The sequence below is a fragment of the Lacerta agilis genome, chromosome 13 (genome assembly GCF_009819535.1).
Source record: "Lacerta agilis isolate rLacAgi1 chromosome 13, rLacAgi1.pri, whole genome shotgun sequence".
NCBI lineage: Eukaryota > Metazoa > Chordata > Lepidosauria > Squamata > Lacertidae > Lacerta > Lacerta agilis.
This window is the reverse complement of record NC_046324.1, coordinates 25,646,876-25,789,641: the sequence shown is the minus strand read 5'-3', so window position 1 is coordinate 25,789,641 and position 142,766 is coordinate 25,646,876. Positions and strand designations below refer to the sequence as shown.

General features: G+C 46.0%; 3 protein-coding genes across 14 annotated transcripts; all 3 read right to left on the bottom strand.

The window, feature by feature from the left end:
- Window positions 1-74,585: 74,585 nt before the first annotated feature.
- Window positions 74,586-98,671, bottom strand: KIF23 (kinesin family member 23). 9 transcript variants are annotated; one of them, XR_004427736.1, is made up of 25 exons: window positions 98,544-98,671; window positions 94,368-94,437; window positions 93,754-93,882; window positions 92,741-92,846; window positions 92,107-92,243; window positions 90,656-90,765; window positions 90,372-90,545; window positions 90,055-90,096; window positions 89,659-89,771; window positions 88,470-88,591; window positions 88,122-88,224; window positions 86,881-86,960; window positions 86,656-86,775; window positions 86,167-86,326; window positions 85,468-85,632; window positions 82,634-82,791; window positions 81,782-81,955; window positions 80,665-80,844; window positions 80,019-80,348; window positions 77,612-77,842; window positions 76,849-76,931; window positions 76,120-76,201; window positions 75,602-75,672; window positions 75,279-75,380; window positions 74,586-74,706 (listed from the first exon to the last, which is right to left on the bottom strand). XR_004427736.1 is itself a non-coding variant. In XM_033166838.1 (24 exons), the coding sequence occupies exons 1-24, from the start codon at window positions 98,654-98,656 to the stop codon at window positions 74,691-74,693; spliced, it is 3,069 nt and encodes a 1,022-aa protein (XP_033022729.1). In that variant the 5' UTR covers window positions 98,657-98,671; the 3' UTR covers window positions 74,586-74,690. The 9 variants fall into 9 exon arrangements, 8 of the variants coding, with proteins under 8 accessions (XP_033022729.1, XP_033022732.1, XP_033022730.1 ...); XM_033166838.1 differs by lacking the exon at window positions 75,279-75,380; XM_033166841.1 differs by lacking the exon at window positions 75,279-75,380 and having other exon boundaries at window positions 80,043-80,348.
- Window positions 98,672-101,218: 2,547 nt separating this feature from the next.
- Window positions 101,219-114,762, bottom strand: LOC117056952 (membrane progestin receptor gamma-B-like). Its single transcript, XM_033167657.1, has 9 exons — window positions 114,650-114,762; window positions 113,933-113,936; window positions 109,329-109,498; window positions 107,747-107,952; window positions 106,941-107,067; window positions 105,403-105,447; window positions 103,928-104,024; window positions 103,112-103,253; window positions 101,219-102,135 (listed from the first exon to the last, which is right to left on the bottom strand). Exons 1-9 carry the CDS (start codon window positions 114,760-114,762, stop codon window positions 101,900-101,902), a joined length of 1,140 nt encoding a protein of 379 aa, XP_033023548.1. The 3' UTR covers window positions 101,219-101,899.
- A 2,561-nt stretch (window positions 114,763-117,323) lies between these two features.
- Window positions 117,324-141,341, bottom strand: LOC117056669 (membrane progestin receptor gamma-B-like). 4 transcript variants are annotated; one of them, XM_033167239.1, is made up of 9 exons: window positions 141,086-141,341; window positions 128,761-128,936; window positions 125,431-125,558; window positions 123,849-124,054; window positions 123,043-123,169; window positions 121,508-121,552; window positions 120,033-120,129; window positions 119,217-119,358; window positions 117,324-118,240 (listed from the first exon to the last, which is right to left on the bottom strand). In XM_033167239.1, exons 2-9 carry the CDS (start codon window positions 128,818-128,820, stop codon window positions 118,005-118,007), a joined length of 1,041 nt encoding a protein of 346 aa, XP_033023130.1. In that variant the 5' UTR covers window positions 128,821-128,936; window positions 141,086-141,341; the 3' UTR covers window positions 117,324-118,004. The 4 variants fall into 4 exon arrangements, with proteins under 4 accessions (XP_033023130.1, XP_033023131.1, XP_033023132.1 ...); XM_033167240.1 differs by lacking the exon at window positions 141,086-141,341 and adding an exon at window positions 134,839-134,850; XM_033167241.1 differs by lacking the exon at window positions 141,086-141,341 and adding an exon at window positions 130,723-131,010.
- Window positions 141,342-142,766: the final 1,425 nt, after the last annotated feature.

Below are 142,766 nucleotides of genomic sequence, written 5' to 3'. Positions count from 1 at the left end.
AGACTCTTTAGCACCATCTAGTGGCTCATCATTTGGAAGGCATCAAGAAGATTTAAACTCACTGATGCCACCTACAGATCCAACAGCAATGCAGCCCATCTGCAGAACCCAAGCTTTGGAAGCAGCTTTGGGACAAATAGACTTTAGTGCTGATCCAATGCACATCTTTCCAGTGATTCGTGCTAATGGAGGACAACCTGCAAGATATCAAGCCATTCCTTTTGAAACACTACGTGAACTGCGAAAAGCCATACGCGAAAATGGACTTCAAGCTCCTTATACTAGAAGTTTACTTGAAGGACTGTCCACTAGTAGACTTCTGCCATCTGATTGGAAGTTGATTCTTCGCACCTTCCTGTCGCCTACAGATGCTCTTCTGTGCCTGCAAGAGTGGAAAGAAGTAGCAGCCAGACGTGCAACGCCACTTGCCACAGAAGATATGCTCACAGGATCAGGACATTACTCCAATCTCAATCAACAGCTAGCCATACCTGATGCTGCACTTGTCACCATAGCAGACATTGTAGTCAAAGCTTGGCGCAGACTACCCAATCGCACAGATGCTAGCTCAGTATCAGGATTCGCTGCAGTTAGGCAAGGTCCAAAAGAGCCTTATGGGGACTTCGTGGATCGCCTGATTGTTGCAGTGGAACGCCAGATAGAAGATCGTCATGCCAGAAACATGCTGACAAAACAACTTGCCTTTGAAAATGCCAATGATGACTGCAAGAATGCCCTAACAGCAGTTGCAGCTCGTCCAGATGCCACATTGACTGAGATGCTACGCGTCTGCCAGAATGTCGGTACCCACTCCTACAAAGCACAGCTCTTGGCAGCTGCGGTACAGATGCCACGTCAAGACAGCTCTACGCCAGTCAAGAAGTGCTATGGGTGTGGAGGCGATGGGCATTTCCGGTCGCAGTGCACAACAACGCCAAGGCCTTCTGCCAAGCCGCCAGAGAGATGTCCCATCTGTCAGAAAGGATTTCATTGGGCGAATGATTGTCGCTTGAATCCACAAAACACATCACCTACCTCATCTCCAGTTCAGGGAAACGGTTATGCGGGCCGCGCCCCGGCCCCGGTAAAACAATAGGGTGCAAGTTCAAGAACATCATGAAGGTCAACCATCCCAGAAAGGTGAACAACGCTACTCCTTATCCAGGTCATCAGGAAAAAAGAGTGATCCAGAGAGATATCTACTCTTCAGATGTCCAGAGAAAAGATGTGACCTCATCAAGCATTCAGGTTCCAGAGGTTTCATCATCTGCCTTACCTATTCAAAGAGTTCCAGTAGAGAACACAGCATTCAGTTCACCTTCTGCTGACCGCCCTTCAGTTCCTGCTGATGTTGATCCTGCTTCACAGCAAGCAATCACAGTCAAGCCTCTGATCGCAGAATTGCCTTCAACGTTGAGAAGACATCCCACTGAGATCAATCTCGCAACTCCTGAGCTTTATTCATCTTCAAATCAAGGTCAATCTGTCATTGAAGGACATTTGCCCTTGATGAAACAGCAGTGTTCAAGTTGCAACCCAGCTGATGATCACTTTCCATGTGGCCAAGGAATGCAAACGAGTGAGACAGCTCCCTCTTGTGGAAGCTTAAACATCACTCCAGTTAACAATGTCCACACCTTTGTGTCACCTCCAGCTTTTAAACTCAGCCCGCCACAACCAAACAACTATCAGGAACAACAACTTCTACTGCCTCGTGTCAAAGAAGAAGTTCCATCCTGCCAGTTTGATGCACAACTGACTGAATGCCAACGGGTTCAACAGCATCAGCAACTTTTACCAACAGAGGAACCTCAAGTTTGCCAACTCAACGCCAAGCAGCTTCAGAGTTGCCAACTTCAGCAGTGCAAAAAACCCGAAGCCAAAAAGATATCTTCAAACACTGCCAACGAAGAACAAGAAGAATCTTCTGTCCCAGGTATACCACTCTTCTTAACAGAGGACTGTTACTTTTCAAATCCATGGTTTGCTCAGCAATTGCCAACATCCATTCGTGGTCCATTCCCAGACACCTCAATTTGCCTTATCCTGCCTAGGATGGATCGCCTCCCTGCCACAGTCACACTGACTGCAGGCCTAGTTCGAATCACAGATTCATCGCAGTTGCTGATTCCAGGATTTTCAACTGTTCCTTGTGTCCTAACAAAAGGTTTGGAAATTGCCAGACTCTATTTGCTTACTTCTACGCCTACAGCTCCTGTAGACTCTTTGCCTCCTCAGACAGCAATGGCGCTAATCAAGATTACAGAAGAACGCCCTCATCTCGTTTTAGAAATGGGTGGACGAAAGATCAAGGGTCTTCTTGATACAGGCGCAGATGTTACAGTGATCGCCAGAAAAGATTGGCCTGACCAGTGGGCAACGACTGTCACCCAGGAAGTCTTCGGAGTCGGAGGTTTCGAACCCGCCCACCAGAGCGTGCATCCGATTACCTTCCAGTCAGACTCAGGCTCCATGGTGCAGCTCCGTCCACTTGTTATGGATGTGCCTATCACCCTTTGGGGTAGAGACTTATTGTCTAAAGCAAGAACTGTTGTCCATACGCATTTTTGATGTGGGCCTTTGCATCAGCGCCAGTACATGCTCTTCCACTCACATGGAAGGAAGGACCCCCTGTATGGGTCGACCAATGGGCGCTGACGTCAGAAAAGCTCGCTGCAGCAGAGGCCCTAATCAAAGAGCTGCTACACCAGGATCGTGTGCAACCCTCTAATAGCCCTTGGAACACTCCAATTTTCGTCATCAAGAAGAAAAGTGGAAAATGGCGTTTGCTTCAAGACCTGAGAAAAATCAACGAAAGAATTGTTCCAATGGGTCCCCTTCAATGTGGACTTCCTAACCCTAATCTCATTCCTAGAAACCATCAGCTTGCAATCATCGATCTTAAAGATTGTTTCTTTACCATTCCACTGGCACCTGCAGATCAAGAAAAGTTCGCTTTCACTCTACCTGTGTTCAATAACACCAGACCAGCTTCCAGATACTCTTGGAAGGTACTCCCTCAAGGAATGGTGAATTCGCCGACTCTCTGCCAGAACTTTGTAGATAAAGCATTACAGCCTTTCAGAGCACAATATCCAGCCTTAGAAGTTTGTCATTACATGGATGACATCTTGATACATGGAGAAAAGGTCTCAGAGCATCATATTGAGCATCTTACGCGCATCCTGAACTCTTTTGGGCTTTGTATTGCCCCAGAAAAGGTACAGCGCACTGCTCCATTTCATTACTTGGGTCACAGACTGCTTCAAGACACAGCCCTGCCAGAGATGCCAAGCATAGTCATCCCAGAGTCCTTTACCTTAACACAATTGCAGCATCTCTTGGGACAGATAAACTGGGCTCGAAAGTCTCTAGCAGTTCCAACATCTGAACTCTCGCCATTGTTTTCTGCTCTTAAGGGACATACATCTCCTTCAGATGTTATTCCATGCACTTCTGAGATGCGTCTTGCTTTACAAGGGGTAAACACAAAACTGCACCAAATAGCTGTAGATCGTGTGCCAACAGCCAACTGCGCTCTTTCATGTGCTATCTTCACTACACCAAGATTGCCGACAGCAGCCTTATACGTTCCGGATACTTCCTCAAAGGTGGCAATCGTGGAGTGGATTCATCTTTCGCACACCCCTCAAAGGAATGTGTACCCCAGTATGGACGCTGTTGCTGATCTCCTTGTTAAGTGCAGAGGCCGTGCAATTCGCCTGAGTGGAAATGATCTGCTTTCCATCTACCTTCCTTTCTCTCAAGAACAAGTACTAACTTTGATTCAGTTTTCAGATAGTTTCCAAATTGCTATTGCAGATTTTGTCGGTTCATTCTTGTATAATCCTCCTAAGGACAAAAGATTCACTTTGTTGCAACAAGTAAACTATCACCTTTCATCCATGTTGGTGCTTCAGCCTATTCCCACTGCAAAAACTCTGTTCACAGATGGCTCCTCTTCCTATGGTGTCCTTGCATGGAAGGAGGATGGACAATGGAAAACTGTGTTTACAGAGAAACAACTTTCAGCACAAAGATCGGAACTGGCAGCAGTGATTCTCGCTTTTAAAACTTTCACTACAGAAGCATTCAACCTCGTTGTAGATTCTCAATATGTATATAGACTGTTATCATCGCTTCCAGTTGCTTATCTGTCTCCGTCCATGGACGAAAATCTCTTTAATCTGTTCGCACAGCTTCAAGAACTACTACAGAGACGTTCATTTCCCTTTTTTGCTGCACACTTGCGCTCTCATTCTAACCTTCCAGGATTCCTGGTGGAAGGAAATGCAGTAGCAGACGCTGCCCTCAGGACTCTAGCTTTCTCCTTGTTCGACAATCCTGTGACAAGCCATGAAACTTTCCACCAATCAGCAAAGGTTCTACACAAGACCTTCAACATTCCAATGTCACAAGCAAGGGACATTATTTCATGCTGCCCTTCGTGCTCCAAGTCTCCTATCTGCTTGCCATTTGACGCTGTAAATCCTCGAGGCACGGAGGCGAATCAGCTGTGGCAGATGGATGTGACACATGTCCCAGCCCTTGCTCCAATGTCTAAGTTGCATGTCACAGTGGACACCTTTTCAGGTTTCATTTGGGCTACAGCACTGAAGGGAGAAACTACGAGGCACGTCATACAGCACTGCATGAGAACCTTTTCAGTTATGGGAAAACCTCAAGCCATTAAAACAGATAATGGCCCGGCCTATGCTTCTCAGGCCTTTAATGACTTTTGTGTGCAATGGAATATTTCCCTATCCCACGGGATTCCGTTTAATTCGACAGGCCAAGCTCTCATTGAAAGGACACACCTCACTTTCAAAACTCTGCTCCACAAACAGACCGCAGGACGTCACCTTCCAGCCTCGGAGATCCCTTTGGCAGTTGCAAAGGTGCTGTTCACCTTAAATTTTCTTCTCTTTCCACATAACAAGCCTCATTCCCCAGTGGATCTCCACTTCAAGAAAGAAGAACAGCTTCCTCGACCTTTGGTCTCTTATCGCCTCTTGCCTGACATTGAATGGCGAGGACCAGTTCCACTCATCACTTGGGGTCGTGGGTATGCTGCCGTTGCCCTTGAAGAAAAGGCTGTTTGGGTGCCTGCCAGATGTGTGCGCCCTTGGAGAGCTAAGGAACCAAGTTGAGAATATCCACCTCGTTGTTTGGCTGCACTAGTTTCCAGTGTCAAATGCAGCAATTCTTCAAAAGTGCTCAACTAACAGCACCAGTTGAGTTCTGGGCAGTTTGCCTTACCCTCCTACTGCCTAGGCCTTTTGTTTGCCTCTGGGCGGCCTCTGGTTCCTGGCTGCCTAGATTTGTTCCAGTTACTCTCATACCTGCACTCACTAGCAGATCACCTTGATTTGCTTGCTTAACCTCCTTTCTTCTACAGGTATCGTTGTTTCTTCAGAGCTCGATGTTTCAGTACTTTCCTGAGCTCCATGAACTTTTCCTGAGTTCCAGGACTATTTCTTCTACATGGTCATGTGTAGTCGGAGAAGAAGACGACCGGCAACTCACTCATCGTCTTCATCCTCCTCTCCAACACCATTTTGCAGTTCTAAACCTGTCTTGTACTTTATATTGTACTTGTAAAAATTGCATATTTGCCTTTGTATGCTTCTTGAAATATCCGCCTCGCATATTACATGTGTTTTCCATATAGCTTGATAATTAATGATATGGATGTTTATATATGCAAAGCTTTTCTGCAATGGTTTCCATTTAGAGTGTCACAATTTTGATGATATGGAAATGTTTATGTAAGGTCAAAACATCATCTTTGTGCAGTTCTAGTCATAGACATATTTATATATATATGTTTTATTTCAGTAATCCTAAATCTCCACGTTGTGCTTGCAAAAGTTGTAGTTTAAAAATGTGGTAACATTTATATGCCTTATTTGAAATATTTCCTTTGGTCAAAGAATTGGTCATTCTCGGATTTGTTCAAGATATATATGTCAAGTCTGGTGGCGTCCTACCCTTTTGGTACCCCTATTTACTTTAAAGATTCCCCCTCTATATGCTACCTTTTGGCAGTAAACCAGGTTCCCAGCTTTTCCCTTCACTCTGTTTCCTGCTGTTAATGGGAGACCCTTATGTAGCTGGTTTAAATCCCATTTCGTTTCGCTGGAAACCCTTGCGTAGATGGTTTAAATCCTCATCCTGGCTGGGACACCTTTATGTAGGTAGCTTAAATCCCCTCTTATGGCGAAAACCACTTGTACATAGGTGGCTTAAATCCCCTCTCTGGAATCGGACCCTAGTTCCCCGTTACCTGTGGTCGCTGTGGTAAGTCCAGAATCTAAAGTTCCCTTGATTCTGTAGCCTCAGAGCCACAACCCCTTTATGTTTCCTTATCCATTTTCCTTAGTTTCCAAATAAAAAATTAAAAAAAATGGGGGAGGGGTCTGGGTAGGCCATGTAGCCCCAGCTCTAGTTATACTTTAATTTTGGGTCCCGGATCGGGACCTCTCTTATGTTTGGGCAGTCGTTATCCGTTATTCTTAATTTTGGACCTGTATCAGGTCCTCTCTTGTGTTTGGGGAGTAATTTGTTATTTTACGCTGCACGCGAAAGTATACATGCTTATGAGGTGATTTGTTGTGTTACACTACACATTGAAGTATATATTTATGCCTAAAAGGTTTACAGTGTATCGGATCGATCACTTTTTATGTTCGGCTAGTGGTTTGTTATTTTCATGACTTTATTGCTACATTATTGTACAAGTATTTCCTCTGATGAAGGGGATGAATATTGATGGTGTTGCTAGTGTTTATATCACAGTTTTGATGTGGACACTGTTGGCACTGTTGATGCTCTGCCCTTTCATGTCGAGTTCTATATCTAAACAAATGGTAATGTTTGTGTCAGATAAATGCTTATGATATTTCTAACCTTCCTTTTTATATAACTAAATCAAAATTAATTTAATTTAAAACAAAAAAAGAAAGATGATATGTCGGAATACGTTTCACGGATCCGCCATGGATTCATATTTATTTGGTTATTTTATAAGTTTTTTAAGGTCTACTTTTGGTATAATTGCGCGCAAAAGTGAAAGTGAAAGCATGAATGAATAGTGTGATTCACTTACAAGATTAATCCGCCTTTATTTTGTAGATCCGGTCATGTTCAAAGTTGTTGATGAGCGTTAAACTTGCTTCCCGCCCTTTTGGAGGGCAGCAACAGTGATTTTATTGGTTAAAGTACTAATGATGATGTCACGTTTGTTCCCTAATAAAAGGCAGAGGCACCCCGCTTAGGCAGGAGACCGCACGTTCTTTAGGAGAAGTTCGTTTATGTCTTTTAGTTGGGTTTTAGTTGAAGTCAAGTTTAGTTTAAGGGGCTAGGAGCGGGCTGGACGGGTTGGATGGGTTTTTCTTTAGTTAGAGTTAGATCGCTGAAGATCATTCGGTTTTAGTTTTAGTTAGGTTCTTTTAGGTTAGCCTAGGGATAGGCCCGCGGAAGATATTTCGGTTTTAGTTTATTTAGTTAGCCTCGCGGAAGATTGGGCGCGCAGGGTCTTTAAGCTTAGGAGAACTTAGCTTAGGGGACGAGCCTACGCGGGTTCTGCCGAAGCCACTAAAGATACAACCGGTGTCTGTCTTCCTTTGGGGTTAAAGGGGGGAATAAAGTAAAATTTTTATTTCTTTAAACTGGTCCGTCTATTCAGAGTCAGGGTATATATTTTATTTCACGAGGCAACTTTTCTTTAAAGAAGGCAACTAGGAACTCACACACCATCAGAGTCTTCAATTGGCTTACTCATCATCCTTCAGACTGTGAGGCTTGGCCGGCGACCGTGCTCAAAAGCACGCGGAACGCTGGCCGCTTTCCCCGCAACTGGTACCTCGTGCATAACCAGTCCAAGGCCGTGCACGAGGAGCTCCAGCACCCATACCCCGACAGGCGCATTTCCCCCAAGATGTCAGGGACTGGGCAGAGGAGGAATGGTGTGGACCGCCTCCCTAGCCTAACCCTTCCAGAGAAGAAGAAGGCAGTTCAGAATTACAACAGGGGTTTGAGGGAGATCACAGCTCAGAGGAAGATGAGGGGGGAAGGTGGGAAATAATGGGAGAGGAGAAGGAGGCAGAGCCGGAGCAGCTGGCTGATATGTTATCACTAGAAAACATTCCAGACCCACCATCTCCCAGAACCCGGCGAGCCTTAAAAGCAGATGGGAAGGACTTTTCCTTGTCTTAGCCATTCCTGGCAACCTTCCTTGGTGGTTGGTTCCTCTACCGCCTGACGCAATATACCAGTGTGCCCCCCTCCCCACCCAACCACCAGCTATGCAACTGCAGCCCAGAACGCCTCATGTGCCCTCTTACGACTCATTGCCATCCCACCACCAATCCCCCAGCTCTGAGTCTTCTTCCCTGGGGGGTTCCCCAGCTGGTGCCTGTGGCCTGCCACCCCACCCCCCTCTGCATCCAGCCAGTTCATGACATGGAGGCAGCGTCACCACCAACTTGGATGGCTTTGAAAAAGAATTGGGCATTCATGGGAGAGGGGGGCTAGCCATGGCTACTAGCCATGATAGGTATGCTCTGCGTCCGGGCCATCTTAGAGGGATCAGCCACCGTGGCACGGTGATCCCTCGGCGCCCCTGGCATGCCGCCTCTCTGCCTGCCTCCCTCCCGCGCTGGCCACCCCTCGGGAGGGGGGTGGGCGAGCAGGGGATGAGGGGCGTGGTGCTGGAGCAGCGTGGGGCTTTTTGCACCCTTCCAGCGCTCCAGCTGGGGCTCCGGGAGGCGAGGGCGGCCAGCTTGCAGCCCACCCGCCCGCCGGCGCATGAGTGCCCACCCGTGGGGGCGGGGGCGGGTTGGGGAGGGGGTGCCCGGTATGCCGGCGGGCTCGCGGGAGCGCCCCTGGGGGGCGCGGTGCCCTGGCACGGCGCGCCACCAGCCCCTATGGAAGAGACGGCCCTGTCTGCGTCCATGGTCAAGAGGCGGAAATGCTTCTGCATACCTGGTGCTGGAAACGACAGGAAGGGAGAATGCACTTGATTGGCCACTGTGAGAACAGGATATAGGACTGGATGTGTCCCCCTTTGGCTTGTTCCAGCTGCCGGGCTCTTATATTCCTAAAGAAGGAGTCAGGGGCAGGGGCAGGGAATACCCAGTTGTCAAAATGCCAATGCAACAAAAACTGGCGTAAAATTCCCTGTGGAAAGGGGGTTGGTGGTGGTGGGTATATCAAAAAGGCACCAAGAGAATTGAAGAGCTGAGAAAATGGGCTGAAATCCTAGAAGGAAGTGGGTTGAAAAGGAAGTGTTTGTGAGGAAACACACTTTGGAAAACGGACGTGAGCATTCTGTTTTGTGCCCCGTTCGCCTCTTCCTCCCTTTGAGAAGAAGCAAAGGGAATTATTAATAAGGAATTAGAGGCATCTCTTGGTAGTGCAAAGTATGGTACTCTGAAGTAGGGCATCGTCTAGCTTGGGGAGACCTTCCCTGCTCTTGATATTCTGTGCAGGGAGAGCAAACTTTCAGCAGGATTATATATCCATAACATATATAGCAAAATCTGCTTGGAGACATTAGCGTCAAACTAAACAGCAACCCTGGCATCCTGCCCATTAAACAATTTATCTTACGTATAAATAGCATCATTAACCTAAGCAGCATACGTGGCGGACCGGCTTGGATGGCTTTTAGCGGGAAAGCAAATAAATCTTGGGGGCGGTGGGAGTTTGAAACCATTTATGGAATTGCTCCCCTGTAAATCACTGCAGAGCATCGAGGAAACCTTATTAAGGCCTTGGTAGCCTGTGCAGAAAGAAGGAGAAGGCAAGGAATGGGAAAGCTTTCTCTGGAATGAGAAAGACACCAAGAGCAGTCTTTGGAGCAGGTAATAATGACACAGACAACAGGCATCTAATTGAGGAGCAAAGGCGGTTTCATGCAGCTTGCCTCCCTGGGCATATTTTTAGCTGATTTTTCTTGCATGGTAGAGAGGAGACTTGGATGTCTGTAATGCACCCCCGAGCGGAAAAGTGGGCTTGTGTGATTGGGTGCCAAGCAGGGACAACGTCACTTCAGGCTGGTAGTTGAAAAGAAAAGAAAAGAAAAGAAAAGAAAACCAACTCACCACTTCCCTGCACATGGTAAGAGCATGCAAATTCATGTGTCTGTAGGGATGCCAAACCCAAAGCCCTGCCACAAGTAAATGCACAGCCCAGGGCCGGATTTAGGTTTGATGAGGCCCTAAGCTACTGAAGGTAACTGGGCCCTTTATATGTGCAGCTGTCCTTTGCCAACAACAAATTATCGCTGTTTTTGCGTGTGTGGAATATATGCTATATGGTAGGTAATTTATGGACCTAATAGGTATCTAAAGCCATTTGCACATAATAAAATATGTATTTTATCAAACTGAAATACAATTAATGAGCAAACCAGTGATATTTTAGGGAGCAGGCTAGCAGGTGGGACCCCTTACTTACCTCATAGGAGCCTACACAACACAAAATACTGCTGCTGTATGTAGGTTTTATTTTATTTGTTCTTTATCTTATATTTTGGAACTTTACATCCAGGGTTTTTTTCCTTTATTTTTTTTTGGGGGGGGGCACTCTGGGGCCCTAAGCCAGGGGTCATCAACCTTTGTCAGCCATGGAACGGTCCACCATCCCTCAGCCCATGTGGTGGGCTGGACTATATTTTTTTTTGGGGGGGGGGAATGAACAAATTCCTATGCTCCACAAATAACCCAGAGATGCATTTTAAATAAAAGGACACATTCTACTCAAGTAAAAACACGCTGATTCCCAGACCGTCCGCGGGCTGGATTGAGAAGGCGATTGGGCTGCATCCGGCCCACGGGCCTTAGGTTGCCTACCCCTGCCCTAAGCTATAGCTTGTTTAGCTTATGCTTAAATTCAGCACAGGCACAGCCCACCTGAACTCAAGGAGGTGCCTTTTCATATTTCTGAAGGTGTCCCCTGAGCAACAGGTTCTACTCAGGGGGCAAGCAGCAGTGATGTCTAAATCTCTTTGCATCCAAAAGGGTTTGCCAGACCCACTTTTCTGTGTGCCCATCTGTTACTCCCCACACCGCACGTGTATGATTTGAAAGTGTGTGAACATCTGCAAACATCAAGGATATTTTTAAAATGAAGGTAATGGAAGCAATAATTGCAGCCCAGGAGGAAGACTCTCAGTTGTTGTGCTTCTGAAGAAGGACCTGAAGGCAGCTTTGCTTAGGCACCTGTCAATCGCAGCTTGCTCTTTGTCCCGCCCTCATTGCCACAAACCACAGCCTGGCCCTGCTGCCTCCTTATTTTTAGGTTCAGGGCTTGAGCATGTTGCTGAGCTGGCCATGAGCCGCAGTCTCAAAAAACAAAAACAAAAAAAACCCTGCTGCTGACAGCTCAAGATCACCCTGTGCCACATTTTGACTTGCAAATAGCTTTCTGGGGAGAGCAAAGGGTGCATTTATCCAATGCAGCTAGAATGGCAGCTTTATTTAGCTGCTGACCCCACCCTGCCAAATCTGTCAAATTGCCTTACGACACTGTGGGGGGGGGGCAAGGAATTAGGCCACTGAGGAGCCAAGGAAAGAGCATCAAGGCTTGGGATGTTTTTAAGGGAAATAAAGCACAGAGATTAAATCTGTACGCCTTGCTCCCACAATAAAGGGGGTGGCGGCTTATGCATGCAGAAATGCTCCCCCCTTGATGGCTTGCAGAGCTGACCCCACCATTAGGGTCTGGCCGTCACTGAGTGGTAGAGCCCCTTGGGCTTTCATGCAGAAGATCCCAGGATCCATCCCCAACAGCATTCCAGGAAGGGCTGGGAAGAGACTCTTGCCCCAAACCCCGGAGAGCTGCTGCCAACCAGTGCAGACAATGCTGAGCTAAATGGACCCGTGATCTGACTCTGGGTAAGGCAGCTGCCTGAGTTCCATTAGGCAGGCCTGTTTTCAGTGCTCACCTAAAAATGCAACCACACAAACTTATCAAACCAGAGCTCGCAAGCCAATGTCAACAGCCTTCCCCGACCTGGTGCTTTCCAGATGTTGCCAGATGGACTTTGTGGTCCAAAACACCTGGAAAGCACCAGGCTGGGGAAGGCTGTTCAGTAGGGAACAAAGGTAGCTTGCCTTATACAGAGAACATCTAGCCCAGAATTGTCTATGCTAGCAAGTCCCCAAAATGCATGGGGAAACCCCATGGGGGCAGTGGGATCACCTAGGGGGTGCTAAGAGGCAGCAGGGGGTGCTGGAGGAGCTTCATTAACTGCAAGCCCCGAAATCTGGAAATCCCCTTCCAAACCTGTGCTAACCTTGCAGCATTTTGCAAGGTAAGGAAGCTTGCTGGAGGTGTATCGGACTTTGAAAAGCTGCTATCGCTGGATCAGGTTTGTCCATTTTGTTGAATTAAATTGGATTTTGAATAAATGTGCAATTGATTGTTGCTGTTTTGAATTTTATTGCGCTATTACCTTCCTTAGTGGGTCGTGCTATTCTGAATAATGCCTTTCATAAGGCCGGGGGCACGGGAGATGAGTTTATGGAACCAAGGGGGCGGAGACCCCCAAAAAGGTTTGGGAACCACTAGTCTGCACTGGCTGTGTATCAATGACTCCCTGGGGTGTCAGGAAAGGAACATTCTGCACCTTACCCTGGAGATTGAACCTGGGACCTTCTGCACACAAAGCAGGTGGTCTCTTGCCAGGATGGGCTGCAGGCACTTGTGGCATGCACTCTTGTGGTCAACCCACCCCTGCCTCTGTGTAACGTGCGAAACAGCCGTCTTATGCTGCTCTTGCAGGGTTTGTGGCGATACCCCACCATCCAAATTTGCTCGATGCTTTAGAAATGGACAAGAATGCCAGAGCCTGCCCTTCCCCATGGATGTCTCCTCTGCTTCCCCAGCCTGCAATGTGCTGAGGGTGTCTGCTTCCACTCCGTCCTTCACACTAATCCAGGCCTCCAGTCGCAGGTATTTGGGCTGCTGATTCCTGGGTGTCCAAATAGGGCTGTCAATAAGACTGTGTGGCCTCAGTTTGCTTCCCGGGTCTCTTTTGTTCCACTCAGCCACCATCAGCTGGCACAGCCTCCTTCCTGCTCAGAGGTGCTAATCGAAAAACAGAACACTGTCCTAAATCTAGGGGAAGGAGAAAATAAAAATGCTTCCATGCTGAGGTCATTCAGCTCCCTGCTGCTGCTGCTGCTGCCGCCGTCACCACTGTCCGTGCCATCTCACGCTATCCCCCAATGAGAATAGAATAGAATAGAATTTTATTTACGGCCATAGGCCCATACAAGTAAAACACATAGATAACAACTTGTGCAAGTGAGAACAACAGTCGTTAAAACACCACAGTAACAATAAAATACAATAAAATAGAATGGCATACTAAGCCTTAGCTAGCTTGTAGTGCTCCTTGGCGTCGCTTTTGGGTAAGGACAGCGACCAGGAACCTTGCCACTTTCAGGGTCGTATGAGCGTCCTTATCCTGCAAGATTTTTGCGAGGTGGAATTCTGGTGGGGTCATCCCCCAATGAGCAAAACAAATGCTTGTTTCAGCCTATTAATAAATAAATTAATAAATCAGGGAAAGGAAAGCAGCCCTGCTTGACTCTGCTGGAGTCCAGGCTGACTTCCCGTCCTCTAGCAGGCCATCTCCACCTTGCTACATCTGCTGTAGATGCTGTAGGGTTGAGAGAGAAACCTGATTCGTTTTGCATTTATAGGCGGACCTACCTCATTCATAACTGTTGAAGGGACCCACAAACCGAAACACCGCCATCCTTCAAAACCCACGCCGAGAAACTTTCCTTCCTCCAAGCAACATATTCACCCAAGCTGGGGGACCATAAACAAGGTCTATGAAGACAGCAACTTCATCCTTGAGGTGAGGTGACTCCCAAAGTTATGCTTCCCAAAGGGTAAAAAGACTTTGATGGCATCCCTTTGAGGTCAATCCACAGGAGTCGGCCCACTGTGCTAGCAGTTGCAGGGGTGCTCCAATGGAACCCAAGCCAACCTTCACCCTTTTCAGAAATCATGTTCAATATTGTACATTGCATAAGAATTTGGGGGTCTGACTTAAGCATAGAATGTCTGTGCTAAACCAGTTGTACTCAGCTGTGCTTTAGAATGCACTCTGCGGACAAACACCGGCTCCCTCGGCCTGAAGCAAGATGAATGCTGCATCCCATAGTCACCTTTGACTGGACTTAACCGTCCAGGGGTCCTTTACCTTTACCTTACCCATCAAGGAATGTCCTTCCTCAGCCTGGTGGCCTCCAGATGTTGTGCACTATAACTCCCATGAACCCCAGCATAGGCCTAGCCAGGATTTTTGTTGGGAGGGGCAGGCCTTTTGTTGGGGGGGAGGTCAACCTCAGTTTGCTATGCATTTTTATTGATTTTTACTGATTTAGGGGGCAGCTGCCCCTCCCTGGCCCCCTGGCTATGCCAATGAACTCTAGCCAGCACAGCTGGAGGGCACTAAGTTGGGGGAATTGTGACCTAAAATAATGCTAATGTTTCTTGTAATTCTTTCATAGGTAGCCATGGAGATACCCTTCAGAAAGGCCCCTTGCCAGCAGATCTGACCGTCAGTGCACAGCTGGGCCCATCATAACAGAACAACTGGAATATCAACATTTGAAATGATCAGAAAAGTTTAACATATTCCCAAGGAAACCCTGAAATTCTCGCTGCAGGCCTTTATCTGCCAGGAGAGGAAGGGTGGGGGTGGTGAAAATTGCATTCAAATTCCCCCCACCCACTAGCTCAGGGATAGTTAATGCATGAAGGGGTTAAGACCATAGATCTGTATTCCTAGACTCAGGTAGGTCATGCCCCCTCACCTCCAGGGAAGAAGGAAGGGAAGCTTCCTTCTTTGTTCCCTTCCACCATGTGAAGCTGACCAGGCAACACATCTGGGCTTGACTGCTTCAAGCCCAGACCACATGCTCAGAAATATTTTTCTGTATTTTGTAAACCCAAGATTTCTACCTGTGTTCTTCTTGCTGCTGCATGGAATAATGCACGAATCTGACCTTTGGAGTTTGTAAGTAAAGCATTTAAACTTACTAACAGTGTGGTCTGTTCATTGCGAGAGAGGTGGAGAGGGGAAGCACTGTAAGCAGACTAAATGGGATAGTTAAAAGGTCTAACAGCCTATATTCCTTTTTGCTTCACTGTGCTGCATGATTCCATGATTTTAATACTCACCTGGGGGCTCTATCTTGCTGGAGAGTGTTTAGCCCTGTGCTTTGGATCTAGGGATCCAGCCAAGTCTTTTATTAATTCCTCCACATGGGTGATCTATGTTTATTTTTCTTGCCCCACAGAGGGAACACTGTCAGCCATGGGGCCATGTTCCCCCTGTCAGGAGCTGTGTGCAAGGGTTGACAGGGCCACAGGCAAAAGTAGGAGGAAAAAAAGACTTGACTCTTCCTTTTGTACAGGTTGAGGAAGACTGCGCTCTCTCTCTCTCTCTCTCTCTCTCACCCACCCACCCACAGAGTCTTAATCTGACAAGCCTGTTATCTTTGTTAGGAAAACGATACCATATTATGAGGCTGGAAGACGCAAAGCCATTGTCTTCAGACAACTTCTGTCTAGCCCTCTGTTATCACACCTACTTCATCCTTTTCAGGTATAACCAGTAATTTCACTCTGGGGGAGAAAGAATCCCAAGGCAAGGAGAGGCGGGCAAGAGGGGAGGAAGACATCACCTCTGGCAAATGGGGCCGCTTTGAAAGATGTGCAAAAGCAGGAGAGAGATGACACTTGAACGCCAACATGGCATCATTAGCGAGATCTTTCCAGCACCACCTCCTCCCCCTCCCCCCAGGGTTCATCTTCCTACCTGCCTGCCTGCCTGCCTGCCTGCCTGTTCCCCCAGCTCCACAGCTCTCCCCTCAGAGCTCCTCTCCTGCAACGAACCATAAATTACAGGCTGACAGCTTTAATTTGAGCAAAGTATGCCTGCCTGCTTCTGGCACCAGCAGCCGGCTGCTATAATAAGGTCAATATATATTCATTGTCGCATTGCATGATGTGCCAGTGAACACGGTGAGGTGGGGGGGGGTGGCGCTGTGGAGAGAAGAGAGCAACAAACGTTGTTTCTTTGGGGTGACAGGCGATGGGGGGGGAGGGATCCTTCCCAGCCAGCAGTTGGCCCCTAACACCTGGGGCAGGATTTGCCAAGACTATAAGAGCATCGGACGTGGGTGGCGCTGTGGGTTAAACCACAGAGCCTAGGGCTTGCTGATCAGAAGGTTGGTGTTTCAAATCCCCGGGAAGCTCGCCAGCAGTTGGCCCCTAACACCTGAGGCAGGATTTGCCAAGACTATAAGAACATCAGGACATGGGTGGCGCTGTGGGTAAAACCACAGAGCCTAGGGCTTGCTGATCAGAAGGTCGGTGGTTCAAATCCCCAGGAAGCTCCCGCTGCTCGGTCCCTGCTCCTGCCAACCTAGCAGTTCGAAAGCACACTAGTGCAAGTAGATAAATAGGTACCGCTGTGGCGGGAAGGTAAACAGCGTTTCCATGCGCTGCTCTGGTTTGCCAGAAGCGGCTTAGTCATGCTGGCCACATGACCCGGAAGCTGTACACCGGCTCCCTCAGCCAGTAAAGCAAGATGAGCGCCGCAACCCCAGAGTCTTCCGCAGGGGTCCCTTTACCTTTACAAGAGCAACAGAAGCGGCTGCTCATCTCATCCAGCACCATGTTCCTCACAATGACTGAACAGATGCCTCTGGGAAAGCTGCAAGCAGGATTCAAGCACTAGAGCCCTCTCCCCTCCTGGGTTTCCAGCAGCTGGTATTCAGAAGCATTGCTGCCTCCAACTGTAGAGTTGGAGAATGGCAATCATGGCTAGCAGCCGCCAAAAGCCCTTCTCTCCATAAATTAGTCAATCTCTTTGAAAGCCACCTAACTTGGTGGTCATCACTGCCTCCTGTGGCAGGGAGTTCCATAGTTTAACTATGCACATTTGCTATCCATCCCATCAAGGGGTGCTTGGGGCTGCTGTCATTTTCAGAAGCATTTTTTCCATAACTGATTTCTTCCTCCACAAAAGCCAAAAAGAGAGAAACCAATCCCGCGAAACAACAGCACCATTTTGCTGTTGTTATTTTTTTTAAAGGAAAAGCCTAATGCATTTTCTTCCAAGCTCAGTGCCTCTGATGGATGATGATGCCTCCAAACTTTAGCTTGTGGGAGATCCTTGTTTACTGAATGCAGGAAATAAACTGATGGAGAGAACTCTGCAGTGGAAGGGATTTCTCATGTTTCTTTTTGCAGCCCAGAGGAACACACTTCAGCACCAACCAAAGGCACTTTGGGTAATCACGTGAGAAATCCAAGTGCTCCTCTCTCCAGCCCATTTGCCTCAGATTAATCTAAGCCCCGCCTTCCCCAAACTGGAGCCCACCAGAGTCCCAAACTCAGTAGGAGGGAGAGACAGAGGGGCTCTGAAGATAAGGGAGATGTCCTGATGTTCTGGAGTTCCATGGGGCCGTTAGGACATGGCAGGACAGCTGACAAATACATATTTTATCTCAACATATGTGTTTCTAAATTTATTTTATCCTGAAACGCACACTTTGGGTTCATTTTTGAGTCAAAAAGTATATTGCAAATTTCAGCGAAGATTGAAATCTGATGGATGGTTGTGTTTTTTCCCAACAAGGTGGGAATTAGCTCAGTTTGACCTAAGAAAATTCTCCATTTCTAGATAGAAGTCTATTATATGCCCCCCCTTTGTACTTTGGAAGGCCCCAACCTCCTGAACTCCTAGATGTGCAGACCCTGGGACAGGAAGTGATGAGAGAAAAGCACTCTGCACATGTTCAATAGGTTATTCCCCCACAAGCCTTTTGCACCAAGGTGGGAAACTTTAGGACTGGGAGACAAATGTCTCTCCAGACCTCAATCTGGCCCTCGGGACTCTCCCTAGGCCAGGAACCCTTCCATGGCCACACCTCCTCTCCAGGCCACGCCCCTCACCAGCACTGCTCCACCCCCTCATCAAGGCCTTTTGTCTTTGCTTCAAGAAGTCCCTGGACTTGCTTCTTTGCATTGGAGGTGGAGAAATGCATGTCTTGCTCCACCCACTTTAGGCTCTGGCTCCACCCACTGCTGGCACATGGCTGGCTGAGGTGGCTCAGTTGTCAAAACATGAGACTCTTAATCTCAGGGTGATGGGTTCGAGTCCCTGTTGGGCAATAAATTCCTGCATTGCAGGGGGTTGGACTAGATGACCCTTGTGGTTCCTCCCATCTCTACGATTCTATGGCTGCCAGAAGCTTGACATGAAAAAAATAACACGAACATTTCGAGTGCAAGTTTTGGCACTCTAAGCACATCACACTTTCCTCCCAGCAGAACAACAGAAAACTATTTCAGTGGCAAGAATGGAGTTTGGATTAAATTCTGACACCGGACGGTTTCAAGGTTTCAGTAGAATAAACTGTGTAAAGCAAATATTTGCATTTAAACACGCTTTGAAAACCTCTGCTGCTCCTACCCCACTCTCACTCTTGTGGACATTTTCACAAGATGCATATTAAAGAGGCAAGATTAGATAGAATTTCTCTGCAATCACCAGTGTTTAAAAAGCAATAACCATTTTTCTCCATAAAGCGCTTGGCGATGATAAATGATCTGTAATTTCATGGGCGGCATTTCAATCTCCAAAAGTATTAGCGCCGCTCCCACAGCGCCTCTTCTGAGATAGATTCCTCTTGGCAGCCCTCCGTAGCAGCTTTGCCTCGCTCTCAGTCTCTGAATTTGTTTGGAGAAAATCAGGCATAAATTTATGGGCTTGGCATGAGCTCTGCAGGAGCAGAAGTCACCAGCCTGGTGCCCTCCAGATGTTTTTGGAGACAGGGGCTGATGGGAATTGTAGTCAAAAACTAAGGTTGCCATAGGCCCGGATTTTCCCGGATATACCCACAATACTGCTGTCAGAAGCCGTGTCCACTCTGGGCGGCTACCAACAGAATATTAAAAACAGGATAAAACATCAAACATTAAGAACTTCCCTAAACAAGGCTGCCTTCAGATGTCTTTTAAAAGTCAGATAGTTGTTTATTGCCTTGACATCTGATGGGAGGGCGTTCCACAGGGCGGGTGCCAGTACCAAGAAGGCCCTCTACCTGGTTCCCTGTAACCTCACTTCTCGCAGTGAGGGAACCACTAGAAGGCCCTTGGAGCTGGACCTCAGTGTCCGGGCTGAATGATGGGGGTGGAGACACTCCTTCAGGTATACTGGGCCAAGGACGTTAAGGGCTTTAAATGTCAGCACCAACATTTTGAACTGAGCTCAGAAAGCCCCAAAACATCCATTTCTTGCGATTTTGCCCAAAAAAGTTCAACAACTTTTGGCAAAACCCTACAAAGTCATCTTGAGGGTACCAAGCTGGCAAAGGGTGTCCAAAAGAGCTTGGAGTGTCTACACTCTACAGCAGCAGATCCCAGTCAGATAGGTCCAGTTTGAACTGGATTTCAGCAGTGACATTGCATTTCGCCACTTTCAGGAGCAGGGACTCCCTGAAATCGCCTTCACAGGTCCCATCAATTCTGATAACTTTCCAGGCCATGCTAGACCTTTCCAGAGAGAGAGAGAGAGAGACCCACAACACACAAATTATCTGTGCTTCATGTTCCAGAGGGGTGTGCCCGAAGCCTAAACATTAGGAAGAACTTTCTGGTGTAAGAGCTGTTCAGCTGTGGAAAAGGCGACTTAGGAAGGACTCTCCTTCACTGAAGGTTGGATGGGCAGGGATTGTTTAGCTTTGATTTCTACCATGCAGGGGGTTGGGCTAGATGTCCCCCAAAGTCCCTTCCAACTCTACAATTCCATAACATAGGAGCAGACACAGAAAAGGCTCTCTCTCATGTCACCACCAGCCATGGCTCTGATGGTGATGGGACCAAGAGAAGGTGCTCACCTGGGGTTCTTAACACCCGGGTAGGTCCGTGTCGGAATACGTTTCACGGATCCGCCATGGATTCATATTTATTTGGTTATTTTATAAGTTTTTCGAGGTCTACTTTTGGTATAATTGCGCGCAAAAGTGAAAGTGAAAGCATGAATGAATAGTGTGATTCACTTACAAGATTAATCCGCCTTTATTTTGTAGATCCGGTCATGTTCAAAGTTGTTAATGAGCGTTAAACTTGCTTCCCGCCTTTTTGGAGGGCAGCAATAGTGATTTTATTGGCTAAAGTACTAATGATGATGTCACGTTTGTTCCCTAATAAAAGGCAGAGGCACCCCGCTTAGGCAGGGGAGTAGTAGCACGAGACCGCACGTTCTTCTTATGTTCTTTTAGTTGGGTTTTAGTTGAAGTCAAGTTTAGTTTAAGGGGCTAGGAGCGGGCTGGACGGGTTGGATGGGTTTTTCTTTAGTTAGAGTTAGATCGCGGAAGATCATTCGGTTTTAGTTTTAGTTAGGTTCTTTTAGGTTAGCCTAGGGATAGGCCCGCGGAAGATATTTCGGTTTTAGTTTATTTAGTTAGCCTCGCGGAAGATTGGGCGCGCAGGGTCTTTAAGCTTAGGAGAACTTAGCTTAGGGGACGAGCCTACGCGGGTTCTGCCGAAGCCACTAAAGATACAACCGGTGTCTGTCTTCCTTTGGGGTTAAAGGGGGGAGTAAAGTAAAAATTTTATTTCTTTATACTGGTCCGTCTATTCAGAGTCAGGGTATATATTTTATTTCATGAGGCAACCTTTCTTTAAAGAAGGCAACTAGGAACTCACACACCATCAGAGTCTTCAATTGGCTTACTCATCATCCTTCAGACTGTGAGGCTTGGCCGGCGACCGTGCTCAAAAGCACGCGGAACGCTGGCCGCTTTCCCCGCAACTGGTACCTCGTGCATAACCAGTCCAAGGCCGTGCACGAGGAGCTCCAGCACCCATACCCCGACAAGTGGTGCCCTCTCTGAGGCAAAGCGTAGTCAAAAATCGCTTCCACGAAGACTCCGGTTAAAGGCAACATATCGGAAGTGGCTCGGAAACAGACATTGAGAGGTGAGGTATAACGGCCCGGTTTATCCAGGATTTCGCTGCAGTAGCGCGAATCCACCGCTTGCCCAAAGTAGTGTAAATAGAAGTCGCGCGCGTATATTTTGCCCCAAGGGGTCCCCGGGTAGAGCGGCAAGGAGTTTAGTGTAAGCCTACGGGCAGAGTAAGGTCTTCCCTAAAGCCTACGGGTGGGAAGGGTTCTGGCAAAAGCCTACGGGTGCCAGGGTCTGGCAAAAGCCTACGGGTGCCAGGGTTTTCGGTCAAAGCCTACGGGTAGGGCCGGTGTCTCCCGAAAAAGCCTACGGGTGGGAGGGAAAGGTTTTCTGGCAAAAGCCTACGGGTGCCAGGGTTTTCGGTCAAAGCCTACGGGTAGGGCCGGTGTCTCCCGAAAAAGCCTACGGGTGGGAGGGAAAGGTTTTCTGGCTAAAGCCTACGGGTGCCAGGTTTTTCGGTCAAAGCCTACGGGTAGGGCCGGTAGCCCCTAGTAGAAGCCCACGGGTGGGGGCGGAGGTTTTCTGGCTAAAGCCTACGGGTGCCAGGTTTTTCGGTTAAAGCCTACGGGTAGAACCGGTGTCCCCTAGTAGAAGCCTACGGGTGGGGGAGGAAAAGTTTTGGAAAAGTGTTTAAAAAATGGGCTCCTCACTCTCAACTGCTCAAGTAAAATTTCGTGAAGATTTATTGTACCTTTTGAAAAGAAATGGTCACCCTGTCTCTGAATCAGAAGTAGAGCTTTTAGTTAAAACCATTGGAGAAATTTGTCCCTGGGTCCCTAAGGAGGGAACGAAAGATTTAGCCTCATGGGAAAGGATCGGGTTAGAATTTATGGCCAACCCGAAAATCGGAATTCCTGTACAATTAGTATGGAGCAAAGTAAGAAACTGCTTTCAACAAATAGCTCCAAGAAATGTTTTGCTTAATGGAACAGTGAATTTAGGAAATACTGCTTTTAATAGTGCCCCTGTGCTGCCGCTTGCGGTTGTGCCATTTTCGGCCCCCTCGCAGCAGCCAGTTCAGGCCCCGTTGTCGTACACGCACTCGCCCTTGTCCAATTTGTCATTGCCAGATTCATTGCCGCCTGTGCCGGTGCAGCAGACGCCGTCGGCCTTTCAAGCCCCGCCGCGGACTGCCCCACCGCCAGTCGCTCAGCAGTCATCGCAGGCCTTTTACCAGCCAGCGATTTCAAGTCAGCAGCAGCCGCGGACCTCGCTCCAAGCAACGGTCCCGCTTCCTTCATCGCAAGCCGCGCTTTTGCCAGCGATCCAGCAGCAGCAGCAGCAAGCAGCCTTTTTGCCAGCAAACCCTGTTGCCCTGCAGGCCGCGCTCAAGCCAGCAGCTCCAGTTTTGCAGCAAGCTGATTTCCAATCAACAGCGATCCAAGCTTCAATGCAAGCAGCACAACAGCAATTTACCAACCCTTCAGCACCTCCAATGCCAATGCAGATTCCAAGACAAGAGCAAAGCCAAACAATGATGATCCAGATGCCGGGACTTGCAGTACAGAGCCAACAACCTTATGCTCCAACTTCAAGTCAGCCATCTTGTCTTCATCCAACTTAAAGTCAGCCATCTTGTCTTCATCCAACTTCAAGTCAGCCATCTTGTCTTCATCCAACTTCAAGTCAGCCATCTTGTCTTCATAGTCAGCCATCTTCAAGGCATCCAGATGTCAAAGACTCTCTAGCACCATCTAGTGGCTCATCATTTGGAAAGCATCAAGAAGATTTAAACTCACTGATGCCACCTACAGATCCAACAGCAATGCAGCCCATCTGCAGAACCCAAGCTTTGGAAGCAGCTTTGGGACAAATAGACTTTAGTGCTGATCCAATGCACATCTTTCCAGTGATTCGTGCCAATGGAGGACAACCTGCAAGATATCAAGCCATTCCTTTTGAAACACTACGTGAACTGCGAAAAGCCATACGCGAAAATGGACTTCAAGCTCCTTATACTAGAAGTTTACTTGAAGGACTGTCCACTAGTAGACTTCTGCCATCTGATTGGAAGCTGATTCTTCGCACCTTCCTGTCGCCTACAGATGCTCTTCTGTGCCTGCAAGAGTGGAAAGAAGTAGCAGCCAGACGTGCAACGCCACTCGCCACAGAAGATATGCTCACAGGATCAGGACATTACTCCAATCTCAATCAACAGCTAGCCATACCTGACGCTGCACTTGTCACCATAGCAGACATTGTAGTCAAAGCTTGGCGCAGACTACCCAATCGCACAGATGCTAGCTCAGTATCAGGATTCGCTGCAGTTAGGCAAGGTCCAAAAGAACCTTATGGGGACTTCGTGGATCGCCTGATTGTTGCAGTGGAACGCCAGATAGAAGATCGTCATGCCAGAAACATGCTGACAAAACAACTTGCCTTTGAAAATGCTAATGATGACTGCAAGAATGCCCTAACAGCAGTTGCAGCTCGTCCAGATGCCACATTGACTGAGATGCTACGCGTCTGCCAGAATGTTGGTACCCACTCCTACAAAGCACAGCTCTTGGCAGCTGCGGTACAGATGCCACGTCAAGACAGCTCTACGCCAGTCAAGAAGTGCTATGGGTGTGGAGGCGATGGGCATTTCCGGTCGCAGTGCACAACAACGCCAAGGCCTTCTGCCAAGCCGCCAGAGAGATGTCCCATCTGTCAGAAAGGATTTCATTGGGCGAATGATTGTCGCTTGAATCCACAAAACACATCACCTACCTCATCTCCAGTTCAGGGAAACGGTTCTGCGGGCCGCGCCCCGGCCCCGGTAAAACAATAGGGTGCAAGTTCAAGAACATCATGAAGGTCAACCATCCCAGAAAGGTGAACAACGCTACTCCTTATCCAGGTCATCAGGAAAAAGGAGTGATCCAGAGAGATATCTACTCTTCAGATGTCCAGAGAAAAGATGTGACCTCATCAAGCATTCAGGTTCCAGAGGTTTCATCATCTGCCTTACCTATTCAAAGGGTTCCAGTAGAGAACACAGCATTCAGTTCACCTTCTGCTGACCGCCCTTCAGTTCCTGCTTATGTTGATCCTGCTTCACAGCAAGCAATCACAGTCAAGCCTCTGATCGCAGAATTGCCTTCAACGTTGAGAAAACATCCTACTGAGGTCAACCTCGCAGCACCTGAGCTTTACTCACCTTTGAGTCAAGGTCAATCTGTCATTAAAGGACATTTGCCCTTGATGAAACAGCAGTGTTCAAGTTGCAACCCAGCTGATGATCACTTTCCATGTGGCCAAAGAATGCAAGTGAGTGAGCCAGCTCCCTCTTGTGGAAGCTTAAACATCACTCCAGTTAACAATGTCCACACCTTTGTGTCACCTCCAGCTTTCAAACTCAGCCCGCCACAACCAAACAACTATCAGGAACAACAACTTCTACTGCCTCGTGTCAAAGAAGAAGTTCCATCCTGCCAGTTTGATGCACAACTGACTGAATGCCAACAGGTTCAACAGCATCAGCAACTCTTACTAATGGAAGAACCTCAAGTTTGCCAACTCAACGCCAAGCAGCTTCAAAGTTGCCAACTTCAGCAGTGCAAAAAACCCGAAGCCAAAAAGATGTCTTCAGACACTGCCAACGAAGAACAAGAAGCTTCTTCTGTCCCAGGTATACCACTCTTCTTAACAGAGGACTGTTACTTTTCAAATCCATGGTTTGCTCAGCAATTGCCAACATCCATTCGTGGTCCATTCCCAGACACTTCAATTTGCCTTATCCTGCCTAGGATGGATCGCCTCCCTGCCACAGTCACGCTGACTGCAGGCCTAGTTCGAATCACAGATTCATCGCAGTTGCTGATTCCAGGATTTTCAACTGTTCCTTGTGTTCTAACAAAAGGTTTAGAAATTGCCAGACTCTATTTGCTTACTTCTACGCCTACAGCTCCTGTAGACTCTTTGCCTCCTCAGGCAGCAATGGCGCTAATCAAAATTACAGAAGAACGCCCTCATCTCGTCTTAGAAATGGGTGGACGAAAGATCAAGGGTCTTCTTGATACAGGCGCAGATGTTACAGTGATCGCCAGAAAAGATTGGCCTGACCAGTGGGCAACGACTGTCACCCAGGAAGTCTTTGGAGTCGGAGGTTTCGAACCCGCCCACCAGAGCGTGCATCCGATTACCTTCCAGTCAGACTCAGGCTCCATGGTGCAGCTCCGTCCACTTGTTATGGATGTGCCTATCACCCTTTGGGGTAGAGACTTATTGTCTAAAGCAAGAACTGTTGTCCATACGCATTTTTGATGTGGGCCTTTGCATCAGCGCCAGTACATGCTCTTCCACTCACATGGAAGGAAGGACCCCCTGTATGGGTCGACCAATGGGCGCTGACGTCAGAAAAGCTCGCTGCAGCAGAGGCCCTAATCAAAGAGCTGCTTCACCAGGATCGTATGCAACCCCTTACTCTCCATCAGTACCTCATGGATAAAGCTCCACAGTCATTAACCTTGGAACACTCCCCTAGTAGTCTTAAAACTGTCCTTTGCTATAAGCCCATTGCAAAGTTCTCCTGGAAAGTTTCACTGCTTGGTAAGGTGAATTCTCCTGTCTATAAGTTCTGTTCAGTAGCATCTTCAAGCGCTCTCACGCCGTTGAGACTTTCCTTTGTTTCAGTGATCCAGTCGCCAACCATGGGACGTTCCTTGCTATGTTCCGTGCTGTCTTTTGCATGGGCATTCTGTTGGCTGGTTTTGAATGGTACTCACCGTGCCTACAGATTGCTGCCATCACTTCTTGCAGCATACCTGTTTCCAACCAAAACCGCAAACCCTTTTCACCTGCTTTCTGTTGCTCTCTACCTGGTTGCAAATATGCTCCGCATCTCCCCAGGTATTCTTCTGGAGTATCTTTTCCTGCATCAACCAAGAACTCTACTACAGGCTCTTCAGGCGGTTCCTCCTTGTGCTCAGAAGTACTGTCTTCCGCAAAGAACTCTTCACCTGAAGGTCAAGTCATATAACCCTGCGTGGTACTTGCCAGCCTGCATCTTCAACGACAGCCCCTTGTTGCTTAATCCTCTCGGCGGAGGACTGTCCTTACTTCTGCGGAAAAAACTCCTACTTCCCACACCTTGTTTATGTGTTCAACTCCATTCTTCACTCAAGAAACACACTGGACAAACTTTGCGTGAAATTCGATACTCCCTTTTCATCACAAGCCGTGATGTCTAACTCTGGTTGTTAGCTATTCGCTAACTTCTCAACTTCCTGTCAAATGCAGCAATTCTTCAAAAGTGCTCAACTAACAGCACCAGTTGAGTTCTGGGCAGTTTGCCTTATCCTCCTACTGCCTAGGCCTTTTGTTTGCCTCTGGGCGGCCTCTGGTTCCTGGCTGCCTAGAGTTGTTCCAGTTATTCCCATACCTGCACTCACTAGCAGATCACCTTGATTTGCTTGCTTAACCTCCTTTCTTCTACAGGTATCGTTGTTTCTTCAGAGCTCGATGTTTCAGTACTTTCCTGAGCTCCATGAACTTTTCCTGAGTTCCAGGACTATTTCTTCTACATGGGCATGTGTAGTCGGAGAAGAAGACGACCGGCAACTCATTCATCGTCTTCACCCTCCTCTCCAACACCATTTTGCAGTTCTAAACCTGTCTTGTACTTTATATTGTACTTGTAAAAATTGCATAATTGCCTTTGTATGCTTCTTGAAATATCCGCCTCGCATATTACATGTGTTTTCCATATAGCTTGATAATTAATGATATGGATGTTTATATATGCAAAGCTTTTCTGCAATGGTTTCCATTTAGAGCGTCACAATTTTGATGATATGGAAATGTTTATGTAAGGTTAAAAACATCGTCTTTGTGCAGTTCTAGTCATAGACATATTCATGCATATATGTTTCATTTCAGTAATCCTAAATCTCCACGTTGTGCTTGCAAAAGTTGTAGTTCAAAATGTGGTAACACTATTATGTCTTATTTGAAATATTTCCTTTGGTCAAAGAATTGGTCATTCTCGGATTTGTTCAAGATATATATGTCAAGTCTGGTGGCGTCCTACCCTTTTGGTACCCCTATTTTCTCTGAAGAATACCCCTCTATATGCTACCTTTTGGCAGTAAACCAGGTTCCCAGCTTTTCCCTTCACTCTGTTTCCTGCTGTTGATGGGAGACCCTTATGTAGTTGGTTTAGTTCCCATCTCGTTTCGCTGGAAACCCTTGCGTAGATGGTTTAAATCCTCATCCTGGCTGGGACACCTTTATGTAGGTAGCTTATATCCCCTCTTGTGGCGCAAACCACTTGTACTTAGGTGCCTTAAATCCCCTCTCTGGAATCGGACCCTAGTTCCCCGTTACCTGTGGTCGCTGTGGTAAGTCCAGAATCTGCCTTCCTGAAAGTTCTTTCGATTCTGTAGCCTCAGTGCCACACACCTTTTATGTTTCCTTATCCATTTTACTTAAGTTTTCCAAATAAAAAATTAAAAAAAAATGGGGGAGGGGTCTGGGTAGGCCATGTAGCCCCAGCTCTAGTTATACTTTAATTTTGGGTCCCGGATCGGGACCTCTCTTATGTTTGGGCAGTCGTTATCCGTTATTCTTAATTTTGGACCTGTATCAGGTCCTCTCTTGTGTTTGGGGAGTAATTTGTTGTTTTACGCTGCACGCGAAAGTATATATGCTTATGAGATGATTTGTTGTGTTACATTATATATTGAAGTATTTATATATGCCTAGAAGGTTTACAGTGTATCGGATCGATCACTTTTATGTTCGGCTAGTGGTTTGTTATTTTCATGACTTTATTGCTACATTATTGTACAAGTATTTCCTCTGATGAAGGGGATGAATATTGATGGTGTTGCTAGTGTTTATATCACAGTTTTGATGTGGACACTGTTGGCACTGTTGATGCTCTGCCCTTTCATGTCGAGTTCTATATCTAAACAAATGGTAATGTTTGTGTCAGATAAATGCTTATGATATTTCTAACCTTCCTTTTTATATAACTAAATCAAAATTAATTTAATTTAAAACAAAAAAAGAAAGATGATATGTCGGAATACGTTTCACGGATCCGCCATGGATTCATATTTATTTGGTTATTTTATAAGTTTTTCGAGGTCTACTTTTGGTATAATTGCGCGCAAAAGTGAAAGTGAAAGCATGAATGAATAGTGTGATTCACTTACAAGATTAATCCGCCTTTATTTTGTAGATCCGGTCATGTTCAAAGTTGTTAATGAGCGTTAAACTTGCTTCCCGCCTTTTTGGAGGGCAGCAATAGTGATTTTATTGGCTAAAGTACTAATGATGATGTCACGTTTGTTCCCTAATAAAAGGCAGAGGCACCCCGCTTAGGCAGGGGAGTAGTAGCACGAGACCGCACGTTCTTCTTATGTTCTTTTAGTTGGGTTTTAGTTGAAGTCAAGTTTAGTTTAAGGGGCTAGGAGCGGGCTGGACGGGTTGGATGGGTTTTTCTTTAGTTAGAGTTAGATCGCGGAAGATCATTCGGTTTTAGTTTTAGTTAGGTTCTTTTAGGTTAGCCTAGGGATAGGCCCGCGGAAGATATTTCGGTTTTAGTTTATTTAGTTAGCCTCGCGGAAGATTGGGCGCGCAGGGTCTTTAAGCTTAGGAGAACTTAGCTTAGGGGACGAGCCTACGCGGGTTCTGCCGAAGCCACTAAAGATACAACCGGTGTCTGTCTTCCTTTGGGGTTAAAGGGGGGAGTAAAGTAAAAATTTTATTTCTTTATACTGGTCCGTCTATTCAGAGTCAGGGTATATATTTTATTTCATGAGGCAACCTTTCTTTAAAGAAGGCAACTAGGAACTCACACACCATCAGAGTCTTCAATTGGCTTACTCATCATCCTTCAGACTGTGAGGCTTGGCCGGCGACCGTGCTCAAAAGCACGCGGAACGCTGGCCGCTTTCCCCGCAACTGGTACCTCGTGCATAACCAGTCCAAGGCCGTGCACGAGGAGCTCCAGCACCCATACCCCGACAGGTCCGTATGGGGAGATACGAAATTTCAGGGAGCCTGGGTGCAAGCCATATAGGACTTTATAGGTAATATAGGTCAAAGTTGGTGCACGGGGCGGGGGCAGATAAAGAACTGGCCCCCAGAGCCAAAAGGTCCCCCCACCCCTTTATTAAGGAGGCAAATCCATCAGAAAGTCCTCTTGCACAAGTGTTTCTGAAATGAATCAGAGGAACAAGAAATCACCATTATTTTGGAGAACACTATTTGACTCTGTTCCAGGAGACTCAATCCCAGCTGCTCTCCTAGAAATTAAGCACTGTCTGTCTCTATAATGATGTATTATTGAAAATACATTAAGAGGCCATCCTGTCGGCAGCAGAGGAAGATAATACGCCAAGACGCTTCCACAATATATCAAAGTGCCTTTGTTCTGATGATGCTTTAATGCAATGCATCAAACTGCCATTGTCCCAATAATGCATTATCGCAATACATCAAAGCTTTGTTGAGTTTGCTTGCAGAGGTGCTATTACAGGACTTCAAACCTGTGGCGTCCTTATGATGCACTGCCGGTGTGCCATAACCCCCTCCGGAGAGTCAGACATCAACCCAGAGGAAGGGGGAAAATCATATCCCCACACAGAGAGAGATACCAATTGCACAGAATACCGTCTAGCGCAGGGGTGGCCAACTCCCAAGAGACTGTGATCTACTCACAGAGTTAAAAACTCATGGTGATCTACCCCCTTTTTGGGGTTCAGGTCAAAGTTGTTGAGCTTTTCTTAGGAAGGAGGAAGGCCCATTTTGGGGAGGTTCCAGTCAAAGAAGTTGAGTTTTTTTCAGGGAGGAGGTAAAATGTTGAGCTTTTTTTAGGGGAGCCACAGTTGTTCTGCTTCTTTGGGGAGAGCCAATGATCTACCAGTGATCTACTGCAGACATCCGGTGATCTACCGGTAGATCACGATCTACCTGTTGGACATGCCTGGTCTAGCGGATTCCCTTCCCTGATACATACCTGTGCAATCACTGAGATAATCTGAGGAGACTCTGCTGACCTTGCTATGGCATGCAGGCTGCTCCCTACAGGCAGTATGGAAGCAGGGCTTTCTCTGTGGTGGCCCCTATCTCTGGAATGTTCTCTGCTCTGGCATTCAGGAGGGTCTATCTCCAGCATGTTTCATAAACTTATGTGGGAATACGTTTTAAGGTGCTCCTGCACCTGTCCACTTTAAGGTAACCTTCCACGCGTTGCAGGAAAGGCAATGCGTGTTTTATATATGTTGGAAGCTGCCCAGAGTGGCTGGGGCAACCTAGACAGATGGGTGGGGTATAAATATTATTATTATTATTATTATTATTATTATTATTATTATTATTATTATTATTATTTAGGATGTCCCTATTTTCATTGGATAAATGTTGGAGGGTATGAGACATTTTCAAAGCCTCTGAGAATGAGGAGAAAAAGCAGGCGCTTCTTTCTCAGGGGAGCAGAACTGTCGAGAAATGAGAGGTCCTGTTTCAGCACAGCCCTGCTTGAAGGCATTTTCTTGCCAAATGGACCTTTCACTTCACACACAGAAGCTGAACTGTTTGCCAACATTCCGAGCACAGCTCCTTCCTCCATCAAACAATATTCCTTGGCATCAAAAGCGGTTTGGTCAACAGCAGGAGGTGGCTCATAGGAGGTAGTAGCTGGGTTTTAGGTGATTCCATTTGGAAACATTTGCAGAAAGCCTGCAATGATTTGACATTTCACACGGCTGTGAAAGAGAGCAGATACCATCCAGCTCTGGAGAAACTCATCCTGTTTACTTGACTGTATCTTTGGGGAAACAGCCACCGGGCAAACCCTTTTTTTCTGAGAGATGCGCAATCAGTTTTGTGTTTACTCATAGAGCTGCTGTGCAAACACCCAGCAATGGATGAATTAAACAAACACGCAGCCTCCAAAGTTGACATAATCAGCTTAAATTCAGAGGGTAATTACAGGAGTCAAAAAAAAAAAAAAGCTGTTCCACAGCAGAAAGGCAGGTCGTCGAGGAGCAACTCTAATGTCGACAGAAATATAAGTCAGCTCTGAAAGATGACCTTGGGAGCCGCAATTAATGCCCCCCAACGGTTAACAGTTACCGAAACTCATAGTGCAAAGCGCTCCCGAGGAAAACAAACAGAAAAGTTGGCACCCGTCGAGGAATTTAAGCTTAAACCTACAAATTAAAAGCATCTCGAGAGCCAGGGCGGGACCCGAGAACATAATGTATTCCAGTCACTGGAAAGTCATTGACACAAAATTCAAAAGTGAAAAGCAAAAGCCATCTGTCAACAGCTGAGGTGATGCGAGAATCCTCAGGGGCACCTGGGGAAACCAAGCCCTTCTTGTGTCAGCTACAGGGTTGTTGTTCTTTCTCTTTTCTGTTTACTTTTTCCTCCGCTGCGACCTGACAGGAAAGACCCCGAAGGGGAGAAAAAGGAAGATTTAGAGAGAAGTGAACAGACAAGTGAACTCCAACAAAGTTGCCAAGGGCAACCAAGGTCTATTACAACCAAACACACACACACACACACCCTATTAATTCTCACAAGGAAGAAAAAATAATCCTGGTTAAGATGGAGGAAAGATTAGGGTGTCAAGAGGCTTGGGTGGTCTGGTTAGAGTCATAATTTATTTACTTTCAATTCATTTTATTGCATTTATTCCTGACCTACATTATATTCCTCCTTTCCTCCAAGGAGTTCAAGGTGGCAAACACAGTCCTCTCCTGCCTCCTTTATCCGACCCTCCCAGTCTGTCCCTTTTTTTCCAGGGACATCCTGGTTTCTGATTTGATCCTGGAATGTCCCACTTTTCCTTAGGATGTCCCTATTTTCATCAGAGAAATGTTGGAGGGTATGGAGTTATCCAACCCCCCGAGCCAACTGAGGGCAATCCTGTATAGGGAAGTTTCTAAATGTTTAATGTTTTATTACGTTTTTATATATGTTGGAAGCTGCCCAGAGTGGCTGTGCTATACATGTGGAGTATAAATAGTAAAATTATCATTATGGAAGGGGATGTCCCTATTTTCATTGGAGTAATGTTGGAGGGTGTGTTTTATTTTATCTCCACAACAGCCCTGCAAGGTAGGTTAGGCTGCAAGGGGCAGTGACTGGCCCAACGTCACACAGCGGGCTCCCTGGCCGAGTGGGGATTTCCTAGGCCCTAGTTTCACACTTTAACTCCTACACCGGACCAGTTCTGTTTTATTGTTTATGTTTGAAAAAATTTACTCTGAATTTTGTTCTAATCCCATCCCTTAGTTTCCATGAGCATCTCGACTGAAGTGGAAAAGGCAGCGTTGAAATTTTAAAACAAACAACTGAGAGACTCCTGGAGCCAGCCATGCCTGGGGCTCTTTTCTTCAACGTGTGAAGAGCTGCGGGGAGGCCCCCAGCCAGTCACGCCTGGCTCGAGAGATGATCCATTTGAACTTTTCCCCAGCAAGCCCGTGATCTTAAACCCTCCCCAAACTCATATCAGTTCTGTTTGCAAGTGCATGGATAAGAAGAGGAGAAAAACCTGGCTGCAGGATCTAAACAGAACCCCTTTTAGTCAAGCATCCTAGTACCACTTTGAACAGTCATGGCTTTCCCCCAAAGGATTCTGGGAACTGTCGTTTGTTAAGGGCTAGTGTAGTGCATACTCCTCAACCATCCTGATTTCCCCGGGACACCCCGGAATTACAGAAGCCATGCCGGCTTCTGATTGGATCCCAGAATGTCCCATCCCACTCCCTCCAGCACTGCCGAACTTGGGGAAGAGGATTAGCCGGCACTTGCAGCTGGCGCTGGAGTTTGCTGTGGTGCCTCATGAGTCAACTGGCTCCTGTGAGAGTGTGGCACCGAAAGTAGGGTTCAAACCCCACTCAACCATGGAGCTCACCTTGGGCCAGTCATTTACTCTCAGCCTAGCCTACCTCACAGAGTTGTTGAGGGGATTAAAGGAGGGAAAGATTAATGTACATCACCTGGAGCTCCTTGGGGTGTGTGGGGGGGGGAGGGAAGTGGGGTATAAATGCAATAAATAAGTAAGTAAGTAAGTAAGTAAGTAAGTAAGTGTGCTGAGAGTTGTCAGGAAACCCAATTCCACAGAGTGGTTCAACATTTGATTCCTCTTCACAGGGAACTCTGGGAATTGTAGCTGTGAGGAAGAATAGGGGGCCTCCTAACAACTTAATGAACTGCAGTTCCCAGAATTCCTTGGTCGGAAGCCATGACTGTTCAAAGTGATGCTTTAAATGTGTGGTGCGAATGTGGTCACAGTGGCCAGCCAGATGTCCACAGGAAGTCTCTACATAATTTTAGACATCTTTATCATGTCCCCTCCTTACTTGACTGGAAGCTGCCTAGACTGGCTGGGGCAACCCAGTCAGATGGCCAGCATGGAAATTACTATTGTTGTTGTTGCTGCTGTTGCTGCAGCTGTTGTTGTTGTTGAAGAGGATGATGATGATGATAACTTCCCCTGCCCAAACTACAAAGGCCCAAAGGTTGTGCTGTTTCCTCATAGGGGACTTGCTTCAGCCCTTTGACCATTCTTGTGTGAGGAAGAAGGCTTCTTTCCCCACCTTATTTATGTGTTCATAGCTCACCTTTTCCTCCAAGGAGCTCAAGGTAGCGCATCTGATTCTCCCCCTCCTCAGGTAATCTCCACAGTGGCGCTGTAAAGTTAGGCTGAGAGAGACAGTGACTGGACCAAAGTCACCCAGTGAGCTTCATGTCCAAGTGGAGATTTGAACCTGGCTCTCCCAGGTTCAATGCCAAGACTCTAACCACTACACCACACTGCCTTTCCACCCTACCCTCATATACCTTTGCAACCCTTTTACCCAAATGAGCCTCAGCTTCCCCACCACCACATCCAATTCTGGCAACCCTTGATTTCAGCCATATTGCCAGAAATCCAACATAGGCAGAAAGGAGCAATCTGTATCTTACTGCAATGCAAACATTAACATGATTGCAGTTTGTTCCGATGGCACTGACATGATAGCGATACACATCTGAAACCAGTTCATATTTGCAGAGTAGACGTGCCCTGGATCACAGCTCTGATCCTGGGAGACAGCATTCTGTTCCACCAAAGGCAACCACTACTGACAATATATAGCCCCCAGGGCAGCGATGGGTATGTTTGTGTGATCCCACACAGGTTACACAACAAAAGCTTCAGAGAGAAACACAATTCCCTGGGGAAGAAAACCCCAACAAACGTGAACACCCTTTCAAGCGTAAGCTGTGATGCCAGCAAACCCAGTATTTCCTCTCAGATATAAATCATGGCAGCCGAATTAAGTAATGGCTCTTAGCGAGGATAGTTCAAAGAGAAGGAAGCAACCTAATTATAAAGCAGCTGAGATTTAATAAGAGAGCGTGTTCATGGATGCTCTGAGATCAATAGCTTTCACATGTTCTGCCTATCTTCCCCTCCCAAACTCCACATCTCAGCAACCGACTCTAGGTCACAATGATTGCATCAGAAGTCTTTTCCCACCGTGGAGTGTGAGTTGTTGGTCTTACAAGCCAGGCTGTGTCATCAGAGAGGGCATTTCATAAGCAAAGCCCAGCTATCATAGATTTCGAAGGGACCCCAATCTAGTTCCAACCCCCCAACAACACAGGAATCACATCTAAAGAATCCCTGAAAGATGGGCACCCAACCTCTGCTGAAAAACCTCCAAGGTAGCAAAGTCCACCACCTTCTGGTGTCGTCCGTTCCGCTGTCGAACGGCTCTTGCCACCAGAAAGTTCTTCCTAAGATTTTGCCGGGATCTTCTCACTTGTCACTCGAGAGAGACAACAGGATGCTTCCTGACAGCCCCTGCCACTGCCGTCATCGTCGCTTGGGACAAGCGCTGGCTCATCCTCCTCCCTGAGCTTGGCACTGATGGTTCTGGCAAAGGAAACAGGGACATCCCGGGATCAAATCAGAAGTTGGGATGGCTTTCGTAATTCAGGACGCTTGGAGGGTATGCTACCCCTGCTCCCAATACCAGTAATCATAATTCTTTCAGGAATTGTGACCAAAACAACCCAAATCTGCACTTTCTTTCTTTCTTCATGTGTGTCATTGAAGCACATGCCCTTTCTTCATAGCTGTCAACTTTTCCCTTTTTTTTTAAGGGAAATTCCCTTATTCTGAATAGGATTCCTTGCAAGAAAAGGGAAAAGTTGACAGCTATGCCTTTCTTACATAAATATATATTTATTTATATTTAAATTCATGTTCATATTTAAATTCATTCCATGCCAATCTCAGAAGCCCCACCCTGCTTCCTGTGGATGGGGCCTACATGCAGCCAGATAGCAGATGCGTTCTGACAGCTGAGGTGCCTCAATGGCTGATGGCAACTTGGGGTGAGCCATAAGGAAGCTGCCAGCCTTTCGCACTCCTCCCTCCCCTTCTCTCTCTCTCTCTCTGTCTCCCTCCCCCCCCCCATCCTCACTCCTTGAATGATGCTTGTCTCTCATCATCTCCTTCTATAAATAGCTCCAGGAAAGATTGCACATTTGCCGACTTGGGGATCCTTCACTTTCTCAGACAGGGAGGCTAAACATACCCAAGAGATGCCACTCAGAAGGCCTCTCGCCCGCTGCCAAGTTTCTCTCTCAGCAGGCACTCGTGCTGCGCCTGCCCATCAAGTCCCAACTTGGCAGCTGTGGGGTTGGCATCATTGCCAAGCCAGCTCTGCGAGGCGAGATGATGCCAGGGTGAGCTGCGCTTGCAGCCACCATCCCTGGAGTTCAGGCGCTGGAAGATGTGTAGATATGCACAACTTCTTCTTCCAAAGCCCCACAGTCTCAGTGCAAGTGCGCATCCTCCAGTTCACCCCTGAGCTTATTTATTTGGGTGAGGAGAAGAAAGCCCTTCTTCACGTATCACAGAGTTAAACCGTGGAACTCCCTCCCACAGGAGGCAGAGATGGCCACCAACCTGGATAGCTTTAAAAGAGGGAGGGTTGGCGCGCTATGGGTGGCTCCTAGCCGTGATAGCTATGCTCTGCTTCCACTGTTGGCAGCAGGAATGCTTGTGCTCTTATGCTCAGGTCTAGTTTGTGGGTTTCCTCTTGGGGCATCTGGTTGACCCCTGTGAGAATAGGGTGCTGGACTAGATGGGCCATTGGCCTAATCCAGAGGGCACTTCTGATATTCTTATGGAAGCACTCTTCCATAAGAACCAAGATGAACAAGAATCAAGCCTCTGAGACCCTTCATTGTGTGCCTCCTCCACAAGAGGTCGGGAGGGTGGCAACAGGTGAACGGGCCTTTTCTGCAGTGGCTCCCTGTTTGTGGAATGCTCTCCCCAGAGAGGCCCACCTGGCGCCTTCGTTACATATCTTGAGGTGCCAGGCAAAAACATTCCTGTTCTCGTTGGTGCCTTTGGCTAGTTAACCAAACTATGGCCTTTTAGACTGGGGAGGTGGAGTTATTGTTTTTGTTTGTTACTATGGTATGTATTTTTGTGTTTTTATATTGCAAACCACCTGTGATCTTCGGATTAAGGGTGATATTTAATAAAATAATGATCGCTTCTCGGCCTTTTGGCTAAGATCAAGTGTGTGATATTTAATAAAATAATGAAATGACTCATTTAGGTCCATTAAATTCATTGCACTGTATCCCACATTCTCTGCCCACTGGCACAAGGGGACTGGCGAGGGTGAATTAGTGCAGTGGAAGAATCTAGTGCAACAGCTGCAGTAGCAGAACCTCCTTGCACCACGGATTGTGCCATCTATCATGCAACCAAGTCACCAGAAACCTACTTATGCAGTAACTTTCCTTGGGTGCAAAACAATTTTTTCAGGGAAAGAAGTGTCTTGCTAAATGACTTTAACTTAGTTTTTCCCATTTCAGGCAAAAGAATTATTATATGTGTGTGTTTGTGTGTGTGTGTGTGTGTGTGTGTGTGTGTAAAACTTTATACAGTGGTTACCTCTGGTTACGTACTTAATTTGTTCCGGAGGTCCATTCTTAACCTGAAACTGTTCTTAACCTGAAGCACCACTTTAGCTAATGGGGCCTCCCGCTGCTGCTGCGCCGCCAGAGCACGATCTCTGTTCTTATCCTGAAGCAAAGTTCTTAACCTGAAGCATTATTTCTGGGTTAGCGGAGTATGTAACCTGAAGCGTATGTATCTTGAAGCATATGTAACCCGAGGTACCACTGTGTGCGTGTGTGTGTGTGTGTGTGTGTGTGTGTGTTACATAATAAAGTTTTACATAACCAACACATCATTCACCTCCTCATTTAGGATTCTCTGAATCACTTGACTTCCCTCCGCCCTTCCATGGTTACCATTGTCATTCTTTTTTTTCATGTGCTTACCTTATTTTCTCTAATTTGTTAATAAAATAATAGTCCATTTTCCCATAGTTTTTGTACATTACAGGCATTACTCAAATCCTGCCAAAAAAAATTAGTTGTTTACAGTGATCCCTTAAGTACATTATAAATTTTCCCCATTCCTTCTTAAAACTCTTCTCTTCTTGGTTTCTGATTTTCCCAGCCAGTTTTGCCATTTCAACATAGTCCATCATCTTCCTCAGCCATTCCTCTCTGATTTTCTTCCTCTCTCATTTTCTTCTCTCATTTCTTCTCTCATTTTCTTCCTTTGCAAAAGATTCTTGCATTGCAGGGGGCTGGACCAGATGAGCCTAGTGGACCCTAGTGATTTTATGATTCTACCCTATGGGTCTTCTCTGAGTAGAACTTGGTTGGTTGGCTACAAGCCCAAACCAGAGAACCTCCAAAATTATTCCTTAACCTCCTGAGATCATGAAAACAATGGCAAGGCCGTCTTGTGAGCTTGGAGAATCAATATTTGTCTTTCCCTCTGCCAGACCAGGCAGATTAAGAGTTTGTTGACATGTAAGCTGAGTGCAAACATCTTCACAAAAGGCTGACACTTCTTGATGGGGGAGAGAGAGCCCTTTGTCGATTTTTTACCCCATTTCCTTCTTCAGAAAGCAAACAGACGCTGGGCAGATGGCACCTCCTAATTGGCCTAAGAGAAGGGGGCGGCCACAGAGGGATGTCTGGAAGTTGCAAAACCTTTGTTTGCAAGCAACAGAAGTTCCTTGTTGGTGGTTTTTTTTGTTTTTGTTTTTTTAAGCATCTTCAGGAAAAGTGAAACCTCATATGCATGATTTGTTTATTAAAAAACAATGATAACTTTAACCTCAAAGCAGTTTAACAACCTCAAGGCTGATTTTATCTTGTTTTTAATTTCTGACTTTTATCTATAGGTTTCGTGTGTGTTTTATGTCAACTGCTCAGAGGTTTTTACATTTAAGCAGCATGCAAATTCTGTTAGATAAAATGAATGAATAAATGTGAAAGAAGCATTTCTTTTTTATGACGATGAATGTGGTGAAGGAAAACCCCACCACCCCATGATGCTATTTCAAGCTTCTAGTGCCCTCCCATGTTGTTGGACTCCAGTTCCCATCAGTCTCAGCCAGCATGGCCAGTCTCCATGGATGATGGGAGTTGTAGTCCAGCAACACCTGGATGGGGGAGAAATTCGATTCAGTTTGCTTGTGAAGAGGAAACTATCTAATTTGCATGTATGCAATATGAAAATTGAAACACAGCTATCCTTTAACAGCACCAGTGCTCTGTGTTTTGCAATACATTTCTCTAGTCAAGTAATGCGTGCAAAAATACATACCAGTACTCTTACTTAAAGTGTGCATAAAAATACATATAATTGTGAAGATAATATACAAAAATGCATTATTTTAGGAGAAATTGGGTGATATTCAACTAAGCTTTACTTAGCATAGACTTAATTAAGGTCTTACTAAGGTTCATTAATTTCAACAAGTCTGCTCTGAGTAAAACTGAGTTGAATTCCACCCAATATGCTTTGCAAAATATATATAGAGTATGTATCTATTAGGCCAGGGGTAGGCAACCTAAGGCCCATGGGCCGGATGCGGCCCAATTGCCTTCTCAATTTGGCCCCCAGATGGTCTAGGAATCAGCGTGTTTTTATATACTGTAGTAGAATTCATTCTTTTATTTAAAATGCATGTCTGTGTTATGGCTGGGGCCTGTCTGGTGTTTTTACATGAGTAGAATGTGTCCTTTTATTTAAAATTCATCTCTGGGTTATTTGTGGGGCATAGGAATTCGTTCATCCCCCCCCCCCCAAGTATAGTCCGGCCCACCACATGGTCTGAAGGAGACCGTTAGACCGGCCCACAGCTGAAAAAGGTTGCTGACCCCTGTATTAGGCAGAATAGCATGTACATTCAGATAAATATAGCAGGGGTTGGTCTAAATGACCCCTGAGGTCCCTTCCAGCTCTACAATTTTATGATTTTATGAAATTTGCACTAAAACACTGGTTTTTAATGGGGATCTTTTTGAATTGTTAACTATTTGGCAATGTGAAGACCTGAATTTAAAGTCAGAAAAATGAGGAACTGAGAAAACTCAAAATGGACAGATTCAGGCATCCCTAATCCATAGGGATCAGACATCTGAAGGCAGCCGTGTATCAGGAAGTTTTTAATGTTTAATGTTTTAGTATGTAACATCTATATATTCTGTGAGCCACCCAGAGTGCCTGGGGAACCCAGCCAGATGGGCGGTGTATTATTATTATTATTATTAGCATGTCAATTGGATGCAGTGCAGTCCTTTAGCTGCCCAGAGCCATCAGCCCCTCCTTCTGCTTAGGGAACCCAGAAATGGCCAGTCACTCACCGGAAGCCCAGTGGGAATTCACTGGGCTTGTCGGAGCAGAGAGACGCTGTGCGCCAGGCCTGGCATTTGCCTTCTTCAACTGAATGAGAGGAATTAAACAGTTACATGTTTTGATTAGACCACACCTGCCTGGAAAAAAAAGAAAAGAATCGACATCTACCTGGCTTGTTTTCAGGGCGTTGACGGGGGCCCTTTCTATCCGAAAAGGGAGCTACAGCCATCTTATGCATCTGAAGGTGGCAGAAGTGCCAACATTGACTCAGGCTGTTTGTTGAAAGGGTAAGAGGAGGAGAGAGCCCAAGGAGTCTTGTTTGTTTTATAGCTGCATCAAAGAAGGTTTTGGCACCCGAAGGAAGATTTTGACTTCCTTAGAAGCACAGCCACTGATCACAGGAGCAGCTCCAGAGATAGAGAGCATCAGTCAAATGAGCACACATGCTTGTTTGGAGGGCTGGCTGAAGAGGCGAGTGCGAATCCAGATGCAGCAACTGGTGCTGTCCTCCCCGTATGGGACTGGCTTTGGAAAATGGGAGTTTTGGTTCAGATCAATAGGGCGAGCAAACTTAATGTATGCAGCCTGCCCTCTCTCCCCATGAGACCCCACAAGGAGAGATGCTGGAGAATTCAGTGAAAACAGAAAAGGGAGTAGAAATTGTCAATATTTGCTTATTCGTCTCCCATCCAAAACAGAAATCAGCCCAGTAAAAACTGGGTGGTTGTTGCTTCCAGTCCACAAACAATGCAAAATATTTTATGTTCCGCCTGCCACTCATTCTTTTGCATTCCGTTTCCCTTGCACTAAAAGGATTGGGGTGGGACAATGTAATTTACACCACTAATTGCATAAATTATCGTAAGATCATAGAATTGTAGAGTTGGAAGGGATCCCCAAGAGTCATCTAGTCCAACCCCCTGCAACGTAGGAATCAACGTAGTGAAACAATCCCTGACAGATGGCCATCCAGTCTCTGTAGGAAAACCTCCAATGAAGGAGAGTCCACCACCTTTTGTAAGTGGCATGATTTTGCTACAGTGAACAATGAGATAAATGGCCAGTCACTCTCAGCCTAGCCTGCCTCGCAGGGTTGTTGTGATGATAAAATGGGGCAAGGGAGAACCATGCAACCACCTTGAACTACTTGAAGGAAAGGTGGGATATTAATATAGCAAATGAAATAAATGAAATGGAGAAAAAAATGCCGGCAACCGCTCTCGATCTGGCACCCCATGGTTCTGGCCCAAAGTAGGCTATGCACCTAGGTATTCCTCTTTATCCCAGTAGGTCACAGCAAACCGCTTGGCCCCTATCCAACAGCTCCAATGCAAGGAAATGAGCTACCACTGAACAAGTGGAAGGTGTGCACTTCCTATCCATAGACTCCGCCTTACCTCGCTTTGATCCTGCATCCTTCATCCCTGACGTTTGGATGGAAAGCGCAAGCCCACAGCAGCTGTGCATGGATCTCCTGACTGCCTGCCACCCTACCTGGCAGCATTATCATCATCCTTAAATTTATTACTTGCCCTTCACCAGCAGGTCCCAGGGCAGGTTAAAATTTAAAATTCGGAATGAAAAGCAGTAGAAACATAGTCAAAATTAAATTTTTAAAAAATCCTTCCAGTAGCACCTTAGAGACCAACTAAGTTTGTTCTTGGTATGAGCTTTCGTGTGCATGCACACTTCTTCAGAAACATAGGTTACACAAACCATTTCCATCCCAGCTGCTTCTAATAAGAACCGTAACTTTTAAGAACCAGTGCCTAAGCTTGCATTTCCCCCCTTCTCCCTCCCCATCCCTTTTTCCTTATGTGTCGTGTCTGTTTGGGACAGGCTAGCTACACACAGCCGCCCTGTACCTGCCGTCCTGCTGGGCTGGCAAGCGAGCCCAATTTCACAGCACATTTGCCTGTCCCTCTCCTGGAAACTGACCCCAATGCGCTCGCGGCTTCTCCTTCCTCTTTCCCACCCCACGACTCATTTCTGCCTCTCGAAATGGTGTTCAGAAATTCATACGGTAATTTACAATGAAGACATTGGCGCGGTGACATTTACAGCAGACCTTGCACTCATTAAGACAACCTCATTGCCTCATTAATTCCATTTTTCAGAAATTATGTTCCTATTTATGCACCGCGGCTGTGCCTCCTGCATTTCATATCGCGCTCTTCTCTGCCGGGGAAGGCAGCGCCTCCGAGATCCCTCCAGATAAGCAATCCCAGTGACCTAGAAGCAAAACAATTATTTTTCTGCCTCTGCCACTCGTTCCCACTCACCCACTCGAGATAAATAAAATTAATGCAACGGCGTCTGCCACGGGGGCTTCGTTATTCCAAACAGCCTCCGACTCCTGCCATAATTGCACCGTAAATGAGCTTCCTCGGTGACAAGGCCACCGTGCTGGAATTCTGAAGCTGAAATGTGCACATTTGTAGAGCTGCTGATTCACACCCGTGTGTGTAAGACTGAATATCTGGAAGCCTGACAGCCCTTCTGCCACCCATATGGGGACCCAGGGAACAATGTGTCAGATGGGCATAGAATCATAGAACTGTGGAGTTGGAAGGGACCCCCAAGGGACATCTAGTCCAACCCCCTGCATTGCAGGAATCACAGCTCACGAATCCCCATCTAAACTCTGTTTAAAAACTTCCAACAAAGAGGTGACTCCACTGTCAAACTGTTCTTCCTAATGCTTAGTTGGAATCTCCTTTCTTCTCATTTGTTTCTGTTGGTACTGGCCATGATGCCTAGGCTCTTCCTCCACAGTTGGAATCATGGAATCATAGAATTTTAGAATTGGAAGGGACCACGAGGGTCATCTAGTCCAACCCCCTGCAATGCAGGAATCTTTTGCCCGATGTGGGGCTTGAACCCATGACCCTGAGAATAAGAGTCTCGTGTTCTACCATGCAAACAATGCTCCCGATTAACAGTTGCTGGAAACCACAGCAGGGGAGAGGGCGCTTGTGTTCAAATCCTGGTTGTGGGTTTCCCCACAAGCATCTGGTTGGCCACTGTGAGAACAGGACGTCGGACAAGATGCCCGTTGGCCTGATCCAGCATGGGAACCAATCTTGATCTTGAATATACTTGCTCAACAACAACAACAACAACAACAACAACAAACGCAGCCTGTTTTTAACCCTGGCAGAGGGCATTTGCTGAGCAAGAGAATTCTGAGCTTTCCTTTTCACAAAATTTCCAAGTGGCCTGTTTGGTGACAAAAGCACACAGCTACTCATAGCTACGCAAATAGCAACTCTTTGTTTGCACTGTTTGCTCAGCTAATATTGACTCTCCAGCCCGACACGGCTGCCATTGAGTTGGGCTATTCACCATGATGTTTGACTAGCATTAGAACAGGGCTGCGATAACATGGAGCGCAGCAGGGAAACCAATCCATCAGGCCCCTGTAGGTTATGGTGCCATAATGGTACTTAGGATGGGGAGGGGGGGTGAGAGCGTTGCAGCACGGGGTGGGACTTGCTCAAGTACAGCTGTTGGGTTTCATGCTGGCATCTACGCTCCCCACTAGTTCAAACAACCACAGGTTGTAGTGGCACCCTGCGTACCCATGCAACACAAACAGCCAGAAATCGACACACAATATTAGCCATGACGGGGAGAGTGTGGGTGGGGAGACAGTACAGATTACTGGGAACAAGCAGTCCAGAAGGAGGCTTTGAGCCCCAAAACCTTCTACAGTAAATGTTTTCAGACCTTCCAAGTGTCCCTATTTTCCAGGGACAGTCCCAGATTTACAGAAGCCATCCCAGTTTCTGATTTGATCCCGGAATGTCCCGCATTTCCTTAGCGTGTCCTATTTTCATCGGAGAAATGTTGGAGGGTATGGAGTTATCTGACTCCTGAGCCATCTGAAGGCAGCCCTACATAGGAAAGTTTTTTCAACATTTAATGTTTTATTATGTTTTTATACATGTTGGAAGCCACCCAGAGTGGCTGGGCCAATCCAGTCACATGGGGGTAGAAATAGTATCATCGTCGTCATCATCATCTCTATTTTCATCAGATAAATGTTGGAGGGTATGTTATATAATTCTTAAAAATATATATACAGTTCCAAAGGCTCACTCCTCCGCTGTCTCCCGAGACAGATGGATGTCAACCAACAATGTTGACACCAGCTGGGAGTGGCTTTAGAGGATTTCCAGTAGAAGCTTTTCCCAGCCACTTTCCCTGGAGATGCCAGGAACCAAAACTGGGACCTTCTGAATGCAAAGCAGAGGCTCCCTGAACGGAGAGAAGAGAATCTCCCTTCCCAAGCACTGTAGATTAGAGACCACATATTTGTAGGTTATTTAGCAGCAAAGTAGCAATCACTGCATTACTCTATTTGGATTCATTTGAAGGCACTGGGCCTGTCAATAATGTTTGTGCATTTCAATATTTCATGGCTGAAAGCCCCGCTGATTTAAACAGGGTTCACTTCTGAATAAATAAGCAATACATTTGGCTTGCCATAAAACCTAGTAAGATTTTGGGCTTCCTTGTTTATTTGGATCACCAGCAGTGGTAACATTTCCCGGCTTCAGGGGAAATGAGGGGCATTGCTAATAAATAGTTCGTGTAAACTGATAGCCTGGATTCCTGCATTGCAGGGGGCTGGACTAAATGACCCTTGGGGTGCCTTTCAACTCTATGATTCTAATAAATAAATGTGCTTGCCAGCATTTGGAGAGGGCAAGGCTGGAATAAATAATGGCCCACCACTCTAAGTTGGTGGGTGGGAGGATGTTCACTGCACAAATATTATTCTTCCTACCACTGCATATCCCCTCCCCACCCCCTCCACGTGAACCATTCTGATGGTATCAGAAGTACAACAATCTTTGCTGCCAATGAAGAAGGAACATGAAGTTGGGGGTGGGGGAGGGCAAAAAGCCATCATTTCTCATCTAGCGCCATCTTCTGTTTGAATTTAAGTATTGGCTTTTGGGGGGAACAAGAGAATCCCCACAGTTTACCAGTGAGGTGTGAGCACCTGCTGGTCCCCTCCTGGCCAATTTCTGATCGCAGCAGCAGCAGCAGCACTGAGTCCCATTCTAATAGGATTTTAATATTGGGTGGCACCCAACTATCATGTCTCATCAACACAAGAATTTGCAAATATTCTCCCCCCACTCCTCCTCCTCCTCCTATACATGGACTAAATTTATTCTAGGGGTTCCCCCCAAACCTCCAGAGCAGATCTGGGGGGGGGGGCACAAAGGCACATGCAGGGGGAGGAGAGGGGGAAGTTCCATTGCACAAGCGGGAATCCTTGAGATAATGGGATACACTAGCTGGATACTGCCCATTGTGTTCTAAAATGGTTACAACCCCCAACCCCTGGGACCATTGAGTGAGCTTGGGCCAGTTGCTGTCTCTTAGCCTAACCTACCTCACATGGCTGTTGTAAGGATAAAATGAGGAGGAGGGGAAGTTATGTATGCTACCTTGGGCTCTTTGGGGAGAAGGTTGAATGTAAATGTAATATAATATATGGACTACAGTTCCCATCATCCCTGACCACTGGTCCTGCTAGCTAGGGATGATGGGAGTTGTAGTCCAAAAGTAGCTGGAGACCAGAGTTTAGGAAACAGTGGACTAAATAACTTTATGATGGTAAGAGCTGCTTGACAGTGGAGCGGACTCCCTCAGAACGTGGCGGACTCTCCTTCATTGGAGGTTTTTAAGCTGGAGGTTGGATGACTGTTCTGTCGTGGATGCTTGTTAAAATCCCTGCATTGCAAGGCGTTAGACTAAACAACCCATGGTGTACCTTCCAACTTTGCAGTTCTGTGATTCAACCTGTCAAGTTCTGGAATTTAGACAAGGGGGGAAGAAAACAGCTGGCTGGGACTGATGGAAGCCACAGCCCAAAACATCTGGCGAGCACCAGCTTGGGGAAGGCTGCTGTTCAGGTATCTCTTCTTTCCTCTCTCCATCCTTGTCAGAACCAATTAAGGGATCTTTTCCTTGTGAAAATGACTGTTTGATGCCCCTTTGAGCAAAAGGCTCCTTCCCTGTGAAGAAAAGCTTTTAAAATACTTCTGACATTTATCTCAAAAGGAGATTTATTTGATTACCAAAACGTGATATATTAAACACACACACACACACACACACACACCCCTACCTCTTGGCAGATCATTATCTGGCCCAGTTCTTCCTGGGTTTTCCTTTTCTTGGCAAAACATAATGAATTAAACATGATCTGAGCTCCTAGAAGCGCTCTCTCTCTCTCTCTCTCTCTGAACAAACCTCCAGCAAAAATAAAAAATGATATAATAAAGAAATACCTTTACAAGACAAGCAGTATTGTCATCCTTAGGGGGGCTGTGAGATCTAATCGGTTTGACGCAAGCCGAGCTCCAGGAGGGATATTGAAAAGGCACGTAAGAAATGTTAAGAACTTAAAAGGGGGCGAGGAGGAAGAAAGCCGAAGACTGAAGCACAGCCTGTAAACAAGTCATAGAATCATAGAACTCTGGAGTTGAAAGGGACCCCCAGGAGTCATCTAGTCCAACCCCCTGCAATGCAGGAATCACAGCTCAAGAATTCCTGACAGGTGGCCACCGAGCCTCAGCTTAAAACCTCCAACGAATCGTCTTGTGATTGATTATGTAGGGCAAGGCTTACCCCCCCCCCCCAATATTTTATTCAAGTTGGCAGACCATGGAGCACTTTGTCCCTTGCAGGAGGTGTGCATGGGTCTTGTAGTGTCATGCTGTTCCCATTCCACAATAATGACATCAGTGGGTTTATGGGTCTGTAGCCTGCATAAACATCACCTGAAACACACACCAGTCAAAGGTGAGCCTGTGGGGCTGGGTGTGTACATGGCTGACTCAATGGAGTCAGTATCTTGCCCTTTTTCATAACAGATAACAACCCCTGTATTTATGCAAATCGCCTCCCCCAGTCCTTTCTTCTCCTCTTTAAAAGGTGGCAATAAAAATGCCGGTTGTTTTTTCTCCTTCTTCTCCTTTTTTGCCCCTTCCGTTAACTGAAATCATACATTCTGTTTGCCCAGAGTTAACCATTAAGCGAGGACAATTCTGTGTACAAAACGTCTGCTCAGATGCATTTTACGCTTAAAAAAAAAAAGCCAAACCCAATGACACACAAAGAGTTAGTAAAAGTTGGGCAAATATTGGCTTTGGCAGAGTTTGCTGTTTGTATCAGGAAACTGATTGGTGTTATTGATTGACAGATGGGACCCAATGTTTAGAAAGCCCGCCGCCCCGCCCCCCTCGGATTCTCTGAGGTGTTTGGGCAAACAGGCGCCTAATGCTGGGCAAACAGAGCGATTGCAAGGAGAGCTGCCGGGGGGTGTTAGCAGAGCAAACTGGAGGGCTGTGCAAACAGCTCGGAAGGAATGTGGGCAACCTTCACGTAACCTTTGATGTAGCCGCTGATCCTTCGCAAGGTGGAGGGGGGGGGGGAAGTTTGAACAAGGAGCGGAATTTGAGAGAGATCAGCAAGGCAGCAAACACCCAGAGCATGCAAATGTTATCCGGGTGAGCTGGCAGTGGAGGGCTCCATGGAATTTATCTTCCTCCAAATCCTTAAATCCGTGAAGCAATAAAAATTAACCGAGGCTTCCTGAGAGGCTTCCCACCTCCCTGAGTCATCTCGGTGTTAACATAGCCACATGAGAAGAGCCTACTGGATCAGGCCAGTCAGTGGCCCATCTAGTCCAGCATCATGTTCTCACATTGGCCAACCAGGTGCCTCTGGGAAACCCACAAGCAGAATCTGACCACAAGGGCCCTCTCACTCCCTGTACTTTCCAGCAACTGGTATTCAGAGGCATTACTGCCTCAAATTGCGGGGGCCACCGGGTGTCCTTATTTTCATTGGAGAAATGTTGGCGGGTGTGCCATCCCAGCTAGTTGACATTGATAGCCCTCTACTCCATGAATTTGTTCAACGTTTGTTATCAAAATTTGTCATCAAAGTCTATCATGTCATCTCTTACTTGCCTTTGGGACTCTTCCAAGGCCAGGCCAAGAGAGGGCTGAATGAGGCTAAGTTGCAAGGGAATAAGGAATGCTCCTGGAAAGGTGGGCAGTGCTATAACTTGGGACCTCTTCCTTCGAGAGGGCAGGGGTTCATCTCTAATATGGGAGTGTAATAGGAGTGCACCCCACCCATACCCCATCTACACCCCACTGTCTCCTTATGAACTGAGAGGGGACCCAGGTCCAGGACGGGCCACCTGGGAAGAACCATTTTCTCCTTGGAAGCAGAGGGGGGGGGGAAACGGAAAGGTGACAATCCTGCCTATTGTGATGTGTGACCTCCAGCCAAAACCCAGATGTACAGATGTAAATCTATCGCCCACATATCCCCAACTCCACCCTGCAAACAAAGATAAACAGAGCTGTGATCTAGTCAAAGGATGTTCAGGAAAAGCACTCGACCACCATTGTTAACCCAATCACTCAGTATTAGATGTACTTACCTTATGCAAAAACCCTTTTTCCTGCTCTTTTTGTATCATTGACTTGTATGGGAACAGAAATGTATATAAGTCTCTTTGTACCATTAATCAGGGTTCTCTGTTCGTGTTGCCACGTCTGGGAAACCTCTGTTGCAACAGATTTTGGAATAAACGGGAATGCTACGCTTTGCTTTTTCAGCTACGGTTCGTCTCTGTCATTTCAGTGTAAGTGGAAGGCTCCGCAAATTACGGGGTCTTCCCCAGGGTAAAAATTCCGGAACTCCCCCTTGGGAAACGGGCCCTATTTTCTCCTTATTATAGTTTAATTGGTTTACAACAGGAGTTTGGTGAAAGCAACACATGAAAGGCCTGCTGTCACCTTGAACAATTTTGGGGGTTGCTAATAAATTCTGGGGGCACGGGTGGTGCTGTTCTGTAAACCACTGAGCCGTGGGCTTGCCGATCAGAAGGTCGGCGGTTCGAATCCCCGCGACGGGGTGAGCTCCTGTTGTTCAGTCCCAGCTCCTGCCAACCTAGCTGTTCGAAAGCATGTCAAAGTGCAAGTAGATAAATAGGTACCGCTCCAGAGGGAAGGTACCGGTAAAGGGCGTTTCCATGCGCTGCTCTGGTTTCTGCTGGCCACATGACCTGGAAAAACTGTCTGCAGACAAACGGACAAATGCCGGCTCCCTCGGCCATAAAGCAAGATGAGCGCCACAACCCCAGAGTCGTTTGCGACTGGAATTAACTTTCAGGGGTCTTTACCTTTAATAAATTCTGTCCGTCTGGCTGAAAGGACACAGCATCCAAGCACCCCCACTCACCAAAGGATCAACACACACCCCATCACTGCAAGGTGTCATGTGAAATTGCTGGCATCCATGGTTGGAGGCAGGAACTCTTCTGAATACCAGTTGCTGGAAATGGCAGGAGGGGAGGGTGGTCTTGTGCTCAGGCCCTGCTTAAGGGCTTCCCAGCCCAGTCTTCTGGCTGGCCACTGTGAGAACAGGAGGCTGGCCTCGCCTGACCCAGCAGGTTATTCTTACTTTCTTAAGAAAAGCTACTTTCCAAATGCCACCCACCCAAATTTGAGCAGAACCTGCAGACCTGCCCCAGTGGTCCGAACCCAAGGGATGTGAGTCCAGCAGGGGATGCAGACATTAGGATTAGCTCCCGCATGCAGGAAAATTGCCAGGGGCTGTAAGCTTAAGGTCCCATTTTCTGGGAAGAGAATGGCTCAGGGGTAGAGCATCTATCTGCCCTGTATGCAGAAGGCTGCAGGTTCAATCCCTGGCATCTCCATTCTCAGAAGACCTCTTAAAGGCATCATACATTCTTGGTCTTCATCCTGAGCTTACAGATAGGCTGCATTTTTAATGGAAGGGTTTCATTTTGCGCTCATTATAGATTTCTTTTGCTAACAACCGTATTTGCAGTGCAGAGATTAGCCAGGCCTTGTTGTGTGGATAGCAAAGTTAATCATTGTGAGGGAGGAAGAGAGGAGAGTGGGCAAAGAGCAGGTTGAGGCCAGCGCCTGGATTACCTGAAATGTCAGGGTTGCATTTAACTAGGAAAAGCTTGATGGTCCTCTTATCCTTTCAGAAATTGCAGGGGATAAACATTACAATGCAGATAGCAAAAAAAGGACTCCAGTGAGAATGAGGCAGATTAGTCAAGAGGTTAACATTTAAATGACTAATCTTTGAGATAAGTGTCCTTTTTCAGGGCTAGGAGCTAGTACAAAAAGAGCCTGCTGGATCAGGCCAATGGCCCATCTGGTCAAGGGGGGGGGGCATGAACAGATGCCTGCGGGAAGCCTGCAAGCAGGTTCTGTGCACAAGAACCGTCTCCCATTCTGTGGTTTCCAGCAACTGGGATTGCTGCCTCCTACTGCAGAGGCTGAGCATAGCCATTGTGGTTAGTAGGCATCAAGAGCCCTCTCCTCCATGAATTTGTCTAAACCTCTTTTGAAGCCATCTAAGTTGGTGGCCACCGCTGCCTCCTGTGGCAGTGAGTTCCATAGTTTAATTATTTGCTCTTCACCTCTCAAAGAGTTACTGAAATGAGGAGGGGAGGAAGGTAGGTGGTCCCTTATTGAAATCTACTAAACTAATTTCCAATTTCAGACAAATCCCACCCTTCAAACAACAACAACAACAACAACAAACAACAACGGCATTACACAAACTCAGTAGCTTGCAGGAGTGTTGTTAGGAAAGTGGTGCAGGGTCCCTGGAGGAAGAAAATAGATCTGACCCACATGTGTGTAATTAACATAAGAAAATGTGGGTTGTTGTTGTTCAGTCGTTCAGTCGTGTCCGACTCTTCGTGACCCCATGGACCAGAGCACGCCAGGCATGCCTATCCTTCACTGCCTCTCACAGTTTGGCCAAACTCATGTTAGTAGCTTACTAACATGTGGGTGCCTAGATTCAAAAGGCAGGGCTCTGCACACTCTCTAGGAGAGAGCCTCCAGCAGAGTAAAATCACTTTCAGAGTGGAAAACAGGTTTGCATATCCCACTTAGTCTGCTTTAAAGCTCTTGTCTCCCTCCCTTTACCCCTCTCGTAGTGAACAGACCACACACTGTTAAGTAAGTTTTAAATGCTCAACTTACTAAATCCAAAGGTCTGGTCCATGAGAACACAGGTAGACTGCTCTTGCTTTGGTGCTAAAACAGGGACAGATTACAACGGGTCAAGATAATGTTTGAACAACCAAGAATGTGATGATGGCATTGGAGCATTTTAAACAAATGCCTAGGATTCCTCTACATTGCATTGTAGGGGAGATTGGACTGGGTGAGCCTTGGGGTTCCTTCCAACTCAACTACGCTTCTCGGATCTTAAAGACTGACAAGTGTATTGCGCCGTGTGGTCTCATGTGCCAGCAGCCACTCCAGAGTGGTTTTTGGGGGCGGGCAGGTGAGATCTTCCTTAACCAACCCCTCCCATGCTGCCCTGAAGCTCTTACAACTTAGGAGGCACAAGCCAGACAGGTTCAGGTGCCGTCGCAGCCACTCGAGATGGATGAGGGCATACAATATCATCACACGGTCCCATTGTCCAAATAGCATTCAAATAGAAATTATCTGATCGTAATCCAAGGGAACATGCCATGGGGTGTGTGTGTGTGTGTGTGTGTGTGTGACCTATTGAAATAGAGGCTCCATGGTAGCATGATGCCCCCTAGACAATGAACATGGGAAAAGCGCGGTCTGCATTGTCACAGTGGATTAATAAGTGACTTATATGTACGTTGAACCATTTATCAAACCCGCCGGCCAGCCATTGTATTGACTCCAAAGCAAACAGACGGTTTACTCAACAGAACACCGTTACTCCTGTTAAGAGGGATAATGACATTTTAAGCACATTGTGTCCAGCCTTGGGCACTTTACCTCTTGACTACAGCTACTGTGGAAAGGAGCCTTTGGATTTTGCTGATACGGCTGGCAAAGACTCCCTCCCCCCACTCCTGCATCGCTCTTTGATTTGTTTGTTTATCTGCACAATATTCCTTTATTTTATTTTTCAATGGGGAAAAAATGGGGAACTGGTTGAAACTGAAATTCACAGATGCCAAGAACAGAAAAGCAAACAAATTCAGGCACTGATTCTTAATAAGCTACATAATATATCCTACGAATCTTTTTAAGGCCGTCGTAACTGATGAAAAACCCTCAGGGAACAATGGTGTAAATACTCATTCCCCAACCAGAATACATTATAATTCCAGATTTGAGATCACTTTCACTCATTTTTAAGGAACATTTAAATCTTGGAATTCATCCTCCTGTGCCTGCAGTTTATCCCAAGATTTGGGGATTGGGTGTCTTTGAACCCTTTTTGTCCTCGGGGTTATTATGGGAGTGATGGATGGGGGAGAAACCCAAGCCCTCCCGGATCAAGAGGGCAGCCTGTTTGCTCTCTGTCAGCAGCATGTTAAAAGCCACGGCCCCCACGGAAGGCCCGTCTTGCCGATACGATGTTAAGCCAACATCCTGTCCACATATAGAATTACAGGGCACTTTATATCGGAGCAACAGAGTTCACCCTGTGTCCTCCGAGCTCAGTTTCCCAGCTGCCCATCTCCCTTTCAAAGGCACAGAGATAAATGCAGGATGCAACAGGGACTGGGAGTATTGATGCAAAAGAGGACGACGCTTGAGAAATTCGTTGCAGAAATACCGGTACCTGCAAGATTACCTCGGAGTTTCATATTAATCTTCCAGGAGTTGCCAATACATAAATATTTGCATTTTATCATTAACATATTGTTATGAAAATTGCCTTTAGAAGCAGCACATTCTGAAAAATCCCTCTTTATAAAAAAACAAAAAAAACTGTTCTCCATCAATTAATGGGGAAAGAAACTGCCTTTCAAAACTATCAAAAGGGAAAGAACATTTCAGCGACATTCTCATCGGTGGCCAAGGAAGGAGTTGTGAGGATGGGTGGGACAAAAGTTTGACAAAGTCTGCGTTTAAATGATCTAATTTGCCTAATTATGCAAATCAAAACACCTTCCTTCGAAATTCACAATTCTTTGAATTTTGCAACACAGTTCGTCAGCCAAACAATGCATAGGAAAATGCACCTACCAGAACAAAGTGTGCATAAAAATGCATATATATGTATCAGTGAAGATATCAACATGCACTATACCAGGAAAAATTGTTTTGCAAAAATGCACACAGTAAACAAAATTGCATACTAATCAGGAGAAATTTGTGCTAAAATGATGAATAGCTTCCATGAGAACTTATTTAAAAAAATAAATAAATCACAAGCTGATGTGTAGAACCTAAGACTAGAAACAGGAGAAACAGAAAACAGAGAGAAATCAAAACTGACATACCCCAACTCCTCTGCTCTGCCAAGTTGTTTTTTCAGGGCAGGGAAGATGGGATGAAAGGCGAGGCCGGCAGGGTGTGTGGACTCATTGACCCTTGGGGTCCCTTCCAACTCTACAATTATATTATTATACAATTATAACAGCGCTTGGGGCGCCTCTCCACACTGCCATCCCCGTGGCACATCCTCCATGTTGTGGTGGAGCCCTGAACAGCCAGCGAGCCAGGCAAAATTGGCTCCTCCAGAGTCATGATCAAGGGGCTGGAATAACTCCCCTATGACTAAAGGTTTCAGCAATTGGGTCTTTTCAGTTTAGAGAAAAAATGAGAAGGAGACAACATGATAGAAGTTTTAAAAATTACACATGGCATGGGGAAAGCAGATGGAGAAAAGTTTTCATCTCTCATAACACCAGGATCTGTGGGCGAAGATTCCATACAGATTTGTTTTGAAGTTCTTCTTCACACAGTACAACGTTGAACTATGGAACTCGCTGCCCCAGGAGCATAGCTGTCAACTTTCCCTTTTTTTGCAGGAAATTCCCTTATTCCAGTGCCGTTTCCCAATGCAAAAAAAAAGGGAAGATTGACAGCTCTGCCCAGGAGGCAGTGCTGGCCACCAATCTGGATGGCTTCAAAAGAGGATGAGACAAATTCATGGAGGAGAGGGCTATTGGCTGTGCTATCCTCTGCTTCCACCATTGCTCATTTCCCACAGGCATCTCGGTGGGAACAGGATGCTGGACTAGGTGGGCCATTGGCCTGATCCAGCATGCTATGCTTATGTTATTATGATGGGTAAGCACCAGGCATAGGGCTTGATATGTACCATTTTCCAAATGCCCAACAATAATATGGAGGTAGTCTCCACCGTGGTAGCAGGGCCAGCTTGGGAGAGTGCTAGAGCTCTGTCAGTTAAAGGTACGTGCTCTGCTGAAATGCATAAACTCAAGGAATTTTGCTATAAATCTGCTTGAAGATAATGCATTCATGAGACAAGAGATGTGTGTTTGTGTGTGTGCATGAGAGATGGGGGGGGGAGCTCTAGTCTAACCCATACAGAACAGTCCCTAACATCCAGCTGGCTCGCTGTTGACAGTGATTTCTTGATGACAGACCCTCGTCAGAGAGAGACCGGCCTTTGATCACTTTCCAAAATGGCCGTCACCGCCTCAGAAGAAGGCCTGACTGTGGCCTTTCCCAGCCCGGGTCCTTGCTAATCCCCTCCATTAGGTCCTCCAATCTCCCTCATCCTGGGTTACCCATTAGCTGCTTGTATTTCAGAGTGCTCAAGCAGGCCGGCCATCGCTCCCGGCACCTGCTGCCCAAAGAGTATTTGCAACCAATCCCTCAGGCCTCTCTTTGGTGCCATTAGCAGCGGCTTTCATGACAGCTGCGGGGAACAGGTGCTTGGTTATTATATTTAGCTGCCAAATCCAATTATGTCCGTGAAGAGAGAGGCAGGGAATAAAGACTCCCACTGCCCTGCAGAGAATCCTGGAAACTGTAGTTTAAGGGTGCTGGGAATTGTAGCTCTGCAAGGGGTAAACTACCCAGGATCCTTGGGTGTGTGGACTTTAGACATATGGTGTGTGCACCTCCTGGGATCCTTGCAAGAAACAGTTGCTCAGTTCATACATATGGCTGTTGGACAGCTGTGTTTTGAGCGCCAGGCAGCGTATTCTCACCTCTGCTTCTGAGATAATGTTGGCATATGCTTTCCAAGTGGCAGGGGGCCTAAGCGAAGAAGGCCCCGCCTGTCAGCAGACGTGCACATGTTGTGACTCCTCGTCACTACTTAGCATCATAGAATTGTAGAGTTGGAAGGGACTCAAAGGGTCATCTACTTTACTCCTTACAATACTTGGGAGGGGAGTGCCAGCAAGCAAGCCAACAGTGAGGGGGTGAAAATGATGTTCTTCAATGAGGTCTAAGACATGGGACTTCCTGCATTGCAGGGGTCAGGCTAGATTAACCCCTCTGATCTCTTCCAACCCTACCATTTTATGAGTCTGTGATTTCCTTCTTCCCTTCCCATCCTGCCATATGCCACAGTTTTCAGCAAGCGAATGCCCTTCTTCTAGCATTTCCTAAGCAGCCATTCCAATATCCATCTAGGGTTCTTCCTGCTGTTGGTATATTCACCCCACTCCCACTCTGTGTCTGACAGGCCAGTTCTCTCACACATCATGCCCAAAGCCCCAGGGGAAAGCTAAGTTATTTTTTTTCCCTTGGTGGTGCTGCTCGCAACAGAAGCTGTCAATCGCTCATGCCCAGATCTTCTCCCGGCTTAATCTTTTAAGTGTTTGGGTTCTGCAAAGGAGTGGGAGAAATCAGCACTTAACACCTTAAGAGGAAAGAGAACTGTAGGGTGACTCCCCCCCCCCCCCGGCTTGGAAAATCTATTTAAGCACTTCTGATTTAGCATCTGTGTCATGTTGACACCCACAGCTAAAAGATGAGATTGAGGCTGGGAAATACATGGAAACAAGCTGGGAGGGGGGTCTTATTATGGGCTACCACCTGGCCCACCTGGCATCTTACAGATGTTTTGGACTTCATTTCCCATCAGGCCCCTTCTATTGACATCACCATCATAATCGTTTTTAGCATTTATATCCCACCTTCTCCTCCAAGGAGCTCAAGGTGGCATCTACAGTTCACCTCTCCTCATTTAATCCCCACAACAACCCTGTGTAGGTCGGGCTGAGAGGCCCAAGCTCACCCAGAGAGCTTCATGGCCCAGTGGGAAGACTTGAACCCTGGTCTCCAACACCAGACATACCGGTACTGCCTCTCTTTTTTCAAGACCTTCCTGATGCAGCACAGCTTCGTGAGGGAGTCGAGGAAACAGTCAACCCAATTCGGCTCAGGGTGAGACACACTATAGAAGGCGCAAGATTTTATTTATTATTATCATAGAATCGTAGAGTTGTAAGGGGCCTTGTTGAGGCTCCAGTACTTTGGCCACCTCATGAGAAGAGAAGACTCCCTGGAAAAGACCCTGATGTTGGGAAAGATGGAGGGCACAAGGAGAAGGGGACGACAAAGGATGAGATGGTTGGACAGTATTCTCGAAGCTACTAACATGAGTTTGGCCAAACTGCGGGAGGCAGTGAAGGATAGGCGTGCCTGGCGTGCTCTGGTCCATGGGGTCACGAAGAGTCGGACACGACTGAACGACTGAACAACAACAACAACAACAAAGGGGCCTTGAGGGTCCATCTAGTCCAACCCTCTGCAATGCAGGAATGTTTCACCCAATGTGTGGCTCAAACTCATGACACCTGGGATTAAAAGTCTCTTACTCTACGACTGAGCTAGAGATAGCATGAAGGCCAGGGTGGGCTTCGTGGCTGCGTGGGGAATTTGAACCCAGGTCTCCCAGGCCCACCACACAGGTTCTCCTGCAGAGCCTGGATGGTGCTGCATGAAGTCTAAAATGGGCATATATAAGAAGCTGCTGAGTCCTCCTGAGTCAGGCCTATCTAGTTCAGTATTGCCTGCACTGACTGGCAGAGGCTCTCCAGGGTTTCAGGCAAGGAAACCCCACCTAGAAATGGCATCAGGGATTGAACGTTCTGCATACCAAGCAGGTTCTCTCCCACCAAGCTGCAGCCCTTCCCCGTGCTTGGTACTCAAGGACAGGATTGTGTTGCCAGTGATTTTGTCCTATTGGGAGGGAGGCTTAGGAAAGGAAGAAAAATTCCTTTTGGTTTGGTTTTGTCACTGTCTGAAATGGTTCGAATATTTCTGGGGCACATATCCCTGCCTTCAGGAAGAGTATTTATATAACAATGCATATTTATGAGACTGTCATAGATCAAGAATACTTTTTTTTTTAAAGGGAGATGCAATTATCTTCTAAAAGTTTAGCTTTATTTTCATGCTAATGAACACGTCGGGTTTTTCTTTTTCTTTTTTTTCCAAGACAGCTAATTGGCTTTGTGCTTTATCCCGCCAGCCTTGGCTGCCTCATTAAGGGCGCCTCAATTTGCACGTAAGCAAATTCAAAAGGAAGCTTCTTTGCTTCAGGTGGATGTGTGTGTGCTCACTTCCAAGGGACACACACACACACACAAAAACCAGTAAAAATATAATGCTTCCCAAGCACTTCCCACCCATCTGAAAAGCAAATTATTTTTGAAGGAGCTCGCAGGAGCCTCTCACTGCCAACCAGGAGATGTGAGAGAAGCAGGCTCATTAACACACACTAGAAACCCAACCAGAGGCCATAGGAGAGCCAGTGGTGGTGTAGTGGTTAGACTGGTTAGTATGAAATGGGAGAGAGGTGGACCATTAGAGGTGGTGTCACAACGCCTTGGTCCTCTGCAGTTTCAGAACCATCTTCAAAGGCAGCCCTACATATAAATGCCTAGAGCCCACGTCCAACAGTTAACCTGCCAAGACTGAATTCTGCCTAGACTCTGTCGGCCAGCTCTCCGAAACCTGCCTATCATTCTTGCTGCAGCCTCCTGGCAGAAAACTTTGATGAGAGCCAGTTTGCCGTAGAAGCCCCCAAAATTGTTGGGCTTTCTTGGAGAAACCTAACCCAAAAAATAGTGATTTAAAGCTTTTTGAGCTGTTTCCCCTGCTTTTTCCACCACGTTGCCATACATCTGGGTTTCCCCTGACATTTTGCCGATTCAGCAAAATTCCCGACGCCATTTTTCACACCCGAAAACTAGGTCACATCAGGAATTTTCCTGACATATGGGAAGCCTACATGAACATAATTTCCTACAGAGAAGAAAAACAAGTGGGTTGTGACAGTCTTTCCTCACTGGCTCTTTAGGAACAAGCTGCCTCACACCGAGCCAGACCATTGGTCAGTACTGTCCACACTGACTGGGCAGTAGCTCTCCAGCGGGTCCTCCCCACTCCTACCTGGTGATGCCATCGGGGATCATCCACCCTGGGACCTTCTTATATTGGTACATGCCTTCTCTGAGTGGCGAGAGAGCCCAGGGGTTCCAGGCACTTACCCAGGTTCGGTTTCCTTGGAATGAGGAGACTGTGGTGTATATGATTTTACTTACTCATATATACAACCTGAGAATAAGCTGGAAGGGCTCATAGCACTAACCCCCCAAGCAGAACTTGCTTCTCCATTAGCTGCAGCTTAGGATCCAGCACAGAGCAAGCATGTCTGTACGTCTCCAGCTTCCAAGCTGTCTTCAGCTCACTCACATCTACTCTGATTCTTGTTCTTCTTCTACCATGTTTCTCCTAAAATAAGACACCGTCTTATATTTTTTCCCCCTCAACAAAACACAGTATGGCTTATTTTCAGGGGGTGTCTTATTTTAACCACGTCGCATCAGTACGTTGCATAGCCACGCCTCTCCAGGCTGTTTTAATGGGAGGTACCGCGTCACTGGCTTATTTTCGGGGAACGGCTTATATTTCACAAATGCATAGAAATCCTGCTATGGCTTATTTTATGGCTATGGCTTATTTTAGAAGAAACATGGTACCTAGCAGCTAGGTGAGGGGGGTGGTGGAGGAAAGGCCCACCCTTTAGCCTGAAGGGCATCATCACTCAGTTAGAGCTCTCACAGCCTACCTAATTCCTTTGGGATGCTGATGAAGACACTTAAGTGGCCAGCTCAGGTCAGTGACTTACAAAGAAACTGACTAGTTCAAACAACAGAATCGTCAGTTGAATTCTAACCCTCACTGGGTACAGGACCCCAAGAATTGGAAGGGGGCTTGGGGCATCATCCAGACTGAGCCCTCAAACCCACAACAGTATAAAATGAGATTTTCATCGGCTGAGCTACCTGGGCTTCTCTCCCCCCCCCCCACCTCTTTGCTTCTCATTCCAAGAGCAGCGCAGTTTGAAATCTGTCCTGATACTCGCAGAGGCTCGGCCGGTATTCTGCAGGCAGCCCAGCTAGAATCCCTTGTTAAAAAACAAATACAAATCCCAGCAACTTCAATTACATATCAATTTGATTTTCCAGTGGGCCCGTCCATAGGAAATGTTCTCAATCAAAGAACAAATTCAGATTGTAATAAAATATTATACAAATATTTACCTCAGCTCTGCCTTGACTTTAAAAAAGAGGTTTGATTATTATTATCCGTGGCTCTGGCTGCCAAAGTAGTTAGCTGGCAACGCTTGTGAAAACGAGAGAAAGAGAGAGAATCACATTTTCCTCTTGCCTCTATTCCTCGCTGAACAATTTGGTTGTTTATTTTTCCCAGGCCTAGCCCAGATTCCGTCATTTCCCCTTGTCTAAAAAATCCCATATGTGCCCTGATTGTTCAGACATAAAGGTGAAGGAGGCACAGCGAAGGGGGGGGGGAAACGAATTTATCAAAATTAAATAAGATCAAGAAAGTAGGTTGGAGGTGGGGGCGGTGGGGGGGGGAGAGAAGATTGGTTCCAAGCCACGAGGCCTTGCAAAGAATTTATTAGATGTGTTGGGTGGCAGGGCTGCGTGCCAGCTAAATTTCATATGGCTTTGCATCCAACGAAACCGTCTAGTTACACAGAATGAATATTTAATCGTGCATGGATCAAGATGCTTTCTCCAAGGTAATTAAAGGCAGGCTTAGCTTATACCTTGGAATTGCAGCCATCCCCGTGACCTGCTGGGTAAAGTTACCTCCCAGACTTCTTGCAAGCATTACCTGGTCGCACCATGTTATTGGTGAGGATGGAAGCGGATGCGCAAACCCTCGGCCTCGTATTTTATTTTAAACTGCAAGGAGGACTGCCAGACTCTTACCATGCCTCATACAGCATCGCCCTTTTAAGCCAGTGCAATGTCGTGGTTAGAGCGTTGGACTGGATCAGTGGTTCACAAACCTTTCTGGGCCCCACCTCCTGGGCTCCATAAGCTCATCTCCATAAGCTCATCTACCCTATGAAAAGAAGAGAGGCTTTCATGAGGACATTTTGATGGTCATGTAAGATAGCAAAAGCTTCTGGGAAATGATTTATAATGAGTTGAAAAAAAGGTTGAAGATAACTTTTGTTATAAAAAAAAAAACCAGAAGAAAAGAAAATAATAATTTATGTATGCTACTACAGCTGCAGGGTCACACGGGCTTGCCGGGCGGAAGGTCGGCGGTTCGAATCCCCACAATGGGGTGAGCTCCCATTGTTCAGTCCCAGCTCCTGCCCACCTAGAAATCTGTCAAAGTGCAAAAGCATGTCAAAGTGCAGGTAGATAAATAGGTACCGCTCTGGTAGGAAGGTAAACGGTGTTTCCGTGCGCTGCTCTGGTTTCACCAGAAGCGGCTTAGTCATGCTGGCCACATGGCCCGGAAAAACTCTCTGCGGACAAACGCCAGCTACCTCGGCCTGTAAAACGAGATGAATGCTGCAACCCCAGAGTCGTTCGTGACTAGACATACCGGTAACTGTCAGGGGTCCTTTACCTTTACCTTTACTACAGCTGCTCGAATGATTTATGCCCAGAGAGGGAAAGAAGAAACAGTTCCAACAAAGGAGGAGTGGCAATTAAAACTGATGGGAGTATGCAGAAATGGCAAAAGTTACTGGAAGAATAAGAAACCAAGGACTCAGCTACATTAGTCAAAAAATAGTGTTTTAAATGTGTTATATGCAATTTTACACAGTGTTTCCCCCCCTTTTGCTACAATTTTATTTCTGACTTATTTATAGCGTCGTCGTCTCCCCCCCGCCCCCATTTGTAGATCCATCCCAAGAAGAGAGACATTTTAGAATGGGAAAAATTTATTGACTATTTGAAAATGTACTGTAAACAACTTTAAAACATTATCAGGGTTGACATAAACACGCGCAGTAAGAAACAATTAAAAGGGACTACAAAGGGGAAATTAGTAATTCCCGCCCTCCCTTCCCAGGTGGGCGGTGTTTGCGGCACCGGGCGGGATCACCTGGTCAGGTTCCACTCCCCCCGGCTCAGGTCAGCCCTTGCCCTGCCTCCGGCCAGGATGGGACAAAGGACAGAGGCCGGGGGCGGGGTCAAGGGCCAGGTAAAAGCAGCAGAGCCGTCCAGATTTTCCCCCTTTTCGGTTTCTCTCCCACAGGAAATTAGTAAATAGGCTTGAACTGGATATGCAGTAACAAAAAGATATAAACTAAGTAACCCCAGAAAGGAGGAGAGGGAAGCTGAGGGAAATGCAGATTGATTATGTCAAGACTTTGCTTTTTCGTTAAAATATTTGCAAAATGAGAAAATTAAAATTAAAAAATAAATAAATCATGAGGACGTTTTGAAAAAAGCAAACTAATGGGAAAATGTGGCAACCGGAACGTAATATTGGGAAATGGTGTTGTGGTTGTGGCACCACATGCCCTTCTTCTGATAGGAAATGCTCTGTGGGTGGGAGGGACCAAAAATGGAGGGTCAAGGGGGGATCAGTTGTGGGGAGTGAGAAATGTCCCTATTTTCCTCTGTGAAATGTTGGAGGGTATGTCCACCTCCTTTTTTGCCTCTGGCCTTGCCTACCACTGGGATGCAGTCCTTGGGCTGTAAAAAGGTTCCCTGCCCCTACTCTCTACACCAGTGGTTCCCAAAAGGGGTGGTAGGATTACCTAGTGGGTGGGCATCAGCTATAATTAAACTTTTCATTGGGTCACCCTTGCTACTGCATAGACTAGCCTTCCTTGACCTGGTGCTCTCCAGATGTTTTGGTCTACATCTCCTTTCTGTGTTCCAACACTGACTGGCAGCAGGACATTCCTAGCCCCCACTTGGAAATGCCAGGGATGGAGTCAGGGACCTTGCACAAGCAAAGTGCAACTTTAATGAAGTTGTCCTGGCTCTCCTCCCGCCCATTATTCAAAAAACGAGGCTGAGAAAAACAATGCTGTTGTAAGCACCGAGGTCAAACAGATTACAGGGTGCTCAGCGGAAAGCTATGATCTCAAGGCAAAGTCTGTACAGAACCACGGACCCTGTTATCTCCTGGAAGGGTTCGTGTTAACTCCGGTCACATAGTATAATTAAGATATGAATTCTGATTCCTGAGCCATGCAGCCTTTTCAAGGTCAAAAAACAAGTCCAGACGCAAGCATTATCTCGGCGCTATACAGCTGATTGCTTCATCTACATATGAAATGAAACATAATTAATATTTGACAAGCACAGTCAGTTGCTAAACATCCCCCATGCACTCCCCAACTCCTCTCTATTAATCTGTTAGTTGCATCAAGCATGTTTCACCTGATAATAAACTGCCAAAGTCACAAATCTCCAGTGAGATAAAACTCTCATCAGCAAGACCAGAAGGTAAAAAAAAAAGTCTTAACTGGGTGTGAATGCCCCACCTTGCAGCAAGTTTGGGGAAACAATAATTTTCACTAAATTGAGTGCCTAACGAGCAGCGCTAGGAAATGCCAAGGAAGAATGCTAGGGATCCAATCTGAGCTCACAGATGCCCCAAACTGAGAAGAAAGGCCCAATGTTGCTTTAAAGATGGGCAATTTTGGTGCTGGTTGGCCTGGCCTCAGAAATCCCAGCTCTGCAAAGGACTCAGGACCCGTGAAACATCAGGCTCTGGGCCTCTGCCCTTTAGTTGGTCCCTACAATCACAGAATGATAGAATTGTGGGGATGGAAGGGACCCAAAGGGTCATCCAGTCCAACCCCCTGCAATGCAGGAACCACAGCTAAACAAGTCCAACTTGCAGGACTGTAACCAATGGAAATGTCACCGTAAGGAGATTTTCATTACAGGTTTTGCCCAGCAACTATGCCTGAGAGAAAGCAAGGAAGAGAAGTATGTCCAAGCTCCAGAACACACTTGGTTTTCTTAAAACATTCTCCTGGCTGTGTAATAGTCACACCATCTTGGAGCAGAAAATATTTTCCCCCCCTTGTGTCAGATAATTGCGCAGCAATGTACAGTATTAAAATTAGTTAATGGATGGATGGATGGATGGATGGATGGATGGATGGATGGATGATAAAAGTAATGACATTTCCACATCATGAGGTGATCATGCAAATAAAGCTGGAGAAGATCTCAGTGAGATGAGGAAAAAGGGACAAGGAAGGAAAGGGGGAAACAGAATAATTATTGTTGTTGCTTATTACAATTAATTCTCACCTCCCTATCAAGATGTGAATCCTTCCAATGTGGCTTGCAATTAGCCTAAAGTACTTTAAAAACAAACAAACCAACAACAAACGGAAACAGGGTGTGGTGTAATGGTTAAATTGTCGGGCTAGGTCCTGAGAGGCCAGGGTTGAAAACCCCACTCAGTCATGAAGCTCACTGGCTGACCTTGGGCCAGTCACTACCTCTCAGCCTAACCCATCCCACAGGCCTGTTGTGAGGATTAAATGAGGAGAGGTGAACCACATATTGGGCTCCTTGGATGAAAAGGTGGGATAGACACACAATTAAATAAACAAACAATAAATATCAACACATCGCCAGGATCCTTGCAGAGACACGCCAACTTTTGTGCTTGGCCAAATCACAGGCGCTCCCTTGGTGAGCTAGAGACATCAATGCCCTCATTTGCTCCTTGCTTTCAAGGAAGGAAGGCCAAAAGAAACCACTGTGAGAACTACCCACAAAACACACATTTGAAAAACCACACTGACATCTTCTGGTGCAGAAGTGTATGAACTGCATGAAGGGAGCTAAAGAGGCAAGATGTGTAAATCCCTAAATGGCCTCGGCCCAGTATACCTGAAGGAGCATCTCCACCCCCATTGTTCAGCCCATAGCTGTCAACTTTCCCCCCTTTTTAAGGGAAACTCCCTTATTCCGAATAGGATTCCTTGCAAGAAAAGGGAAAAGTTGACAGCTATGGTTCAGCCTGGACACTGAGGTCCAGCTCCAAGGGCCTTCTGGTGGTTCCCTCACTGTGAGAAGTAAGGTTACAGGGAACCAGGCAGAGGGCCTTCTTGGTAGTGGCACCCGCCCTGTGGAACACCCTCCCATCAGATGTCAAAGAGATAAACAATTATCTGACTTTGAGAAGGCACCTGAAAGCAGTCCTGGGTACACATTGACCTTTTAAAACTTGGCTGACAAAGGTTAAAGACACCGAAATAGGGCCCTGTCTCATTATATAAATTGTATGATTGTATATTTCTTGTTTTCTAAGGTTACTGTTGAGTTGTGAATAGGAATTATTCTCATTATTGGATGGTGATTGTTGGCCTGAGTTCTTTGTCGGTAAGGGGCTTTAGGCAAAAAGTACTTCTGGATGTGGGTTTAGGAGTCCCCAATGTTGCTGCCCCAGAGTCCTTCTCCTTCTCTCTGACCCTTCATGCCAGGAGACGAAGCCAACACTCTTGCCTACGCTCAGACTATTTGACAGGCCGGATAAATAGATTATTTAATCAAACCAACGAGGCATCGTTTATTTTCACATCACAATGAGCAAAATGACTTTTTTATTCCCATTTTCCGTATCAACACAGCAGACTCGGGCAATAAAAGCTAAGCTCTATTTAACAGCTGTTGTGTCGGTTGCTGGCAGGCGTCGCAAGCAACTCGGCAACAAAGCAAACACATTTGCTATAAACGGCTCGGATTGCGGGGAGACCGAGGTGGCGGAGGAAACCCCAAGCACAGCCAAGCGGCCACCCTGCGTCCTTTTGGCATTGCTGCAGGAGAGGGAAGGTGGAGGGGGTGTGGCTGAGCCATTTTGAGCATGGGAAGATGGGAAGAGCAGTAGCCCTCAGCAAATGAGAGCAACGGTTCAGAAGAGTCTCTGCATCTGCACTGAGCCAGAAGCACATTGGTGGATGGCATGCTAGGGGATGAAATGTCGGCTACCAAAATTGTGTTGTGGTGTACAGGGATGGCCACCCCAGAGGAGATCCAATGGCCTGTGCAAGGGGGAGTTAGTAGTGGGCAACAGCCATAGCTCAGTGGAAAAGCATCTACCTTGCAAGCAGAAGATCCCATGTTCAGTTCCTGGTATTTCCAGGTAGGGTTGGGAGGGATTCTGAAATGCTGGAGAGCTGTTGCCAGTCAGTGTAGACAATACTGGTCTAGATGGACCAGTGTTTCCAGATAATCCCTAGTCCCTCTTGCAGGCAGGAAGGCAAGGCAAAGGCCAGCTTTGGGGAAGAAGGCTGAGGTTCAAGACCATGGGTAGCACACCTGCAGCTGTAGGCCAAGCGTCCAAGCTGCCCGGAGAAATGGGCTGAGATTTATATGTTGTTTTAAATTATTTTTAATATTATTTTTAATGCTGTGATCTGCCCTGGGACCTTAGGGTGAGGGATGGGAAATCAACCAACCAACCAATCAATAAATGTAAGGCTAGGTGGCTGGCATGGAGACCCCATCCCTGAGTGCCTTCTTCTGAAGTCAGCTGCTGGAAATTGTGGGAGGGGAGAAGGCTCTTGTGCTCTGACTTTGCTCTCGTGAGCACCTGGTTTTATACCCCTCTGATACAACTCAATCAATTAATTTCTCAAGACTCTGCTGAGGCAACTTGGATGTTTGGCTTCTGCTGCAGGAGTGCTGTCCATGGTCCTGGATGCTGGTCTAGATGGGCCATTAGCTTGATCTATTATTATTATTATTATTATTATTATTATTATTATTATTACTACTACTACTACAACATAATGAATTGGAGGTTCCCATATTACCTAGACAATGTGAATATGTTTTTGTTTTTGTAAGAAAGGTGTTTATGGATTTTAAATGGCATCTTAAACAACAAAAAATAATATTTATAATTTATTGGACTTTTTATAGAAAGGGACTATCTATGACAACATGTTATTGGATATTTCTTTGCAACATATGTTTATGCAATGTCCAACGCTTATGAAGCTTTGGGTGAAAGTACTAGATTGTATAAATATTACTTTGGGGGAAAGCTAATATTGTCAGAGGATAATATTATTTTAAATTATCTACCTACAACATGGCATTTGACAACTTGTAAGCAAAAATGTATTATTTGTGTCCTCACTACAGCTAAAAGACTGATATTGATCCACTGGAAAGATAAATATATGGCCCCCTTTAAATCAATGGATAAAAGACATGGCAACTCTTGCAATTTATGAATGGATAGCTTATAGACTGCGTATGGACAAATATATTTTGAAAACATTTATAAAACACACTGTAAACTATAAATAATTGCATATGTATTAGAACAATAATTTCATTTATATACCATTGTATTAGATATGCATATAATTACAGTTGTTTATTTGTTTCCAATGCACTTTTTGTTCCTTTTTGTTTTTCACTTTATTTTGTTTAACTGAAATATTTTCAATAGAAGATTAACAATGAAAAAGGAATAACTTTCTGACAGTAAGAGCAGTAGAACAGACTTTCTTAGAAGGTGGTAGACTTCACTGGAGGTCTTGAAACAGTGGTTGGATGGCCATCTGTCTGGGATTCTTTAGCATTGCAGGGGACCAGATGACCCTCTGGTTTAACAATTCTATAATTCCATAATTCTATGAGCTGCAGGTTCCAGAGGACCCCGCTTCCAAGGAGTCCTGGTCTGGAGCCATGACAAATTACTTGCAATAATTTAACCAGGAGTGAATTTGCCCCCCCAAAAAGCACAGGTGCAGATAGAGCCTTGGAAGACAGGCAAGGAAGGCAAAGAAGGCTTTTAACAGGAAATATGGTGTTCCAATCTCCGTGACTTGCTACCACTTCCTCACTTGCAAGAACCTAATAAATTCCAAGGCAGCCAACGAACACACCCCTGGCAGGGCAAACATGAAGGACAAAGTGGAGGAGAGTTACTCTGTTATTGGAGAGTGTTTGATTTCAGGCCTTGTCCAATTCTCCCTGCCGCCTCCCCGAAACATGCAATCTTTGTTTTCAAAGCACTTAGCTGCTGTCTGCATGAACAAGAGAACAAAACGGAGGTGTTAGCAAAGTCAATATTTTCACAGGCAGGGACAAAGGTCCAGGGAGCTCTGGTGAATGTAAAGCCTTTCAAGCATCAGTTTACAGAGCTTAGGCCAAGTTTAGAGTTTTATTCTGGGAAATGACACCCAGCTTTTTGGGTGCACCCAGGCACAAAAGCAAGGGAGGTGGCCCTCCATTAATTTATATCCTGCCCTTCCTCCCGAAGGAGCAAAGGCGGCATGTTGCTCGACTCCCAACTGCCATTGATGATGACTTCCAGCAATGGCCTTAGTGAAGACACCCTCATCACTTCACCCACCAATAAAAGCAAAATTGATTGGAAAGCTCCACTCTCACCACAATGTTCTTGGGAAGCCTTTCCTGGCTGAGCAAGTTATAAGGGGGAGGGGAGAATACCAGGTTGTGTGTAATGGTGTTCTAAATTAAAGTCGCTTAGCGGTACCCATTTTTCACTGGTGAAAGGTTTTGTACAAGCAAGGTGTTGTTGCACAAGAGAATGCACAAGCAGGTTGCTGGTAAGTTTGTAGTGTGATAGATGGCTCAATCATTTGTGCAAGGAGCTTTGAAATAAACAAATTAAGGATTAATATAATATAATATAATATAATATAATATAATATAATATAATATAATATAATAAAATGTTCATTAATGTACCAAGCAGACACGTACACAAGTGTATGGGCCACGTGTGAAGTAGCTCAGGGAAACAGCCCTGAAACCAATTTTTACTCCCAAACTGACAAAATGTGTCTCTGCAAGGAAGGAGGGGGTGAGAGAATTAAAAGAGATTACCATCTCAAAGGAATGGCCAGGCTACTGAGAAAAGGCATTCAGATAAGGCATTATCACAAGCTGGCAGACAGAAGGTAAACAAGGGCACTCAGATTTCTCTTGAAATCTGTTGGAGACCCCCTTTTTGTGTGATGCAGGTTTGATGTATCTGGGGGGAGGGTGGGCTTTGGGCTGCACCTCTTCCGTGATGTATGAGTGATGCTTCTGGGGGTGGTCTTGAACTCCAGTGTGGGCAATTTCAAATTTCTATATAAGGCCAGGCGCTCCTTTGTTCTGGGTTCTTCCCTGCTCTCCCGTGTGTGGGTTAAGTGCCCTGTTGCAACAGAACAATAAAGATCAAGCTTACTAGCTGCTTTGCTTCTAATTATTCTCTGGCTGGCCCCTGTTATTTTAGCGTGGTTGTTGCACTAGATTCCTTTCTTGCACAACATTCAATCTCACTTAACCGCTAGCTCAAGAACCCTTGCCAGTGTGATGTAGTGATTAGAGTGGCAGACTAAGGCGTGTGAGACCAAGGTTCAAATCCTCACTTGGCTCTGAAACTCACTGGGTGATCTTGGGCCACTCACTTCCTAATCTACCTCACAGGGTTGCTGTGGGGATTAAATAAGGAGGGGAAGAACCATGTAAGTCAAGTTGAGCTTCATGGAGAAAAGGGTGGAATATTCTTCTTCTTTCTTCTTCTTTGGCGATCACTCGTAGCCGAGTAAGATTGTCTTCCGTAAACATGGTTTTAACAATGAGTCCATAAGTGACTGTGGAGGCCAATTCTGGATCCACACATCCTTCCACAGTGGGGACATAGGTTTCTGGGTGGGAGTTGATCATGGTGTGGATTTGCCAAGCATGCCTTCCTCTTAGCACATTTCTCCCTTGTGTCCTGAGTTCGAGCGTCTTCAAAGCCCATGATACCTTTGGTAAAGGCTGTTCTCCAATTGAAGCGCTCGCAGGCCAATGTTTCCCAGTTGTCTGTGTTTATACTACATTTTTTGAAATTTGCCTTGAGACAGTTTTTAAACCTCTTTTGTTGACCACCAGCATTACACTTTCCATCTTTAAGTTTGGAATAGAGTAGTTGCTTTGGAAGATAAATGCAATGGAAAAATGAGGGGGGGGGGAATACAGTCCATGATTTCCAGATGAGTTTGTCCATTGTAGCAACAACAAAGTCTTGCACCATCTTGAGGACTAAAGGCCTCAGTATACAAGAGAAGGTTCTGGGGACTTGAGGGATCCACTTTGGAATAGATGCTCATAATACTGTAAATAAGGCTTTTAAAAAATTGCAGGACACAGGCCTCAAACACAAAAAGTAAAAACAAAATAAAATAAAAAAATTCTTTCCAGTAGCACCTTAAGAGACCAACTAAGTTTGTTCTTGGTATGAGCTTTCGTGTGCATGCACACTTCTTCAGATACACTGAGACGGAAGTCACCAAACCCTTAAATACAGTGAGGGAGTGGGGAGGGGTATTACTCAGAAGGGTGGTGGGAATGGGTGATCAGCTGATAGGTGTGGAAAACCTGTTGACGACTCTTAACGGCTGCTATTAGTCTTGCAGGGAAGGCAAGGGGTGAGATGGCTAAAGATAGCTCTGTCATGTATAATGAGATAAGAATCCAATGTCTTTGTTCAGACCAGGTTTCTCCATGGTTTTAAGTTTGGTGATTAGTTCAGCCACTTCTCTTTCCAGTCTATTTCTGAAATTTCTTTGTATTAAGACAGCTACTTTGAGATCTTTTATAGAATGTCCTGGGAGATTGAAGTGTTCTCCTACTGGAGTAAAAAGATGGCCTTGGTACATAGGCAGAGTGTCCTTCCTATTCCACTATAAAATAAAATAAAATACTGTAATAATAATAGTACCCCACCCACCTGGTTGCCCCAGCCACTCTGGGCAACTTCCAACATATATAAAAGCATAATCAAACATTAAAAACTTCCCTATACAGGGCTGCCTTCATATGTCTTTTAAAGGTTGTAGTTACTTATCTCCTTCACATCTGACAGGAGGGCGTTCCACAGGGCAGGCGCCACTACTGAGAAGGCCCTCTGCCTGGGTTCCCTGTAGCTTCACTTTTCGCAGTGAGGGAAATGCCAGAAGGCCCTCAATGTTAGATCTCAGTGTCTGAGCTGAACGATGGGGGTGGAGAAGCTGTCAGGCATACAGGGCCAAGGCCATTTAGGGCAGGTTTCCTCAAACTCGGCCCTCCAGATGTTTTGAGACTACAATTCCCATCATCCCTGACCACTGGTCCTGCTAGCTAGGGATCATGGGAGTTGTAGGCCAAAAACATCTGGAGGGCCGAGTTTGAGGAAGCCTGGTTTAGGGCTTTAACGGCCAGCACCAACACTTTGAATTGTGCTCAGAAATGTACCGCATGCAGAAGCTTCCAGGTTCAATCCCCTGAAGAGTCATTGCTGGTGGCTGCCAAACTCCCTCCTCAGGGACCACACAAATATTAATTATGTTGTCTCCCCCCCCCCACAGGGAGGCAGGAGAATCCCCAATTGAGACCACTAAACAAAAAGCATCCCAACATGCAAAAATACATGAGATCCATCAGATCAGCAGCATCAAAAAACATGACATCCTGAAGAAATCTGCCCACCAGAACCCAATGACTCTGCAAGGCACCAGGTACCGGTAAGTCGCACTGGCTGCCTGATCCTTCCCATAAAGCAGACTGTCTCCTTCTGCCCCAGCCCCGCCTGGCTCTTGTCTCCAGCCCTCCGTTTATGTAAATAGCAACTCCGTCATGTTGGCAGAGCCAGTGTTGACATTGTGTTATAAACAGCCATGTCAACAAGATAAAGTTAATTACTTATATTATTTGGGATCCCGTTTGCTTTGGAGGTTGAAATGATTAATAAGCAGAGATTGCCTCACCTTCAATGGTGTGCTGGGGTTTTAAAAGCAGCTTTTTAACTGCCTGGTGTGTGTGTGTGTGTGTGTGTGTGTGTATTATGCAAAAAATAAAAAAATGCAGCAAAAGGGAAAAGCAGCAGCAGTCCATGTACTTGTAGCTTTAAGGGGTTTAGGGCAGGGTGGTCCTCTCTGCAGCCCCCATATGGAAGACACCCAGAGCAATGACTTCCATGGAGGAAAAGCATCATGTGTGAATCCGCAGTTACCTCTGGGTACCTCTTGGAGAACAATCACACAGTCACCTTGAAACAGCTTGTTGGCTTTGACCACATGGACAAAACAATGAGTTGTACCTCCTACACAGCTGCTTTCAGACATTTATGCTCTCAACTATTACTAAAAAGACCCCCCCTTGCTTTTCCAATGGTTACAAGAATACCGAAGGAGTTCCTAAACTCTGCAGCCTGCCCAGGTGCCCACTTTCCAATTAGTGTGTATGGGGGAAGACATCATGCAGTAGCTCAGATCAGGATGATAAAGTGCCAGCAGGCAGGGAGGCTGCATGTTAGAGCAATGTAATCGAAGGGAGTATGATGAGCCCATGGGGGTTAGAATCATAAGAGTTGGAAGAGACCACAAGGGCCATCCAGTCCAACCCCTTGCCAAGCAGGAAACACCATCAAAGCATTCCTGACAGATGGCTGTCAAGCCTCTGCTTAAAAGACCTCCAAAGAAGGGTTTGGTAAAGTATTTTTGCTGTTGTTTCTAGTATTATTTGGTCAGGCATTGAACCCAAACCCTGATCTGGCCCTTCTGTCACTAGATGCCTTCCCTTACACATAAGGACCCACCTGACAGGCTGCTTATCACAGAGTCTCCCATTGAAAAGGCCCATCTGGCTCTTCTGGCAATGTAATGCAACACAGAAGGATTGTTAGAGAGCAGGCTGAATCACCATCATTTTGACAAGGTCTGGTTCCCATATATCAGCTACTGCAAATACAGGCAGTATCAGCAAAATTATTAAAGACATTCTTAAGGTCCCTGAGAATCAGACAGAAAAACTGGAAGCCTCTTTTGCGAAGAAAGCAAATTGTGGAAAAGTGCAGATTTCCACCCAACTCCCCTCTAGCCAAGGGAGGTCAGGACATGCAGCCGTTTAGCATCATCCCTGCAATACACTACATGCAAAAGAAAATCACACCCACAGGTGTTGGCTTTCATAATTCCCACCCTCCAATGTCAGCAGAGACAACAACAAATCTATTCCCATAACCAATGTGCAGCATTGTTAGCAGAGTAAATTGTGTTTTCTTAAGAGGAATCTTTGTTGAGTAAACACTTTTACTGCTGCTGTTTGCAAGGATGAACAAGATAGGCAAAGGAGCAGGCACCCAGGAGGCTGCTGTGTGATGCAACCAATAGGGGCAGAGGCTGCACTCTGGCCTTCTCAGGTAGGAAGCTGAGAGAACAGCTCTTACTTTATTTGCTGAGTGGAAGGCACCCTGGCCGGCATTCCTCAAAAAGAAAGAGGAAGACAGGACATGTTGAGTGTGGGGGCAGGAGAGTTGCTAAGTACTGACAAGGGCACAGGGAGGTCCATGACAAATGAGAAGAGCCTGCTGGATCAGGCCAATGACCCATCCATTCCAGCATCCTGTTCTCAGAGACCACCCAGATAGATGCCTGTGGGAAACCTTCAAGGAGGACTCAAGCACAAGAGCCCTCTCCCTTCCTGTGGTTCCTAGCAGCTGATATGCAGCAGCATTGCTGCCTCCAGCTCTGGAGGCAGAGCATAGCCAACGTTGCTAGCAGCCATCAATAGCACCCCTCCTCCATAAATCTGCCTGATCCTCTTTTAAAGCCATCCAAGTTGGTGGTCATCAGTGCCTCCTGTGGGAGGGAGTTCCATGGTTTTATGTGCTACATGAAGGACTTTCTTTTATCTGGCCTGAATCTTCCAACATTCAGCTTCACTGGATTCTGTAAGCATTGCTTTTTTCCTGGGGGGGACGCAGTACGCATACCCCTAAACATTTTGTGAATCTAAGTTTGGCTTCATTGAGGGGCAGCATTTTAATATGAGTAGGAAAATGAGAGTACCCCTAAACATTTTTTTAAAGAAAAAAAGCAGCCTGTAAGTTCTGGGAGGTAGAAACGCCTTTCACAATCCATTTTCTCCATGCCATGCCTTATTTTATAAACTTCTATCACGTTGCCTCTTACCATAACTGTCAACTTTTCCCTTTTCTTGCGAGGAATCCTATTTGGAATAAGGGAATTTCCCTTTTAAAAAAGGGAAAAGTTGACAGCTATGCCTCTTACTTGTCTTTTTGCTAAACTAACAAGCCCCAAACACTGCAACCTTTCTTCAAAGGGGACTTGATCCCTCCCCTTAATTCCCTTGGTTGCCCTTTTCTGAAACTCCGCAATATCCTTTTTCAGGTGAGGAAACAGACACCAATCTGCATGTGCCAATTCAGCCTTCGCCAACTGGCACCCTCCAGGTGTTTTGGAGTACACTTTCCATCAGCCCAAGCCAGCTTATTTGGCCTAATGGGAGGTGTAGTCCAAAACATCTGGAGGGTGCCAGGTTGGTGAAGTCTGTGTGAAGAGTAACAGAGAGCCTTCAGATGCCGAGACCTGTACAGCACGTTGCCTAAACATACATGCAACATACACCACCCAAAGCAGGAAACCAAGCCAGCTTTGTTCAATTCATTTTTAGGTGGATGCTGTCCTCTAGTGGAATCTACTAGGCAAGCTCATACGGCCTCTTCTTTAGGATATTATTATTCAGAAGGCAGCAGAGGAACCTAAACTAGGCATGAAGTGAAATATGTTTTTGCAATTAAAAAAAAATGCAAATAGCACCAGCAAGGGTTGAGAGGTTAGAGGAAGCAGGAAAGGAAAATCTCATCATTTCTTTCCCTGCCTTGGTCGTGGGGTCAATGCTAAGAGCAGCTCTTGCAGGATCAAACGAAAGCTCCCCTTACTTGATGCACTAGCCCCAAGAGCATGGTGGCAGTTACATAACATACACTCCAGTACAAGATGAAATTGTAATCCAATACATGATGTGTGAAGGAAGGGCTACCTTTTGTCTGTCCCCAATCTCCCAACATTCAGCTTTGCTGGATGAGCGCATTGGGAGTCCTAGCATTATGAAAAAGGAAGAACAGAATCTCTATCCGCTCTACACCACCAGTAATTTTTATCTACCTCTAGCAAGTACTCACTTTTTAAAACTAAAACGTCCCAAGTATTTTAATTATTCCTCACGAGGGAATGTTCATCCCCTTGATTGTATTGGTTGCCCTTTTTTGAACCTTCTCCATTCCAGCACTACAAGTTCCTCTGGCAGCTGGGGCCAATCCTGCATATCTCACAGGGAGAACAAAGTCATGCCACATCAAATGCCCCTTCATTTTATCAACACCCAGACAAACGTCACCCCAGATGATGGGCTGTGGCCATTTCCCTCTCGATGAGGTCAACGGGAGGGGAGAAAGCCTTTTTAAAAGTACTGCCAGATATGTTAGAAGTAGACGAGGAAAACCACAGAATGCAAGATGCTGTGAAAATTTATTGGAAAATCCAACCCTTAAAAATATATATATATATATATCTCACACGTGAATATAGTCACCCTCCTACACAGATGTCTACTCATCCTGCCCTGTTACAATCATGCATAGCAAACAAAACAAAGAGAGAAGGTAGCCAGCGCCGAGAGCCCCATCCTTCCCTCTGCTCAGAATACATTGGCAGGAGAAGGCCTTCTCCGCCAGTTTGCAGGGGCACAAATGCTCCCAGTCTAAGGACGAAGCCATTCCCAGCCGAAAGCTTGGGCAGGACTGCCAGGACTGCCATTCTAAACAGGCGTCAAGATCATTCTAAAGTGCATCAGGACAGCTAAATAAATAGCAGCACATTTTTAATACAGTCTTATAAAAATACCCATAAGAAGACAAAAAAGGTGGCAAGGAACACAGCTGAGTCCTATGCAAGGGTGTCTTATATCCAGTCAAGAGGTAACAGAACAAAACAAGGTTGTCTTCTTCAATGCCACAACAGAAGAGAGCCAAAGGAAAAAAATTACTTTTATTATATATTTGGCTCTTTCCTTGCCTAGCAAATGTAGGCCTGCAAATAATCCCTTTGCCAAAGAAGTCCTAGGAGGAATCTCCAACAGTTCATGGTTTTCTGCGCCTGCAAAGGAAAGAAAGGTTTGTGATCATCCCTCGCACACACCAAAGTTGCAAGGTCATGATCGATGTAAAACTCTCAGCGCACAAGCAGAGCCTCTTGCAGTGACGCAGCCCCCAAGACCTCCTGGTGCCCCCGCAGCGACTCCTGCAAGAGGCTATTTCTGGCCTTTTGGCTCCCAGGAGCTGCCTTCAGCCCCAAACAACATCTCCCCCACCCCTACCCAGCAGACAAAACCTTTAAGAAAAGCTTTCTGCAGTTGAGCCTATTGGTCAGGAGGGGCTGACGCAGGGAGCAGCAACTGCCCAAGGCAAGGCAGGATTCGGCGCCCCACAGAGGACAAAAAAGGATTCTAGCCTGTGCGGCTGTAAAATATATGTGAGCAACACCCAGCAAGGAAATCCAGAAGCCACTGAGGGGTGGGGGTGCAGAGTATGAGCAGGCTTCCTTATCCTATGGAACACCCTGCCTTCTCTGTAATGCAAACACAGCACTACCTTACAGGTTTCTCCAGGTCCTGATGATAGCTCCCCCCCTCAGAACTTTCAGTAACTTTTTCTTTTCTTTTTTTTTACCTCTGATGCCCTCTTTCCTGCCTGTTAACATGTCTTGTAAAACTGCCATGTTTTCGTCCCCTGAGCTGAAGAGATCACTTCCACAGCTTGGTCGGCACCTATCTGCAAGAGGCCAAACCTCAATAATAAACTCTGCCCCCTCTGCCCCACCCCCAAAGCCAGCATCACCCAGGCACGGCTCCTGTTCGTCTTCAGGCCCTAAGCAGAAAGCCTGGTTCTGGTTCCAAACCCAGCTTTCTCAAGAACACAAAGCTACAAGCTTAGGGAAGCAGAAAGCCTTGTTCAGTATTTAGGAGTGAGGAGTGAGAAGGAGAGAAACATACTTGGGCTGAGCGTGGTGCTGGTATCCAGGCCCCAGGTGAGAGCCTGCCTTCATCTCCACTGCGACAGAACACTGGACAGAGAAACACAGAGAGACCACATGGGATCAAGAGGCAACTCAGCAGCAGCCTTTGCTGCTCACCCCCACCCCGGGTTACACCAGGCCTAACAACAACAACAGCAACAAAATATAATTGTATATCGCTCTATACCTGTAGATCTCAGGGCAGTTCACAACATAAAATCACAAAACACAGAATAAAAACAAAGACAACCCAATAATCCACCCTTCCACAGCACATTTTAAAAGGGCACCAGATGGCAACCAGCCAAAGACCTGATTAAAGAGGAAAATTTTCACCTGGCACCTAAAGGTGTATAATGAAGGTGCCAGCCGAACCTCCCCGGGGAGAGCATTCCACAAACAGGGAGCCATTGCAGAAAAGGCCCGTTCTCGTATTGCCACACTCCGGATTTCTTGTGGAGGAGGCACACGAAGAAGGGCCTCCCTGGAACTTACTCTTGTTTCTACATCTGTCCACTCGGACTCGGTACCCTCCTCTGCAGGTGAACGGCTGGAGGGAGATGATCTTCGCTTGCGGCTGGAAGAAGTAAAGGAGCATCTGTTGAAGGGAAGCTGTGTCCAGCTGATAGAAGCAAGCCACAATAGGGCACCTGGCTGGTTCACAAGCCAAGGCCTTCAAGGTCCAACCCCCTGTCCAGAGGTTAGATGAACTAGTCACAGATTAAGGGGGGGAGCAATACCTGCCCCCCACATCAAGACTGCCAGCATCTTCTGACAACCATGTTTTTTGTCTGTTTACTGAGTATTTTTGTACCTTAATCTCAAATGGAGCTTGTTTTAAGGATAGTTCTATGTTTGTATTGCATTTTATGGCTACTCATCTGGAAAAAGCAAATGGTTAAAGGATTGCTCATCAAACCTGATCCGGGAAAGTTCTTCCTGCCCTGAAAACTTCAAGTCTGATCAAATCCACTGGGAGATGCACTTCCTGGCCTTCCAGCAGCAACCTGCCTCATATTATTTACTAGCCTTGTGTACACAGAGTTCTCCAAGTGGCTTACAACATATTTAAAAACATAAACATAAATACTTTATGTCATGATACTAAGTTACAGTAGTCTCACTGCGCCCTCCTTCTACTCCCAGGAGCAAGAGAAGCCCCATGAATGGACATCTTGGTTCTGTGCGTTTAAGAGGGCAAGAAAACTGGGCTAGAAAACTCACCCTGTTGGAGACTCTTGCTTCAGGGTCTCTATCTCTGTGAACTGGACTGCCTGGCCACCTCCTCTGGTCTTGTAAACATCACCCTATAAGACAGGAACAGTGAAGAAGCTCTTTGTATGGTGAGGGGGGCACCTGAGGTTCCTAATCTTGCATTGTTTTAACCATGCTCCATTTTTATAGATATATAGACCAGGCCAGACCAGCCTAGGAAGCTTAGCCTGGGTTTGAAGGCAGTGAAAATGTAAATTGATGCAGTAGAATCACATCTTGTGGGGGGGCTGCATTCCAGTAAGGGCACGTATATGCTAAAACATACCCCTAAACTGCCCCCAGGCAACCATCCCTGCCTTTCTTGCCAAGCTCTGGGATGCTCTCACAAGATTTCTCAGGGCCATCTGAGTTTCTGTGAGATCTCACAAGAGCCTCTCCGAGCCCAGTAAGCAAGTATGAGAGATTAAAAAGCTCTCTGCCCTGCATGCAATTAATTTCTGGGATTTCTACCGGCCAGCTTTCAACCGCCCAAGGTTGAAATCATGCAAGTTAATGCTGTGCAATATGCGACTGTCATTTGTATGCATCTCTCCACACGGCCCTCTGCTCTAAATGTGTGGAATTCCAATGGCCCCGCTAGAGTCCAGCTGCTTTGCAGCCCAACAAGCCTCAAAGTTTGCTTGGAGGACTTTGTTAGAAAACAAGCACACACCTGGGAAACCCACTTGGGAAATCTCCCTTGCCTGCCTGCTTGATCGCTGGCCCCCTTTACCTTGATGAGCTTTGTCTCAATCTCCCCGTCGGAAGCCAGCTCCTGGTGGGTCAGCATGTACTTGTCACACTTGGCCAGGGCCTTCTCGTTGGCAGCCGCCACTGTGATGGAGTGGGGGACGTGGGGCTGCATGACTGTCTCGGTCTGGACATTGGAGGCTGGCTTGTGGTCCACCCATCTCTCCCCGGCCGAACGAGAGCGCCTGTGCCGGATGCGAACTGGTGGAGCATTCTAAGTGGGTCCCAAAAGGAAGAGAGAGATGCAGAGGGGACGAGCAGCAAATTTTACCCAAGCTTATCTTTGGAGAGCCAAGTCAACAAAGCAATTCGAAATCTTTAGTCACTTCATTCTCATCCCCAACACTTACAAGATTTCCCTTCAGTGTCATGCATAAATCTTACAGGTGCAATCCTGGTATTTTGGGGAGGGTGGAAGAGATGGAAAAGGAAGAGCAAAGGATAACAGTAGTCTTGAATTTAGAGCAAAAGTGTTGAACGTAGGCACATTACCAGGCTGGGGGCAAGGAGGCTGGGGTCAGTCCATGGGCAATACTCTGCACACAAAATCAAGTACGCACACAAAAGACAAGACAGATGCAACACCCCCACCTGCAAAGATTTCCTAAGTTGGCTGAGCATCAAACGTTCCTGCCTCTTTGCCTTTTGCCCTGCCGATGGACACTCTGAGATTAAATTCTCCAGAGGTTAAATGCTGTTTCACAGCCACACAGGGAGTGGGGAGAAATGTTGGGACAAGGTAACCTTTGCTCTCAAGGCCTGCTCACCATTATAAGGTCCAACAAGCTGCCTTGGCCACCAGGTTTTCTCCGGACAGTCCTCACCTGCTTGTGAATCTTCCAATGTTTTGGACCACAGCTCCCATCAGCATGACTGCTGGGCATGTACTCAGTGGGAGCCACCGTAAACAGCTGTGTAATGTGGCTATATAGAGCAACAGGAACCCAGAAGACCAGCTTGGGGAGGGACCATGTAGCTCAAGAGCTTTGGATGCAGAAGGCCCAGGGATTGCATCTATGGTATTGGTTGTTGGATGGGTCAAACTAGAAGCGACAGGAAAGGCCCCCCTCATACCAGAGCACATTCTGGGCTAGAGGGACAAATAGCCTGGGCAGCTCCATGCAAATAATTCCTTTCTCATGAAGCCCTTGATGCAGGGGCAGAGGGGAAGGCAAGAGATGGGGGGATATCTCTGGCCTTCCACATTGTTGGACTACAAGTCCCATCAACTCCAACCTACAGGACTGATGGGGGCAGGTGGCTCAACCTTGGGACAACCCCACATTCCTCACATCCCCATATTCAGGAAAACCTAAGTAATAAGATTTCATAGGGGTGTATCCAATGCTTGTCCTACTCAGAGTAGACTCATTAAAGTTATTGGGCATGACTCACTGAAGCTCATTAATGCCAATGGGCCTACTCTGAGTAGTAGCATCGGCTGCAGCCCATGAACTTTGCCTTCCATAGCCACCAATGCTTAGCCTACAATGCATTGTAGCAGCCTTGTTGCCCACAGTGGCCGTTGTCCTATTCCATGGAACTGGCCTGTTAGTTATACTGGTCCACACAGCACCCCAGGGCTCTAGAAGAACCTTTCCCAACCTGGTGCCCCCTAGCCTTCTGGACTACAACTCTCATCAGCACGGCTAACGGGAAAGACGGGCACAGAGTCACACAGTGTGACCCAAACACCACCGCAGCCTGTCAGATGCACTTTCCAAAGTTTTGATTGCCCTTGATTGACACAGAGAAAGAAAATCAAGAACTCTTGATTGGAGGCAAGTACAGTATAAGTTTTCTGATTTATAGCTGATTTGCATCAAGAGGCTGATCTCATTATCTGAAGACGTTGAGCAAGCTGACAGTGTGTTTGGCACTGGCTGGCAACAGATTTAAGTGTGTGCTTTAAACAATCCCAACTGAAAGAGATTTTGACTATTTGGAAAGCTACCTCATAGCAAAAAAGATGCAGGTTTTACATGCGGAGAAGTCTAGCATACAACACATTTCAGATCTTTATAATGGAGAGTCAATTAAAAGTAGCTACCCAGCCCCAGATGCAGGAAAGCTTACAGCCATGGGACAAGCAGAGTCTGGCTAGAATACATCTCCTAGAAAGGTTTTGTTTGGGCTCCAAAATTAAGTCCCAAACTGGTCCACAGTGTGTTTGTGGTGCAGCTGAAGGTGGGAGATAGCAAATTAACTATTCATGTTGATTTTAAAAATTTTATTTTTACTGCTTCTTTTAATTCTTACATATTGTGTTCTCATGCTTTTGCTTTTGCTGCGCTCTCCATGGCTTTTGGGGGGTGGGGAAAGGCAACCTTTTAGCCACTATGCCAGGCTCACCCCAGCGTCAAGCCCCAGCTAGGAGGAGCAGCACTAACCCTGCAGCACAGGTCCTCTTCTACCTCTAGAGCCTCTCTACCGCTGCGGACCTCGAGGGCGCCGGTCCAGCACATGCCTCGCCTTCTGTCTGACATGGCACAGTGCCTAGCTTGCTGGAGCTCCTGAGGTCTACTCCTGCCTTTGGGCACGCCACTGCCACCACCGCCGGGGTGCTTGCTGCTCTGAGTAGGCGTCCTCTGCTCCCATTCCGAGATGCAGGAGGCCACCGAAATGCTGCTGCAGGAGTTAGAACGCCTGTGCAGGTGTGGCTGGCTTGCGGCAGGCAAGTTGGTGGTGTTAGGGAGCTGAGTGACACAGGGACTAGAAAACTGAAGAGAGGTGCAGTTAGCAAACAAGGAGAGGGAAGAAAGAGTCAGTCAGCCCACGGATTCCGGCACAGGCAGACACCCACCGTGCCCCCCAGATCTACTGGTCTGGATTAAGCAGATTTACAGAGGGTTTGGGGGAAAGAAGAAAACCAGGGAACAGAGGCAGGGACTCGGTGCACTCGCAGCCAAATTCCCTTGCTGGACTACAAAATCCCCTAGCCCCAGAAAGCCACCCAGGCTGAACAGTTCAGCTTCTCTGATGCTTCTGCCCGACGCACAGACAAACACACATAAGGGACACTTAAAGACAACCTACAGGGACTGGGGGAGGCGACAGGGACCTCTGCAGGGGCTTCTCCCGATCCTTCTCCCGAGAAGGCCGCTCCGGTTTGTTGCCCTTGGGTTCTGTGACGATGGCTTTCAGCTGCTTCAGTTTTTCATCTTTCACCCAGAGCTTGTTCTGCATCTCCAGCTGCTTGGCTGCCACCCGCCGCTCCTGCAAGAGAGAGCCAAGTGGTGCTAGGAAGGGCTCCAGACAGGACCACAGGAAGAGAAGATGCTATGGGCCCATGGAAGAGGACATGCTACCCCCCCCCCCAAGAGCCTTGCAAGTATTGAGCAGCAGCACAAAGACTGTCTTTCCTGTGGGGTGGACACCACAATCACACAGATGAATGATTCCCTGGGCCGTTGTTGGGGGTAGATAGGATCCCCTTTTGCCTGGACCAGAGAGTTCAAGTCATCAAAGCTTTTGGGACATATAGACATGCAGACTTCCTCTTATCCCTTCCATACTGTCCCAGTAGAGAAGAGACTGTGGGCTGCTGGGCATAGTACAGGCACCCAAGAATGCCTTTGCAGCCATGGTAGGGAGGAAGAGAATGAACGAAGAAAAGTCCTCAACATGCCATGGGCACCCAAAGAAGTACCTTTCTCCTGGTCAGGCTTGAGGGGGAAAACACACACAAACACAAAAACCAGGAACGAAAATCAATATATCTCATACATACAAATAAGCAGAGGACCACATAGATCAGCAGGAGGTTCCCGAATTAGCCAGGAGTCCAACAGCTCAATTCCTTCTGCATAGGAGGCAGAGCAGAGAACTAGGAGGACTGCATTAACCCCTTCCTGCCAGCTCTCATACAACTGCATGAGTAGCAGGGCATGGCTCAAATGATCTCCAGCACTGCCTCATGGTAAAATGACAGGGAGCAGGGGGTAGCATAGCATCTGCCTTGCATACAAAAGGTCATGGCTTCCAACCCTGTCATGTCCAGGTAGGGCTGGGAAAGACTGAAACCCTGGAGAGATGCTGGCAGTCAGTGTAGACAGTACTTAGTTAGATGGACCGATGGTCTTTGGATTGTGCCTCAAGCAGCTTGCCTCCAAAACAGTATTTACCCCAGTGTGTGGGTACACACAACACTTACGCATTCCTTCTCCCACTTCATTGTTGTCTCCGTCACCATGCCTTGCAACCGTGCTTCAAGGCGGCGCTTGTCGGAAACTTGTCTCTGCAGCTTCTGGCTCTTGCTTTCCAGCTCCTGCTGCAAGTTGCGCTTCTCCTCTTCGTAAATTGTTGTTGTTTTCTCCAAGATGTCGATCTGGTAAGACAAAGTCCACTTTCTGTTCTGAAAACTTCATTTTCACACCCACATGCTTCCATATCCATACCCACCCTTACATCCAAAATAGAGGGGAGGTATTGGGGCAATGAAAGAACCTGCACTGCAAATGAATGTCAAAACATGCATAATTTGCAGCTGTCAGGCAGGTGCTAAGAGGACACCCCTGTTTCAAGACAACAGCCTCAAAAATGCTTGCCGCTGGACAGCAAGTCAAAAAAGCTATCATACTTGCAATTTCTAGGTTAGCAGTATTCAGCAAGTTACAAGAGTTCCACTTGCACTAGGGGTGGGGAAAGGAGAACAGGGATCCTTTTGCAGGCCGAGAGCCACTCCATCCTGTGGGCAGCAGGGCTGCAGTCAGTGGTGGGCAGAAGCATAGACTCTTATGCACAGGCCACACTCCAGCCATACAAAAACCAGTTCTCTCTCTCCACACACACACACACGACATTCTCAAGTTTTAAGGACACATTCTAGCTAGGCAAACACCCTCAAGGAGCAGAGTTAACAGGGGTGTGTCCTGGGTAGCATCCTAGGGGCCTGATGGAGAATGCTGGAGGGCTGCATTTGGCCCCTGGGCCTGAGATGCTGCACTCCTAGACTTATGCAAAATAGGCCACATGCTTAAAGAACATAAAGGCACAGAAGCCAAACCTTGTATTCCAGAGTTTTTGCTTTCTTTTCTAGGCGCTCGATCTCAGTTTTCTGGACTGCTATAAATTTGTCTCTCTCGGCCATTTTAACTTGTGCATAGTTCTCCTTGGAGACGATGCTGGAGTCAAGCTCCTGAAGCATCCCCTTGACAGAAAGCACTGCAACAAAAGAAAAAGCAATATGAGTTACCGGCTGGATTAGGCCAGTTCGCCAGCGAAGCCTGGGTCATCCCATGGGAGGTGTGTTTCTAGGACCAGAGTAAAAGCGTAAGGCTCCCTTACCATTTTTGCCCTTGGAGGATGGATGTTGTTTATATAATATTGTTATATTTATATATTTTTTGTATGTTATATATGCCACTGTCGTATTTTGCCATGTTATTAGGAAATGCAGTGTTTGCTTCAAAATGCCCTCCTGTTTTCTTTGTTGTAAACTGCTTTGAGAATGATTTCTTTGTGGAAAAGCGACATGCTAATAAAATGAAGGAATCTCTCCAAGGATGTGGAAGCACATCTGTAAAATCGGAATCATGTAGAAACCCTCATGTGACAGAAACCAGAGGAGAAGAAAATATCGAAGTGCTTCAGGTGGTAGATACTAGGATAATTCACTACCAGCTGCATCTTCTGATAAGAAAATAAAGCATTCCTGCTTAGAATCTGACGCATTACAACTACAGCCATACCTTGGTAGTAAAATGTCTTAGTTGTCAAACAAATCGGTTCCTAAATGTCGCAAACCTGGAAGTGAGTGTTCCGGTTTGCAAACTTTTTTTGGAAGCCGAATGTCCAACATGGCTTCCAATTGGCTGCAGGAAGCTCCTGTAGCCAATCAGAAGCCGTGCCTTGGTTTTCAAACCGTTTTGGGAGTTGAACAGACTCCCAGAACTGATTACCGTATATACTTGCGCATAAGCCGACTTTTTCAGCCCATTTTTTGGGCTGAAAAAGTCGCCCTCGGCTTATGCGCAAGTGAGGCGGGCGGTGGGGAAGGAAAAGCAGAGAGAAAGAGCTTCTCTCCGCTTCCCTCTCCCTCCCCCCACCCCACCGGGAAATGTGCAGGACGGGGGCATCTTCTCCGATCCCGTCCTGTGCGTTTGCAGCTGTCTGCGAGGTGGTTGGGTAGGAAAAGCAGAGAGAAAGAGTTTCTCTCCGCTTCCCCACCCCCCCCCCGCCACCCCACCAGGAAATGCGCAGTATGGAGATCTGAGACTCGTCTTCTCCGATCCCGCAGGATCCCATCCCGTGCGTTTGCAGCTGTCTGCGAGGTCCTAGCGCCTCCAGACACAAGCTGGAAGGGTAAAGACGCCTCTGCCTCCACTCACCAGCAGAAAGGCACAGAATGGAGGATCGGAGAAGCACTGCACAATGCTTCCCCCTCTGTCAGTTGGGGGGGGGGAGAGAAGTGGAGAGAAGCTCTTTCCTGCAAAAGGCACAGGACAGGCTCAGAGAAGCTGGGGGCACTGGCTTGCCAAGGGTTAAAAAGGATTGAGTGGGATTCCTAGAGAGGTCAGGAAATACCAAGCCCACCTACAAAAGGAGGAGGGGGCCTTTGTCTCTCTCTTCTGCATGTGCTGCATCCCTGGCGCCTCCTGAATCCAGTGAGTCTCTGCTCATCTTGCAAAGGGTCCATTGGGGAGAAGAGGGGGTCCCTGGGATGAAGGGGAGGGTGCAGGGAGGACCCCCAAGTCAAGGAACAGAGGCTCTTGCCCCCCTCCTCTCTGCAAAGCCCAGGAGGAGGCAAGGTCACAGGAGCTCTGCAACTCTTATCTTCCTTTGGATCCATTCACAGCTTGGCTGTTTGGGAAGGGAGGGTTCTTTGGGGAGGGAAGAAAAGGGCCTGAAAATAAACCCCCTCACACTCAGGAATCAGTCCCATTTATTGATAGAGGTTGTAGGGGGATGGAAATATTGGACATAAAATACACCAAAGAAATAAAAAGGAAAGCCTAACTGTTGGAAGAGGGGAGGGGGCAAATAAAAGAAAACGCTTATTCCTGTGGTGCAGAGTCAAGCCTATGGAACTCCTTGCCCCTGTTTTTCTTTGAAATAAATATTCAAAAACATTTAATCTACTGATGTCTCAATTAATGTAATTTTATTTATTTTTATTTTTGAAATTTACCAGTAGTTGCTGCATTTCCCACCCTCGGCTTATGCGCAAGTCAATAAGTTTTCCCAGTTTTTTGTGGTCAAATTAGGTGCCTCGGCTTATATTTGCGTCGGCTTATACTCGCGTATATACGGTAAATTCAAGAGCCAAGGTACGACTGTACTGTATAAGCAAGAAGACAACAATACGTAGATATCCAATGAAGCTGAGTGTTGGATGATTCAGGAAAGATAAAATAAAGTGTTTCAACACACAGTTAAACTACGGAACTCACTCAGACAGGAGGCAGTGATGGCCACCAACTATATGACTTTAAAAGAAGATTAGACAAATTCATGGAGGAGGCTATGGATGGGAATAAGCCATGACGGCTATGCTCTGCCGCCATAGTTGGAGGCAGCAATGCTTCTGAATACTAGTTGTTAGAAACCAGAGAAGGGGAGAGTGCTGTTGGGCTCAGATCTTGGTGATCAATTGGCCTGATCCAGCAGGCCCTTTCTTATGTTCGTAAGATGAATTTTATTTAAAATGGAATAGCTGGGGTGTGGTGCCCCCCCAGCTATTATTGGACTCCAACTCCCTTCAACCCCAGCCAGCGGCCAGGGAGGATAAGAAATGGAAGTCAGCAGCAACAGGAGGGCACCAGGTCAGTTACCTCCAAGGCAGAAGCAGCCCGAGCTTCCTGCATCACTACTTTTGGCCAGAAGAGTCATACAGCTCACCATTTTTGGCGAACTCTTCTGACAGCATCTGCCGGATGCGATGCCGTTTCTCAAGCACTTCGATCAGTCGAGGAAGGGTCTGGTCATCATTGATGTCCAGAATCTCGCAGGAAGGCATTGGGGGGAAATTCTGCAGCAGCACCTCTGTGATAGACCGCTCCCGCTCTGCAAGAGACAATGAAGCAGCTGTTTCAAGAACATGTCTTGGCCAGGGCTCTGCCAAGCTCCCAACAGGAGGAACAGCTGCCAGGATGCTCTGTACAGAGCCTGGATCCCAGGTGCATGGAGGGTTGCTAGAACAGGGCACTCTGTTAATTCAAATCATGATAACCACTAAAAGACCTGAATGGGTAATACACACACACAAACACACACACACACACACACGTACACAAACACACACACACATACATTCTGGGCCAAACCTCATATTATACAATGGCTGAAGTGCAACAATACCCTGATGCCTCCTGTGAGAAGGGACTGGCTCTGCAGTAGAGGAGGGGGAGAAAAAGGTGGTGGTTTAACCCTTTCCCTTTCAACACACCTCCTGCTGCAATTACCCAGCTAACACTGAATGTGCGAACACAGGTCCAGAACACCATGTTCAGGCAGTTCCATGTATGTGTGTACAAAGCAGGAAGGGTTAAGACAGGTGAATAAGCTAGAAGGAGGTCTATGTGGCCCCTTGTGATTTACCTCCATCAATCGGTCCACCTCGGATTTCCAGCTGCCGTGAGAGCTCCTCCCGAAAGGCCTGGTTCTTAAACCGTCGACCAGGGATTAAGCCGCAGACTGGCTTCTCAGCAGGCCTCGCAACCTCTACTTCTTGGGTGAGCTCTGCAAATCGCAGGACTTGCTACAAAATAATGATATATGGGAGTATGTAGGATCTGGTACTTTATAACACAATTAAATAGGAAATGGAGACATTAGTCAAGCCTAATTACACACCAACAAATTTGTGTATGCAAGACCTAAGGATTTCACATTATTTTCTCTCCCACCCACCCTATAACACACAACTCTGCTCTAAAAGGTAGTTCCACTACAGAGCAGGTTTGTGCTTCATTGTTTGAATCTATCAGCCTCCTCAGATGTAAAGCTCTAACAAATAAAGGTAGCCCTCCCCTCCATTACAGTTTCAGCAAGGGGAGAGCAAGGAAGCTCAAAGAAGATTTAGGTTACCAAACTCTCATCATAGTCTTCAGCCTTTGGGTTCACACAGACTATCATGCGCACTTTGCCTTCTCCATCAAAGTAGTTCTTGAAGAGATGGGTTAGTTTAGAGTCTCGGTAAGGGACCATCTAAAGAAGAAAAAAGTCCTTAAGTTCTAAAGAAGAAAAAAGTTATCAGGAAGAAAGACTACCAGGGGAGAGGCAGACCCACAGAAATGGGGAGCAACCACATACCTTGTTGGTCCCATAAGTTTGGTTCTCGCGCAGAGCTTCAATACAGGTCCTCAGCGTCATTAGGGACTGATTAATATTACCTGGAGGGGAGGGGGAAAGGTGTAGTCCATTATTCACCCCAAACCATGCCTTGGTCACAAGACATGGTTTGAAGAAACAGGGACATTTTCGTACTGTGAATTTCCTGCTCTTGGGAGAGTAAAGGGCACTTTCTATGTATTTTGCCCACCAGGAGGCCCTCCCCGACTGGACTGCAGTGGAGGCTAGCCAGTTTGGGCAAATGTGGCACTGCCCCACAATCTCTGCCCTCAACCAGCCCCCACTGCCTTCTTAAATACATCCAGTCCAGAAGATTGAACTGACTCTCAGCTTCCTCTTCCTGAAACTGAGAAGTGAACCTTTTGTACAGCATTAATCAGCCAATATATCAAAGCCCAGTTTCATTTATTTCAGTCCATTGTTATTGTCCAAGGGTTTCCCCTCAGAGGCTGGGGGATCTCAAGTTCACTAGAAAATCTTTTATCAGCGACTTCTCCAAGACAGAAAATCTATCACAGGCTGCTACTGCGACAAGCCATTATTCTGGTTAAACTCCATTTAAGAAAGGCATAAGGAAAAATGTCCCTGATGGCCTTAACCTGCCCATCATTGCCACCTGCCAATCATTCAAGAGGACAAAGCAGAATCAGAGGTTAGCAGGGTGGGTCAAATGCTCTGCTCACTCTCCTAAGCACAGTAAGAAAAGCCTGTTTTCTCTGGCAGAGTAAGGAGGACATTTATTGGGGATTTAGAAGCGCTATCAGTGGGGTTGGCACATGCAAGCTGCACTCTGGTTGTTGCTTGGGTTATCCGAAGAGAACCAGCCCACCAGCACTAGAGACAGGCTGCCAGTGCTCATGGCTTAAAGCCATTGCAGCAGAGGCTGCCGTTTCTCTTCTTGATAAGCAATCTCCACCCTCTGATTGTGAAAATGACCCAAGTCCCTGCTAAGGGAGGGGACCTAGAGAAAAAAGGTGTTGGGGGGGGGGGGACAGAGACTCTCCTTTGTAGTCACAAGGCAGAGCCAGTCTGGGCCAAGTTAGCCCCGCCTACTCCTGGTGGGAGGGGCAACCCCAAAAGAACTGAAATGCCCTCCTTGCTCTATCAGAGAGTACAGTATCCCACCAGGCTTCAATGGAAAGCTTTCATGAATGAGCCCGAAAAGGGTGGCAAAGCTTGGACAAGGAAGTCACAACCCCTACCTGCTTCCCGTAGTCTATTCCCTTCTGCTTTGGTTCTGTTTGTTCTCTCACTCCCTGCTAAGTCAACCAAAGATAACTGGCTGAAGGTTATCAGCTCTCTGTCCTGCAAGAGAAGGGAAGGAGTCATAGTTTTAATAAAGAAACAACCACAATGAGAGAAAAGAATCTTCCTCTGCAAGTTGGAAAGAGCAATAGCTCTTTCAAGGCCTTGGTTGGGAGACCTGTAACCAGCTCCACATCCCATACCTTGGCTATCAGATTGGAGTCATTTAATGGATCTACCATTTGGGAATGGGTTGGGGGAAAGAAAAGAGAATCTGTGCTCTCCTTAGCCCCTCTCGGTTTTACCTGTAGAACATTATCCCCACTGGCATCAAGTGGCGCCTGGGCCAGTTTGATCAGGAACACACTATGGGAACGGCTGGATTCACGATTGAGCTGAGTGTTTGCAATGCGCCTCTTCTTTTGGCCTGTTTGATAGAAAGCAGAAAAAAGTCCTTTAATCTAGCAGAGACTGAACACACAGCAATCAATAACATTCCAAGTGTTGGTGCATCGTGGTGTGTACACAGTTCTGGGAGCCATAGCTCAAGGTGGTCCAAGCTAGAAAAACATACAGGAAGAGGAAGCCAAAGGGGGCAAGGCTTGGAGCACCTTTTTCCCCCAGGAGAAAAAGTCAATATATTTTGGGAGGGATGCTTTGTTTGTGTGAGTTTAATTAGAAAATTGGAGTCCTTGGAAAATACAGGAAATAAATTAGAAAGGTTGCAAGAACTCAGGCCAGGACGGCAATAAACAATGGTTTTCTCTATTTTTGTTGTTGAAAGTATAAAACAAATTCCAGTTACGATTGTTAACTCCAGGACAAGGCCCTGTTTCGTTTATTCTTCTTGGTACACTTTGACCATAAAACTAAGAAACGATAGCTGAAGAAGAATAAACGAAACAGGGCCTTGTCCTGGAGTTAACAATCATAACTGGAATTTGTTTTATACTTTCAACAAAAGTGTGAGTGACAGCTTAAGGAGGACGTGGGGGATTTATCAAGTTGCAAATGACACAGAAATTATTCCCTCCCTCTCCTGTATCTGGAAGTTGAGGTTAATCAATGAATTTCAATGGCAGTCAAACAGAACAGAAAAAGGGAAGTGCTAGACACAATGTGTGACTTATGGAATATGCACAAACACAAAACAGGGCAATTAGCTTGTGGTTTTTAAAACGTGTGAGACAAATTCATAGGATAATGCAATCAATGGCAATTAGTTATGCCAACTGTGCTTTCACAAAGACTGGGTATTATCCCCCACCCTCAGCAACTGATTTTTTTTTGGGGGGGGGGGCTTGTCCTGTTGCATTTGCGCTTCCTATAGGCACCTGCCTGGCTGCTGTTAGAAGACAAAGAACTGGACATTATGAACCCTCTGTCCTATCAGGGCTCAAACAGACAAGAACAGGAAGCTCTTTGCCAGATGTTTTCCTCTGTGGCAGTCCTCTGCCACAAGGGCAGCACTTGGGAGCTCAGGGAGTTTCCTACCTCTCCAGAAGACTTCAAAAGCTTCCTCTGTGGATTTGACTTCCACCTCCGTACATCCTGCAACATACATGTTGTGGTTCTGATCCTCGCGGAGAATTTTGGACTGAGGAAGTCTGTAAGAGTGAGGGTGTCAATGAGAGTCGGCCAGCACCAACATAAAAAACTACCTACAGCACAAGCTGCCATGCAGGATTAGCTTATTCAGGCAAGAAGGGAAAGAGAGGGAAGGTCAGGCCATTCAGACTTCATATAGGGAGGGAAACACTCAGGTACATGTCAGCTATCAACAACAAGCTGCAGGGAAGAAAAGCCAGCGGGAGACATCACACCAGTTTCACTAAGTGCAAAACAACCAACTGCACATTAACAAGAGGAAAATATAACCTGTGCACATACATAAAGTCAGCATTTCGCACTGGAGTGCCACAGCTGCTCCACCTAGCAAAGAAATTACAAGTGTTACAGGCCCACACCGCCTTTCTCCCACTACACAACCCCTTTCAGAGCATTTTTCCAAGACACGTCATTAACAACTTTTCTGCTTTAGAAACTTATGCCTGTGACTTTTAGGTGAAGTTGTGGCAGAATTTACTTTTCACTTTACTTTTTGGAATCTGAAACACTAGACCACAATTCTGCCACTTACATTCCACATAGCTATAATCTGGTTAGCTGTCAGATTCAGAGAGCCAGGCTGAAGGAAGTTTACTCACTTTGGTTTGATGGGGTCAAAGGGACCTTCATCCAAAAGGTCGTAGATGTAGTTGTTATAGATCTCGATGTAGGAGACAAACACACTGTAAACATTGTCTTCATCAACTTCTTCCACTTTGCAGTTGTTTTGGACATTGATCATATCAGCTATTTCAGGGTCAATTTGCCGCCTGCTTTTAAAATAAAAAATAGCACAGCAAGTTGAAATTTTGATATATTCAACAATGGATCTATGGCAGTCCCTGATGGGATGAGGGTGTCCCAGCTGCCCATTGCTACTTACTTGCTAGATGGAGTTTTTGGAGTCTGAAAAACTTCTCGTTTCTGACGTTCAAGTAAAGCATCGACATCACACTGCACCTCAACTCCATTCTTATCATCCAGCTTGAACACCTGAGGTAAAAGGTTTTCAGAAATAAAGTAAGTCTTTCCAAGAGGAAAGCAGAAATTTTATTTTTCTAATACAGTGGATGCTCGGGTTGCGAACACGATCCGTGCGGGAGGCACGTTCGCAACCCACGCCACTGCGTCTGCACACATGCATGATGCAATTCGGTGCTTCTGCGCATGTGCAAAACATGATTTAGTGCTTCTGCGCATGTGCCGAAACCTGGAGGTAACCCATTCCATTACTTCTGGGTTCGGCGCGGTGCACATCCTGAAATTGCACAACCTGAAGCAGCCGTAACCCAAGGTATGACTGTAGTGTCACAGTTAGGCTATTGGCAAGCGGTCTGCTATCTCAGACCAGACCTTCTCGACCTGAGAAGCAGGAAGGACAGCCAACACCAGCTGAAGATTTCTACTCAAACTCACATCCTTCAAAATTCACGTGCCTGGACCTTAAGATCAGCTGGGTTGGGGATGGGCAATGCTGATTCAGTCTTTGAAGGAAGCCAGGGAGCTATGACCCACCACAGGGCCTTCTTAGTGATAGCCCTGCCCCACACCTTTGGAACACCTGCTTCTTCTGTCATACTTTGTCATTCTGTTGGGTCTGCACAGAGACAGGTATGTGAGATATTAGTAGTTTTTCTAATTATGGGTTAAAAGCGGGAAGAATTGGGAATGGGAAGAGTTGATCTCACTGTATTTTATTTAAATTATTGTTACAAACCCCAAGCTCATTGATTTGATGTTTATATGTTACATTTAGGTCCCACTTTTCCTTCAAGGAGCTCAAGGCAGCGTACATTGACTCCTCCCTATCCTATGTTACCCTCACAAAAACCTTGTGAGGAAGGTTAGGTTGAGAGACAGCAGCTGCCCAGGGTTCCCCAGTAAGCTTCAAGTAGCTGAGGGATTTGAACCCTGGCTTACTCTGTGCTGGCTCTCATCTTCACATTTAATAATCAAGCCTGTCCAACCAACAACAAAAGTTTCTAACATTCATGATGGGCAGCACTGATTCAGAACCCGTCAGAAAATATGTAGAGATCTACACATTGAACTTTTGCTGTTGATTGTTTCCCCTTTATCTCAGTTTGCCTTTTACCAAAAGAAGCACAACTCTATTAGCTACAGAGTAAGCAGTTAGTGCAAAAGAGACCCTTTGAACTCCACCCAAGTGGTTTGCAGGGGGCTACCCTGCCTTTCAGGACTTCTTCTCTACCTACATTGTGTGTCTTTAAATGCAATGCATCCCAACCTGTTCATTCAATGATTTATAAGCTAAGCATTTGGCAATGGCAACAAAACTGTTTACACACCAAGACTTGGTAGGAAGAGACTTACGTATCGTTTGGCCTGCAGAGATCCTATGCTGTTGAAGATCATGTCTAAGCAGCGAGGAAGCAGGCCACCATCACCAGGAGAACCAGTCATGGTGTAAGTTTTCCCACTCCCAGTGACACCGTATGTAAAAAGGAGGCCTAGGAGTTAAAGAGAACATATTTTATAGGCAAATGTCTAACTCATCCTTCTGTTTCACAAAAAAACACTTTGGCTTACAACGCATCAAACTGTACTGTAAGTGCATACTATCCAAACAATACAACAGAGGCAGGCAGAACAGAGAAACACAAACTTTAAAAAGATTTCTCTGCCCAGCCGGGTCAAAACAGATGTCAGTTTCAAATAAAGATTTCCTCAGTCTAGGTGCAGCTATGAAGAAAGCGTTTTAAACTTCACCAACCTCCACAAAATGAAGTATTTCATTCAATTAAGATTGGATGATCTATTATAGGTGTATTTGGGCTGAAGATACTCCAAACCACATATGCTTTTAATCAGTACAAAATAAAGTAGGTCCTAATCAATATTTGGGCAGTTATAGCAGAACATGCAAGAGGAAATGAAACAAGTTTAGAAAAAGAGAGATCAGTGGTCACATATCAGCTAGAGCATGAAATGTTCTATCCTCTCGTACCATTTTTCCCATGAATCAGATCATCCACTAGAGGTTTGGCAACAATGTCAAACACATGTTTCTGAGTCCCGCCGACATTAAAAACCTCTTTGAATGAATATTGAACCTGAAGAAGAAGACAACAAGCTGTTATGAAGCAACAAGCAAGCACTTTGCTGCTGTTTCTATACCTCAAATTATGTCTTGCTTCTATTAATTTAGAAAAAAAATATTGATTGCTTACTCAGAAAACTCTAAGCATAGTATGTAATAAAAATAACACTAAAATGCAGATAAAATCAGCAAAACTCTTTGAAAAACAAGCAAACCTAAAATAACCATCAATAACACAAAGATAAAAGCAGTAAAATGTTTAAAAATAAATACACATAATTTATATCTAGATAAATAGATAGGTGTGCCTGGCGTGCTCTGGTCCACGGGGTCACGAAGAGTCGGACACGACTGAACGACTGAACAACAGGCTTGCTGAACTAAAAATAGGTTTTCAATAGACATCTAAAAATAGATACTAGGGGCTCCTGCCTTATGTCTGATAGAGTATGTCTGACATTGCTTCAGCATATTAAGTCCTAAAGTAATTCCTAGAGTAAAACACATTTTACTCTAATTTTCCCCAAGATCCTATTAGCTCCCCATCTCAAGCAGTAGTGGAGCATAGTCAAGGGAAGCAGCAAGCCTCTGGCTACCAGCTGCTGGGGAGAAGTGGTAGACTACTATTGTTCTCATGCACAGCTTGCTGGCTTCCCATGGGCATCTGGTTGTACAGTACTGGACAAACGCCATCCTTCGGTCTGGTCCAGAAGAGCTCTTTGTTATGTCACATTAGAGGGGCACTTGTCCTCTCATTACAAGTTCTGTCTTTTACAAAGTTTTAATTTGTCCTCCTCTGTAATAACATTCAGGAAGAAAGTTCCCTGCAAATGTTAAAGGATAAAGCAGATCCAAACCTAAATTCAACAGAACCTCAGTTTTCAGCTTCTGGTTGCTGGCCACTTTCCAGCAGGCTTTACCTCCTTATACTCCCCATTGCGGAAAATTCGGTATCCATCTGGTGGGTGAACCTGGACTGTTGTGGTATTGATCACTTTTACGCAGCATTCTTGGTCTGGCACACTGAGTGGGCGCAGCCGGCAGTACACCTGAGGAAAAAGTGCTTAGAAATGTCACAGCTTGCAGATTCCAAATCTTAGTAAGCCTAGCAGGTGAGATAAATGAAACTTCCACCACTTGCCCCCATTTTAGGAGGAAAAGAGCCCACCACTAGGTAGCCAAAACAGAAGCACCGACACAGAAGGCTGAAGGTATCAACAGGCTGGGAGCAATATGGAGAGTGGGAGAGCCATGAATGCCACCTTGAGTATCTTAGAGAAAATGTGGGATAGAAAGGAAAGTAAATAAAAGTAGCAAAGCTGTGAAGGGAACCTCTGACTGAGACCCCAATTAATTTTCATAGAAGATAAGGGGTGGAAGAGAGAATATTCATGGGAAACATGAAGTTGTGCCCTTATTTGCTTACAGACTATGTTTATCTGCAGTCAGAGCATCTCACCTATTCATCTAGAAAAACAACACATATGAGGTTTGCCTTTACATCCCATGCCCATCCCCTACATCAGCCACTTACCCCAACAGGGTCCTTCAAATTGTTGCTGGATCCATTTTTCTGCCCAGGCTTCCTTGGAGTTTTGGTTTTCCTGGAAACGAAAAAATGAATGAAAAATCATCAGGCAAGTCAACCAAGAACCAAGGCACACAGGGGACAAATAACCTGACTGCTCTGGGATCAGTGTGACAACAATCCAGGAGCACACTTCAAGTCACCATGTCAACCCCAAGCCATGTGAAATAGTTTTCATTGATAAGGACAGCTAAGGCAGAAAGGCACTGCACTACTGCTACTTAAACAAAATACCACATGCAGAGCATTTCAGTTTAGAAGATATGCAATCCCACACACCCCTGCTTCTCCAATATTGTGGCTTTCAGCTAAAGGCTAGAATGGACTCCAGGACAGTCTTAAATGCTCTGCCAGAGTTAAAAAAGAATATCAAACACAGAGGAGACTAGAGACAGGAAGAACAGCAGAGCACACACATTTCTTTTGTTTATATCCCTCCACTCTATCAAAAGAAAAGGTAGTCAAGGTGGCTAGTTATCAGACACATTCATCCCTTCTGGCCTCTGCCGGCATCATTTCCTGTGCTCTTAAAAATTAGATAGTGAGCTGGTTCACATGTTAACGTTAACCTGTGTAAGGGATGTCTTCACAAACACAACTGCTTTGTTCCACCCCAGCTCCCAGTTTTGTTGCTCAGAGGAAAGAAGTCAGACTCTGGAATGTTTCTGCCTTCATATGACACAGGTGATGTCTGGAGAGGAGCATCATTTATTTTAAACTAGCATTTCATGGCAGGAACCTGTTGCTTTTAATTACTGTATTGTATGATCCTAGTATCACAGTGCTTATGAATGATAAAAGTGCATAAAGTTGAAGGTCATTACTGTACAGTGGTACCCCGTGTTACGCATGCGATCCGTTCCGGATCGCGCTACGTAACACAGGCGTGCTTAACACGAACGCCCCAGGGAAAAAACAAAAAACCCGGAAGTTCGTGCATTTTTGCGCTTCTGCGCACCCGCGCGCGCTCCTGATAGGACTTCCGGGTCACGGAGGTCACTTACGTAGCAACTCGAGGTATAACTGTGTAAGAATCTAACCTTCTTTTCCTTTGCCTTTTGTCACTGTGGAAAAAGCTAGTAACACTTTTTTGTAACACAGTTTAGAGATATGCCCCTGATTAAGTTAAGTAGCATGCATAGATTATATAGTTGCTTGTTTAGAGCATTTGTTCCCTGCTTTTCAGCCAAAAAGGCACCTACAGCAGCTTACATGGTCAACTAAAAACACAGAAATTCCTTCCAGTAGTACCTTAGAGACCAACTAAGTTTGTTATTGGTATGAGCTTTCATGTGCAGGCACACTTCTTCAGATACACTGAAACAGAAGTCACCAGACCCTTATTATAGTGAGAGAGTGGGAGGGAGTATTACTCAGAAGGGTGGTGGGAATGGGTGATTGGCTGATAGGTGTGGAAAACCTGTTGAAGACTGTTAACAATTGGTCTTACAGGAAAAAGCAAGGGGTGAGATGGCTAAAGATAGCTTTGTCATGTATGAGATAAGAATCCAATGTCTTTGTTCAGACCAGGTCTCTCCATGGTTTTAAGTTTGGTAATTAGTTGCAATTCAGCAACTTCTCTTTCCAGTCTATTTTTTGAAATTGCTTTGTAGTAAGACAGCTACTTTGAGATCTTGTATAGAATGTCCTGGGAGACTGGAATGTTCTCCTACTGGTTTCTCTGTCTTGTGATTCCTGATATCAGATTTATGTCCATTTATCCTTTGGCGTAGGGTTTGGCCTGTTTGTCCAATATAGAGAGCTGAAAGGAACTGTTGGCATTTGATGGCATACACAATGTTAGAAGATGAGAAATTAAATAGTGCTGAGATGGTATGTTTGATGTTGTTGGGGCCAGTAATGGTGTTGTCTGGGTGTATGTGGCAGCAAAGTTGGCATCTGGGTTTATTGCAGGCTCTGGTACCATTGTCCATGTTAAGTCCTGTTGTTGTATTATTGTGGGTGAGGAGTTGTTTAAGATTAGGTGGCTGTCTGTAGGCGATGAAAGGTCTTCCTCCCAGAGCTTGAGAAAGAGAACTGTTATTGTCTAGGAAAGGTTGTAGATCTCTGAGTACTAAAAAGAGAAGACTATAGACTGGAAAGAGAAGTTGCAGAATTGCAACTAATTACCAAACTTATTAGTTGCAATTTAGCAACTTCTCCAGTCTATAGTCTTTTTCTTCACCCACGTGGGTGGCGCTGTGGGTTAAACCAGAGCCTAGGGCTTGCTGATCAGAAGGTCAGCGGTTTGAATCCCCGTGACGGAGTGAGCTCCCGTTGCTCAGTCCCAGCTCCTGCCCACCTAGCAGTTTGAAAGCATGTCAAAGTGCAAGTAGATAAATAGGTACCGCTCCAGCGGGAAGGTAAACGGCGTTTCCGTGCACTGCTCTGGTTTGCCAGAAGCTGCTTAATCATGCTGGCCACATGACCCGGAAGGCCAGTAACGCGAGATGAGTGCCGCAACCCCAGAGTCGGCCATGACTGGACCTAATGGCCAGGGGTTCCTTTACCTTTACCAAACTTAAAACCATGGATAGACCTGGTCTGAACAAAGACATTGGATTCTTATCTCATTATACATGACAAAGCTATCTTTTGCCATCTCACCCCTTGCTTTTTCCTGTAAGACCAATTGCAGTCGTTAACAGGTTTTCCACACCTATCAGCCAAATACCCATTCCCACCACCCTTCTGAGTAATACCCCTTCCCACTCTCTCACTATATATAAAGGTCTGGTGACTTCTGTTTCAGTGTATCTGAAGAAGTGTGCATGCACACGAAAGCTCATACCAAGAACAAACTTAGTTGGTCTCTAAGGTGCTACTGGAAGGAATTTTTTAATTTTATTTTGTTTTGACTATGGCAGACACAGCTACCTACCTGTAACTAAAAACACAGAGTCTCTGCCTACAACAGAGGTAGGCAACCTAAGGCCCAGGGGCCGGTCCAGGAAACAGTGTGTTTTTACATGGGTAGAATGTGTCCTTTTATTTAAATGCATCTCTGGGTTATTTGTGGGGCATAGGAATTTGTTCATTTTTTCCCTTCAAAATATAGTCCGGCCCACCACATGGTCTGAGGGACGGTGGGCCGGCCCACAGCTGAAAAAGGTTGCTGGCCCCTGGGCCTACAACCTTACAGTCTTAAATACATGTCACAAAAGGGACTGAGGAACAAAGACAGGGGAGGAAATAAAACAAACTCAGGCACCAATTCTTGTAAGTCTATTAGTAGCTCTTACTATGGCTAGCTAGAACAGAAACAGTTTGGGGCCAGATACAGCCCAGTTCCAATCTCTCCTGTTAAGACAGCCTGCTACCAAGCAATACAGCAATACAAATACAAGAGAGAGAATTTTTATTTGATATACAGGTTATAAAGAGTGAGAGAGATTATATGCATACACATCTGAGAATTTTTTCAATGTTATTTCATTTATGAATCACTTCTCACAAGTAGGTAGCCATGTTGGTCTGCCAGTCAAAACAAAATTTAAAAAGATTTATTTTGTTTTTACTTCTCACAAGGCATCCCAAAGCAATTTTCAATATAATTACTTAAGCAGAACAGTTACATAGATAATAGTGCTAAAACCATTCCATATATAAATCAATTCAAATCTAAAACAGATACCAACTGGGTATCTCTCTCTCTCTCTCTCTCTCTCTCACACACACACACACACACACACAAAAGATTTTATATACACACAAGTAATTTTTAGTCTTTTTAATGTGTTCATTGTGTTTCAAATTGCTGCTAGCCATCATATCTGTAAATCTCACTGAGACAGTGCTTTAGAAGGCAATTAATTACAATAATAGGCATCTATATAAACATATGTGTGTATATGTTAAAACATCTTAATTTAAACAAGTCTACCCAGATACACAAAACAATGATCTGTATTCTAATCTGTTTGTCGCTGCTTTTTAATTTTTTTCAAGATACAGATAATAAATGCAGGTAAGTACAGTATCTCAGACGTGAATCTGCACGATACAAGGGCGCTTTTGTTCGAGGAAAATAGTAAGGGAAAGAGGAAGGGAGGGATAACTTTAAAGGGAGGGCCGGGGGGCCCTCTAACTAGGCGCCACTCCACCTCGCCCCGGGTAACTCACGCGGCCGCCTTCATCTCGCCGAGGCCGCCCCGCTCGTCCTTCTTTTTCTCTCTCTCGCAGCCCTCTTGGCGAAGGTTCGGTTTGAACGTTCCCTCCCGCTTCCCAGCATCCATTGCGCGGCCCGCTGTTATTCAAATCCAACCAATCAGGATGGAGCTAGGGAGGGAAGGGGCGGGGACAGGACAGCGGCCCTTCGCCGCCTTCAGCCTTCACTCCTCCTTCTGCTGTCACCACCTCCTTGCTTATTGGCCCTTGTTTCTTTGTGTGGCGTCGTGGCGCGAGTTTTTTACCTCACAAAGCAGCGCGCGGGAAGGGAGGGAGACCAACCGCCTCGTCTCCATGGAAACGGAAAAGCCAAGCGAGCTCAGGCCTTAACGAAGCGGGCTAGGCCCCAGTGTGCAAATCTGGTTATGAACGTAGAAAAGACTCAATAGGGACTGCTGCGACGATAATACAGTAAGTGAACTCCCTCCCTCTCACATACACAAAATTTCTCCCGATGAAAATAGGGACGTCCCATTTCATAATGATAATTTTACTTTTTAAAACCCACACATTCCTACTAGGTTGTCTCAGCCACTCTGGGCAGCTTCCAGCATATATAAACTTCCCTATGCTGTACAGGATTGCCTTCAGACGGCTTGGGGGTCATATAAGGCCATATCCTCCAACATTTCTCCGATGAAAATAGGGACATCCTAAGGAAAAGCGGGACATTCCGGGATCAAATCAGAAACCGGGAGGCTTCTGTCAAGCAGAGATGTCCCTGGACACTTGGAGGATCTGCTCTCTCACACACTCACATATATATATATATTCTGTGATAAATGCTTCACAAGACTGTTGTTTTTGGTGTAAAGTAATGTCAACACACATTTCTCCATCCCACCATCTCAGAGCCTTTACAGGGTTAGGAGGTCTGGCTGTTTAGGTGACCATAGGTGCCAGCTCCCTGGGGCCCTGGGTGCCCAAGCACCCACAAAATTCCCCATGAAGGGGCTGGGCACCCACAAATTTTAATGTCATGGTCCCACAGTTGCGGAGCCAAGCTGGCACTCCTGTAGATTACTTTCTTGATGGAAGATTCAGAAGCAACAAAAAGCCCTTCTGCACTTGGCACATAGTTAAACTACAGAACTTGCTCCCAAAAGATGTAGGGATGGTGACCACCAACTTGGATGGCTTTGCCAGATGGTTAGACAACTTTGTGGAGGAGAGGGTTACCAATGGCTACTAGCCATGATGGCTGTGCCCAACTTCCACAGTGGGAGGCAGTATGCTTTTGAATACTGGTTGCTGGAAATCTCAGGAGGAGAAGGTGCTATTGGACTTAGGGCCTGCTTCGGGGCTTCTCATTGTGGCATCTCTTTAGTCAAAGCAAAAACAGGATGCTGGACTAGATGGGCCGTTGGCCTGATCCAGCAGCCAGGCTTCAGCAGCCATAGCAGTCAGGAAAAAAAGGTTATAAAAATGGATGGTTTCAGATACCTTCATATAAATCAACCTGTTGCACAGTGCCTGAGTGTTGGCTTTATTCTGCTTGTTTGTTTTGTGATGCTTCCCCAGTGCTGCCCCATTATTGCTGTCCAGTGGGGCTGCAGTCCACTAAAAGCAGGACAAAATAAACCAGAACATTTTGTGGTATAAAAAGTTACAGGATTTCAGCAGGAAATTGCAGCAGGAATTGGAATTGAAGCAGCAAGACCACCCCAAAACTTTTGTAGGTACAAATAGTATTGAATGCAGGATTATGTTTGACTACCCCAATAGCATAATGAATTCAAATTATCATGAATGTGCAATAAAAAGAATGTCTGGAGGGGTAGTAGTCTAACCTTGGCAATATACGGTTTTTTAAAACGCTGTATATGGTTCAAACAAACTTAGATCAAACTGTGGTTTCGGGTCCTTGATAACTAAGCACAGTAATGACTGTGTTCTAAAAGAATAAACCAGAGTTTCCTGTGTTTGGAAGGAATGGGAAACTAGAGTTTATTAGAAACTGGAAACGGCAGCTTTCGAGCTTCCCCTGATCATGAACAAGAGAGGAAAAGGGGCACAAGCCTGATACTTGCAGTGGTTTGTTCTCATAATGCTAAAATCAGGAGTAGCCAACATCATGCCTGCCAAATGCTGTTGGACTGCAACTCCCATCAGCCCTAGCCAGTGGTCAGGGATAATGGGAGCTGGAGGGCACCACACTGGGTAAGTCAATGCTAAACCATTGTTGAGCACTAAACCATGGTTGAGGTCTGAACCAAGCAAGATGTGGCTGTGGTTTGGGAGAAGATTGGTTTGGGCAGTGTTTTCCTCTCTACTCTTCAATGAACCCACACAAACTGTCAAGGTGAAGAACAAGTGGCAAATCATGAATAAATGGGTTGGAGGACTCTGTTCAAACACCTCAGAGGCTGAAGGATCAGCAAGTGTGGGGAACCTCTGGCCCACTGCCTAAAATTAGGCCTGACATGAGTCCCAATTCTGCCTGTGAGGTCATTGCCACAAATCCACCAGTCTCATACCTGACATCAGATGTAACATCAGAGGTACAGAAACAGCTGCACAGGGACAATCAGGAGCTTAAAGTGAGCTCCCAACTTTGCCAATCTGGAACCCTCTAAATGTTTCGTCTGTACTAGCTTGGTAAAGGATGCTTTAAAATAAAGACCAAAATATTTGGGTGCAAGTTGAATCTACCTTTCAAAAAGGCATTTATTCAACAATAACTTTGTTTACTGTTACCAAAAAGTGCTTGTGTGATACCCCAGCAGAGGCTATTTACAAAAATATAAACTTCTTTATATAATTTCAAGGAAACCTCATATTATTTCATAACAAGTTTCTGAATTAGAAAGGTATGTACATTAGTATTTTGTGATAGATATGTTACATGTGCTTGGCATTTCAAATAAAGCATAAAGGCATGGAATTATGTTAAAAGGCCACTGTGGCTGCTTTGGCATGAAAGGTGGCCAACATTTCTATGTTACCAGTGCAAACTGGCACATCAAGTTAAATTGCAATCACTATTAAAAAATAATATGGCACAAACTTAAGTGGTTGAAGTTAGAGTTCTCACAGAGTCCTCAGAATTGCAGCCTGGTATTCTAAATGGTCAATCAGGATCAACAAATGAAAAGCTAGATCCCAAATTGGTTAAGTCCTCCAGCTCAAGCTGTAGAAAAACCACAGTACAAAATCATACTCATAATAAAAAAGAATCATTTAAGTCACTTCTCAAATAATATTCACCAAGCCTCATTTGAAGTACCGTAGTTTCTAATTTGTGTTGTACTGCTACTGTTAACTGCAATATACCATAATTTCATTTCGTTTCATTTTGATTTCAACAGGCGTTAGTCCTTGTGCTTGCTTCCTTTCCTGCAGAATTTTGGCATGGAATAGAGCGTTGTTGAGAAAGCAGCAATGATGATCAGATTAACAACGATGGCAGCTGCAAGGGACCCAAAGGTTTGAGAGAAGGATGGAGCCAGCAGCCACTCACGGCGGTTGGCCATGTCAACCAGAAGGGCTTCCATTTGGAAGTGGGTCCCAATGATACCACAGATGTGGAAGAGCTGGTGACTGTGCCCTGTGAGAGATCAAAAGAATACAACACTCAGTATTTCCGTAGGGGGAGCACAACCCCCCCCCCTGCAGTAAAATCAACAAGGAGTCTTATGCTTCTTTGAGGTTTATTATGGAATAAGCTTTTGTGGGCTACTACAGCTACTTCATCAGATGCATGCAGTGTTATTGTGAATTGCAGCAGACCCTCCAAGTATCCCTATTTTCCAGGGATACCCCCAATTTACAGAAGTCGTCCTGGTTTCTTATTTGATCCCGGAATGTCCCGTTTTTCCTTAGGATGTCCCTATTTTCAATGGAGAAATGTTGGAGGGTATGGCCTTATCTGACCCCCAAACCTTCTGAAGGCAGCCTTGTATAGGGGAGTTGTTTAAATGTTTAATGTTTTATCATGTTGTTATATATGTTGGAAGCCACCCAGAGTGGCTGGGGCAACCCAAAAAGATGTGTGGGGTATAAATAATATCATTATGGAATGTGACATCCCTATTTTCATCAGAGAAATGTTGGAGGGTATGACTTATTCCTGTGACTGCAATTTGTTTTAACAGTTGTTATTACTGAATTTTAAATTGTTGTAACATGCCCTACTGCTGAAGGGCAGATAATAGATTTAGATTTAATAATGCATTGTGTTGCTGCTGGTGGTTGTTCTGTAATAATTAGTATTATACAAAGTGTCTTGCTGCCCAGCTCTGGGGTTTTGCACTTTACCATGGATGGGAGATTATAAATCAAGCATCCTAATGACTCTGAAGTGGTTCCTTTGTTTCTCTGAATCCAGAACAAGTTGCCCTCCTCCAACAGGGCAGCTCTCAATTCCTTGCATCTGTTATTCCCTTTCTCAGGTGGAACAGCTTTATGTTATCAGTTGCCAATATCTGCTGAAATCCACCAAAATTCTGATGCTGTGCAACCCACCCACCCCGTTCATTTCAGAAGGGCCTGCAAGGAGGAGAGCAGCCCCTTGTTGTTCTCACCAATGTAGTCAAAGAGTCCAGGGGCCAGCCGCTCCGGCAGGTGTGTCGTAAAAAGGAAACAGGTGAGCCAGGCAAATACAGTGTGCTTGAGGTGGATTGGAATAACGCTTTCTGTGCAACTTCTTGCAGCGCATAAGTACAGCTGTGGCATAGAAAGGAAAGCATTTAGATGCCTAAGAAATCGGGGAGGGAATACATAGAAGATAGCCTTCCTCAACCTGGTTTCCTCCAGGCTTTTTAGACTACAGCTCTCTTCAGTCCCTCCCATTACAGCCATAAGGTGCAAGGGCTGATGGGAATTATAGCCCAAAACACCTGGAGAACACTCCTTGTTTAGCCCAATTATAGCCAGCTCCTTGTTTAGCCCAATTATAGCCAGCATGGTACCCTCCTTCCAGACACTGTAGGAAAGTCGAGAAATTCCAGCATAATCACAAATCTGTATTTGTCTACTCACAATGTAAACCCCACTGAATTTAATAGGAATTGGGGCACAGCAGCTTATTGTGGATTTAGTGCTGACTGTTCATGCATGGAAGTCGTTTTCAGCACCCACATAATGTTCTCTCTGAAAGGTAACCCCATATTTTTATTCTTTTAATCTGGATTTACTGTTTCTGTATGTGTGCTTCTTAACTCGTTTTCTTATCAGATTCTCCATGGAAAGGACAAATTCAGATTAAATGGGAAATAATGAGGAAGCCCCCTTATTCCCAGGAAAGCGTGGCAGCCTAGAACACCTATACAGCAGCCATGCATTATGTTATGAATAAAACACAGCAGACTGAGGGAAACTGTTCTTAAAGCCATACATACCCTGTAGAAGAGAGGGATGCTGTCGAACATGTAAGGATGAGCAAAGGCGAATGTGCGAATTGTTTTGCTGAACTTTGGCTGCTCCATTTCATTGAACCTGAATAAATTTTCAAAACATATATGTGAACGAGCAGAGTGCACAAGTCTGGTTTGCAGAACACAGAGTGTGTAAGGCATGGTGGGTGGGGTCTTGGCTTTGTCTCCCATTCTTATCTAAGCTTTCCACATCCTCACATGACACAGAGGGAATTTCTGCAATTTACTTATACTTAGATGTGTATCCCATCAAGACCTGCATGCTTTGGGGCCAGAATGGCATTACCTTGGCACCAAAATGCTAAAGCTATGCAAACATTGCCTAGGCACAGACCAATCCACACTGTGCACAGCCCCAATGACCTTTTCCCCGCTCAGGTGGTTAGGAAGCCTTAGTTCAACTCAACTGATTCAAGCTTATAAAGAAGGGAACAATCAAAGCACAAGAGGCCAAAGAAAATACTTGGAACTCAAATAAATAATTTTAATTATTGGTGGGCGCGGTTGGTTGTTTTCATTTTACACTGAGCTCTTACAGATGACCCATTTGTTAAGCCGTCACCCCGATTTCTTTTGTATAAAATTTGTGTGGAGCCGGTTATACAACAACACTGTTAGTCTAATGTTCAAATTCTGATCTGATTGCACGGGAGTTATATGATCTTGCCGTTATACCACACTTTCTAGTGTGGTCTCCTGTCACTTTTCTTAGAAAAAAAAAATTATGGTTGTTTTTTTAAAAAAAGAAAAAGTGGGTTTATTGTGCAAGAACCCTACATCCACTTCAGCTGTGCAATTTTGGCATATCATGGAACCTGTGAGCAGTTTCCCAACTGATGAATTGCCCAAACATGTTACATTACAGGATGTATCCAAACCACCCTGCACTGAGGGTGGTCCAAAAGTCAAGTAGCATAAGAAAAATCCTCACTTCACTGATCTCTATAATCCAAGCTTGGACATTGCTTTATGAAGCCTGAATTTTGAACCATCAATCCAAGGCCTCTTCATCCTGATTTAGGTCATCTGTTTGGCAGAATGCATGGAAAACACGGGACAGAGCGTCACCAGCAGGATGTGGGCAAAGAAAGTGGAAATTGAAGTGAAAACTACATGCCAAGCGGATGCAGCAAAGCCAGCTGACCATTGGACCAAAAGGAAGCCTTCAAAAATGTATAATCAACTTTTAATTTTCCGTTTGCACCTTTAAGCAGCTGCTGATATTAGCTATCCCCACCACCACTATGATCACTGATTAGGCACCTGGGTTAGTACTGGAAGAAGACTGATTTGTTCCCAATTCAGAGTCCATATTGACATGGGTGACATATTGACTATTGGCCACCAAGTGTCGTCAATTAGGTGGAATCACTGTTTTGGTTGTCAGTGTCTCCTGCCTGCTTTCCAATCTACACCTCAATTGAGAGGGCCCATATTACCTTTCTATGCCGCCACTGTTATAATGGAAATAGGGAAGGCCGAGCCTGTTGGTTACATACAGTAAGTTTGCATGAGAAAAATGCAGAAATAAATACTTGGACATGCTTGTATAAATGGCATGTATCTTATTGCCAGTCTAGCCTAACTCAGTGCTTTGAATAAGAACATAAAGAGAGTCTGCCGGATCCAGACAATGACCCACCTTGTCCAGCATCCTGTTCTCACAGTGGCCAACCAGATGCCCCAGTGGGAAGCCCAGAGGCAGGATCTGAGCACAAGAGCCCTCTCCCCTCCTGCGGTTTCCAGCAACTGGTATTCAGAAGCATTGCTGCCTCCAACTGTGGAGGCATAGTTATTGTAGCTAATAGCCATCAACAGCTTTCTCCTTGATGAACAAAGGAGCAACTCCTATAGGCTCAGGTCCCTTTGCCCCCCCCTAAAATATTTGAGGGGACCAGGCCCTCAAAAAGTTGATGAACACTGCCATTCAAATGGGGTGTATGCACCATGTCATGTGATCAATTATGCAGGTGGGGCTTACCCCCCCCCCCATATTTTATCCAAGTTGGCACCCCATGCATGAATGGGTCTAATCCCTTTTTAATCCCTCGGCCAGTAAAGCGAGATGAGCGCCGCAACCCCAGAGTCGTCCGTGACTGGACCTAATGGTCAGGGGTCCCTTTACCTTTAGTTGGCTTTAATGTTCTGATTATGCAGACAATGTCCACAAGTATTGACTTTTTTCTTTAAAAAGAGGTACACCCCCCCTCATTAAAATATTAGAATTGGAGAGTTGCAAGGGACTCAAAGCATCATCTATTCTGTTCCAACCACTTGCAAATCTGCCTTATCACTTTGAAAATGAGTATATATCAGTGCTTCTCCCTGATCCAATCTTAACAAAGCATCACCCGACTCAGTATGCTCACCACCTCTGACAGGCCAAGATCTCCCTCCCTCCCTCCCTGTGTTTGAATGCTACTTCATCACCCTCAACAGGGTGCATCAGAGATGTGGTGGGCACACTAGACGATGTGGGGAGAGGCTTATTGTCATTCCCCTGACATGTATGAGGTGGATCAGGGAGAGGAAGCATCAAGTCCAGCCCAGAGTGTTGAATTTATTCAGGTACCATCCTCCCTCACTACTCGCATATCATAAAATCCCTTGAGGTGGGGGCCCTATATTTATTTCCTTGTGTTACTCAGGAAATCACCCATCTACATAAGGGATAGCCAACATGACACTTCCAGATGTTGTTAGTCTCCAACTCCCTTCAGCTCCAGCCTGTCAGGGATGGTGGGAGGCCAATGCCATCTGGGGGGCGCCAGGTTGGCAAAGGTTGCTGGCTGGGGCTGATTGGAATTGCGGTCTGATATTGACAGTGCTATTGAAATAGAAAACAATAAAAAATGGGGTGGGGGTGGGGCTGCTTTCTAGTGTAATTGACTCAGTTCCAGAATAAATATTATTCTCCCCAACCCAGGATGGCACATTCCGAACTGCATTCCCATCGCAGAGAGGAAGCCGTCAATACCTGGAATAGCAGGAGAGGCTTGTGCCCACAACTGTGTTGAGCACAGCAGTGGAGACGTAGTAATGGTGGAATGTGCTGCCAATCCATTCTTCGGGGAAAACGTAGGCAGAATAAGCAATGGCAGAGCCTAAAGGGATAAAGCAGACCCCACAACTCTATCAGACAACCTGCATTTCCACAGACACCTCACCGCTTCCCCCCAATGCTAAACTTGTGTGGCGCATGACAATCATTTTCTAACCAAAATGGACCACACAAACTAAAAAGTCCCAGGTTCAATTCCTGGCAGCCTTTCTAGGAGGAGACCCCAGCCTGAAACCTTAGAGAGCTGCTGCCAGTCAGTGTAGACAGTCCCGAGCTAGATGGACTAAGGGCTTGCCCTCATTTCCTCTTGTCCCGCTGCTTTCCTCCAGGAAAAACCACTCTTTAGAGCTCAATTGAAGCAAATAGCAATTTGGGTTTTCTCCAGATTGAAGTTTGCTCTGACTTAGCACCGAAAAATGGCTTTTCACTGGGGAAGGAGCGGGGCAAAGAGGAAACCAATTGGCCCCGTGCTTTCTAAGTGTGGACAAGCCCGAATTGCTTTGACTCCTTACAAGGTTGCTTCCTCTGTTCCTATGATGCACAGGCAACCACATTCCCTGCAGCACTCGGAGCCATAGCTGCGGTGCCCTCTGCGGGGAACGACACATTCTCTTTGCGGCAAAATGCTGCGGTTTGCTCATTAGGAAAAATGCATTAATCTTCCTGCTGCAAAAGGAACACACCTCAAGTCAAGGCTCTGATACATTGGATAGCACTCTCACCTAAGCTGTACAGGGCTAGGGCACCGTAATCAAAGAAGTAGCAGATGTGCCTGGCCCTGCTGGACATGGTGCTGAACGTGTGAGCGATGCTGGATGTCAGCGGGTAGATGCAGCAGGTGACCATGTAAGCCAGAAAGGGCCAGGTGTATGAGTCCCTCCAGACATCCAAGGTGTAGATTAAGGCAGAAAGCTTCCATAGGAAGTACCTGGAAGGCAGAAAAGCCAATTAACTAGTGGCAGCAGTCTTGCAGCTTACCTTAAGAAGATAAGAAGAGTCCGCTGGCTCAGGCCAATGGCCCATCTAGTCCAGCACCCTGTTCTCCCAATGGTCACCCAGATGCCCGTGGGAAACCAGCAGGCAGGATCTGAGCACAAGAGCCCTCTCCCCTCCTGCAGTTACCAGCAACTGGCATTCAGAAGCATCGCTGCCAACTACTGTGGTGGCAAAGCATAGCCATCATGGCTAGCAGCTTCAATAGCTCTCCTCTGTGATTTTGTCCAATCCTCTTTTAAAGGCATCTAGGTTTGTGGCCATCATTGCCTCCAGTGGGAGAGAGTTCCATAGTTTAATTCTGTGCTGCATGGGGACAACCTTTCTTTTTTTCCTCTGCCTGAATCTTCCTACATTCAGCTTCATAGGGCGTCCACAAGTTCTGGTGCTATGAAAGAGAGAAAACAACTTTTCTCTATGCACTTTGTCCAAAATTAGGAGGTTTCTTCATCCAGTGGCCCAGAGAGATGCCACTGCGGGTATCTTTCTAAGAGCTCATCCACATGGGCATATGTTGTGGGGGGGGGCAGGCTTCATGTTGTGAGGGGCGGAACCTTAGTTATTTAACTAACTGATTTGTATTGATTTACTTGATGGGGGCGGGGCACAGCTGCATTCTGTCCTGCATTTCTAGACACAGGTCCAAGATTTCCAAATCTGTGTCCGAGCAGGGTTTTTTTTCTTCCGCTGCCTTCCCCAGGAAAACCCATCTTTTGGCACTGAATGCAGCAAAGTTCATTGGGTCTCCAATTCAGCAGTAAAACATGGGGTCTCTAGGGGAAAGTGGCGAGGGGGGTGGGAACCACGCTCAGACACTGACCTGGAAATCACAGACCTGTGCCTAGCACGGCACAAAAGGAAGTGTGGATGAGTCCTAAGAAATGATAGCTACCTCCAAATATCTTCAGGGCTGTCCTATGGCAGATGGAGCAAGCTTGTTTTCTGCTGCTCCAGAGGGGAGGACCCAAAGCAATGGATTACAATTACAAGAGAATCCAACTACACATTCAGAACTTTCTGACAGTAAGAGCTGTTTGACAGTGGAACAGAGCTCCTTAGAAGGTGGTGGTTTGTTTTTAAAACAGTGGTTAGAGGCCCATCTGTCAGGGATTCTTTAAGCTGTGATTCCAGCACTGCAGGGGGTTGATGAACCTCAGGGTCCCTTCCAACTCTACAATCCTTTGATTCTATGAGTTTATGAAATGGTACACAGCCTTAAATCAAAAGCCCACAGCTCCTTTGAGGCCATTGTCAAGGAACGCAGCTCCTCCTTTTATTATATTTCAGTTGCACCGACTGATCATCACATACCAGGCAGGCAGAAAATGCGTCCAAATATTCACAGTTTCATTTGTCATTTGGAAAAGGCTGACGATGCAATCTGTTGCGGAACTTCTCGGGTGACGGTACCCAAAAAGAATGCCCTTCTCTCGGAAAACCTGCAGGTGGACAGCCAACAAATTGGAGATGAACCAAATTTGCTACAACTTGCATAGTTCACAGCCAACCTCGATAGTCCTAAGTGGGAGAGGAGGGCTAGGGAGCTCCAGCAACAACGACAGGACTGCAGGAGATTAATTTTGAAACTTTCATGGTTTCTTGAAGACTGGTTAAAAGCTTTCAAAGAACATAAACTAGGACTGAAACCAGTGCCCTGGATGCAGAGCGAACAGGGCAGTGTAGATCAGTGGTTCCCAAACTCCGCCCCCCTTCTATAAACTGTATTCCTACCCTTCTCCACAAAAAGCATTCTTCAGAATAGTGGTTTGCATAACCCTTCAAAGAAGATAACAACACAATAAAAGTCAAAACAGTAACAATTAATTGCAATTTTTTTCCAAAACTCAGTTAAAACTATTTAATGTCAACAAAATAAACTTGATCCAGTCATACCAGCTTTTTGAAATCTGATTGTCATTTACACCTCCAGTGCCTCCCTGTCGCCCCCTTGCCTCTTAGCACAACCCCCCCCCCCCCGAATCCTAGCATCTGCTAGGGAGTGGTACCCACCCTCTTTGGGAACCACCGATGTAAAGAGCCTAGAAAATGCAGGCCAGATGTTTCAAGCTTGCTGCTGTGTTTTTGCTTTGGAAATGTCCACCAGATGTCTCCACCACCACAATTATGAACACAACTTCTAATAAAAGTTCTTTCTGTTTGCTGGACTCAGTGATCACTCATTAAGACTTTAGTTTTATTCAGAAGTAAGTGTTGTAGATTTGGGGAGGGGGGCACTTAATCCCTGAGAGGGATTCCTTTAGTTCTGTTGAAGAAAACTCAGCGTCAGAAAACTCAGAGTCACCTGGCACATGAAAAGGCTGGCATGTTCGCAGCATAAAATTTTGTGGGCCGCATGCAGCTGGGTGGCATTTGCTGGGCTCACATTTTTCAATAGCAATCTACTCATTTGTACTTCCTGAACCAAAATGCAGCTTTCCTCCGAAGTCTCAAGCTATCCAAATGTTGCAATGCAGCCCAGAAGCCATTAAAATATTTTAAACAGTAAGTATTAGAGGAAAAGTGCTTACAAAAAATGTGTACATTAAGTGAAAATGACTTTGAAAAAAATGCATTGGATCAGGGGAAATACATGCAAAAATCTGCACCATTTTCCACATGGGCTTTAAAAAGACAAGTTTGCCAACTTGTGAGGGCAGAGAGACTTTCTGTTCCTCATCAGGCAATGGCGTTCCCCCTGCCGTGCCCCACCTAGCCTTTCCCAGACTATGATTTTAAGAGCGGTGGCGGCGGCGGCAGCAGCAGCAACTGGGAACAGTTCAGGGGTATTTCAAATAAAATAGTTTTATAAGTTGTGCTTAATTTGATCCTTTTACATGGTTTTGTATGTTTTGTGGTATTTTATGCATTGTGACTTTTATTGATTATAGATTGGAAATTCTTTACTGTGGTTGAACTGTTTAATTATTATATGCTGTTGTTTAATTTTACTGTTTACTATTAGATTCCGGTGGATTGTTGAATGTTGCTTGGTTTGATATAAGTTGTTTATTTTAAAGTTATAGTGACTTTTATGTTGGAACAGATTGTTACTAGTAATGTTTGATGTTTTATTATGTTTTTATGTTTTGGAAGCCACCCAGAGTGGCTTGGGCAACTCAGCCAGATGGGCAGGGTATAAATGAATTATATCATCATCATCATCATTTCAAAAATGGGATAATATCAACTTAAAATTGAAAAGGACAGGTGTGTCCATTCCTCTGCAGACCCTACTTTCAGTTACGAAGGAGCCACCCAGGTCTGTAGGCATGCCGTGTGCCCTCATGAGACCCTCAGAAGAAGAAAGGCGTTGTTTAGAAAGCCACGCCAAATGCAAATCTGAGTGGCAGCTAGTACTCTGCAGAACAGAAATGGAGAATACAGAATTCAGTCTGTATAGGTGTGACCCTCTCCTGCCTAGCAGCCACCGATGAATAAGCAAAGCAAGTTCAATAGGCTAGCTAAACCAACACCTCAAGAGGTCTTTTCTGTCCGGGTCACGGAGGTCACTTACGTAGCAACTCGAGGTATAACTGTGTAAGAATCTAACCTTCTTTTCCTTTGCCTTTTGTCACTGTGGAAAAAGCTAGTAACACTTTTTTGTAACACAGTTTAGAGATATGCCCCTGATTAAGTTAAGTAGCATGCATAGATTATATAGTTGCTTGTTTAGAGCATTTGTTCCCTGCTTTTCAGCCAAAAAGGCACCTACAGCAGCTTACATGGTCAACTAAAAACACAGAAATTCCTTCCAGTAGTACCTTAGAGACCAACTAAGTTTGTTATTGGTATGAGCTTTCATGTGCAGGCACACTTCTTCAGATACACTGAAACAGAAGTCACCAGACCCTTATTATAGTGAGAGAGTGGGAGGGAGTATTACTCAGAAGGGTGGTGGGAATGGGTGATTGGCTGATAGGTGTGGAAAACCTGTTGAAGACTGTTAACAATTGGTCTTACAGGAAAAAGCAAGGGGTGAGATGGCTAAAGATAGCTTTGTCATGTATGAGATAAGAATCCAATGTCTTTGTTCAGACCAGGTCTCTCCATGGTTTTAAGTTTGGTAATTAGTTGCAATTCAGCAACTTCTCTTTCCAGTCTATTTTTTGAAATTGCTTTGTAGTAAGACAGCTACTTTGAGATCTTGTATAGAATGTCCTGGGAGACTGGAATGTTCTCCTACTGGTTTCTCTGTCTTGTGATTCCTGATATCAGATTTATGTCCATTTATCCTTTGGCGTAGGGTTTGGCCTGTTTGTCCAATATAGAGAGCTGAAAGGAACTGTTGGCATTTGATGGCATACACAATGTTAGAAGATGAGAAATTAAATAGTGCTGAGATGGTATGTTTGATGTTGTTGGGGCCAGTAATGGTGTTGTCTGGGTGTATGTGGCAGCAAAGTTGGCATCTGGGTTTATTGCAGGCTCTGGTACCATTGTCCATGTTAAGTCCTGTTGTTGTATTATTGTGGGTGAGGAGTTGTTTAAGATTAGGTGGCTGTCTGTAGGCGATGAAAGGTCTTCCTCCCAGAGCTTGAGAAAGAGAACTGTTATTGTCTAGGAAAGGTTGTAGATCTCTGAGTACTAAAAAGAGAAGACTATAGACTGGAAAGAGAAGTTGCAGAATTGCAACTAATTACCAAACTTATTAGTTGCAATTTAGCAACTTCTCCAGTCTATAGTCTTTTTCTTCACCCACGTGGGTGGCGCTGTGGGTTAAACCAGAGCCTAGGGCTTGCTGATCAGAAGGTCAGCGGTTTGAATCCCCGTGACGGAGTGAGCTCCCGTTGCTCAGTCCCAGCTCCTGCCCACCTAGCAGTTTGAAAGCATGTCAAAGTGCAAGTAGATAAATAGGTACCGCTCCAGCGGGAAGGTAAACGGCGTTTCCGTGCACTGCTCTGGTTTGCCAGAAGCTGCTTAATCATGCTGGCCACATGACCCGGAAGGCCAGTAACGCGAGATGAGTGCCGCAACCCCAGAGTCGGCCATGACTGGACCTAATGGCCAGGGGTTCCTTTACCTTTACCAAACTTAAAACCATGGATAGACCTGGTCTGAACAAAGACATTGGATTCTTATCTCATTATACATGACAAAGCTATCTTTTGCCATCTCACCCCTTGCTTTTTCCTGTAAGACCAATTGCAGTCGTTAACAGGTTTTCCACACCTATCAGCCAAATACCCATTCCCACCACCCTTCTGAGTAATACCCCTTCCCACTCTCTCACTATATATAAAGGTCTGGTGACTTCTGTTTCAGTGTATCTGAAGAAGTGTGCATGCACACGAAAGCTCATACCAAGAACAAACTTAGTTGGTCTCTAAGGTGCTACTGGAAGGAATTTTTTAATTTTATTTTGTTTTGACTATGGCAGACACAGCTACCTACCTGTAACTAAAAACACAGAGTCTCTGCCTACAACAGAGGTAGGCAACCTAAGGCCCAGGGGCCGGTCCAGGAAACAGTGTGTTTTTACATGGGTAGAATGTGTCCTTTTATTTAAATGCATCTCTGGGTTATTTGTGGGGCATAGGAATTTGTTCATTTTTTCCCTTCAAAATATAGTCCGGCCCACCACATGGTCTGAGGGACGGTGGGCCGGCCCACAGCTGAAAAAGGTTGCTGGCCCCTGGGCCTACAACCTTACAGTCTTAAATACATGTCACAAAAGGGACTGAGGAACAAAGACAGGGGAGGAAATAAAACAAACTCAGGCACCAATTCTTGTAAGTCTATTAGTAGCTCTTACTATGGCTAGCTAGAACAGAAACAGTTTGGGGCCAGATACAGCCCAGTTCCAATCTCTCCTGTTAAGACAGCCTGCTACCAAGCAATACAGCAATACAAATACAAGAGAGAGAATTTTTATTTGATATACAGGTTATAAAGAGTGAGAGAGATTATATGCATACACATCTGAGAATTTTTTCAATGTTATTTCATTTATGAATCACTTCTCACAAGTAGGTAGCCATGTTGGTCTGCCAGTCAAAACAAAATTTAAAAAGATTTATTTTGTTTTTACTTCTCACAAGGCATCCCAAAGCAATTTTCAATATAATTACTTAAGCAGAACAGTTACATAGATAATAGTGCTAAAACCATTCCATATATAAATCAATTCAAATCTAAAACAGATACCAACTGGGTATCTCTCTCTCTCTCTCTCTCTCTCTCTCTCACACACACACACACACACAAAAGATTTTATATACACACAAGTAATTTTTAGTCTTTTTAATGTGTTCATTGTGTTTCAAATTGCTGCTAGCCATCATATCTGTAAATCTCACTGAGACAGTGCTTTAGAAGGCAATTAATTACAATAATAGGCATCTATATAAACATATGTGTGTATATGTTAAAACATCTTAATTTAAACAAGTCTACCCAGATACACAAAACAATGATCTGTATTCTAATCTGTTTGTCGCTGCTTTTTAATTTTTTTCAAGATACAGATAATAAATGCAGGTAAGTACAGTATCTCAGACGTGAATCTGCACGATACAAGGGCGCTTTTGTTCGAGGAAAATAGTAAGGGAAAGAGGAAGGGAGGGATAACTTTAAAGGGAGGGCCGGGGGGCCCTCTAACTAGGCGCCACTCCACCTCGCCCCGGGTAACTCACGCGGCCGCCTTCATCTCGCCGAGGCCGCCCCGCTCGTCCTTCTTTTTCTCTCTCTCGCAGCCCTCTTGGCGAAGGTTCGGTTTGAACGTTCCCTCCCGCTTCCCAGCATCCATTGCGCGGCCCGCTGTTATTCAAATCCAACCAATCAGGATGGAGCTAGGGAGGGAAGGGGCGGGGACAGGACAGCGGCCCTTCGCCGCCTTCAGCCTTCACTCCTCCTTCTGCTGTCACCACCTCCTTGCTTATTGGCCCTTGTTTCTTTGTGTGGCGTCGTGGCGCGAGTTTTTTACCTCACAAAGCAGCGCGCGGGAAGGGAGGGAGACCAACCGCCTCGTCTCCATGGAAACGGAAAAGCCAAGCGAGCTCAGGCCTTAACGAAGCGGGCTAGGCCCCAGTGTGCAAATCTGGTTATGAACGTAGAAAAGACTCAATAGGGACTGCTGCGACGATAATACAGTAAGTGAACTCCCTCCCTCTCACATACACAAAATTTCTCCCGATGAAAATAGGGACGTCCCATTTCATAATGATAATTTTACTTTTTAAAACCCACACATTCCTACTAGGTTGTCTCAGCCACTCTGGGCAGCTTCCAGCATATATAAACTTCCCTATGCTGTACAGGATTGCCTTCAGACGGCTTGGGGGTCATATAAGGCCATATCCTCCAACATTTCTCCGATGAAAATAGGGACATCCTAAGGAAAAGCGGGACATTCCGGGATCAAATCAGAAACCGGGAGGCTTCTGTCAAGCAGAGATGTCCCTGGACACTTGGAGGATCTGCTCTCTCACACACTCACATATATATATATATTCTGTGATAAATGCTTCACAAGACTGTTGTTTTTGGTGTAAAGTAATGTCAACACACATTTCTCCATCCCACCATCTCAGAGCCTTTACAGGGTTAGGAGGTCTGGCTGTTTAGGTGACCATAGGTGCCAGCTCCCTGGGGCCCTGGGTGCCCAAGCACCCACAAAATTCCCCATGAAGGGGCTGGGCACCCACAAATTTTAATGTCATGGTCCCACAGTTGCGGAGCCAAGCTGGCACTCCTGTAGATTACTTTCTTGATGGAAGATTCAGAAGCAACAAAAAGCCCTTCTGCACTTGGCACATAGTTAAACTACAGAACTTGCTCCCAAAAGATGTAGGGATGGTGACCACCAACTTGGATGGCTTTGCCAGATGGTTAGACAACTTTGTGGAGGAGAGGGTTACCAATGGCTACTAGCCATGATGGCTGTGCCCAACTTCCACAGTGGGAGGCAGTATGCTTTTGAATACTGGTTGCTGGAAATCTCAGGAGGAGAAGGTGCTATTGGACTTAGGGCCTGCTTCGGGGCTTCTCATTGTGGCATCTCTTTAGTCAAAGCAAAAACAGGATGCTGGACTAGATGGGCCGTTGGCCTGATCCAGCAGCCAGGCTTCAGCAGCCATAGCAGTCAGGAAAAAAAGGTTATAAAATGGATGGTTTCAGATACCTTCATATAAATCAACCTGTTGCACAGTGCCTGAGTGTTGGCTTTATTCTGCTTGTTTGTTTTGTGATGCTTCCCCAGTGCTGCCCCATTATTGCTGTCCAGTGGGGCTGCAGTCCACTAAAAGCAGGACAAAATAAACCAGAACATTTTGTGGTATAAAAAGTTACAGGATTTCAGCAGGAAATTGCAGCAGGAATTGGAATTGAAGCAGCAAGACCACCCCAAAACTTTTGTAGGTACAAATAGTATTGAATGCAGGATTATGTTTGACTACCCCAATAGCATAATGAATTCAAATTATCATGAATGTGCAATAAAAAGAATGTCTGGAGGGGTAGTAGTCTAACCTTGGCAATATACGGTTTTTTAAAACGCTGTATATGGTTCAAACAAACTTAGATCAAACTGTGGTTTCGGGTCCTTGATAACTAAGCACAGTAATGACTGTGTTCTAAAAGAATAAACCAGAGTTTCCTGTGTTTGGAAGGAATGGGAAACTAGAGTTTATTAGAAACTGGAAACGGCAGCTTTCGAGCTTCCCCTGATCATGAACAAGAGAGGAAAAGGGGCACAAGCCTGATACTTGCAGTGGTTTGTTCTCATAATGCTAAAATCAGGAGTAGCCAACATCATGCCTGCCAAATGCTGTTGGACTGCAACTCCCATCAGCCCTAGCCAGTGGTCAGGGATAATGGGAGCTGGAGGGCACCACACTGGGTAAGTCAATGCTAAACCATTGTTGAGCACTAAACCATGGTTGAGGTCTGAACCAAGCAAGATGTGGCTGTGGTTTGGGAGAAGATTGGTTTGGGCAGTGTTTTCCTCTCTACTCTTCAATGAACCCACACAAACTGTCAAGGTGAAGAACAAGTGGCAAATCATGAATAAATGGGTTGGAGGACTCTGTTCAAACACCTCAGAGGCTGAAGGATCAGCAAGTGTGGGGAACCTCTGGCCCACTGCCTAAAATTAGGCCTGACATGAGTCCCAATTCTGCCTGTGAGGTCATTGCCACAAATCCACCAGTCTCATACCTGACATCAGATGTAACATCAGAGGTACAGAAACAGCTGCACAGGGACAATCAGGAGCTTAAAGTGAGCTCCCAACTTTGCCAATCTGGAACCCTCTAAATGTTTCGTCTGTACTAGCTTGGTAAAGGATGCTTTAAAATAAAGACCAAAATATTTGGGTGCAAGTTGAATCTACCTTTCAAAAAGGCATTTATTCAACAATAACTTTGTTTACTGTTACCAAAAAGTGCTTGTGTGATACCCCAGCAGAGGCTATTTACAAAAATATAAACTTCTTTATATAATTTCAAGGAAACCTCATATTATTTCATAACAAGTTTCTGAATTAGAAAGGTATGTACATTAGTATTTTGTGATAGATATGTTACATGTGCTTGGCATTTCAAATAAAGCATAAAGGCATGGAATTATGTTAAAAGGCCACTGTGGCTGCTTTGGCATGAAAGGTGGCCAACATTTCTATGTTACCAATGCAAACTGGCACATCAAGTTAAATTGCAATCACTATTAAAAAATAATATGGCACAAACTTAAGTGGTTGAAGTTAGAGTTCTCACAGAGTCCTCAGAATTGCAGCCTGGTATTCTAAATGGTCAATCAGGATCAACAAATGAAAAGCTAGATCCCAAATTGGTTAAGTCCTCCAGCTCAAGCTGTAGAAAAACCACAGTACAAAATCATACTCATAATAAAAAAGAATCATTTAAGTCACTTCTCAAATAATATTCACCAAGCCTCATTTGAAGTACCGTAGTTTCTAATTTGTGTTGTACTGCTACTGTTAACTGCAATATACCATAATTTCATTTCGTTTCATTTTGATTTCAACAGGCGTTAGTCCTTGTGCTTGCTTCCTTTCCTGCAGAATTTTGGCATGGAATAGAGCGTTGTTGAGAAAGCAGCAATGATGATCAGATTAACAACGATGGCAGCTGCAAGGGACCCAAAGGTTTGAGAGAAGGATGGAGCCAGCAGCCACTCACGGCGGTTGGCCATGTCAACCAGAAGGGCTTCCATTTGGAAGTGGGTCCCAATGATACCACAGATGTGGAAGAGCTGGTGACTGTGCCCTGTGAGAGATCAAAAGAATACAACACTCAGTATTTCCGTAGGGGGAGCACAACCCCCCCCCCTGCAGTAAAATCAACAAGGAGTCTTATGCTTCTTTGAGGTTTATTATGGAATAAGCTTTTGTGGGCTACTACAGCTACTTCATCAGATGCATGCAGTGTTATTGTGAATTGCAGCAGACCCTCCAAGTATCCCTATTTTCCAGGGATACCCCCAATTTACAGAAGTCGTCCTGGTTTCTTATTTGATCCCGGAATGTCCCGTTTTTCCTTAGGATGTCCCTATTTTCAATGGAGAAATGTTGGAGGGTATGGCCTTATCTGACCCCCAAACCTTCTGAAGGCAGCCTTGTATAGGGGAGTTGTTTAAATGTTTAATGTTTTATCATGTTGTTATATATGTTGGAAGCCACCCAGAGTGGCTGGGGCAACCCAAAAAGATGTGTGGGGTATAAATAATATCATTATGGAATGTGACATCCCTATTTTCATCAGAGAAATGTTGGAGGGTATGACTTATTCCTGTGACTGCAATTTGTTTTAACAGTTGTTATTACTGAATTTTAAATTGTTGTAACATGCCCTACTGCTGAAGGGCAGATAATAGATTTAGATTTAATAATGCATTGTGTTGCTGCTGGTGGTTGTTCTGTAATAATTAGTATTATACAAAGTGTCTTGCTGCCCAGCTCTGGGGTTTTGCACTTTACCATGGATGGGAGATTATAAATCAAGCATCCTAATGACTCTGAAGTGGTTCCTTTGTTTCTCTGAATCCAGAACAAGTTGCCCTCCTCCAACAGGGCAGCTCTCAATTCCTTGCATCTGTTATTCCCTTTCTCAGGTGGAACAGCTTTATGTTATCAGTTGCCAATATCTGCTGAAATCCACCAAAATTCTGATGCTGTGCAACCCACCCACCCCGTTCATTTCAGAAGGGCCTGCAAGGAGGAGAGCAGCCCCTTGTTGTTCTCACCAATGTAGTCAAAGAGTCCAGGGGCCAGCCGCTCCGGCAGGTGTGTCGTAAAAAGGAAACAGGTGAGCCAGGCAAATACAGTGTGCTTGAGGTGGATTGGAATAACGCTTTCTGTGCAACTTCTTGCAGCGCATAAGTACAGCTGTGGCATAGAAAGGAAAGCATTTAGATGCCTAAGAAATCGGGGAGGGAATACATAGAAGATAGCCTTCCTCAACCTGGTTTCCTCCAGGCTTTTTAGACTACAGCTCTCTTCAGTCCCTCCCATTACAGCCATAAGGTGCAAGGGCTGATGGGAATTATAGCCCAAAACACCTGGAGAACACTCCTTGTTTAGCCCAATTATAGCCAGCTCCTTGTTTAGCCCAATTATAGCCAGCATGGTACCCTCCTTCCAGACACTGTAGGAAAGTCGAGAAATTCCAGCATAATCACAAATCTGTATTTGTCTACTCACAATGTAAACCCCACTGAATTTAATAGGAATTGGGGCACAGCAGCTTATTGTGGATTTAGTGCTGACTGTTCATGCATGGAAGTCGTTTTCAGCACCCACATAATGTTCTCTCTGAAAGGTAACCCCATATTTTTATTCTTTTAATCTGGATTTACTGTTTCTGTATGTGTGCTTCTTAACTCGTTTTCTTATCAGATTCTCCATGGAAAGGACAAATTCAGATTAAATGGGAAATAATGAGGAAGCCCCCTTATTCCCAGGAAAGCGTGGCAGCCTAGAACACCTATACAGCAGCCATGCATTATGTTATGAATAAAACACAGCAGACTGAGGGAAACTGTTCTTAAAGCCATACATACCCTGTAGAAGAGAGGGATGCTGTCGAACATGTAAGGATGAGCAAAGGCGAATGTGCGAATTGTTTTGCTGAACTTTGGCTGCTCCATTTCATTGAACCTGAATAAATTTTCAAAACATATATGTGAACGAGCAGAGTGCACAAGTCTGGTTTGCAGAACACAGAGTGTGTAAGGCATGGTGGGTGGGGTCTTGGCTTTGTCTCCCATTCTTATCTAAGCTTTCCACATCCTCACATGACACAGAGGGAATTTCTGCAATTTACTTATACTTAGATGTGTATCCCATCAAGACCTGCATGCTTTGGGGCCAGAATGGCATTACCTTGGCACCAAAATGCTAAAGCTATGCAAACATTGCCTAGGCACAGACCAATCCACACTGTGCACAGCCCCAATGACCTTTTCCCCGCTCAGGTGGTTAGGAAGCCTTAGTTCAACTCAACTGATTCAAGCTTATAAAGAAGGGAACAATCAAAGCACAAGAGGCCAAAGAAAATACTTGGAACTCAAATAAATAATTTTAATTATTGGTGGGCGCGGTTGGTTGTTTTCATTTTACACTGAGCTCTTACAGATGACCCATTTGTTAAGCCGTCACCCCGATTTCTTTTGTATAAAATTTGTGTGGAGCCGGTTATACAACAACACTGTTAGTCTAATGTTCAAATTCTGATCTGATTGCACGGGAGTTATATGATCTTGCCGTTATACCACACTTTCTAGTGTGGTCTCCTGTCACTTTTCTTAGAAAAAAAAAATTATGGTTGTTTTTTTAAAAAAAGAAAAAGTGGGTTTATTGTGCAAGAACCCTACATCCACTTCAGCTGTGCAATTTTGGCATATCATGGAACCTGTGAGCAGTTTCCCAACTGATGAATTGCCCAAACATGTTACATTACAGGATGTATCCAAACCACCCTGCACTGAGGGTGGTCCAAAAGTCAAGTAGCATAAGAAAAATCCTCACTTCACTGATCTCTATAATCCAAGCTTGGACATTGCTTTATGAAGCCTGAATTTTGAACCATCAATCCAAGGCCTCTTCATCCTGATTTAGGTCATCTGTTTGGCAGAATGCATGGAAAACACGGGACAGAGCGTCACCAGCAGGATGTGGGCAAAGAAAGTGGAAATTGAAGTGAAAACTACATGCCAAGCGGATGCAGCAAAGCCAGCTGACCATTGGACCAAAAGGAAGCCTTCAAAAATGTATAATCAACTTTTAATTTTCCGTTTGCACCTTTAAGCAGCTGCTGATATTAGCTATCCCCACCACCACTATGATCACTGATTAGGCACCTGGGTTAGTACTGGAAGAAGACTGATTTGTTCCCAATTCAGAGTCCATATTGACATGGGTGACATATTGACTATTGGCCACCAAGTGTCGTCAATTAGGTGGAATCACTGTTTTGGTTGTCAGTGTCTCCTGCCTGCTTTCCAATCTACACCTCAATTGAGAGGGCCCATATTACCTTTCTATGCCGCCACTGTTATAATGGAAATAGGGAAGGCCGAGCCTGTTGGTTACATACAGTAAGTTTGCATGAGAAAAATGCAGAAATAAATACTTGGACATGCTTGTATAAATGGCATGTATCTTATTGCCAGTCTAGCCTAACTCAGTGCTTTGAATAAGAACATAAAGAGAGTCTGCCGGATCCAGACAATGACCCACCTTGTCCAGCATCCTGTTCTCACAGTGGCCAACCAGATGCCCCAGTGGGAAGCCCAGAGGCAGGATCTGAGCACAAGAGCCCTCTCCCCTCCTGCGGTTTCCAGCAACTGGTATTCAGAAGCATTGCTGCCTCCAACTGTGGAGGCATAGTTATTGTAGCTAATAGCCATCAACAGCTTTCTCCTTGATGAACAAAGGAGCAACTCCTATAGGCTCAGGTCCCTTTGCCCCCCCCTAAAATATTTGAGGGGACCAGGCCCTCAAAAAGTTGATGAACACTGCCATTCAAATGGGGTGTATGCACCATGTCATGTGATCAATTATGCAGGTGGGGCTTACCCCCCCCCATATTTTATCCAAGTTGGCACCCCATGCATGAATGGGTCTAATCCCTTTTTAATCCCTCGGCCAGTAAAGCGAGATGAGCGCCGCAACCCCAGAGTCGTCCGTGACTGGACCTAATGGTCAGGGGTCCCTTTACCTTTAGTTGGCTTTAATGTTCTGATTATGCAGACAATGTCCACAAGTATTGACTTTTTTCTTTAAAAAGAGGTACACCCCCCTCATTAAAATATTAGAATTGGAGAGTTGCAAGGGACTCAAAGCATCATCTATTCTGTTCCAACCACTTGCAAATCTGCCTTATCACTTTGAAAATGAGTATATATCAGTGCTTCTCCCTGATCCAATCTTAACAAAGCATCACCCGACTCAGTATGCTCACCACCTCTGACAGGCCAAGATCTCCCTCCCTCCCTCCCTGTGTTTGAATGCTACTTCATCACCCTCAACAGGGTGCATCAGAGATGTGGTGGGCACACTAGACGATGTGGGGAGAGGCTTATTGTCATTCCCCTGACATGTATGAGGTGGATCAGGGAGAGGAAGCATCAAGTCCAGCCCAGAGTGTTGAATTTATTCAGGTACCATCCTCCCTCACTACTCGCATATCATAAAATCCCTTGAGGTGGGGGCCCTATATTTATTTCCTTGTGTTACTCAGGAAATCACCCATCTACATAAGGGATAGCCAACATGACACTTCCAGATGTTGTTAGTCTCCAACTCCCTTCAGCTCCAGCCTGTCAGGGATGGTGGGAGGCCAATGCCATCTGGGGGGCGCCAGGTTGGCAAAGGTTGCTGGCTGGGGCTGATTGGAATTGCGGTCTGATATTGACAGTGCTATTGAAATAGAAAACAATAAAAAATGGGGTGGGGGTGGGGCTGCTTTCTAGTGTAATTGACTCAGTTCCAGAATAAATATTATTCTCCCCAACCCAGGATGGCACATTCCGAACTGCATTCCCATCGCAGAGAGGAAGCCGTCAATACCTGGAATAGCAGGAGAGGCTTGTGCCCACAACTGTGTTGAGCACAGCAGTGGAGACGTAGTAATGGTGGAATGTGCTGCCAATCCATTCTTCGGGGAAAACGTAGGCAGAATAAGCAATGGCAGAGCCTAAAGGGATAAAGCAGACCCCACAACTCTATCAGACAACCTGCATTTCCACAGACACCTCACCGCTTCCCCCCAATGCTAAACTTGTGTGGCGCATGACAATCATTTTCTAACCAAAATGGACCACACAAACTAAAAAGTCCCAGGTTCAATTCCTGGCAGCCTTTCTAGGAGGAGACCCCAGCCTGAAACCTTAGAGAGCTGCTGCCAGTCAGTGTAGACAGTCCCGAGCTAGATGGACTAAGGGCTTGCCCTCATTTCCTCTTGTCCCGCTGCTTTCCTCCAGGAAAAACCACTCTTTAGAGCTCAATTGAAGCAAATAGCAATTTGGGTTTTCTCCAGATTGAAGTTTGCTCTGACTTAGCACCGAAAAATGGCTTTTCACTGGGGAAGGAGCGGGGCAAAGAGGAAACCAATTGGCCCCGTGCTTTCTAAGTGTGGACAAGCCCGAATTGCTTTGACTCCTTACAAGGTTGCTTCCTCTGTTCCTATGATGCACAGGCAACCACATTCCCTGCAGCACTCGGAGCCATAGCTGCGGTGCCCTCTGCGGGGAACGACACATTCTCTTTGCGGCAAAATGCTGCGGTTTGCTCATTAGGAAAAATGCATTAATCTTCCTGCTGCAAAAGGAACACACCTCAAGTCAAGGCTCTGATACATTGGATAGCACTCTCACCTAAGCTGTACAGGGCTAGGGCACCGTAATCAAAGAAGTAGCAGATGTGCCTGGCCCTGCTGGACATGGTGCTGAACGTGTGAGCGATGCTGGATGTCAGCGGGTAGATGCAGCAGGTGACCATGTAAGCCAGAAAGGGCCAGGTGTATGAGTCCCTCCAGACATCCAAGGTGTAGATTAAGGCAGAAAGCTTCCATAGGAAGTACCTGGAAGGCAGAAAAGCCAATTAACTAGTGGCAGCAGTCTTGCAGCTTACCTTAAGAAGATAAGAAGAGTCCGCTGGCTCAGGCCAATGGCCCATCTAGTCCAGCACCCTGTTCTCCCAATGGTCACCCAGATGCCCGTGGGAAACCAGCAGGCAGGATCTGAGCACAAGAGCCCTCTCCCCTCCTGCAGTTACCAGCAACTGGCATTCAGAAGCATCGCTGCCAACTACTGTGGTGGCAAAGCATAGCCATCATGGCTAGCAGCTTCAATAGCTCTCCTCTGTGATTTTGTCCAATCCTCTTTTAAAGGCATCTAGGTTTGTGGCCATCATTGCCTCCAGTGGGAGAGAGTTCCATAGTTTAATTCTGTGCTGCATGGGGACAACCTTTCTTTTTTTCCTCTGCCTGAATCTTCCTACATTCAGCTTCATAGGGCGTCCACAAGTTCTGGTGCTATGAAAGAGAGAAAACAACTTTTCTCTATGCACTTTGTCCAAAATTAGGAGGTTTCTTCATCCAGTGGCCCAGAGAGATGCCACTGCGGGTATCTTTCTAAGAGCTCATCCACATGGGCATATGTTGTGGGGGGGGGCAGGCTTCATGTTGTGAGGGGCGGAACCTTAGTTATTTAACTAACTGATTTGTATTGATTTACTTGATGGGGGCGGGGCACAGCTGCATTCTGTCCTGCATTTCTAGACACAGGTCCAAGATTTCCAAATCTGTGTCCGAGCAGGGTTTTTTTTCTTCCGCTGCCTTCCCCAGGAAAACCCATCTTTTGGCACTGAATGCAGCAAAGTTCATTGGGTCTCCAATTCAGCAGTAAAACATGGGGTCTCTAGGGGAAAGTGGCGAGGGGGGTGGGAACCACGCTCAGACACTGACCTGGAAATCACAGACCTGTGCCTAGCACGGCACAAAAGGAAGTGTGGATGAGTCCTAAGAAATGATAGCTACCTCCAAATATCTTCAGGGCTGTCCTATGGCAGATGGAGCAAGCTTGTTTTCTGCTGCTCCAGAGGGGAGGACCCAAAGCAATGGATTACAATTACAAGAGAATCCAACTACACATTCAGAACTTTCTGACAGTAAGAGCTGTTTGACAGTGGAACAGAGCTCCTTAGAAGGTGGTGGTTTGTTTTTAAAACAGTGGTTAGAGGCCCATCTGTCAGGGATTCTTTAAGCTGTGATTCCAGCACTGCAGGGGGTTGATGAACCTCAGGGTCCCTTCCAACTCTACAATCCTTTGATTCTATGAGTTTATGAAATGGTACACAGCCTTAAATCAAAAGCCCACAGCTCCTTTGAGGCCATTGTCAAGGAACGCAGCTCCTCCTTTTATTATATTTCAGTTGCACCGACTGATCATCACATACCAGGCAGGCAGAAAATGCGTCCAAATATTCACAGTTTCATTTGTCATTTGGAAAAGGCTGACGATGCAATCTGTTGCGGAACTTCTCGGGTGACGGTACCCAAAAAGAATGCCCTTCTCTCGGAAAACCTGCAGGTGGACAGCCAACAAATTGGAGATGAACCAAATTTGCTACAACTTGCATAGTTCACAGCCAACCTCGATAGTCCTAAGTGGGAGAGGAGGGCTAGGGAGCTCCAGCAACAACGACAGGACTGCAGGAGATTAATTTTGAAACTTTCATGGTTTCTTGAAGACTGGTTAAAAGCTTTCAAAGAACATAAACTAGGACTGAAACCAGTGCCCTGGATGCAGAGCGAACAGGGCAGTGTAGATCAGTGGTTCCCAAACTCCGCCCCCCTTCTATAAACTGTATTCCTACCCTTCTCCACAAAAAGCATTCTTCAGAATAGTGGTTTGCATAACCCTTCAAAGAAGATAACAACACAATAAAAGTCAAAACAGTAACAATTAATTGCAATTTTTTTCCAAAACTCAGTTAAAACTATTTAATGTCAACAAAATAAACTTGATCCAGTCATACCAGCTTTTTGAAATCTGATTGTCATTTACACCTCCAGTGCCTCCCTGTCGCCCCCTTGCCTCTTAGCACAACCCCCCCCCCCCCCGAATCCTAGCATCTGCTAGGGAGTGGTACCCACCCTCTTTGGGAACCACCGATGTAAAGAGCCTAGAAAATGCAGGCCAGATGTTTCAAGCTTGCTGCTGTGTTTTTGCTTTGGAAATGTCCACCAGATGTCTCCACCACCACAATTATGAACACAACTTCTAATAAAAGTTCTTTCTGTTTGCTGGACTCAGTGATCACTCATTAAGACTTTAGTTTTATTCAGAAGTAAGTGTTGTAGATTTGGGGAGGGGGGCACTTAATCCCTGAGAGGGATTCCTTTAGTTCTGTTGAAGAAAACTCAGCGTCAGAAAACTCAGAGTCACCTGGCACATGAAAAGGCTGGCATGTTCGCAGCATAAAATTTTGTGGGCCGCATGCAGCTGGGTGGCATTTGCTGGGCTCACATTTTTCAATAGCAATCTACTCATTTGTACTTCCTGAACCAAAATGCAGCTTTCCTCCGAAGTCTCAAGCTATCCAAATGTTGCAATGCAGCCCAGAAGCCATTAAAATATTTTAAACAGTAAGTATTAGAGGAAAAGTGCTTACAAAAAATGTGTACATTAAGTGAAAATGACTTTGAAAAAAATGCATTGGATCAGGGGAAATACATGCAAAAATCTGCACCATTTTCCACATGGGCTTTAAAAAGACAAGTTTGCCAACTTGTGAGGGCAGAGAGACTTTCTGTTCCTCATCAGGCAATGGCGTTCCCCCTGCCGTGCCCCACCTAGCCTTTCCCAGACTATGATTTTAAGAGCGGTGGCGGCGGCGGCAGCAGCAGCAACTGGGAACAGTTCAGGGGTATTTCAAATAAAATAGTTTTATAAGTTGTGCTTAATTTGATCCTTTTACATGGTTTTGTATGTTTTGTGGTATTTTATGCATTGTGACTTTTATTGATTATAGATTGGAAATTCTTTACTGTGGTTGAACTGTTTAATTATTATATGCTGTTGTTTAATTTTACTGTTTACTATTAGATTCCGGTGGATTGTTGAATGTTGCTTGGTTTGATATAAGTTGTTTATTTTAAAGTTATAGTGACTTTTATGTTGGAACAGATTGTTACTAGTAATGTTTGATGTTTTATTATGTTTTTATGTTTTGGAAGCCACCCAGAGTGGCTTGGGCAACTCAGCCAGATGGGCAGGGTATAAATGAATTATATCATCATCATCATCATTTCAAAAATGGGATAATATCAACTTAAAATTGAAAAGGACAGGTGTGTCCATTCCTCTGCAGACCCTACTTTCAGTTACGAAGGAGCCACCCAGGTCTGTAGGCATGCCGTGTGCCCTCATGAGACCCTCAGAAGAAGAAAGGCGTTGTTTAGAAAGCCACGCCAAATGCAAATCTGAGTGGCAGCTAGTACTCTGCAGAACAGAAATGGAGAATACAGAATTCAGTCTGTATAGGTGTGACCCTCTCCTGCCTAGCAGCCACCGATGAATAAGCAAAGCAAGTTCAATAGGCTAGCTAAACCAACACCTCAAGAGGTCTTTTCTGTCACAAGCAAGCCGCTCCCAGGATTAGCTGGGACCTAAGGCCTACAATGCCAACTTTGCTTCATGCTGGAACTTGCTTGGGTGGACTGCGGTGACTTTCATGTCTTCCTCCAAATGTCCTGGGAGGTTGAAATTCTTCCAAGAGTTACCGCTGTCAGATGAAGCTCACTCGAATACTAGAGATGCTAAGAGCATCCTCCAGCACACCTGGGGGCAGCAGACCGGTTGGGGAGGTGGAGGGAGGCAGGGAGCAAATATACACCTGCCCTCCAACAGAGGGGGATGGCCAGGGGGCTTAGAAAGGACAGCCTGGGGATGGGGCCTGCTACCACTCCTCTCCAGCACCTGTCGCAGTTGCCTTACTTTGCCCCATGGTTGGGGCACCTCTGCCTCTGCTACTGCTGTGCTGGTCGCCTCCTCCAAGCCCCACCTGGGAGCTTTGCCCTCTTTAAAGAAGATGGTGCAGCAGGGAAGAGAATTGGGACCATCCTGGTTTCATGCCATGCGGCCAGTCAAGATGAAAATTTAAGCTGCCGCCCCCATATTTAGAGCACATCCCCATCTTCAAGTATCCTGGGAACTGTAGTTCACCCCTCACAAAGCTGCAATCCCCAGCACTCCTAGCAGATTACAGTTCCCAGAATTCCTGGAAGGGTGGGAAGAATATGCTCTAAATAAAACCAATAAAATAGACAACTCTCTGGCTTTTAGAAGACATCTGAAGGCAGTGGCTGGGGCAACCCAGTCAGATGGGTGGCATATAAATAAAATGGTGGTTGTTGTTTCATTTGCATCCCACCTTTCCTCCAAGCAGCTCGAAGCTGCACACATAGTTCTTCCCCTTGTCGTTTAATCTCCACAACAACCCTGTGATGTAGGCGGCTTGGGCAACACGGTCAAACAGGCAGGGTACAAATAATAACATTAGAATTATTATTTATCACAGTCAATTCTAATAAAAAACCATCATAATAATAATTAGACTGGCAGTGATTGGCCCGAGGTCACATCCAGCAAACTTCAGGGTTGAGTGAGGGGTTTCGAACCCTGGTCTCCCAGGTCCTAGTCACACTATTATGCCACACTGCCTTACCCAGGGTGGCATCTGCCTTGCACGAGACCCATTTTGCAAAGACCCCCCTTTACTCACTTTGGGAACCTGGTCAGTGTTGAGCAGCCGGGGAAGCTTCAGACTCAGGATGGTGTTCATGGTCACGAGCTGATCTGGGCAGAGAGTTTTCCTGTGGGAAGAACCTTCCCGCCTGAGAGACAGGCAGGTTGGATTAAGTCTTCATCGGCGCCTCCGTTCAGACTTGCCACGGGTACCTGGGGGCGTTTTTTAAGGAAAGAGACAGTGCACAAGGGTTGCTATGGGAATGAAAATGATCCAGAGATGGGCCTCAGCAAGTGTACAGGAACCCATGAGGGTTAGGATTGGTACCCCCCCCAAAAAAAGTCACTGCCCCAGGCAGAAAACTCAAGTGGCAGCAGCTCCACTACAGAAGAAGAAGAAGAAGAAGAAGAAGAAGAAGAAGAAGAAGAAGAAGAAGAAGAAGAAGAAGAAGAAGAATTTGGATTTGATATCCCGCTTTATCACTCCCCGAAGGAGTCTCAAAGCTTCTAACATTCTCCTTTCCCTTCCTCCCCCCACAACAAACACTCTGTGAGGTGAGTGGGGCTGAGAGACTTCAGAGACAACCCAAGGTCACCCAGCAGCTGCATGCGGAGGAGCGGAGACGTGAACCCGGTTCACCAGATTACAAGTCCACTGCTCTTAACCACTACACCATGCTGGCTCTCTTAAGGAGGGGGTTCAAGCTACTGGGTAGCTCTCCCCAACCAGCACATTGCAATGTGTACCAAACCCGATCTGCCGCAGCCCCAGAGGCTCCCAGAGAATTTCTAGACTCCATATTTTGACCCTCTGCAAACATGGCAGCTTCTCCTCCGGCTTAGATTTAGGGAGTGGAGCTCCATGAACACTCACAGTCTGAAGGCATGGCTTTACACAGAAGGAAAGATACAAACACATGCTCTCATGTAACAGAATTCCGTTTGTATATACCTGTACAATATTTTAAAAATGAATCTCAAGTCAACCTATGTAACAGAATCCAGTTACAGACATGGCCTATAGCGTACCAAGTCCAGAGTTAGGTCAGGTCACAGCAAATTATTATATTATCTCAGAAGAGTTGTTGCCAGTTCTGTGTGGTTCTTAGAGACCTGCACTGGTAGCCGATTCAGTTTGCGGAACTGGCACTTTTATGGGTGCCACCTAATACCCATTTCCACATCTGTAAGAACTTTATCTTGTAGTGTGGCGTCACCTACAGTTTGGAACTCCCTGCCTATTGATGTCAGGACTTCACTGTATAGCCCCTCCAAAATGAGGCGTTTGGGATTGTGAGAGCCTGAGAATCCCGAGTCCTTATTTACAAAGGAAAACAATAAAACCACCCTTTCTCAAACCAATCTTTCTTCACTTCTCACCACTCACCTATGTTGCAGGAGGCGTTCAGATGGGGCTATATATCCTGACATTACTGAGCCAGGCCTCATTAGAGACATAAATACGTGCCCTCAGTCACAGTGCAGATGTCGGAGAATTCCGACAAAAATAGAAAAGGGAGCTGGAGCTACATAATTTCGCTGCAGCAGACAGACTAACGTAGTTTGTTTTTTGGTAGAAGATGAACTGCAGCAGAATGGAAGCAGCGCCGGGTACACATAATGCAGAAACAATCAAATCAAAATAGCCAGTGCAAAATGCGTTTCCCACCCATCTCTCCTTAGATTGATTTTTAGAGAAGAGCCAGAAAAACTCTGTAAAAAAGGCTATTCAGAATGAGGGCGGGAAGAACTGCCCTTGCTCTGTGCTGGCTTTGTGGCATTTCATTGCCAACAGGATTCCTGATTGGCTGGGATCATCTCAAGAGGAAGCCCATTTTTAAAGAGGAAAATGACATTAAAGCTGTATGTTGAAGGCTGGATGGTGACTCCCAAGAACTAGCTGTAAAAAGCATGCGGAAAATATTCCCCCTCCCCGTCTCTTCTTCTTGACTGCCCAAAATTTACATAAGTGCAAACCTAGCTCAGCCATCTTACCTACCCTGAATTTCTGTAGCACATGAGCTTCAATTTGCTGTAGAAATAGATTCCTCTTGTTCTAGCTCACTGCCTGGCAAGCTACTACCCCAGGATGCTAAGGAGCAGTACGAGTCGCTCTTCTCAATCACATACAGTGACCAAAACGCAGCCTGGATGAGCCCTTGCAGTCTGCATTGAACTCTCCCTAGGCAATGAGAAATTCCTTGCAGAAGCGGACTATTTAAAAAGGGAGGTGTTGATTCACTGCAGAAAGAATCCACAAAATGCATAACTTGGCCGCACCTTTTCTCAGCCTCTTTTATTTCTTTTAACCCACTTCCTTCCTCTTCTCCCGCCCCCATTTTCTATAATGGCTGCCTGCACCCATTTACCCCACCTCTCTTCTTGTAAGTGTGGCCAGTCAAGAATTTCCTGAGTAGCCTGAGCCTGAGCAGATGCCACTATTTTGGCAGCCAAGTTCAAGGTGCATCTCAATCCCACCTCAGGCCAGGAAAGTAGGTCAGCATTAATATTAATTTCATTTAACAATCGCTGACTTAAAAAAAAAAACCAACCACCTCAAAGCAATTGCATGATAAGAGCATGTTCTATTCATTTTATTACAGTAATACCTTGGTTTTTGAACAGCTTAGTTCTCAAAAGTTTTGGCTCCCGAATGCCGCAAACCTGGAAGTGGCTGCTCCAGTTTGCAAACTATTTTGGGAAGCCAAACATCCAACGGGGCTTCTGTGGCTTCCGATTGGCTGCAGTAGCTTCCTGCAGCCAATCAGAAGCTGTGCTTTGGCTTCCGGACGTTTTGGAAGTCGAACGGACTTCCGGAACGGATTCCGTTCGACTTTCAAGGTACAACTGTATTTCGTGCAAGTTATATACCGCTTGATTGTAACATAAAGAAAAGAGAAATAAATCCTGAAAGTGGTTTACGAAAAAGACACAATAAAATTATCGCTAAGAAATTGAAGAGTTTCAAAGAGTTAAACTAAAAACAGATTAAAACTCACATCGACTTTCTAAACATCTGGGTCGGCTTGTCTGAACAAAGGCGTTTTTAGCAGGACAGTGAAGGCACTAACCTGATATCAACAGGCAGGGAGTTCCAAAGTGTAGGTGCTGCAGCAAATACTAAGTTCTTACAAATGCAGAACAGGTATTATATAGCACATGTAACAGAGCTAGTTCCACTAGTGGTCAAGTGGGTGTAAGGTGATCTCATAGGTAAACTGGTCCAAAGTTGTCAAGCAACACCTTGAATTTGGACTGTTGAAATGATTTTATATACAGAGAGAGGGTTTTCTTTATTTAAAAAATCCACTTAAATGGTGCAAAAAGGACAGTAAAAATGGACCCTGTTGGATATACGCCAGGAGGGAGCCCCAAAGGGTAAGGAGCCACCATAGACAAGGCTTCCAGTGAGATAGTCCCTGTTAAGAGACTCTCTTCTGCAGAGCGAAGCGATCACATGGATATACAAGCATCCCCCCACTTATGTGGGGATTGCGTTCTGGACCCCCCCCCCCCACATAAGTGGAAATCGCGTAAGTGGAGAGCGCCCTCTCTGCCAATCTCTCTCCAATTCGTAACCAAAAATACTGTATCCAAAAATATCCATAACTAGAATGAGAGCTGTGGTGCTGGCAGGAGGCTGGAGGATGCATGGGAAAGCAGACAATGCTGCTCCGCTACCCCAGACATCAGCTATTAGGCGGGGAGGCTGAGCAGCCTAAACAAAGCTCCGCTGCACCTCAGGTCTCTTCAGGGCTTCCTCCGCCCTCACTGATGTCCTCTTCAGGCTCTGGGAAGGGTCTCCTTGCAAGCCATGAGGACGCTCCAGCTCTTCTCCTGCCATTCCCAGGTTTGAATTAAATTATCTATCTATTTCCCGGTGTCCTGCATATACACGGTCCCACATAAATCGATCGCACATAAGGGGGTGGGGTGCCTGTATAAGGAGTGAGACAATCTTCCTACCACATAGACAGGAGACTGCAACAGAAATGTGGCAGCACCTGGGCTTTGGAACTCCCTGCCTATTGATATCAGGGAGTTGCCTTCACTGTCCTCTCTTCAATAACTGCTAAAAGCGGTCTTGTTTAGCCCACACAACGTTTTCAGCCTATTGTTATTTTAACTTTCTGAAAGTTTTAAATCCTTAATGTTAATTTTTATTGTGGATACTGTCTTGCTTTATCTTTTTCTCTCTCTTTTAGTTTGCTTTTTTAAACAATCCAGCGATGTATAAATTTCATGAAATAAATTAACTCCTTTCCTGGCTTAACTCCTTTCCTGGCCAGGCAACAGAGGTCTAGAGAAAAGCCACCACTGCTCCTTAAATTAACTGCCCCATCCAAACTCTGGCAAAAGTCTGACTCTGTGCACCGCGATGGGCTCCTGTCCCCTTCCCCGCTAAATTTCAGGAGCTGCTACCTGGCACAGCCACATACCTTCCCTGCTGCGTTTGGCAAGAGACATCCCTGCAGGTCATTGTGTTCGTGTTTGGCTTGGGACCGTGCAGGTGCCCCCTCCCGGCTTATCTCAACATGCCAGCGTACGCCCTGTATCCAAGAGAGTGTGTGAATCTTGCAAAACACACAGCAACACAAAGCCCCACCCGACTGCTTAAGCACACCGCCTTCCCCACCCCTTCTAGATGCTAAATATTTCCGCCACGACGTTCAGGGCACAGGATCAATTGCCTGCCTGCCTTCCCTGCAAGGATAAAGCAAGGGTTCAGGCATCCATCCCCCACACCCAAAGGAGAATGTTATGCACCTGCAAGAAGGTTCAACACTCTGGGTAAATAATGGAGATGTTAATGAGTAACTTTTTACGACTTCCCCCATGTGGCACCAAAGATGAGATTGTTCAAGCGGAGAACCAGCCTTGGACCAAACCCTGCTGTGCACACCCTCAAAGGGAGCCTTCCCCAACCTGGTGCCCTTCCAGATGTTCTGGACTCCCATCAGCTCCAGCAAGGACAGCTGCACTCCCACCAACACCAAACAACATCCAACATCCAACAGCTGTGCCAAGGTGGGGAGGGCTGCTCAAAATGGTTCGCAAAGCAGGGGGGGAAACAGTCACAATCTCACACGACTCCCTGTGATTCCAAAGAGGCTGGTGCAGAAGAACATCATCTAGGCTGACTGCTGGTAGGGATTTGAGTCAGTTTGCATTTAAAGGCAAAGTTCCCCAATTTGCAAAACGATATCAGAATAGAAACCCCACACTCCTTCAAAATTCACGGCTCTCCAAATTTTGCAGCACAGTTCTCCCTATATATGCAACCATATACTTGCTTGAGTAAAGCATGCATAAAGATGCATATAATGGGGGGGACAGAGGAATGCATTATACTGAGGAGGAATTTCTTTGCAAAAATGTGCTTTTCAGAGGGTTGGACTAAATGACCCACGGGGTCCCAGTATACCTGAAGGAGTGTCTTCACCCCCATCATTCAGTCTGGACACTGAGGTCCAGGTCCAAGGGCCTTTTGGCGGTTCCCTCACTGTGAGAAGTGAGATTGCAGGGAACCAGGCAGAGGGCCTTCTCGGTAGTGGTGCCTGCCCTGTGGAACGCCCTCCCATCAGATGTCAAGGAAATAAACAACCATCTGACTTTTAGAAGACGCCTGAAGGCAGTCCTGTTTAGGGAAGTTCTTAATGTTTGATGTTTTATCACTTTCTTATTATTATTATTATTAATATTCTGCTGGGAGCCACCCAGAGTGGCTGGGGAAACCCAGCCAGATGGGCAGGGTATAAATAATAAATTATTATTATTATCATTATTATTCCAACTCTACATTTCTACAGTCTGTGATTTTATGGGATATATAAATAAGGCTGACAATTATAGGTAACATCCTTACCACCCTCACAGGGGTGGGGGTGGACTAGATGCACCTTTGAGTCCCTTCCAGTTCCACAATTTTATGAGGAAAAAACAACATCGTGGCATTTTAAGCTGGGAACATGTACACAGCCTTACTCTACCCCCCCCTCAATTAAACACAGTCAGAAACAAGAATGTTTCTGAGGCCTGCCTGAAAGGTAGCAAGGAGCAGCCCATCGAGGCCACTGCCAGGCACCTGCCTAAATCCACCAGGTTAACATCTTACTTGACGATGCTGCAAATCCAGCTCTGCAAATCAAGCAGCCCCTTGGATCTTCTCTTGAGTTATGCTGCAAGCCGCCAGATGGGCTCCCGAACGCCGCTGAAAACACTGCGCTCCTAAGGCGATCTGAGTCGCTCTTGGCAAGGCTCCCTGAGATGCTCCCCTCCAGCAGCAGCAGTTTGCAGAGAGTCTGGTTAAGGAGTTTAAACATTGATGGTTGCAAATGCCTCATTGAGTGGCAGGAGAGAGGAAGGGCAGGGAGGAAAGAAAGAAACCAGGAAGAGCTCTGGGGCAACTTCCCAGGGCGCGGCTGCTTTGAGGTGGTTCAAGGACAGTACTATGTATACCTCGCGGCCTGCTGCTGTCATTGCCAGGGTTAAGCCCCTCGAGGTAAAGCTGCCCACTCCGGTTTCTCAGTTTTTGCAATCTCAAGCTGAGTTCTCCCCTTTCCACACCAGTCTGTGAATTTTTCTTAAGCCCTCTTGTAAATGCGCCAGCATTTCCCTATGACTGTCTCCTAATCTCCACATTTTGGCAAAGCAATTTCCCTACATCTATTGCATTCAGGTATGCTATCTTGAGGTATGCATTCAGGTATGCTGGACCATAAAGAAGGCTGATCGCCAAAGAATTGATGCTTTTGAATTATGGTGCTAGAGGAGACTCTTGAGAGTCCCATGGACTGCAAGAAGATCTTAAAGACATCAGCCCTGAGTGTTCACTGGAAGGACAGATCCTGAAGTTGAGGCTCCAGTACTTTGGCCACCTCATGAGAAGAGAAGACTACCGGTACCTAGAAAAGACCCTGATGTTGGGAAAGATGGAGGGCACAAGGAGAAGGGGACGACAGAGGATGAGATGGTTGGATAGTGTTCTCAAAGCGACTAGCATGAGTTTGGCCAAACTGCAGGAGGCAGTGAAAGATGGGCGTGCCTGGCATGCTCTGGTCCATGGGGTCACGAAGAGTCGGACACGACTGAACGACTGAACAACAACAACAATGCTATCTTTATGATATATATACATTCCCCCCTCAGATATTTTATTGTTTTCACTTATTTATACAAGAAGCAAAGATCAATATTCAACAATCCTGCCCGCCCGCCAGCGGAAGTACCAAATGTCTATTTAATGACATTTCACTTTTAATGCCATTTTGGCTTTTGTACAAAGATGTCATCCCATAATCTGCCATGTGTTCTTGGAGGCCTATCACCATTTTCCACTGATGCTGCCCACATAGAATACATGCATTTTTATGGACACATTGTCCTTGGAGATACACTGTTCTGCTCACATGGCTTGGCTGGAAAACCGCATTGCAAAATTCGGAGAAGTGTGAATTTCTTCCTCCATCCACGCTCAGATGCAAAAAAACAAACCTGGTGCCTTCCAGATGTTTTGAACTGCAGCTCCATCAGCTGACTGGGATTGATAGCGTTGCAAATCCAAAACATCTGGAGGGCGCCTGTTTGGAGAAGGCCGCTTTATGGAGACATACTTTCCCAGCCAGCTTGCGTTGCTCAGAACTGCTGCCCCTTCCGCCAAGTTACACAGCCAAACCCCATTTTCACAATGCAGGTTTTCATAATGCAGGTTATTTTGCAATGTCGCCTCTCTCGGGGATATTATTCAACAGGCAGAAGAAGCCAGGAAAACAACAGGCCAGAGATAAGTTGCTCTCGGCTGCCCCATAAACAGTTTGTTCCTTCCTGGATTAACCAAGTCTTAGTAGACCCAGAGGATTCTGGTTGCATCAGAACTTTCTGCCAGTCAATTGCAAGAGTTTGCAAAACCTTAAAAAGCGTCCTTTCCTAGGTTTGACCTTAAGTGATTTCCCCAATAAACTGTCAATCATAGTATCATAGAATTGTGGAGCTCAGAGGGACCCAAAGGGTTATCGTCCAGACGCCCCAGGAATTGCAAGGATTACAGAAGAACAGATCAGTTCTATCAAGAATGGCATCCTATGGTAATTCCTGCAGACTGGATCTGGTGCGGACTGGCCAGCCAGCAGCAGCCTTACCAGATAATGTTTGGGGTGCAGTAAAAACATGGGTATCTCTTGTTGGGGAAAAGGAATGTACTTTTTGTGTATTGTGCCTTTCCTCCAACATGGTATACATAGGTCTCTTCCTCCCCATTTGATCCTCACAACAGCCCTGTGAGGTAGGGGAGGCTGAGATGCAGTGACTGGCTGCCAAGGTCACCAAGGGAGCTTCATGGCCAAGTGGGGGATTTGAACCCAGGTCTCCAAGCTCCTAGTCTTCATTTAATCCCCACAACAACCCTCTGAGGTAGGTTTGCCTGATAGTAGGTGACTGCCCCAAGATCACCTAGTGAGAATCATGGCTGGGTGGGGATTTGAACATGAGTCTCCCAGGTCCTAGTCTGGTGCTCTAACCACTATACCACCAGCAGCTCTTTTTGGAGAGAGCGAGCTATTTTACCCTAGTTTTCCCATTGGAACCCAAGAGCAAATGCCTATGTATTGTGCCAGAACGATGGCTTTGCCCCTGACCCCTTTTACATGATTTGGGGGGAAGGGGCATGGCTCAACAGAACAGGATCTGCTTCTCTGGCCCAAGGCCCCTCTGGAAGGGGCTGCGGCCCAGCGGTTAGAGCACCTGCTTTTGCTTGCAGAAGGTCCCAGGCACCATTCCCCATGGCATCTCCAGGTAAGGCTGGGAATGTCCCCAATCTGAAATCCTGGACAGCCGCTGCCAGTCAGTGCAGACAATACTGAGCTAGATGGGCCAAAGGTCTAACTCAATATATGGAAGCTTCATATGTCCCTATGAGATTTCATTGTTTGAAGCGGATTCACCCCAGCTGGATCGAGACACATCAAAGAAGCATTTCAGTTAAACGCATTGTAAATTCATACAGGGAAATCCAGTTGGGAAAGACGGCACTCCACATCGCCCTCTGGTGTCACGGTGTTATATCGCTTATACAACGCATATGAAACACTTTTTCTTTACCAATCTAACTGAGTCCTAAGTGCAGCTTTCCCCAGAAACAGGGGAGAGATGGCATTACACCAAATATTCCCACTTGGTTCCTGCGTTGCAGTGGGTTGGAATAGATGACCCCCAGGGTCCCCTCCAACTCTACAATTCTGTGATTCTATGACCACTTTGATCAGCACAACTTGCACTGCTACTGGTGTACCCTAAATACCCATTCCACATTTCTAAGGACTTGATCTTTTAAAGTGGTGGAACTTTGGAACTCCTTGCCTATTGATATCAGGCAGACACCTTCAACTGGACTCTTTTTTGGCTCCTGCTAAAAATGTTTTGTTTAGTTCAGTCTGTCCAGATATTTAGAAAGTCGAGGAGAGTTTTAATCTGTTTTTAGTCTATTGTTATTTTAACTTTACGAAAGTCCTCCTCTTCGGAATTAAGGAGCAACTTGGAAGCCACAGAGGCACACACACCGCCCGCCCCCCGACCAGCCTTCAGATACTGCAGCAACTAGTCCAGCTGGTCTAAGCAAGTGGAAATTTACAGATGCTGCGAAAAGGCAGCTCAATATTTATTTTTTTAACCATTCCGCAAGTTGCAAAACAAGAACAGCACGAAATTAACATGCAGTGAAAACAAGATGGACAGCCCAATTAAAGCACAGCAGACTGAAACTCCCCCCCCCCAAAGGCTACTTTTGCTCCTGTCCTCTTTGCCCAGGCAACACCAATGATAAGCATGCCAAAGGAATGAGGAATTGCATTTCCACTAGCCAGAGATAGCGAGCCTCAGGCTGGAACCCTCAGCCTCTGTTCTGGACACCCAAGGGACTCGGGGCTGGTTCACACCTTCATGCTCGTCCCTTTAGGACTGTCTGCTTAGGGTGACTCAGGATGTGATTTAAGAATCCACCGCTACCAAGAACATTCTCAGGCTCAACAGAGGCATTCAGTGGAGTCAGTTCACACACTTAGGGTCGAGCCATCATCAAACAGTGGCCTGCATGTCTAAACCTGCCCTTATCACCACTGCAGGGGGTTGGGCTAGATGACCCTTGGGACCCTTCCGCCTCCACAATTCAATGATTCTAAGGTGACTCGCAGCAGGGTTTTGAGAGACTCTGGAGCAGCCTTCACCAACCTGGTACCCTGTGGATGTTTAGGACTGCAATTCCCATCAGCCCCCCACAAATTGTAGTCCGAAACAGGGCACCAGGTGAGGGACAGCTGTGCTGGATGCTAAGGTGCCTTTCCTTTTCATTCTGCTCTGTCTCTTTTTTCTTGTCTGCTGTTGCTGACCCTCTTTCTCCTCCCCCCCCCAAACAGTCTGCCACACGCTCTTTCCTGTTTCGCCTCTCTTGTCCTTGATTATTTATACAGAACCAACAACAACATGCCTGCCACTTTAAAAGATACCGGAGCACAGGTCTCTGCTCCCAAGGAGCTTACAGTCTCAAATCTGGCTTGGTGGTGGACGCAGAGCACAGCCATCATGGCTAGAAGCCATTAATAGCCCTTTGGCTCTATGAATTTGTCCAGTTCTCTTTTAATGCCATTTAGGCTGCCTCCAGTGGGAGAGAGTTTCATAGTTTCACTATCCGTTGCATGAAGAAGTCCTTCCTTTTATCTGCCCTGAATCTTCCAACACTCAGCTTCCTGTGATGTCTGCGAGTCCTAGCGTTAGGAGAGAGGGAGGGAAACTTTTCTGCCTCCGCTTTCTCAGTACAGTATCATGCATTATGTTAAAAACTTCTATCATGTCGCCTCTAAATTTAAAAAAAACCCAAACGCTGCAACCTTTCTTTACTGGGGAGTCGCTCCCTCCCCTCGATTATTTTGGTTGCCCTTTTCTGAACCTTTCCCAACTCTGCAATATCCTTTTTTCAGCTGAGGCAACTGGTATGCCAATTGTGGTTGCGCCATAGATTTGTATAACTGCAGTATGATACAGGCTAGCCCCAGTTTACAGAAGCGTTCTTCCTGTAATATTATTATTATTATTATTATTATTATTATTATTATTATTATTATTAGTAATATACCGCCCTCCATCATAAGATCTCAGGATGGTTCACAGAATAAAATACAGGATGAAACAAGTAAATAATTAAAACAAAACAGCAAAACAATAACTCTCCCCTTCCCACAGACACATTCAAAAGGCTGTAGAATATTAATCGACCAAAGGCTGGTTGAAGAGAAACATTTTTGCCTGGCACCTAAAGTATGGTGTTATAGATTGGGGGGGGGTCCCCCCTAAACCCTAGGAATGAATAAATGCTAGGATTTTTGATTAAGTAGGATACTGATTAAAACACAAAGACAGGGGATTCCTGGGCTGGCTTATGCAAACCAGCCTAGCCAAGCTAGGGCCCTTAAGGGAACAACAGAGGCCCATTGAGGCAATGCAAGAGAACTTCCCCCCTGCCCTGGAGAGACGCAGCCTGAAGGTTCCCTGCGCTGCTGCCTCTGGACTCCCTCCATGCAGACTTAAGTTGTAAATAGGTGAACAAACCCTATTTCTTAAAGGACAACAGTCTCCAAAGGGACACGGACCCTGTGCATGTGCCTGGGACCCCACCATTTGGCGCAAAGAGGGGCAGGCACCCAACTTTTGTATCAATATAATGAAGGCACCAGGTGAATCGTCAGTATAGCAGAAGAGGAGAACAGGTGCCTTCGACATGTGTGTAGACCGAATCAGGAACTTCAGCAGGTGTGGTATATATGGGTGTTGTCAGAGAGCAGCACAGCAGGGGCAAGACCCGGATCTTACACCCTGGGCCCCATGTCTCCTACCCCTTTTTATAAACTGGGCAGACTGCAAAACATTGGTGACCCCAGTCACCGACTCACCACTTTTCCCGGAAGCATCTGTACATATATATTCACATTCCTGGATCTGTGCTCTGAGTTCTTTAAGCACTGCCTCAGGGGTGCCAACTTGAATAAAATATTGGGCGAGGGGGGCAGCCCTGCATAAATGATCACAGGACACAGTGTATGCGCACCATTTGAATGGCAATGCCCATCAACTTTGGAGGAGGCTGCCCCCCTCAAATATTTTATTGGGGTGTGGGAAGGAGCCTCAATCCCAAGGAGCTTCCAGTGTAGTATCTGCTGGTGGGGGGGGGAGGCAACAGCAGACTACCCCTTCCTCCTCACCGCTGAATCTGGTGACCCTAAGTAGACCCCTACCGAACCCCCACAAATCTAGGGTTAGGAGGAACGAGATTGGGAGGTCATAATCCCAGTTTAGAAATTTAAGAGTCCAGTACTCACCTCTGCCAGCCAAGCTCTGTCAAAGGCATGGAGAGAGTGGCGGTGCTGCTTCTGTTGTTGCTGCTACTGGTGCTGCTCCTTCTCTGGCTTCCAGCTTCAGAGGGATGCTCTCCTGGGATGGAAAGGAAAGTCAGTCTCAGTCCCCACCTCTTAGCCTAGACAGAGGAGGGAGGCTTGACAGCAGCTGGGCCATCTCCACAGGTTGAAGAATGCGACCAGTTCTTTCCAGAAGCCACTCCTTTCTTCTGGTTGCATTTGCAATTAAAGGAAAGAGACAGCCTTTTGGGGTTTCCCCACCCCAAATGCTCCTAAAGTTAAAGAGTCCCCAGGCCAGCAAATTAGCCAAAGCTTGCAGCGGTAGGACTTGCATTCAGGGCGTAAACAAGCAAAAGCAAGTCTTTCCAGTTCAGAGCTGAAAACCAGCTGGTTTGGCCTCACAAGAAGTGGGGAGATGGGATGCCTCACGCTAAGCTGCAAAAGCACAGAGCTTGCTCCTGGTTATGGTTGTTGTTTTTTAAAAAAATAAAGTCAGAGCTACCTAAAACTAGTATTTCAAGGATCCTCCCACCTCACTCGCCACAAACAGAAACTGGGGCATTAATCCAACCATGTCTTCGCAGGAGCAAGTCCTGTTGAACTGAATGAGGCTTACTCCCAAGTAAGTGGGCTTAGGATAGCAGCAGAACTCTTTACATCTGAGATGGGAAAGCTCAGGAATGGGAACTGACTATGGCCCTCCAAACCTCTTTACCTGGCCCCCGGGGCTCTTCCCAGGGCACACCCAGGCCTTTTCGCACTCATGCCTCTGCTCTGCCTGAACTGAAGATGGAGAGTTGTGTATGCACTGGAAGCCTCTGACTTTTTAGCTGAACAAAGTTCTGAGTCGCACCTCCTGCTTCTGGCTCCAGACATCACTGGAGTGTGGCCTTCAGTAGGCTGCTCAGGCTGGAAAATATCTCCCCCCCCAACCCCCCACCCTTGCATATGATGCCAGAAATCACTGCTCACCTCACAACAGTATCCAGCTGCAAAGGGAGTCCTTTGCTGTTGCTGCTACTGTTGCTGCACCCCAAAGAGTGGTGTAGAAAAGAGAATCTGGACAGACCCCCCCCCTCTCCCTGACCCATCAGAGGCAGATTTAGGGGAGCGCAACCAGTGGATTTCGGCATCAATGTCGGCCCTTGTGGAAAGATAGCTGCCCAGGGAGAAGTGATCAAGATTTTCCAACGATACACAAGTTGGATTTGTGGCGCTGCAGAGGGGTCGTTTTGGGCTTGTTGGTGCAGCACTTTTTAAAGCAGATGTTGGATGGCCATCTGTGTCAGGGATTCTTGAGCTGTGTTTCCTGCTTTGCCAAGGGGGTTGTACTAGATGACCCTTGGTGTTCCTTCCAACTCTACAATTCCACGATTCTATTAGAATTTGAGAGTGGTAATTGCTTCTGGGGAAACATGGCTAGGGAGGCATCAGCTGCGGTGGGTGGGTGGAAGTCTCTATCCATTTGAGATCCCAGCCATCCACTTTGGAGAAATCCAAGGGTAGATATTTCTCTCCCCTCTGCATCTCCCTTCAGATCCCTCCTCCTACGCCAAAGCAAGGGATCAGGTGCTGCCAATTACAGGCTGTCTTCCTGGTCCGTCTCCTGGCAAGCCAGCCACTTTGTTCGTCTAAGCCCCTGTGG

What these genes read in the sequence shown, in the direction of transcription:
- KIF23 (XM_033166838.1), bottom strand. Translation starts at nt 98,656, where the DNA reads ATGGATGCTGGGAAGCGGGAGGGAACGTTCAAACCGAACCTTCGCCAA. An exon ending in CAAAAACTCTGGAATACAAG is followed by an intron (nt 81,956 to 82,633) that starts GTTTGGCTTCTG and finishes TTGTCTTACCAG; the next exon opens with ATCGACATCTTGGAGAAAAC. An exon ending in AAGAGGACCTGTGCTGCAGG is followed by an intron (nt 77,843 to 80,018) that starts GTTAGTGCTGCT and finishes GGACCCACTTAG; the next exon opens with AATGCTCCACCAGTTCGCAT.
- LOC117056952 (XM_033167657.1), bottom strand. Translation starts at nt 114,762, where the DNA reads ATGGATGCTGGGAAGCGGGAGGGAACGTTCAAACCGAACCTTCGCCAA. An exon ending in ACGCATTTTCTGCCTGCCTG is followed by an intron (nt 107,953 to 109,328) that starts GTATGTGATGAT and finishes TCTGCCTTCCAG; the next exon opens with GTACTTCCTATGGAAGCTTT. An exon ending in AGCCTCTCCTGCTATTCCAG is followed by an intron (nt 105,448 to 106,940) that starts GTATTGACGGCT and finishes TGTAACCAACAG; the next exon opens with GCTCGGCCTTCCCTATTTCC.
- LOC117056669 (XM_033167239.1), bottom strand. Translation starts at nt 128,820, where the DNA reads ATGAACACCATCCTGAGTCTGAAGCTTCCCCGGCTGCTCAACACTGAC. An exon ending in ACGCATTTTCTGCCTGCCTG is followed by an intron (nt 124,055 to 125,430) that starts GTATGTGATGAT and finishes TCTGCCTTCCAG; the next exon opens with GTACTTCCTATGGAAGCTTT. An exon ending in GCATCCCTCTCTTCTACAGG is followed by an intron (nt 119,359 to 120,032) that starts GTATGTATGGCT and finishes TCTATGCCACAG; the next exon opens with CTGTACTTATGCGCTGCAAG.